This window comes from Mercenaria mercenaria, chromosome 7 (assembly GCF_021730395.1).
Source record: "Mercenaria mercenaria strain notata chromosome 7, MADL_Memer_1, whole genome shotgun sequence".
Taxonomy (NCBI): domain Eukaryota; kingdom Metazoa; phylum Mollusca; class Bivalvia; order Venerida; family Veneridae; genus Mercenaria; species Mercenaria mercenaria.
In genome coordinates this window covers 70,371,346-70,515,524 of record NC_069367.1, presented here as the reverse complement: position 1 = coordinate 70,515,524, position 144,179 = coordinate 70,371,346, and the positions used below count along the sequence as shown (strand labels likewise).

The window sequence follows — 144,179 nt, the reverse complement described above, 5'->3', positions numbered from 1 at the left end:
TGTGTAAATTCCTCTTAAGCAGGCGCAGACGGGGTGGAAGGTGGTGGGGTGTGTGGGGGGAGGGTGCGGGACGTTTAATTTCCACTCTAATGTCCGTACATATGATATACGTCCGTCCGTACCTATCGTTTATCTACTCGTGATATTATTTATACTAATGCCTGTCATACACTTCAACTTTGCTGTAGCAAACATGATAAAATATTGTTTACTTTAGTTGAGATAATATTAAACATTTTGTCCGTCAGATGTATCAAATTAAAAATGACATGAACAAAATCAGCGCAAGGGAGTTTCAAATAAGCTTTCAGCTTCCTACCAATTCTAGATCTGTATGCCTTTTTGATATTTGTACATGTTGTAAATAATTGTGATTAATAAAATATTGCTTAAACCAAACTATATTTTCATTCGTTGACTTTTGATACGCCCGTTTTTGAAAAACGAACGTTTTACATTATGGCACATGTGTCTGTGTGTCCGTCATATTTCGTGTCAGGAGTATAACTCAATATCCATTCAACGTATTGACTTTAAACTTGGCATATAGGTAGGTAGCGATGGGACAATGTGTAAGCGCAGGACCAGGTCAGTTAATTGGTCAAAGGTCAAGTCATAAATGGAGCTCATAGGTCATTCGGCCTTCATATTTTGTGTCCGGAGCTTAACTTAATAACAATTCAATGTATTGACTAGACTTCAATGTATTGTCAATCTCGTCATTAAGGTAGGTGGCGATAAGACAATGTGCATAAACCAGGTCTGTAGGTCAAATGTCTAGGTCACAGTAAGGTCAGATCTTTCTATCATTTCTTGAGTCAAAAGCATAACCTAATAAGAATTAAGTATTAACTCAAACTTGGCATGTAGTTAGTTGGCGATGGGACAATATGAAGAGCACATGAACTTGGTCAGTAGATCAAAAGTCAATTTAAATCTGACCTTTGTATTTTTTGTTCTGAGTACAACTTCATAACTGTTCAATGTACTGATTTTAACTTTGGAATATGGATGGTTATTGATTAGGTGATCTGAGGAGTGCAACAATCCGCATTATTCTTCCAATCCCATTCCCATCCCGCCCCACCCCCACCCCTCAAAATAAATAGAATAAAAAGAAAGGTAATAAAAAATAATTTCTTTATTCTTGTGCCTTTGTATTCGTGCGCATGAACCAGGTCGGTAGGTCAAAGGTCACGGTTACAGCAAGGTTTAACCTGTGTGTCATAATTTTTGTACAGAGCATAACTTAATAACCATTCAAAGCATTGACGTTTAACTTGGAATATAGATAGGTTGCAATGAAATGATATGCAGAGCACGTGAACTGGGTTGGCATGTCAAAGGTCAAGATCCAAATCTGAGCTCAAATGACAAATATGTTCTTTGTATTTTGAGTCCGGAGCACAGCTTCAAAACAAAGACTTTAAACTTGAAAATGAGACTATTTGAGGATTGCAAAAATCCGCATAACTCCCTACCCACAACACCCACATATTATACCCCATCTCGTCAGAAAAAAATACCCCATTAGTTTCTTGTGACTTCTGAAGTATTCCATCACCGCCGCTACAAAAGACCACTAACCTACCCAACTTAAAAAGTTCCTTAAAGTTTACTTCTACCATTTCTGATGTAGAACTCTTCGAGCTTATATTGTCCGCTTTGCGGAGCTTTTTGTTATAGATGTTAAGTGTTTGAAGAACTTGCATCCAGGGTTTCTGGGATAACTGTTTATACCTTATTTGTGCTAAAGGAATGACATTGAAATCGAATGAGTTTGACTAAAAAAATTGATTCACAAGCTTTTGTGCCACGATAATGCAAACATTCATTAGATATTGCAGCAATGCCTATATGACATTAGGGCGTTGCGCAAATAACATTGACATTAAAATCATTCACTTTATGCTCTTTGCATATCGGCATCGTGCAGAACATTTAGACACAATCCTGTATCATCTCAAGGTTACGCGACATAGTGCGTAACATAATTTAATTTGTTATCAAATCTAATCAATCTACTGATAAAAACAAATATATAAAAATACGACACAAGTCATTATATTGTTTTTAATATGTCATGTGCCATGGAAAAAAAGGGACTAACATTAAATAAATATTGACTTACGATCCAAATATACTTATTTGTTTCAGAGCTTTTTACATTGGACCGCTGCTTCGTGTTTGTGACAAAGGTATCATTTATGTTTTTTAGATGACGTTACGTTACATATTTTTAGTAAATTATAACTTTCTTTTAATTTCACTGTGAAATGTTTCAAGTACATTTTCCAAAGAGTTGAAACTTTCAGCGATATATTTTTCAGTGGTAAGGGCTTACAGCATGAGTGAAATTATGTTCAAATCATTCATAAGAGTTGAAGCAAAAAGAATATTTGTTCGTTTTACAGATAAGATCAAAATGGTTTTAATCGTGAGCACCACACTTACTTTTCAATACATCACAGCATCTGGTGCTTTTATTTATTCATCAATTCTATTATATTGAAAAATATTAATTAACATTTTAGGTTCCACTGAAACTTAACGCAGTTTATAAATGAGTATGTAATAAATACAAATACTAGTATTGGGAATTTTCCTCTAAGCGAAGGGTGTCCAATAACTACGTAGACTGCCTCTACAAGTTTATTCCAGTTATGTGCAATTAAGTATAACTTTAATGTACCGTTATAACAAGTATTCTAACACTTAAGATTTTCTTTATATAAACACAGAAGGATTTTATCGTGTATTGTCCTGTCGATTAGAACACGTTTCGCAAAATGACCTACTTTTGGCTATTCCGGTTTACTCCCTCGTATTCAAAACCGCATTTTATTCCAGATTAGTCTATTAATTGTCAAGTTCTTGATCATTGGTCATGTTGACCGACATCAAATGTATTATCATGATTGTATATTGAATAAACTTCTATCCCTTCCTGGTGTAATTCGAACGGTAACTTCGGCCTTCGTGATTAGATTACTATGCATTATGTTTTACTGATATGCTATAAATAATATTAAGTTAACTCTAAATCATCAAAGTAAAACTCCTGTCTGATTCTTGATTATATAGAAATAAATGCACTATAACGCAGCCACCACAGCAGTTATCCACAATGGACGGCTCATTGATGCACAACAATCCAACTCCCAAGTTACGAGCGAATTGGTTTTCAAAATTGCTTTACTGGTGAGTAAATTACTATACTGTTCTTGTATATTGTAACAATGAAGCACTAGACATTTGACTCATGTTAATTGTTAATTATTTTACACCTGTGCTATCAGCTATCATTATTTGTCGGAATAAAACTTCTTAAAACAATTAATATGACCATTGATCTGTTAAACAAAGTTATAGTAGATACACAGACGAAAGCAACGCAAGTCATAGTAAATCTGTGTCAAATTACTTTGATAAATATTAGTTCGAGAACAATACAGCATATTTAACTACTGCGGTGACCTCTTAACTAAAACCGACCTTTTGTGGAACTCATTAGTCATTTGGTACTGTCTATCAAATAATTGTACACAATTTGTAGGAAAACAGGTGAAGCAGACTGTTCTTGTTACTCTGTTTTGCATTTTGCCTTTCATATCTTTACATACCTGGAAAATGGAATGTGAACTAATGGCTCATTACTATCCATTTTCAAATCGATGTTATCAACTTATGTCCCTGATGTAAAAACAAAATATCAACATACATCACTTCCTGCTGTATATTACAGCTGGATGAACCCTATCTTCACTACAGGGTTTAAAAGACGACTCGAAGATGAAGATATGTATAATGTTACTCACGATGAAGAATCGGAATACCTCGGAGAAAAGTTGGAAAGGTAGAGATTATTTAAACTCAATTCTAATGTGAACAAGTTAAAGCATAGCAAAAGTTCCTTCTAGGGCACATCTATATAAATATATAATGATCATCTTGTAAAATTTTGGTTGCAATGTCTTTTTTATACTGCCAAAAAATGTTAAGTAGGTATTTACGCTAGTTATTATTTAACATAAATTGTTAAATCCAACAACAAATTAAATCTGTTACCACTTTCAGTAGAGTAAATACGGCAATAAGACATTGACCCGGTCAATCCGTTATGAGTCGATGCGTGAATTTGTTGCACATAATTAGAGGGTCGCAATGGGGTTTGTTTTCACATATTAACCATGCATTTGAAGATAACGATAATATTTAGTTGTTTACATGTAAATTTGCTGATATATGTCTATCTGTTTGTACATATGTTATGTTCTTCAAAAATGGAGGAAATAAAAGAATCAGTCAACCATCCTCGGGTTTAGTAATATGTAATCCATGGACGCGTTCAGTCAGAGAGTCGCCTCAATTAGGAAAGAATAGTTTTAACGTCAGAGGTTATTTCTAAGGTCACGGAGTTTGACTGGCCAGCTTGTAATGACAACAACTTTCGATATCAGTAGCTCAGTCAAGTGTGACTTACCAAACTATAATGTTCCTTCTCAAGAGAAGGAACAATAAAACCTTAAATAAAACCAATGAAGCCATCAATGAAATTAGATATGAAGAACAAAGGTAAATTGTAAAATATTTCTTTACCTGCAATATTGAAAAAGTAATGCCGATGACCTGATGATATTCTTAACATATGTTAAGTCTGCAATTTACATTTAAAATGTTCTTAACCTCTTCTTACACTGCAAAATAGTACAAGAAATAATATTCTACAACTTATATCAAATATTAGAACATAACTAAATCCTGTTCAACCTCTAGAGAATGGATGGCAGAAAGACAACGTTGCCAAAGAACAGGAAAGGAACCTAGCCTTTACAAGTCGCTGTTTCGAACATTTGGATGTACATACATTCTTTATGGACTTTTGCTACTTGTAGAGGTAACATATGTTTCAACATTATCACCTCGATGATATTTGTTATGAATCTTTTATTAATACAAATTCCGAATTTCAAATAATAAGAAGAAAAAGAACAGTCACGTAACAAGCTATCAAATTAAAATAAGCGTTTGATCAGAAATGAAATTGTGCTACACACGCAAGCACACATCATTACAGACACACATATGCGCGCGCTCGTGAGCACACACATACACAAACGCGCTCATGCGCGCATGCATATACATTATACAGATAAACAGCTGGAATTTATCCATGCATTTGTTCTTAATTATTTTAATTCCTGATATTTCATGTTCAATGTCAAACAAAATATAACTTTGTGTCTAAAATATGGCAAAATGAAGAAAGTTTCTTTTTTTTGTCATAATTAGCTTGCCTAATAACGAATTTCGCGCAGTTTTGTTAAAAGTTTAATATGTTATTAACAATATATTGTGCAAAATGTTTGGATATTTTCATGAATAAACTTTAAGTAATGTGAAAGAAATTGCTAAAATATCAAACGGAGCGTTCCGTTTAGATATATGCAAGTTATTGTAAAACAATATAGACACAATATAGGGAAAATGCCAATTTACTTCGTTTAATTAATCATTTGATTAACAATTGAAAAACATGAACGGTCTGCTGTAATTTCGCTTGGCTGCGTTACTTTTCTGCCATAAGATCTTCCTTTAGATTTATCTATCAATAAAACAATAAGTTCCACATACGCAAAACCTCAGTTGATTTATTTTCAGGAAGCCACGATAATTATTCAGCCAATACTGCTTAGTGGACTGATCCGATATTTCATCAAAGACTCGACCGTGTCGGACACAGAGAGTTTCATTTATGCCGGAGGTGTTGGTTTGTGTGCAGTTATTCTGGCGTTAATACATCATCCATATTACCTTGGTGTTCAAAAGATCGGAATGAGGATAGATATAGCATGCTCTTCGATTATTTATAAAAAGGTTATTTCATGATGATCTCAAAAACTTGCATAGTATTTAGATGTCATACGTTACCAAAACATTGATAATTACTTTTTGGTGTATTGTCAATAAGAATAAAAGAAATTATTTTTTCAGAAACTTCAAAATGTATACTGACTGGGAACCAGTAGCCGGACAAGTTTTCAAATGTCGGCTCCATTTTTTTCTTAAAAGAAAATTTGACATAAATGAAGCCTACAATGCACAAAGTTCAGCTCCTTTTGCATCCGATATTGTAACAAGCATCACGTTGTGACGTAAAATATGGGTTCCATGGGGACTCGTATAGGGTCACTAAAAGAAGTTATTTTCCCCGTGATGTAAACCAGTAGCCGGACAAATATTTTGACGATGGTTTGCTGTTTTTTTGAGTCGGCTAAAGGCTGAAAGCCTTTTGACGAGTCCTTGCTGTTCAGCGATTCTCTAAATGGACCGAATAACACGTGAAGGGATGTAGTTCCATTAGATTTCTCAAACTTCAAACAGTTCACTGCATGAATGAAGTTAAGTTGTGTCAATTCCCTTTGCTATGACCAATATACGATGTAATCTGTCATATTTATGACTTGTAATTGTGCAATACTCGAATGTAACTCATTAAGCATAAATGTGCATTTTAAGAACTGCGCAGGCTTACAAAGCTTGGGTAACATCCAGCGAAAGACAAAAAATAGTTCCACAGGGCTCCAGATAAGATGCGTATTAGCGTAAATTACGTATAGAAATAATGCAAATACGCATGTCTAATAATTTCTAAGCGTATAAAAACGTATATAAAATTACAGAAACGCACACAATGCTTTTTTAAAAACAAAATCTGAATCGTCTGGATGCGTTAGGTAACATAGCCGATCAGCCTTAATTCTCCCACATTGAACGTAAACACGCATCGTATGATTTCTATAAACTTTGCATGGGTTGAATTTTGCAGTCAGTAAACGGATAAGTTATCGGAAGAAGAAGCTCTTACTGCTTTGTTTAGTTACTACTGATATTAAAAATGATTTTAATTCTTATTTTTCGAGAAATAAACAAATCGGCGAAACATTAAATTGTATTTTCTTGTAGTTTTTGAAATCGAAAGTAGATCGTCTATGTTTGGCTGCTTTCACGAAACGAAACAACTTTTTTATGAAAAGATTTAAATAAGAGGTAATTTAACCGCAAACTTCAATGTCAGATACTGCCAATTGCTGCTAAATGTCTTCGTATCATCACAATTTGTAAAATATATTGTTGAAAATGGAGAAAAGTGTAATCGTATCCGGATATAATATTTTGGGTAAATATCGAGCTGTGTTATGAAATTTTAAGAAAAAAAACTAAAAACAAACTGAAACTGGTAGACTATACTGTCATTACATCAATCATTAGCCGACTCAGGCCCTTCAGGCCTTTGATTTGTTGTTGTTTTTTGTTTGTTCTTTTTGGGTTTTTTTATATATAATAAGAAATAAGTAATTAAACTATTTTCACACATTTCCTTATCATTAATCTCTCCTACAATGCACATGAAAGATAACCTGACTTTCAATAGCAGCTACAAAAACAAAGAGAGACTAATTAACTCTCAAAATTTCGAATTTCGCCTAACACGAATTCTTGATAACTCAAATAGATATAGAATAAAATCAGTGCAAAAATAGAAAACACTGCATTTTATTTAATTTTTACCGTAAAATTAAAAGAAACACATGTTATCAGCAGAAAATCAATAAGCAGTTAACAGTTGATACCTCGACAAGTTAAAACTACTGCGCATGCGCAATGTTATCTTCGACCAAAGATAAGTGTTTTGTAAAATACAAATATTGTGAGGTATCAACATATAACCTAACATTATACGGCCTTGTGAAACAGTGGTTTGTTGTAGACATGAAAAACAAACATCCAAATGATCCAGATGACACAACTGCGTGAATAACGCCAAATAAAGCGGTTATCACATGTGTCCAGAAACCAGTCTTGTCCGGATACTGGTTCCCAACCAGAATAATGCGTAATAACTTAACAAGTTTTATGATAATATCACCTACTACTGTTTGAAGTATTCTTTCTGGCAGCTCTTTAGCTCACCTGAGTCAAAGGCTCATGGTGAGCTTTTGTGATCGCTCAAGAGCCAAAAGCTCATGGCGAGCTTTTGCGAGCTTTTCGTGCGTCGTGCGTCCGTCAACTATTTCTAAAAAAGTCTTCTTCTTCAAAACCACTGCATGCGCAGATTTACATCAATCTTCACAGGAATGATCCTTGGGTGGCCCCCTTTCAAATTTCTTCAAATAATTGAACTCCACACAGAACTCTGGTTGCCATGGCAACCGAAAGGAAAAACATAAAAAAATCTTCTTGTCCAAAACGGCAAGGCGTAGAACCTCGATATTTGGCATGTGACATCATCTAATGGTCCTCTATGAAGATTGTTCAAATTATGCCCCTAGAGTGGAAAGAGGTTCCGCCCCGGGGGTCCCAAATTTTACATAGACTTATTGAGGAAAAACTTTAAAAATCTTCTTGTCTGAAACCACAAGACCTAGGCCTTTGATATTTAGTATGTAGCATTGCCTTGTGGTCCTCTACCAACATTGTTCAAATTTTTACCCTGGGTTAAAAAGAGGCCCCGCCCCGGGGGTCCCAAGTTTTACATAGACTTATATAGGAAAAACTTTAAAAATCTTCTTGTCTGAAACTTCGAGGCATAGGCTTTTTATAATTGGTATGTTGCATCGTCTAGTAGTCCTCTATCAAGTTTATTCAAATTATTACCCTAAGGTGAAAAGAGACCCAACCCAGGGGATCCCAAGTGTTACATAGACTTATATAGGAAAAAACTTTAAAAATCTTCTTGCCTGAAACTGCAAGGCCTAGGCTTTTGATATTTGGTATGTTGCATTGTCTAGTGGTCCTCTACCAAAATGTTTAAATTATGTCCCTGTAGTGAAAAGAGGCACTGCCCTTGGGGTCTCAAGTTTTACCTAGACTTATATAGGAAACAAATCTTTAAAAATCGTTTCATCTGAAAGTTCAAGGCCTAGGCCTTTGATATTTGGTATGTAGCATTGACTAGTGGTTCTCTAACAAGATTGTTCAAATTATGCCACTGGTGTGAAAAAATGCCCCGCCCCGGGGTCATTTGTATATGAGTTATATAGGAAAAATACTTTAAAAATTATCTGATCGTATTTCCTAGACTGTTAAATTATAATTACTTGATGGCCCCAAGTAATTAGGGTCACTTGAATGTGACCTTGACCGACCTACTTTCTTGGGTTTTTTAAAGATACAGCCTTGAAATTTGGATGACATATACAGTTTTGCACACCGATCCTAACACTGACTTTCAGTCACCATTAATGTGACCTACTGACCTACTGTCTTAATATTTTAGCATCAGTTTGACATTTGAAACATGCAGCTCATATAACTCAGGTGAGCGATCTAGGGTCATCGTGACCCTCTTGTTTTTTACCTTGTCATAGATTATAGGTCGCTCATTCTTACCTTCGTGGTTAAACGAAACACAGGATAAACTTTACGGTGCGGAACAAATCTCCCATTTTTGAGATATTGCATCTGGAATGTTGATTGATATATGTCTTATTGCGTTACTGTCGCCCATATGCTGTATTGTGTCTACTTCTAGCGCAGTATCAGTGTTTGATGTGAATATTCGAGATATATTAAATTTCCTAGCATGTACTGTTGTAGCTACGTTCATCACTTTTTCCGTCTTTCTCTATACGCCTTGGCGATTTCGATATTTAGAACTGAATTAATACTTATACATTCATAACCCAAGTTTTCGGATCACAACTACGTCATTGGTACTAAGCAGACTGTTATTGACTTATCTGTAGAATCTGGACCGTCATGTACACATATTTACATACATTCAGGGAGAACTATTTTATGATAAGTAATGTATATTGATTTACAGTGTGCATAGTACGTGCGATTCAAAATTATTTCAGTTACTGAAGTTTGCTGGATTGAACGGACTTTAGCTTTTCTGCATATTTCTATAATGATATCAGACATACATGTCATATTTCATTTAAGACCGATTTTCAAGTTTAAAATGTCTATAAATGAAATAAAACTTTTTAAAAAAGAAAGGAAGAAATGATAATGTTTACTATTTGTCGTGGTTTCAGCTGTTATACTCTGGTTAAGTTTCGTGCTCTCTAAATGCTTCCAATGACTATATTAGATAAGTCTGCGATACTTTATTGAATTTATTGAATTAAAATACAAAAAGTTACACTTGAACGTAACATTATTTTCCGAGGTTTGATAGGAGATGTTTTTAAGGAGCATCACTATCTGAAAGTTAGTATTAGTTCCGATAACCCAATATGATGGGCGTGCAGGGTTTTGCACATTTCATTACCTCTCATGAACCAAGTCTATTATTATTTTGCTTGTTTACATTGTGTACTTCAAGAGGACATTCATATAGATTTCCTTGATGACTTTGTTTTAGTCACTGAAGTTAAGCAGTGAAGGTCGCAGACATACAAGTACAGGGCAGATAGTCAATATTCTTTCAAATGACGTCGGAACTTTCGGTCAGGTATTTGCTTTTTTTTTGGTTTGCTATTTACTTTCTTGTGTGTCAGTTGACTTCATGCATGCAATATACTATATGCTGTGTATTGTTGACCTTCCACCGTATACTCTTCCGCTTCCGTCGCTTGATATGGAGTATTTCTATAGAACCTTTTTGTAGACAAGTCAATCTGTAGACAAGACCAACAGTGACGCACTGTTAACTTGGTAGCTTGGAGGTCCATGCGTAATACATGTGTCTCGGATGACAAAGGTTTGAGATGCAGGCCCATATACATGTTAATACAACGACGTGTAGTCCATCAAACAAACTCCCAGCTACGGAATGGAGGCAATAAATTTGTAAACAGTGATAGTCATCTGGTTTTTACAACTTCAAGACTGACACTGACTTACAATGAGCAGTTCAGTCCAGTTCTGGATAAGGATGCTTCAAGTTCTCCTCCCTTTAAACTAATTCCCACAAAGAAGAAGACATTATGATCGATGAGCTAATGTCTTGCATCTTAAAAGCAGGTAAACATTATCAGTAGGAATATCCACTCTCAAAGACTGCAGCCAATCAAACGACAGATATAAAGCAGCGTATTTATGGATAAGTACATACGTGAACATGCTTAGCATATGCATAAAACACAGAGGAAACAAGACATGTAAATAAAGAGGTCGAAACGAAGAAATAAAGAAACACGAATACCATTTTGGGAAGGTCAGTGGCAAAATCACCATTTGGGAGTTTAAACAGATTAAATGTGCACAAACCCTCACACTTGATTCCTAAAATTTTCGAGTAACAAGACAGTAAAGTAACCTCCACCAGGCGAATCAATAGCATACACAATGCTAACTAAAGACACTCTACATTTACCACAGAACACACGCGTATAGCCTCATTTTCCTATGTTCTCAACACCTTTCCGGAAGTCAGAGCAACATAGGAATATCCTATAATGGCCAGACGAAACAGCACAGAAGACAAATAGAAAAGCGACCCAGGCCCAGAGGGAATTAACTGACTATCATGAAGTCATCCTGTTCTTCCGACAGGTACAATCAAATAGAACAATGTAGCATCTAATGGTAAAAGGGTTGAATAACTTAATGATAACCTATTTTGATACACAAGTACTAGTAAGTAAAACCCCCACAAAAGTCTAGCCTCGACATTCCTTGTCGCAGACATGTCTTTAAATTACTATTACATTTCAAAATAAAATCCTTATCCGATAGTTATATATTTTTACAGTTTATGATATAGTAATGGCTGATAGAGAGCACTGATCAAATATTCATTACCTTTACTGAAGTCATCAACATGACCATGTGCTCTTTGAAACGTTACAAATTGAGGAATATAAATCCTGTTGATCTTGGTATACCGACATTTATTTACGAAGAATACACAAGAAGAGTCTCTCCTATCTCTTCCATATACCGATTCAGTTTCTTTTTTTTTGTTTTGGTTTTTTGTTTCTTTCTTTTATTTTGTTACCTCCTTGCATTAAATTGTGCGTTTTATTGTTTTGCGAAAAACAAATTAATGAGGTGGCACAAACAAGAAACCATATTTATTCAAATTGTACCACGTTTATAAACATGAAGCATTTCTTAGATATGTTTTCAGAAATCGCTCAATAGAAATGGGCAATATAGAGATGGTACCTAAACAATTCAAATTCATCTTTACATATTTTTTTCAGAGTGAAATGATAGCTAAGTGCACCAATTTTCTAAATATATTTATGGTTTTCCTCTTCTCCATGTAAAAATAGAATTATTTGATATTTAAAAAACAACTTTTTCAAAATATCTGAAGCAAAATGGACAACTCTTCTATTGACCGTTTTTCAATGATTTTAGGATTTCCCCAATTATAGTCTATATCAAAAGTTTCCACAGCCAAATAAATCCGATAGAGTATAGTGTAAGTTTAGTCTACTTCCAACACTTTGAAAGAGCCTATACTGAACTTCCTTTTGTCTTTTAATAAAGTCAAAATCCAAGGCTAGCCAAGAGTCTAAAACGCTTGAAAAAAATCTGAGTGAAAGAGAATGACATGCTCTTTATCATAAGCTTGCCAAAACCATACCAAAAATTTTCCTGAAAGAAGTTTTTAAAGATTTTATAATGTAAACAAATCCCTACACCATTTTACCATCAATATTTCCCATTCATAAATGCACTCAATTCAGGTGATAATTGCTGATATAATTGTAAATGAGAGGCCCTAACAAAAACTTTTTTTCTTTTTCAAGTTGTGTAAACAGTTTAGGTTATAAATTAATGTTGATATCTGAAGTTACTCGCTCACTTTGTTAAAAACAATAAATAAAACACCTTATAGCTTATTTAAAGTATATGACATGTATCAAAAATCATCAAATAAAGTAAACTCCATATGCTTTTTCAGCATTTAATTGTTTTTCAATTAAAGCAATGATCGTGATAGTTCCATCCAGAGAATGTTGAATTGCTTAAAATACATTACATACAGTCATTACCTATGAACCACCTTCAAATGTTGTAATTACAACCACTACCTTAAAACATTGTAATTATATTCGACTACAATTAATCGAAGCAAAGTACTCCTGAACAGTAAGAGAAACTCTTCCAAATGACTAAAGCATAAGAAACACTTTCAAAATGATTCATTTAAGTGATAAATATACGCAATCTAGCTACTTTGTTACACAAAAGTGATACTAGTTTAACTTTTTTTTGTTATTTCTCATTGTTGGATATAGAAATTTTACATTTTAATATATAAATTTTGAGTAAACCAATGTATCACCATTAAGAACAATAAATAACTTTGACTAAAAGATCAGAATTTAATAACGTTTCTTAATTTCGTAAATTTTCTTTAAAGGAATTTATGCATAATTTTACATTATCTTCATGCATTACTAAACTTTCTATCGATCAGTTGTTAGAAAAAGGACCTATGTGATTTTTCTTTCACTTTTATCCAATGTTTTATGTTAGCTTCAGTTTATTGGTCAATTCAGAGTTGTTCCCCTTAGATTTACTTGGTTAGGTACCATCTCTAGGCAATATGTAATATAACGCTAAAAGAGACGGATGTATAGCAAAAACTAACATGACTTGAACTGAGTTCTCTTTAATCCTAAGCTGATGACGATGTTGCATTTTGTCTGGATCGGCTCTTGTGAGGTCATTGCTGTCCTTGTAATATTATGGCATCAAATAGGTCCGCCGGCGATTGCAGGATTTCTGGTGATATTTTTTATGGTACCACTTTTGCATCGAATTGGAAAATTGATGTCGAATTACAGGTCTGTTTTTTGTTGTTTCTTGAAATTGCACTGAATATCACTTTAACATAGCGCTTTCTTTTATTGTGCAACGATTTGAAAACAACATTTTCTAATGAATATTATGAGGGTTGATGCGCATGATTTCAGTTTTACTACCAATATACTCTTTTAGCCAAAAAGATAACCGAACAATTGACGTAACGCTACAGTTTGATTTTGACGTTTGAGAGTTCAATTTATAGACTCGTCTGCCGATTAGGGAAATCAGCATGATTTACCTTGCCTTATTTTAGATAAGAACCACTATCGTACTGAATAACACTACCTAAATAACGGACCATTCCATTATTAAAAGTACAAAAACATCGCTGATCTCGAAATCTAACTATATTCTAATGGTCGGTTATCAAATATGATAAAATCTTTAATGTCTGTTTGGCAAAAAGGTTCATTTCTGCTATCTATTCATTTTAGGAAAAAAGTATCTGAATACAGAGATAAGCGTATGCATATTTTAACAGAAATTATTAAGGCAATGCGTGTGATAAAGTTATACTGCTGGGAGAGACCTTTTGGAGATTTCTTAAAGAAAGAAAGAAGGTAAATTGTTACAATTAATCAAAATGTCAAAATGGGAAAACGTTTTGTGTCGGATCCTTCCCTGTAATTCCAATTTATGCAATTTAGTCTAATATCAAATCCTGATTATTCAATATTATGTTGCCGTTGATGATATCGTACATTTGTACATTTTTTTACGAAAATTAAGGATATGTGTTTAACATTAACTTTTTAATAAGGTTTTTTTTTCAAAGTTGACCATTACGTTTTGTTCTACATTTTATAAACAGACATTTGGGGAATGTGAATATCATCATTTGACAACAGATATTGTTTACCGTTTTAAATTGAGCTATGTTTATAAAAAAAGTTATTATCATGTGAAATGCTAAATATATGAATCCTACTTAAATCAGGCTGGAAGTGAATGAGCAAAGGAAACTGTTACGTATACACTGGATTCAAGATACTGTGACATTCGTTTCAAAATTACTATTTCTCTTACCCGTGATAATATGGATGATGTTTGCATCTATTGACCTCAGAGCTTCTGTCGTTTTTATGGCTCTTCGTATCTATGATCACGTTGGACTGACTGTTTTACGAAGAATGATGCGCGCATATACTTTGCTGATTGAAACAAACGTCAGCCTAAATCGCATCAAGGTATGTTTTGTACTTTTTTAAAAAAAAAATGGGTTAACATGAAACGGGAAATGTATGTATAATGAATAATAGTTGTATGCGATTTATCTAATATATAATATACGAAAAACGTCTTATATTTTTTTCATCATTAGATTTCTTGAATGAACCAATATCGAATTGGGTATAGCTTTAGCCAAAGTGAATAAAAATATGTTGATCACATGTGCTTTGTTTTAATACATGTATCACGAAACAATTGAAACACCTGTTAAACTAATCGAAGAGTTTGGTATATTAACTGCGTGCGAAGTTACAGCTAATTAGGCTTACTGTTTCTGTTAGCCTGATGTATGGTTTTATAGTTTTTCGTTTTCACATTGAACACGTTAGCTCTCTTGTCCTACAACCGAAATCAAGCATATTGCTGCATGAACATGCCTGGCGCTGTACTCCAATGACAAGTTACCTCTCAATGTAACACATTTTACTCGGGTAATGAATTAATACACAAGAACGCTTGCAAGGATGATGGTTCTACACAGGTTCACTCATAAATTGTATTAGGGGTTTGATGAGTCTTACTCCATTTATAGCGCATCGGTACCCTAGTGGTAGAGCCCCCACTTCGAGTGAGGGAGGTCGTGGGTTCGATCCCTGACCGCGTGATACTAAAGACGTAAAAATGGTACTAGTAGCGTCCTCGCTTGGCGCTCAGCATTAAAAGGGTAGTGCTAGGACAGGTCAGCCCGGTGTCATTATAATGTGACTAGGTGGGTTATCATGTCACGTGTCTACGGCGTGATAGTCCAGTGAGACAGCACTATACAGTTAGGCATTGTGGCCACTGCTACAAGTAGACACCGTCGTTTATATGACTGACAAAGATGTTAAACCCGAACACACACGCACATACTCCACTGACAAAACTGGTGGTTTGAATTAAGTGAAAAAGTTCGGCAATTTTTGAAGCAAGACCAACCTCTTATTCTTAAGTATCCGATACACAATAGCTATGATGTTGATCTGCAATATGTGTAGCAAGGCGAATACTTAAATTAAGCCAATATTTTTATTCTTTCAGACATTTCTACTTCTTGATGAACAATCTGTCGAAAGAGACACAATGGCAGAAAATGAACATCAAAACAAAAAGTGTTATGTAGAGATCGATATCAAAAGTGCAAAATGGACACGGGTAAGTTATGATGACTGATGTTTGATACAGAAAATAAAAAGCAAACCTACATCTATCCGAAAGTATTATATAGGCTGTTGTTGAAGATCTTATTGATTAATTAACGTGTTTGAAGGCAAAATTTTATTAATATGTTGACGTAGTATTATTTTGTTTCATTGACAGGTGATGACAGTTCTTGCAATGTTAACTTGTGTTCTTAATTTTGCTTTGTACAGGACAGTGATCGGTTTACGTTGCAGAACGTTTCGGCCAGGGTTGGACCCGGCAAACTGTTGACTATAATAGGCCCGGTTGGGGCTGGGAAGGTAGGGAAGCAGAATTCCTGGATATATCTATTTAATATTTCCACCAATGTATGTGATTATTGTATTCTGCTAACTACAAATAGTAGCAATACAAATACACGTTGGCAAAATACAAACAATATTTGAAAAAATAAATTGACAGACGCATGCCACAGTAAACCATGTAAATTCAAATAGTTTTGACTACATTATTAAATATTAATTTAATTTATAGTTAGGTTTTATTATTGGATATGAATAAAATTGTCAAGTGTCTTTATCACACTGTAATTTATAGGTAGCAATTTCACAAATATATCAAAATTATACAAATAATCGGATGTAGAAAACATCAATTTGAAATTGTATGTCGTTATAATATACAACATGAATTATATCAAAACAGCCGGTGAACCCAAGCCTGGTTCATCGGCAAATATGAGAGTTCTAACGTAGAAAATGAAAAGGCGAAATAATGATTGTTTTGCAAACAGTGACTGACAATAGTATGCAGCAAAGCAAATTATACTGAAATGAATACTCAGTAAAGCTGCCATCGTAAGACGTAAATTTGTCATTCCGTAACGTCACATTAAATAGCTCGATAATCAACAATGTAACAGACTAGATAGGCGGCCAAGTGTAAATAATCGCGGCATGCGGTAGTATGACACAATTGTGTTATCATTTATTGTACCATACGTATGAAAATTAATTTCAGACTTCAATACTGATGGCAATATTAAAAGAACTCCTGGAAGTTGACGGCAAAATAGATGTTTCCGGTCGTGTGGCTTATGTAAGTCAACAGCCTTGGATATTCTCGGGAACGTTACGACAAAATATTTGCTTTGGAAACAAATTTGACCGAGGGAAATACGACAAAATACTGAAGTCTTGTGCATTAGATAAGGTATGATCAGGAGTTTTCTATATATTGTTTTCTTTGCGTCAGACATTTCGGAGTTTTGAGTCCAGAAGGATATGGCTGCGTTTGATTTGTGCAATGTCCATTGCATATAAATATTCTTTTTGTTCTTTGAATTCTAAATCTTTTTATTTTGGTGATTAAGAAATATGCCTATGTAGCATGTTTTCTTTTTATGTCATCCATTGAATGCATGTAACAGACATTATTGTTTCCCACTTTTTCTGTAAGCAAGGAGTCTCAACAAAATGCTTTTCTTTCATTTTTAGATATATCATTTTATCTGTTTTAAGGACATAGCCATCATGCCAAGAGGAGATAAAACGTGTATTGGTGATCGTGGTGTGATCTTAAGTGGTGGTCAGAAATCACGTGTTAGTCTTGCACGTGCCCTATACTCAGATGCCGATATCTACCTACTTGATGACCCCCTCAGCGCTGTAGATTCCATAGTAGGACGGCACATTTCTAAAAAGTATTTCTTACTTTATCAAAATTGTGTAAGAGTTAAAGCACTTAAATCCAAACAAACTTAAGATCGTATCTTGATAAAATATTTACAAGTATGCTTTATATTTTTAAAGAATGGGTTGATGATTTAGTTGTTTAGTTCGGGTAACATTGAGATAACGTTAAATTTCCAGTTTGATCGATTGTTTAATAGTTTCATTAAAACTGAATTATAACATATTATCATTTATTTTGTATTAGCCGTAAATGGATTGCAATTATTTGCGTGATATTGAAGCATGATAGTTTTTTACGGAATTTGCAGTTTGGAAAAATAATATATCGCTAAATTATAATATTGCATTTTTAGGTTTAGGCGACTGTTCTAATTTCCTAGTATCCTTATATGTGCTATTTTACGCGAAAACGAAACGTTTTAATACGTTAATAAAAATAGTAGTGAGTAATGGGAGGAGCTTTAATTCTGTGAATGAATACTTCTATGAACGGTCGTACACGCGCCTACTAATATGATTTGCCTTTATACAGGGACCTTTTGGTTTGGAATCAGGTACTAAAGCGGTTTAGGTCACTAGAGTAAGATGTTGTTATTATGTTGGTTAAGTAATATCGTTATAAAACATCTATATAGCGTTAGTTTTATCCATATATACACGTAGTTCAAAAGCGCTTTACAGAATACATTTCCAATCACATAAATGTTTATGATGATAGAGGATAACCACTGATGCTCCTCTAGGCATTATTTCAGTCACGGGTGGGCACGTATGTGGACCACCTGACCTTCCATATGCAAGCAAGACGGCTTCTTACTATGAAAACATTCTAAATGAAATCCCGAACCCGTATCGATGAGGGCTAAATTGGGTGGGCCGGTTGTCTAGTGGTAACACGCTTGACTGTCAATCCAGAGGTCCGGAATTCGAATCCCGATCCAGGTACTGGAAATTTCTAAGATGAGTGTCTCCCACCTAACTAAGAGGTCTGTACTGGTTCTTCCCAGGAAAGACGGCTTCGCGTGTATCGGTTCTATACACCGGGTACGTTAAATAACCAGACTGTCTATTGGCAAAGAGCTAGGCTAAGGTAGCCGGACAAGCCTTATCTAAAAAGGATTTCTCTCTATCTGTTCTGGGGGCTTTATCTCACTCTGTCCCTCTGGTCAGATCGCCCTGTGTCTGTACTAGTAGAGGATGAATTTCGCGCCCTGTTTGGCTGCGTTTGCCATACTCATGAAAAGGGCGCCATATAAATCTGGTATAATAATATAATAATGATAATAAATGACAGCTTTAGTGATACCTATTAAACACGGTAATTCTATACAGTCAGTGATTTCAATATTTAATGTTATTTACCAACTACATGTCTGTTGACTAGCGATAATGGCACGTTTATTATCGTCTTTTAAACTGTCATAAGTCTATTAGTCAATATCCAGTCACTATTTCAAAGGTTATACCGCATATTTATTAGTTCCGTACTGGTTGAAAACCAGTTTCGGGGACTATAGGAATGCGCTTTTCAGTCATTCCGTCCGTCCGTCCGTCCGTCCGTCCGCAATTTCCTGTCCGGTCAATAACTCTGTCATCCATGAAGGGATTTTTATATTACTTGGCACAAATGTTCCCCATGATGAGACGACGTGTCATAATCAAGACCAGGATCCCTACCTTAAAGGCCAAGGTCACAATTGGAGGTCAAAGGTCAACAGGGCTTTTTTCCTGTCCGGTCCATAACTCTCCCAACCATGAAGGGATTTTAATATTACTTGGCACAAATGTACCTCATAATAAGATGATGTGACAGGTACAACTTTTAGACCCCTAGATCAAAGATCAAGGTCACACTTAGCCGTCAAATGTTAACATGACATAAACAGGGTCTGCTTCATGTCCGGTCCATAACTCTGTCATTCATTAAAGGATTTTAATATCACTTGGCACAAATGTTTTCCATGAGGAGACGACGTGTCATGCGCAAAACCCGGACCCCTAGCTCAAAGGTCAAGGTCACAATTTAGGGTCAAGTGTCAACAGGCTTTTTTCTTGTTCGGTCCATAACTCTGCTATCCCTGAAGGGATTTTAATATTACTTGGCACAAATGTTCCCCATGATGAGACGACATGTCCTGCGCAATACCCAGAACCCTGGCTTAAAGGTCAAGGTCACACTTTGAGATCAAATTTCAGTAGGAGTTTTTTCCTGTCCGGTCTATAACTTTGTCATGCAAGACAGGATTTAAGTATCAGTTGGCACAAATATTTCCCTGGGTGAGACAACATGTCATGCTCAAAACCCAAACCCTAGGTCTAAGGTCAAGGTCACACTTAGAGGCCAAAGGTCAGATACAAAAATTAGTTTGTCAGGAGCATTTCTTTTTCAGGCATGGAGGGATTTTGATGAAACATGGCACAAATGTCACCACTATAAGACGAATTGTCGTGCGCAAGAACCAGGTCCCTAGGTCTAAGGTCAAGATCATACTTAGAGGTCAAAGGTTAAATTTAAAATCACATTGTCCAGAGCATTTCTTCTCCATGCATGGAGGGATTTTGATGTAACTTGGCACAACTGTTCATTGCCATGAGGCACCCTTGTTTTAAGAATTACCTCCCTTTGTTTTACTAGATTATATTGTTACTTTTTTATTACTGGCCGTAGGGAAAACTCGAGACCATTTTTCTGTGGTACAACATACATGTTACATTGAATTTTTAGATGTATTTTGACCTATCTCTACCTGGTAAAGAATTTTGTGTGGACATGTATATTTTTTTTTATATTAATTTCCCTTTGTTGTTACTATAGATAACTTATATGATAACTTTTTATAATTGGCCAAAATAAATCCATATGAGGTTTTTATGTATGCAAATTCTAATCCAAGTGTTTTGTTATAGCATATTGTATATATAGTACAATATTGTTTATACATCATTGACAATATTATTATATCAATTCATTATGTTATACTGCAGAAGAAACAATTAGGTGCCTTCCAGTAGGGGACTTTGTATTGCATGGCAATACTTCATTCACTTGTTATTAGCAGGTACGTTATACGCGAATTGGAATTAACAGGACTGAACTGTTTAAAACTGAGTACATTTTATCGGGCGGATATGCACCCTCGGGAATGCAGCTAGCAGAAAAAGTAAATTTGTAACGCAAATTTGAATTTCCTGATATTTCATTACACTTTAAGAATGTTTTTTTCAGGTTAAACAATGCCCATTGGGGCACCTGTGTCTTCCTCCAGCTTCAAAGGCTGAACAAGTTGCTGTAAACTGTCTCGGCATGTTTTTAAACACCAAGCCCCACCCCTGCCCCCTCCCCGGCCTCTACTCCCCAATACAAAAACAAAAACGACGCCCCCCCCCCCCCCCCCCCCCACACACACACATACACACACACACACACAATATTTCGATTGACCATAATAAAACTTTTTTTGAGGCCCCAGCTGGGTAACCCCGTTTATTTTCCTTTGCATAACATACACATGACATACAATTTCATATACAATGTCAATGATATATATAGTCAAAAACATGAACTCAACATGTTTCGAATCAAAATCACGTCAGGTTCAATACGAACATTATGCAAAGATTTTGGGAAGGTAAGAAAAAAGGAAGGAGAAGGGAGTAGAGAAGAAAAAATGAGCTATGTCGCTTGGGAGTTTATTTATTAATGAAAAAGTAGATTAAAAAAATTAGTAAAACATGCATGATGACTTCAATTGCATGACAAACAAAGCACTCCTCTCAAATATTACTTTACACTCGAAAGATATGGACCTAAACGGTAAATAGGAAGGGGACGTGCTTAGTTTGCATTTTTTTTTTACAAATAAGATATGTTAACAATATATATCTGATTCGTCAGCCTCATACTATAGATCAGAAAAGGTTTGTAACAGGTATGCGAGTTACCAGTGCTATAAAGTAAGGCGACCACTAGGCTGGTCTAACCATCACTTTACATTTTGTGTTTCGATCATAACGTTGTTGAATTTATAGCTATACATGTGTATTTGTTTAAGTGTCATCCAAGGTATCTTGAAGAGAAAAGCAGTAATTCTGGTCACTCATCAGTCACAGATCCTAAAACATGCAGATGAGATAGTTGTCCTCAGAGAGGTAATTGAAAATGTCGCGTTGTCTTTTTGTATAATTTGCCCTGTTGTTATTGCTTCAGTTTGAGTTTGCTTTTTGATTAAAATGATACATGTACATTCTCTTGGAAAACTCGTTTACCATTTGAAAGTTATATCGTTTAGTAGCTATGCTACTACATAAAACCAGATACGTTTTAATTGGACAAAGGGTCATAGTATAAGTCTGTTGAAATGGCTAAGTTGTTGAACTTCCAAAAGCATCTAACGTGCAATGTGACGCCAGTAGGAAGTCACTCTGTACTCCGTATTCTGTGTTTATATAGTTTTCAGATTGTTTGGGTCATTAAGTCCATTGTGTTTTTGTGCAATGATAAAGCTTTGAATTGCACCATGCTGGACGTAGCAATGAGTGTTGTTGAAGGTTCAGCACCACTCAAGAACACACCACTGAAACAAAGTCTGCTTTTTCCGTTGTTACGTTATATGTTTTCAAAGGATCATGCTATAGATTTGATCTGTTTTGAAAATTGATCTTTAATCAGGGTATATATAATAAAATGTAATTACTAATATGATAGGAATGTCTCAACTGACTGTGATTTATACGTATCTATCTTTTAGGGAAAAATGATTGGTAGAGGGACAGGTCAGGAATTAAAAGTTTTAGGTGTGGATATTTCTACAAACATAAATGATGACAAACAAAACAATGAAGTTTCAAGCGACCTCTATGAGTCGCAAGCCCAACAGGACACGTATGTACTTTATAAACAATAATAAGGAATGAGGTCAGTCTGACTTCGTATCTGTAGCTGTTTCTTTGATCTGAGAATACTTTGATTTTCGTTGCTTACTTGCCTGTAGAAGTATTTGAGGTAAAGTATTTCGTGATCTAGGGTATGTTGCCATGCCTGTATTTAAAATATGGACAGGATAAGTGCATGACCAATTTGAAACTGATTTTCAAATATGAAAACCAAGAACTTAAGCAAACTACTAGTATTCAATAAGTTTAATGCCAAATTCAATCAGTGTCTTACATTTTCACTTCAGTACATAGAATATTGCATAATCATGTAAATAATTATATCAATTCCAAAATTCACATGAAAATTTCTGAGAAAATTTATCGGTCATTCTAAAATGTATCAAAATATCTTACGTTTTAAATTGACAACATTCGTTTCCTTTCTTTTTACAATATAAGTAGCTTAAATCATATAAACCAAAACGTAAACCAAAGCGTAACTATAAAAATTATGGGTGTCCATGCTTTCTGAGATATTAGCTATTGATACGTACTCAGATTTGGGCTCATTTGTACAAAAAGTGACCCATTTCATGATCAAACGTTTAAAAGATATTTATTTCGTTAACGTATCTTTGACAGCCTATAAAGTTAAATATAATTTTCTATTTTCTATATACATAACAACAGTATAGATAAAATATGAATATAACATGCATGTATCTTGCATGAAAATAAACAGTAACACCCATTTCCGTCTTCTTGCTTGTAAATACTCGTCTCTGCTTTCCCTCTGGTATCACACTCATCAATGTTATAGGCAAAATTTATTCCTAAATATTGCTAAAAAGATTAATTCTGAAGTAAAAAAAAACCCATAAAATATTTAAAAAAAAAAACAATCAGTTTGGCTTTCAAAGGGGTAAATTGAAGACAGATTGTATATTCATTTAAATTTTAAAATGTAATAAAACGTTTAACAGTGATAATAATTCTTTATTATTCTTTCATAGATTTTGAAAAAGCTTCGACACTGTAGAAAGAAACCTTCTTTGGTAACGGTTAGTTCAAGAATATTAGCTCAAAATAGTCAAAGCTTTAAAGGCCATGTATAGTGTTGTAAAATCTTGTGTAAAATAAATATCGAACAAATCTTAATTCTTTAACTCGAATATCGGAGTCAAACAGGGAGACCCAAGTTCAAGTTTGATGTTTCTGTTTTTTGTAAATGACCTTTTTTACAGCATAAATTATGCTGTATAATTCAGAATTAGAAATAGTAGATATTCTGCTAAATATCAAGATATCCCTTTCTTTAAGAATGGAAACTAGGCTCAAATGCAAAAAAGTACTAGCACAACATGCCTCATTTGCACTTCACAATTTATTTATTGTCTCCAATCAAATTGATGTGACCGCTTCTGAAAAATGTAAACTTTTTGACAGTTTGGTAGGATCCATGTTAAATATAGCGCCGAGGTGTGGGCTAATTACAAGTCTACTTCATTATTGTAAATTCCTACGTAAAATACTAACTGTGTCAAGAAATGAACCAATTTAGATGACCTTTATGGAGAACTAGGTAGAGTACCAATGAATATAGCTAAATAAATATAAATGAAAAAAATACCGGATAAAAATACTTAAATCACAAAATAAACTCACGCAAGCAGTTTATAGAACATTATTAATAGATACCGAAAATAATGTTACATATAGGGATATGAACTGGGATCATCAAATAAGATCGGTGCTTAATCAAATAGGAATATCTGATATTGGCAAAATCAAACTGCAGAAAATGTAACTTTCAATCTTACTAAACAACGTATTTTGGATATATTAGATAACTGGGTACTCCAATATAAAAAATTCTAACAGACTGTTGTCATATTCAACATTTAAACAAGACTTCGAACTTGAAATATATATGGATAGTATACATTTAAGTAAATATATAATAACATTGTCAAAAATTCGTCTCTCATCTAATGATCTGGCAATAGAACCCGGATACAATGAGAAGAAAGAATGCTCACACTGCAAAATGAATGTTATAGAAAACGATAATCATTTCCTGCTAGTTTGTACCAGGTATATAAATCTTCGCACCCAGTTTCTCAAGCCTTATTATTGTCATTGGCCAATTATTAATAAATACAAAAATCTAATGTCAAGCAAATCAATTAAAACTATTGATAATACATCAAAATTCTTATATTATGCATTTAGGCTAAGGGTTGAACACAGCACTATTTGAATACATGCGTTTTTGTTTTTGTTATGTGAATATTGCTTCATATCTGTGTCATACGAATATTGTGTAGTATCATATCTACCTTCTCAGAAAATACTGGAAACTTAAGGATACACTGAATTTATAGAGATGGTTTGAATTAATATGTTAATATATATATTACCAGCGCAAGTGATGCTGGAAACGAGTTTCCGGTATTGTCACCTGCGCTGGTAAAACTCTTCTCACGCCTTCAGTGTAGAGTGACTCCTGTGCTGTAGAAGACATCCTTCTTTAATGATTCAATGTATAATTAATATATCAATTTGTAAGTTCATGCGCAACTTCAAGAAAACGTTACTTAAAAGAATGTCATATTCTTCTGTTATTTTACGAGGTTACTTTATGTATCATAATAATTATTAGTTACAATGGAAATATCCGCCCTCTTGTAACTGTCGTGCGTTCTTTAATATAGTATGATACTCTCGGTTGATAACACTTTTCAGACAAAAATTAATGGACTCACTTCTATATATGTGTTATCTTTTTCACAGCGTAGCGGACAGAGATTCTGATTCATGTGAAGAGAATTCTGAAAGAATTCGAGGATCTAAGCTATCTCTGGCTTCAATCAGTCCAGAATTCAAGGTAGATATAATATACTAGTAACACAAAACTCAAACTACCTGCCCAGTCTCCAGCATTGTTTATGAACTCGTAACAATGTAGACGTTCAATATATGCTTAAGGAAAAGAGAATAAGACCCCTCAAACCGTAACTGCAGAATATGTATAGATGTGTACATGATTAACATATACAAATCAATGCATAAACAAAGTAAAACATAACGACAACAAAGTGAAAACAAACACATAAATTAAATTTAAGTATACAGCCTTGGAAATGTCAACTACAAAAACATCATAAGGAAGTTAACAAAGGTTAAATGTCCACAGACACACAATATTAAAACCACAAAAGTACAATAAAGTAATACCTGACAGTTGGATCCTTTACGCATGTAGGAAAACAAAAAGCATGAAATGTAAAATTATGAATGATTATGAAGTCTGGCAGATCAGCAAGAGGAACACCATTATGTACCCCACGAAGCAGATCAATATAAGCTCAGTTCCAGTGACTTTCAGAACAATCTCACCTGTTCTGTCAGGCAGCGTAGCTTCCAGCTATAAAATGACTAAACACCAAACAATGCTGTATGTATCAAAATACATTATCTTATTTAAAAACAAATCATTCATTTTAGAATATTGTCAAGACCAAGAATATTACGAAAAGTTTTGATATTATCTCCATAATGTCTGGTTTTGATATACCTTGTCATAGAATTTTTTTTAACTACTATTACATTTAACAGAAAACAAAGCTGAATCGCAATTGTAAAGTTTAGGAAAACACTTTTGCAGTATATAATAACGTTAGCTCTGCTTAAATAGTTCATATGCAGTACACGGATTACATTCATTCAACATGTCTACGCGCTCTTGCGTATCATTCTGATTGAGAAGCATATGTATATTTGGGGACCTAATTCTATTCATTCCGTAAAGTACCGTTAGATATACCTGATATCTCGGAACTTTCTTTTGTTGGGATCTGGGAACGATCATAAATCATCAAGAAAAAAATGTTCCCACAAACCAGACCGTAATAGATATTTATCATAAGTGTTTCAAAGGGCGCAACCCCGTCTAAAGTTAAATATATTCTTTTATCCTACATTTTTATACGTAGAGTATTAATAATTATTAGTATAATATATTCGAAATATGATCCATATAGCGTGAAGTTACGTCTTTTAAGATTATTCTGGAATATATATCTTTTTATACTCTTCAATTTTAAAGTAAGTAAACAGGTTAACCCTGAATATGTAGATATTATTAAAACATTTGACTATTTTAGTATGCAATGAGAAAGTAAATGTTTTGCTATTTTGATATGCAATGCTTGGTATATGTTTTACTAATAGTCTCTGGTATTTCTATTTTCAGAAAGGTTTCCTTGATAAATCCTATGTTAACAATGTATATTATTACATGACTGTATTCTATTGTTTCTCTGATTGGCTGAATACGGTTTGAAAAGAGATGAGTACATATCATATCAATTTATCCTGGGTTATAAATAGTACGAAGATAAAAATAGATCAAAATTGAAAAACCAATATTAACCTGATTTGATCTAAATTTATTCCTTATTTTTTTATTAAAGATATAATTGTAATAACAAGACTGACTATACATCTATTCATGTAATAAAACAATTATTGACTTTTTCATAGGTTGATATCAGGATTTATCAACCCTCAAAAAGTTATATTCACCTCGCCTTCAGCTCGGTGGATATAACTCTTTTCGGGTTGATAAATCCTGATATCAACCTATGAAAAAGTCGATAATTGTATAGTATATGTATCATGGAAAGTGAGACTCTAATAAACTATTTTATCTTATATCTTAAGCAACCAATGTGTAAAATACTGTTATTCTTTCAGAGTCTCGAGTATATGATTCCTTGAATTGGAGCATTATTTGTATCTTGCCCTATCCTGTATTCCACTCTTTATTTTCAGTTCAGGTGAGCGTTTTACTAATTGTGATCGTACTATGCTCTTATTGCAAAGACATGGCTTTGGATATGTGTGGGAAAATCCAAATGTGTTAAGACTTTCATACCTATGTTTAAACAGAAACTTATTGACTGTTACTTACAAGAATGGCATGAAAACCTTCAAACAAATAATTGTTTGACAGTGTACAAAGGTTTAAAACAAGATTTAAAGTACGAACAATATCTTGATATAACAAAACATAGTATTGGTAGACGTTTATTAACACAATTAAGAATATCTGCGCATAGACTTAGAGTAGAAGCTGCAAGATATGAAAGAAATAGACTTGAACATAATGAACGTTTGTGTCAGTTATGTCAAGAAAAATATCATCGAAGATGAATATCATTTTGTCATAGAGTGTGATAGATACAAATAATTGAGAAGTGAATATATTCCGAAGTACTATGTGAAAAAAACTTAGCATGTTTAAATTCATTGAATTACTGGATTGTAGAAAACGTAAAATAGTACGCAATTTGTGTAATTATTTATGTAAAGCTTTTGAAGTTCGTAGAAATGTACTTAATGTTCAAGTATAAAAATGTGTCAGATAATTATACGTCTTAATATATTTGTTCATTGTATAATTGTATGTGTTTACGTGATCATTGGTTATGTAAAATTGTATATGGATGAGGAACCTTGTTGGTTTAAGTCTGATCAATAAACTATATGTTCTGTTCTGTTCTGTTTATTTTCAGCCAGAACCTGTTCAGGTAACGAAAGAGGAAGAAAGGCGCGAAAAACCAGTGACAGGATCTACATATTGTCATTATTTCAAAGCAGGGACTGGACTATTTACTTTTATAGTCATTGTCATTGCATTTCTTTCAACACAGGGGAACTTTATTTTCTGTGATTGGTGGCTTTCTTATTGGTAAGTTTAAAATTATGTTCTTGTCTCTAGTCAGAACGTTTTCACGTATCAACATTTATCATCCTCCATATAAATTGACTTAATTTGCTTTTCATTATGATTTTCATTATCATTTTGAACGATATTTAATGTCGTCTTGATATTGAATTAACTTTTCGGGACAAGTTAACTATGTTTGTTATATCTTGAGTTTCTTATAGTTTTATAGCGAACAAATGAAAAATAATAATTTTAGTAAATAGAACCGATCAATGTAACGGACTGACTGTCTGTGCCTTGAATTATCGTCACTTTGCTTTGTATTTAAATGAAAGTATTTACCTTCGATTTGGTGAATTTAGTTGGAGCACACTTTATTTAAAGGTGATCTGTCATATTTGAGCAACATTTTACTACATTTTTTAGAGATAGTACCTAAGTTTTCAAGTCATAGGTATGAAGTTAAAAAGCTTTGAAATGAAGACAAATGTACGTACATTTCTCAAGAAATAGATATATTAACAATATTTTAACCAGAAGCGTAGAGTTATGAGCATTTAATATTTTCATGTAAAAGAAATTTTTTTTGATCATGGAAATGTAACTCTTCTTGGACCTGGAGAGCAGAAACATCAAAGGGACATAATATAGCGAATATTTTCTACTTGGGTGCATTTGATTTAACATTCAACTGTGATCTGGATTTCTAAATAATGATCCATGATACTGTGTGCTAAAAATATAGAACAATTGGAACAGTCCTTCAACAGCAAAAAGATGCTGTAGCAGAATGAAAATTGTTAAGCTCTAACTGGGACTCGAACCCAGGGCCTCTCACACCTAAGGCAGACACTCTACCACTTCCACTTCCCTATAACAGCAGTAGATATAGCTAGGCAGTTTAAGAGCACTGATTACATTACGTGAACTGGAACAGTTTTGTGACACTAACACATAATCGACCTACTCCGGATTATTGGCGTATTCGCTTTGTTACCTAACGGCAGTTTTTGTGTAAAGAAAAAATATAATCTAATGCTGCAAAATTTTTAATCGGTCAAAACTGCCCGAATTTCTCTGACATGTTTTTAGAGTATGAAATTAATAACTGGTAGTACCAGTGAAATATAACTTACACTGAATCTTATATATTTGCCTTTTTAGCAGCTTGCGAATGGCAAAGACAGTGGGCTTTGTCCAAATATAAGCAATTACTTCACCAGTTTCGAGAGGATATCAATTGATAGGAAATTACAGTTACAAACTAAATACCTTTCTGCAACACATGGAGTCATTAGCATTCACCGTCAATCAGTATTATAACTAAGATTGACGATCATTCATTCATTCAAATAATTTATAGACAGAGTCCGTTGTTTACATTTATATCGTAACCGGTGCTCTTGTAAAAACCACTATTTTGAAAAATCGAAGAATGCGAAGAGCTATGGTACGGTCTCTACATTTTTCAGTTTTCATTATATTTGGTTAGAGATTAGTTTAAAGCCCTGCTCCGCGGCTATTCAAATTCTATTGTGTGTATGCAACCCATTATTACAATAGGTAACAGTTAACGGCCACGCGTCACACTTTAGCACGCAAAACCACAGGTATTTTATATAGAATTTATATAAAATAGACTCTGAAAACTGAAACTGAAACTGGTTTATTTGCTTAAACGCCTATTTCTACATTTAAAACATATTCAATGGCGTTTTACAATACAAGTTGAAATAAAATATTAAATATAAAATATTTTAAATAAGATTAATTAAAACGAACTAAAATAGCAATTATTAATTTAAAGTTAATGATAATACTATATTTTAAAATATTACTAACATATAATTATCACAGACAAACATTAAATTTCTATCACTGTCACTAGTATCACTGTTTTAAAACTCAGTCAAAACTTAGAATAATGCAAAGTAGTCTCTGAAGAAATGCGTTTTCAACTTTTTCTTAAAGCAGTCAATTGAAGAACTTTGTCTGATGTTCAGCGGCAAATTGTTCCACAACTTTGGCCCTATAGTACTAAAGCTTCTATCACTAAAAGTTTTTCGCTTGTTGAAAGGGACGGTGTAACAGTCAACTGATGACTCCGAGGATCTGAGGGAGCGCTGGGGGATTTTCGGTGTTAAGAGTTCAATCAAATATGCAGGCGCATTTCCAACATGGCAATTGAACATGTACGTCAAGATCTTAAAGTTTATTCTGGCTTTGATCGGCAGCCAGTGCAAATCGTAGAGTGCCTGCTTAGAACTGTCTCTTCTTCTACGATTCAGAACTAACTTCGCACACATATTTTGAATGCGTTGCAGTTTTGCGATGTCACAATCAGAAATACCGTATAAAATAACATTACAGTAGTCTAAATGCGAAATAACCAGCGATAGCACTAAGGTTTCAGTTGCATCCTGAGTCAAATATTTGCGAATGTTTTTGATTCGGAAAAAATTCAACATTGCCGTTCTACACTTTATTTTTGTATGCTCTTTGAAAGTTAAAGTTTCGTCCAAATAGGCCCCCAAATATCTGATGTTACTCTGTCTCTTGATTTTATCACTACAAATATCTATCTCGTGAATGTTTAACTTATTCAACTGAGGGGCACTTCCAAAGGCAATATGTTCAGTTTTTGAGGAATTCATTTTTAGTTTGTTACTGTTCATCCACTCATTTGAATCTGTAGCAAACTCCTCTAGTTCACCAATGGATTTAGCCTCGATGGATGGTTCGGGCTTAAAACGTGTGCTTGCGGTGTGGTCGTCGGCAAAGCCATAGACGGAAATGGACGGGGGAACAATGTCAAAAATTGTTCCTGCGTACGTGAGATAGAGCCACGGCCCTAAACAGCTTCCCTGGGGGACACTACACGTAAGCTCACGTGCTGATGACACTGTTTGATTCACACTCACGCGGCAGCTCCGTGGCCTCAGATATGAGTTCAACCAGTCCAATGCAACACCAGAGACACCATACTGACATTTCAAAACGTCCAATAGAATATCGTGATCTACCGTATCAAAAGCTGCACTAAGGTCTAATGCTATCAATGCAGTCACTTCTCGATGTTCCAGACTCTATTTTGACAGGCGTCACTGTTCATAGTCAGGATTTTCATGCTTTTTCAGTGGCAATTTAAGATTAAAAGGTAGGACTATCGCAGGTCTTTAAGGAAAATGACGCATTGCATAAGAGTTAGATCCCTACTGGAAATGTATCTTTTCATACTTTCATGGAATTTTGTAAGTGCCTCCATTTAATATAAAAGTATGGCTAAAGTGGACTATTTCTTTAGATTTCAATATAATTTCTAGCTTTATATTTGCTTTTGATAAATATTGGAATACATGTATTCCAACTACCTGAATCAAAAGACAAGTTATAAAACATCATCATGATGTAACGTTGGAAGGAATTAATCTATTTCCAATCTTGGTTGCGCAACCGAGATAGGTAAAGGGGGTAATAATGATTTTATAAACTTGCATTTCTAATGAATTTTGCACAGTATGTACATGTCAATGCAAATCTTTAATAAACTTAATACAATAGTGCTTATATTTATATTATTCCTTTGGCAAAATAAGTTTACTAAATCTGTACTTATACGCAATTTGGTTGGGCAACAAGGATAGAAAAATCAAATGTTAAAAATAATTCAAGAGAAACCTAACATGTATTAAATCTCAGTGGACACCAATAAGTGTAAATGAATGGTTGTTAAAGTTTATAACAAATCCTTTAGTTGACGAAAATCTGATTAATAACCTTTTACTTGCAAGTTTGTTTTCTCTCCATTATAAGATATTTACTCAAGTGTTGAAGAAGCACCGAATGCATAATGTTTTATTAGCACTCCTAACAATTACAATGCGGAACCAAAAAGTCATTTTATGCCGTTAATTCGCAAATAATGGTACTACATTTATATCAAACTGGGTAGGTGCTGTCAAAGTTTTTAAGAAGGCCAATATTTATTTAACCATATTAAAATGTTATTAACAGTCAAAATTTTGGCAAGCGTTTGTTTCGAGATATTTTATGCTTTAAATTTTGATGAGATAAATCTCTAAACATGATAAACAACTGTATTTACCTACCTTCTATTTCATTCCAAGTTAAAGAACCATTATTGTCTTGGTTGCAGAACAAATATATTGTCACTTTCAGCCATAGCCATACAGCGCATGCTTTATTATTAAAAATCCCTAATTTCATACATAATTTGTTCAGATTTCCAAATTGATAGAGTGATAGCTCGCGCATCAAAATCACCATTTTACTTATAAAAATAGAAAATCATTGTTTTATTACACATAATGATAGAATCAACAAGGTCAGTTTAATTCAGGAATTCATTTACTTTCATTTCAGACGTCCAAAACAGAACTTTGAAATCTCTTCTAATTTGAACTTTATGTTCCTAATAATGACTTACTTATAAAGTCATTTGTATAATCTAGCACCACTGTTTGGAATGCCCTACCTTGCTTCTTCAGTTGGTCAATTTATGTCATTGTATGTAAAGTCGACCAAGCCTTATGTACAATAGCATAGGATGGTATATGCGTATTTCCAACAACTCTTAAATTATTTATGTCATGTATGTTGATAAATGTGAAGGTATATATATTTTTTAGATATCCGAGGACCTCATGGAAGACTGATTTTGTCAAATGTGTTTTGCGCTTTAGATAAAGGCTTTATTTTTATCATTAGCATTATTGTCATCATTATTATTTTAACTCTAATTAATCTGGAAGAAAGTACTAGGAATGATTGTGTTTTCGTCATAGGACAAATCAAGAGGAAGATAAGTATGCTGCTATGGCAAGAGAAACACGACTGTTATCTCAGGGTTTCAACGTAACTAATGTCACAATACCGAGCGTGGATACACATTTCAATATAGCCATTTTCAGTGGTATCACCGGTGGTGTTTTTATGTTTGGCCTATTGCGGGCTTTTATGTTCTTTAAAGCGGCATTAGACGCATCAAAGACTCTTCACAACTCCATGTTTGACAGTATATTGAGAACTCGGATTGGATTTTTTGATGCAAGTCAGACAACAGGTCTGTTCAAGATTTTATTGTGTAAAGCAACCGCTACATAGGAATAGAAATATTTTATTTGAACAGTAAAATATTTAACAGTTTTAAAAAATTGACTTGTCAGAAATATCTATCACGTCAGCAGCTTTTATTTCTTTAAATTGACAAGCTCGAACATTTTAAATATAAAGCTTACGTTTCTAAAACTACTTGTATATGTATTAGTCACTTAAAAAGAAAGAGAAGGCTTGTTTATGATATTGTTTGATATATAAAATTAAGTAACGTTCTGATTATGATGAAAAGTACATTCAAGATTTCTGTTTTCTTTTACAGGAAGGATTTTGAACAGATTTTCAAAAGATGTACGACAGCTTGACGATTCATTACCAAAAACATTCTTCGAATTTCTGCAGGTAAAAGAGTTATATAGCTTTTGCTCATTATAGATAAAGACATGCTTTTGTAAAAAGGTAAACTTGAATAACATAATCCGTTAATTTGTTTCAGTGCGCATTGTCTGTCCTGGGTGTAATAATAGTCGCAGGTATTGCAGTGCCCTGGGTATACATAGCTCTTCTTCCTCTGACAGTCCTGTTTGTGTTTTTGAGAAGGTATTATATCAGAACTGCGGACCATATTCATCGACTGCAAAGTACAAGTGAGATTTATCTCTGTGTTATATAAACCGGTCCATTTAATTAAATATAAATGTAAGATTTCAAATGATACTATGAATAGAACAAGGGTTGTTTTACTACAAAAATATTATGATACGAGGATGCAAAAAGTTCTGTTATTGGGTTCGGATTTCTTAAGTGCTACATTTTATCAACATTATTTTTTATTACAAACCTTCTATGTATTCCCCCTTTACCGAAACACATTTTTGTAACCTTTTTACCCATTCGCGAAAAGCAGACAAATCGTCTTCTTTTGGTATCTGTTGGAGACACTGATAAATGGCGCTGCCAAAAGAACTTCTGGACTTGTATTTCTTTCCAGATAGCATTTTCTTAAGCCTTGGAAATATAAACAGGCACAGGGACTAAGGTCAGGTGAATAAGGCGGATGGTTTACAACTTCCACCTTTTCAGAAGCCAAAAAAGACTACTACTCTTCCCTCTTTGATTGTGTCTGACGGAAGAGGGGGAGGACTCTATGATAAGCAGTTTTTAAATTCCTACAAGGACTGAACTGTTTTGATATCTGTCTTCTGGCCTGTTTCGTCGGGCCCTTAAGTGTGTTTCACTTGTTGCTCTGTCTTCTGAAAAGGCATTGAGTACATACGTTTTTGGTTCTAAAGGTTTGCTTTTTATATATTTATACACGAGCATTTTTGTGTTTTACATGCCATGCCTTTTTGTTTCCATTACGTGTGATAGAGATTCACCTGGAGGGGATTACTTTTATTTACACTGTCCCGTGTCTTTGGAACACGGTGGGGGTAAGAGTGAGGTTGGGTGCGCACCATAAAAAGCTCCCCAGTGGTGTTTTTGCCACTGACCGTTCCAAGGCGGTGCCCCACTGTGTTCCTTTTTTTGTTCGTTTTGTCCTCTTGTGTTGGCTCTGTGTGTGTGCGCGTGTATGTGTGTGTCTGTTTGTGGTGTGCACGTTTGCGTGCTGTGGGTTTCGTTTTGGGGAGGCTGCGTTTTTGGTACGTCGCATTCCCTGTTTGATATTTGTCTTTGTTTTTTTTACAACATCGCACTTGTGAGATGAGGTGTTGTTGTGTATAAGATGGAATACTGACCATCATTTGCTTTGATGTTTCTTATAGTAAATTAAACCATTTCACTTTCTTCAGTACAGAGTTCTTGTAGAATCGTCCAGTGAGATGGACAAGGCAGTTGAATGACTGGTCCACTAGAATTGAAGAAAATTGCGTACAACATCTTTTTCGAACTTACGATTTTTCTTGGCAGTAGGCCCTACAGGGGCGTTTTTGATATTTTCGCTTCCATTGCTTATTATCAGCCCTTCTCTGTGGCTCAAACATTACACCCAGATTTCGCCACCTGAAGCAAGTTAGAAATAACCCGACTATCACTGCCTTTGTATGTTTTCAAAGGTTCCCGGGCACATTTAAGGCGTTGTTTCTTTTGCTCCCCAGTGAGCAAATGAGGTACCCTCCTAGCGCAAACCCTTCTCAAGTGGCTATATCTTTCACCGTCAATCGCGCATGCTGTTTGACCACAGCTTTTACAGCAGCGATATTTGCCTTGGTAACAGAGGTTTTAGGCCTACCAGAACGTATAATATTCGACAGATAATTTCCCAGCTTTAAAAGCTTTAACCTGTGTAAAAACTGTGCGCACTGAAATGGCCAGAGGTCCATTTATTTTTTTACCACACAATTCATCAGTTATCTGCTTTGAATCTATATCAAGCCTAATGCGGCATTTAATATAGCTACGAATTTCAGTTTTTTGTCCATTTTACAATGCGACAAGTAAATTGGCCGGTGTATATGACTGCATGTATTTCAATTTGGAATAACTCCGTCATTTGAAAAAGCAATGTGCAAGAAATAAACTGATATCGATAGCTATTGGACACACCATTCAAGTGCAATGCAGTGTTTTAAAACTACCTGGGATAAAACTACGGAAGCCCATTAGTGACGGAACATTTTGCAGGACCTCGTAATATATATCTTAGGTATTTTAGGATTTCTAGTGTATTTCATGTGAAAGTTACTAAATTATATCTGGTTGGCTGACATGCCTTGAAAATTGGGAATCTGCCGTCTTCAAAAAACATCAGGAGGCACGGGGCTTACACAAAATCTAGGCTTTTTTCAATGCGTAAACCATTTTAAACTGAAAATATGTAGTACGCTGATCTTGATCTTGATGAAATGGTTCTTTTTTTATTATGAAAGGTACAAAATGGCTATACCCCAACTATTACATTAGAGCATTACGGCTAATGACCTACTGTACAGACGTTTCAAGCCTTTTTTTAGTATTCAAGAAATGTGGTTCTTAAAAAAATATCAACCAACAAAATACCAATCTTCTAAGTATAAAAGTGGTCATAAATTTTAGTTTAAGATAATGTAAAAATGCTTATAATGAATATGAATATGACATGCCACCACCAGGGTTATAACGCTTCTTTCAAAAATGTATACGTTCATAAAAGTACTGAATACCACTGTTGAATGTTCAAGTATACAGCAAAATGCTGAACTTGATCGCCAACTAATGTTACTGTTTTTCTTTTTAAGTTTCAGTGACCTTGACACTGACCCGGCAGGACTCATTTGCAATTCCAAACGTGGTCATACTTTAAGCTACCTATGAGCCTATTTCTATTCTAAACTCTAAACCTAAGATAAAGCTTTGAGAGGATATAATAAGATTGACACTGACCATGTGCCCGCTCAACGACAGCGCAAATCTACTAAAACCATTTTTAGTCTTAAAAAACCTGGTTAGCAACATCAACCTCATTATGGTCCCAGATAATGAACAAAAGTAGAATTCGGTATACAGTATAGAGATTTACGAAATACCTGTCCACCAAACTATTATTGTCATTGGCCTAATTTGAATAAGTTTAAAACTCAGTTAAGTAATTGCCAGAGTGGTATTGTTAATAAGTTAGCGAAATATATCTATCAAGCATTTGCTTTAAGAGATTAAATTGCAATTGTGTACTTGTATTACAATTTATACCTATCACCTGTATCTCTGTATGTCTATACATGTATATTCATGCTTTTCTCATATTCTTTGTAATTGTTTAACACCGCCATACAGTACTGGCGATGAACATTGTATATGTTTTGCCAAATAAACTATTGAATTGAAAAAAAAGTGAGTATATGCATTATATCATGGATGTGCCTAATTATAATAGTAATTGAATTAATTATAATTAATTACAAATTTTGATCTAATTGAAAATAATGAATAATTAAGCACAAACTAAATTAAAGTAATTGAAATTAATTAATTACTGACTTAGATTAGGGTTGTAATTGTCGATTACATCTAACTACTTTCAATTACTTTGGCTTTTTACTGATCAATGGGCGTGTGAAATTTTCACAGTGACAGTAAATAGCTGACAGGTATTGTTGTATCAACAATCAGGTGTTAGAGGTGTTAATCCCTATTCAGTTCTGTTAAGTGTGATCACTTGGTGAACATTTTAGTCACTTAACCTAATAATTAGGAATGTACAGAAAAACTGATATTGAAACTTGTCATTCTGTCGTGGTATTACACATAGTGTAGGCATAGGAAAAAGAGATCAATATAATTGCACCTTTACTAATCCTACCAGGTGTTCTGTATTACAAAAGTGCTTCTATTGTGACATTTTGATATAAGCAAAACTGTATTATCTGCACTATAAAATACTTACTGGTATTTCATTTTATTAACAGCTTGTTAAAAGTTAATTTTTACCATAAGTAAGTTGACAAAATCATAGGAACCAGTGATTCAGGGGTAAATCAAACACATATTAATAAATCCTAAACGATTTTGTTGTGCAAAAATGTATAATATCGTGTCTTAAACCGTTTTCGTTTTCTACTCTATTGTGTAATTGCAAGGGAAGTAAACTTATAGATATCTCTGCTTTAAAGTACTAGCCCAAGGCAAGAGTTGACATTCTTTGCAGATCACAACTTTGAATTAAATATTAAAATTTCTGTTATTGATATTAGCAAAACTATCATACATTGCACATTTGGGAAATCATTTTTGTTAATTCCAAAGATTTGGAAATCAATTTCTAGACTTTATTTAACGTATTTCTATCAGTGAAAATGTTAGGTTCTATCTCTACATAGTGCACATCATGAATTCATCAGCTCTCAAACATTTTATCCTTCCAAAGGATACTAGTGGAAATTTTCAAGCAAAATGCTTAAAATAAAGCTTTGAATTTTAAATAATTATGTTGAATAATAAAAATTGTTTTGCAAATTAATGAATTGTTACAGATAAAATAATTAATTATAATTAATTACTTTTGGCAAAATAATTGTAATTAGTTAATTACTTTTGGAAAATGTTTTGTAATTTAATTCAATTTAATTAGCAATTTTCTCAATGTAATTGGAATTACTTAATTATTTTTGAAAATAATTAGGCATATCCCTGCATTATATACATGTGATGACTTGTACTGACTTATGAAACATTTATAATCTATTAGCGAAGAGTCCTGTGAATGGGCATGTAGCAACAACGCATGATGGGATTTACACAATACGTGCATTCGGTATGCAGAATAAGATGATAGAAAAGTACGATTGTCTTCAGGACTTACACACGGAGGCTAGATCTCTGTCTTTAACTTCTGCACGCTGGTTTGCAGTTAGACTAGAACTACTTTGTGTCGTATTTGTCATTGCAGTATCATTTTCCTGTGTTTTAGCGGCTGATAGTAAGTTTGAGTTATTTGTTTTATTAACTTTCTTGTAATACTCAAGGTCATCATTACTCTATTGCGTGAATCAAATGCTTTTTAGCCAATTTTGATGCCCATTCCTACCTTCTTGTAGCTTTGTATAAACGAGTCGTCAACAAAACTCAATCAGATAGCCGACTAGTTGAAATGTGTAAAACTGAGGAAATCAGCACTGATAAACGGGAAAATTGCCTAATAATATTTGTATCAAGTAGTAGATCTAGTTAGTAATTGGATAGACTAGCTCCTAGGCTACGACAGATTTTTATATTTTTCTTTTAAGTTGTGAATATGGCCAGTCTATATTCTCGTCTAGTGTTATCCGAAAATTTACATCGTAAATTTTAGGGATTTTATCAAAGAATAGCAAATCTTCACTGCAACCTAACTGATAAACATTGTGGTTTACTGTCACATATTTATGAAGCTCACTGAACCAAATCCTGCTACATCTGTCACAGTGGTCAGTTCAGATGAAATTTGTAGAAGAAACTCATTTCACGATTTTATTTGTTACATGAGGAAGGTATGGAAATTTTGAAACGAAATATTGTCAGAATGGAATAAAATGTGTTAAAACTCGAAAATGCAGGAAGCTGCAGAAATGTATTGCATTTTAGTTGACAAATATTGCATAGATCTTATTACTTAGAATAATTTGAGCCACTAATAACTTTAAAAACTTGGAATGAACATAGCACACTTAGAGTCACCAAGGTTCAGGTTGAAAAATAATTATGCCGGTCGTATCTTACTCCGTTCAGCCTTCCGTCTCTCTGTTAGAAAATTGTGTCCGCTATGTATCTTTTTACGCCTTTGACGGACTTGAAATATTTTAGCATATTTTCCAAATACGATGTTAATCTCTGGTCATTCTCTTTTTTAAAAAAAAACAACAACATTATCTGTTGTTCGCCTTTTAATTGAAATGATTCATTTACAAACTCGTCTGTTTTAATCTGTTACATGAAAACAATTATCTCCCCTTTTCTGAGAACAATTATCGAGATGAACACTTGAATGTCCAACCAATACAGATCTCTTAAGGAGCCAACCAACTCTCCCAGGCTATTTCGGATGACACTAGACTGATAATAATACAATTAGTTATCTGAGAAAATCGCTAAAATATTTGCATTTTTCACATAAATTAAAATAAATTGAAATTTTATGGTAGCTACTCAAACACTTGTATATTTGTATTCTATTTTTATAGAATGTTAACATTTATTTTATGAAATATAAAACATGAAATGTATTGCCTTTTACAGAGATGACTTTCTTAAACTTTTGCTTTGACATTGATGAATTATGCATTCTTTGTAAATTGATTGTTTTGTAAAAAGAAATTGCTTTTTTAAGGGCTAAATGCTGGTTTGGTTGGACTTTCTATTACCTATGTCATGTCTTTAATGGCTCTGCTTCAATGGTGTGTAAGACAAAGTGCAACAGTTGAGAATCAGGTATACATTTTATGTGTTCTTTCTTCTTTTATGTTATAAACCATACTTATAAACAACTGGCATATAAAAAAGTTGTTGCTCTTTAAACTTTAAACACATTGTTGTATCAGTTTCCGAAAGAAATTATTAAAAGTGTTTATTTGGAAAACAATGTACAATTTTGGACAGTTTGTATGCAGAATATTTACGCGCCCATAAAAGAAGCTGGCGAGAACTAAATTGGTTTTCAATTACTCTTTACATTAAGCCTACCTGGACTTAGGATGTTTTCCATATAAGATGTTTACTTAGGCCTAATATTTTTAGATGTTAGCTGTGGAAAGAATAAGAGAATACATAAAACTTCCCCACGAGTCAATCCACGGTACAGCTCCTCCCCCTAAATGGCCTCAATATGGCGAGATATCTGTGCAAGGAGCAAGTCTTAGATATTCAAGTGAGTTGCCGCAAGTCCTAAAAAACTTAACTTTCACCATCAGAGGTAGAGAAAAGGTGAGCATTTAATCTCTTTTCGTTTCAACATTTTTAGTTAGGAATCATATCTTTTTATTATCTTCTTATTTTGCCAGCCTCTTCGCTAGGACATAGACATGCTGTTATCAAAAACAATCTTTTATGTAACAAGTGACAATTGGCATTTTTAATGTAGCGGTTTTCTGTGTCCGAGTAGTTAAGGTCGCAATCTTCGAATTAACTGCCCTTTGTCAGTTTGGGCTTCGAAACCTCGCTTGGAATGCACATTTTCCGTACTAGAACGCGCTCTAGCTGGGTTACGGAACGTCGGTGGTTCTACATAGCAGCCTGACCGAGCTTGAATGAAAGCCTGGAAGTGCACATGGTGTCTTCCTCCACAATATTAAGCAGGTAAAGTAGCCATTTGACCTAGACTCAAAACCCATTAGACACAAAAATGAAACAAATGTTTCGAATACATTCAGATATAAACAAGTTAATATAAAATATAACTTTCTTATCACAGGTTGGAATTGTTGGTCGAACTGGAGCGGGTAAAAGTTCATTGATTTCGATGCTATTCCGTTTGTTTGAACCCACTGGCTGTATCATGATAGACAACGTAAACATACAGCAAATAGGAGTCTATCAGTTAAGAAAGAAAATTTCAATCATTCCACAGGTAACTTACACATGAATCTAAGATATGTGTGCTCACAGGATTTTAAAACTGTTGAACCGGTGTTCGTCTAAGCATATACGAGGAGTGTTCGATATGAATTGCTTATTGTCCTCTAGCTCGATATCCACGTGGGGCACAATAAAAACCAATACCTACCTGCATAGGGTTATTCAATACCTACACAACGGTGTATAAATGTACATGTTAGACTAAGTGTAAGACATAAAATTTGCCATTTGAATACACGCAATCATTGTCCACTGTAGTAAAAATGGTTGGTAGAAGCGTCGACAAGAAAGATGAAATACGGGTTTACATCAAAGCTCGCTCAAAACTTGGTTGTTCTTTGAAGCAGCTGATGACTGAACTTTCTACTGCTTATGGACCTTCTTGTGTGTCTTATGACACAGTTCGGCGGTGGAAAAAGAAATTTGAGTCTGGTGTAGAGTCCATCAAAAATGCACCGAAATCAGGTAGGCCAAAATCTGCATCTCGTAAAGAAATCGTTTCCAAAATAAAGGAAATCATTGAAGGAGATGCCAGATTTACAGTTCGTGATATTGCACGAAAGGTAGGCATATCACTATCAACGGTTCACCTTATTTTGAAGAAACATTTGAAAGTCAGAAAGATTTCTGCTAGATGGGTGCCACATCTGTTGACTGATGAGCCAAAGAGGCAACGGGTTAAAGTGGCCAAAAAGCTGCTTCAAATGTTTCCAAAAATATGACAAAAAGCAGTTTGCCAATGTCGTCACAGGTGATGAAACCTGGGTCCATTATTCTGAGCCCGTCAGAAAGGTTAGCAATAAGATCTGGGCCACTAAACACAGCAAACGCCCAATAATTGCCAAACGTTCTTTGAGTGCAAAGAAGGTTTTGTATGCAATCTTCTTCTCTGGTGAAGGAGTCGCAATAAAAGTGCGGGTGAAAAAGGGCAAAAGCATCACCGGAAAGTACTACAAAGACGTAGTACTGAAGAAACTGAAAAAGTATTATCAGAAACGACGCCCTGCCACTGGTTTTAAACATGTCCGTCTTCTACATGACAATGCCCCCGCTCATACCTCCGCAATAGTTACGGCGTTTTTGAAGAAAGAAAAAGTAACTGTTTTGCCTCACCCCCCGTATTCCCCAGACCTTGCCCCATGTGATTTCTTTTTGTTTCCGAAATTGAAATCATTCCTTACTGGGCGGAAATACCAGTCCCGACAGGCACTTGGATCTGCCATTCATCAGTACCTTATTACTGTGCCCAAATCAGCGTACCGTGACGCCTTCAAGAAGTGGATACATCGGTTGAAACTTTGCATTTCTAGCCACGGGGAGTACTTCGAGGGCATGAAATGAACCCTTTTGGGCTAACTTGAAATTTGAAGTCTCTAGGTAGAAATAAGCAATTCATTTCGAACATCCCTCGTATACAAATTTGAGGGGACTCTCAAGATTCATATCTTTTTTCAGAATGCGTGAATCACTGGTTTATTCAAACTTATTAAAATTATGGCATTTGACGGTTACCTCATTCAGTGAATTGAATAACATTACTCTTAATGAACTTGAACACGTGTATACAGTGCATTAGTTACCAGCCAGATTGCGCCACCTGCTTTTTGATAAAAATGCAGAATTTTACACTGTTTACACTTCAGCACCTGCATTTTCTCAATTTAGACATAGTCCCTTTCACGTCTGGCAGAATACTTTATGAAATGTGATAATTTTGGACCAAAGGAAACGAGTTGTATAGCCTCACTCACCCTGTTTAGAGCTAGAGAATGTTCTTTGGAGTTATGTATCCTTAAATTATCAAAATTAATTTCACCATTTTAACACTCTAGTTACTGCATGTCTTTGCCACATTTCACTATAGTTCCACAGAATATGTGTTCTCATTAAACCATGATTTATATGTATTTTGGCTGCGTTTAAAGCTATTTGTCCGTTTTTGATTTACAAAACATTGCTTTTATTCATCATACATCCAAGATATTATATCTCAACCAATGATAATTTTGTAATATTGACAGTATTGATACAGTCATATTACCAATATTTATAACTTGCCACAAAGAGCAATGCTTTTATGGGCATCGTGGCCCTAAAATTAAATTAATATCTCATTTTTCTTCTTACTGTGAACAAACTGGAAATGGTCACAAACACTTACGTTGCGTTTATCCCTGAGTTACCGTTATATTTTTTTCAGGACCCAGTATTATTTACCGGGTCACTGAGGACAAACATAGATCCGTTTAATACTTATGAAGATGAAGATATTTGGAATGCTCTGGGTGAGGTCTGTCTATTTACCCGTTCTATTTTTAAAAGTATTATATTTATCATATTTTATGATATAACATTATATTATATTATAATTATACTATGCTACCGTTATCACTGGACCCGTCCATGTAATAATGGGAGAGAAAAAAATGTATTAACAAGGCGATTCATGTGCTATTAATACTTGATATTTATTTTTGAAATGCTTTGCCAGGGACGTATATGTATTCCTGCACTGATGGACATCTTGTATCTACGTCTTGTTTCTTCGATAATAATCTCTTTATGTGGCATGAAACGTGCAGTCTAATCCATAGTATGTTTTGCTGTATCAATTGCCAACCCCAAACGAACTGCCCTCTCCCCTACAGAGTCACAATGTGCTTACTGCCTTCTCCCTCTGTTTACTCCCTTTTAAACTCGGCATCGGTTTTATTTTTGTCGATAACCGTGACTGTATTGAATCGCGTGTAAGTTTAGCGATTGTTTGTGTTTAGGAACCATAGCAATGATTTTGGGAAGTATCAGTCGGTATCAGTCGGTATGTTCTTATTTAATTTCTCGCAAAAATTCATATAAATCTTGAAAGCTTGTCGTACTCATCATTTCTGATCACTAAATAAGTGTTCGTACTCAAATTAACTCCATTGTAATATTTTTCCTTAAAATTGTGTTCCTGTTTACCGAAATTTTAAGTAATGTGCAACGTGATGGATATTATCATGTTTGTAATAACGAGAAATAAAAAAAAAACAATCGTTTGAAAACCTTCAATACATGCATTTGGAAGTGTTTTTAATGTATGGGCCCGGCTATCGATCTCTAAAACCTGTTTATCGTTTCCAAGAATAAAAGAATGGTAATTAAAAAGTACCGGAATCGTAAAGTCATCACATGTGAAAACAATACATGTAGTGTTCATGTCCTGCTTTTTGTATACAAGAATAGCGACAATACACGTTTGTTTCAAGCACGCGGGAATATTTGTGACCGAGACCGAACGTGTATTATCCCTAAAATATCATATTTAATGAATATTGTAATACTGTATAACAGACTACACTCCTTTGAAGTCAATTTTATCAATCGAAGTTGATGTGGGCTGGAAAGGGAGATAAAATTGATATCTATATAAAGGCAGTAATCTATTATTTAATTTATACGTAACCCTTATAAAACGCTGTGAACAACATGATTCGTTCAAGATGATTTTGAAGTAAAATATATTTTTCTCCAATTTTTACCGATTTATGAATTCACCCGTCCCTGAAACAACTGAACAAATTATACGGTAGCCATGTGGAATTCTTAGATAACTTATATTGTCTTTCTGGTATTCTCACAAAAACTAAAAAAATAATGCTTGCCTGCATGAAAATAAAAAAAGTCCTTCTCTTGAATGAATCCATGTCTGTTCATGCTTTATTTCCAAATTTTAAAACAATTGATCAAGATAAATCTAGATTCTACATGTCAATGAAATGAAAGTTTCACTTCTTGACTCATTCACAGGTATTCTAATCTCAAAATTTAAATTGTTATAAGAATAATAATGAACATAAAACGTTTTGCCGATAATCAAAGGTGAATGCCTTAATTAATGCCAAAATTAGGAATACACAATAAGTGCAGTGTTCAAGTGCACTTAACCTTCCCAAGAATCAATTCATGTGATGTCATAATTTTCACTATGCTTGACGTCATTAAGTACTATTGTCTGTTCGATAAAATTTAAGACATTTAGAGTTTTTGAAAAATAAACTGCAATTTGAAAGAAACTAATGAAAAGATAAATCGGGCTAAATTTATCAGGGCCCAGTTGTTCGAAACTTTAACAGTTAATTAAGCTTACAGTTGGTTAACTTTTAAAGTAATTTTTGACATTTTAGAAAACTTAGAAAAACAAATGTATGACTTAAGGATTACGAAGACTGAAACGTCTTTACAGTAAAAGTAAAACAACTTACTAGTGTTTCCCACCAAGACTAGTATTTTGAATCAAAATTTAACAGGCGATTAGTTTAACAGTCTGTTAAAGTTTCGAACAACTGGGCCCAGGTCATTTAAGTAATAACAAAAGATCAGGTGTTATTATTATCAGGTCATTTACATAATAACAAAACATCAGGTGTTATTGGGCCGTTGCCATAGTTTTTGCATGATAAAATCTAGTAAAATGTGTCCTTAGCACAGTTTTAATATAGGGATTCTTATATAAATGTATTTTCATATTGATTTCACACAATGTCTTGATTTAAATAATAAAACGCAAAGTTCTGCTAGTGTCATGTGCTAATCTACGCCTTTTTAATGGCTTACAAAGGTTTTGCCCTCAATTCTTCGCTTGCTAACGGTCAAACTATTTGTCCTCGTTCCCAAGGACTGTAGACAAATAGTTTTTACTCTTGACCGGCAAGTCAGTTAATGAAATATTTTATTGCATAACATCAGAATTAAATTTTCATAGTTTATTCCCCTATGCTTTGATTTTAGCCTGGAAAGCATGCGTTGAATAATGACCGGTGATAGAGCAAACTTAATTTTGGCGATAATATTCAGATTCCTTTACAAAACTATGGTACAGTCGGTCAACTTCCAATCGACAGTATTTTTCTAGCTTACATAAAAGAAAATGAATATATAAGTGTTTTAATACATGTTTACTTGAAAATACATAAAGCACAAATAGCTCATAAAACATTGTCGCATACCTCGTATCTTAAATGTCTGAATACAGCACTTCTGTATAAGCAACACACGCTGTAAATTTCTTCGCGGTACAAATAATATAAAGTCACGTGTATAAATACATATTGTGTTTAGCAATGTTCATAATTTCCTACGAGGTGAATTTTTCCTAACGGAGTTAATATAGCTCATGTGAGAACATCTGGTTCGTTTCTACCAGTCAACAATTGTCTTTGTCAACGAGATGACTGTGACGTCAATATTTCTCCAACACCGTTCCTGAAACATACAAACTACCAAAGGCAGTGAATTTGTTCGAACAATAATGAATACAAAATGTTTACAATTACTGACAAAGTCGAAATACAATATTGTTTTGATGCAATAGGTGGGCTAAAATTTAAAAGCGTTGTACTTCACTTTAGGCTAGCAGCAATGCAAAATAGACTTGTTACTACGTATTAAGTTATTACAAAAATAAAATAGAACAGACCTGGAGACAAACCCGGATTTATGACTTCAAGCATAATCACCGGTCTGTCAATGAATACCGATACATGTATTACAGTATTTCCCGAAAAAAAAAATGATTCGACGAATACCTCAACATAATAATTAATTAGAACTTTTTAAGAGGTGATTTTATGTTAGTATTATTCCCTATTTTAAAACCTATTACTATAATACTTTGTCAAGGAAGTTGCTGTATTTCTACAAATGGGCATAAAGAAGAACAAATTTCTAATACTGTCTACCTTACATGTATCGACTTACATTATTATGCCAGTAAAACAACATATAATTTATTTTTGATCGTAACTTGCACTTACTTACATGATTTTATCTTTTTACTACCTTTAACTTGATCTAACTGTTGTTAACATATCTTGTCTATTAAAGGTTACTTCCCGTTAGAAATCCTGCAAGGTTGTTGCTGGATAATGAGTTTGGGAGCATGTTTCGCGTTTCAGTACTTGTCATGAACAAGCTCCAATAAACCCATCAGAATCTGCTAATATCGTTGGATATCTCTTGATCCCACTTCAATATTTTCACAAGTCAAATGGTTTATCGCGGCCAGAAATTTATACAAACCGGACAGAAGTTGCGAAATTGTCATTTGTGCAGGAAAGAAGCGTTTACCAAAATGTCCAGTACTGGACAGGTATAGTGACCATGCACGGACACAGCCAATTTTCTCAGAGGGGGTCCGATCCCCTGCCCCCCCCCCCCCCCCACCCCTGGAAATTTTGCAATTTAGCACTTCATTTTTTGCATTCTGGGGCAGTTTTATGGACTAACCTGTTAAATTTGGGAAAAATGATAAAATCAAGCTTTCTTGAAGGTAAAATTCTTAGTTTCTTTTAGATAAATAATATGAATTATGTCGGGGTCGTATGTAGCAGCAGCCGCATATACTTTACATACAGTCCTAATGTTGCCTTTTTCGAAAAACATTTTCTTTCCTTCTTGTCTTCTTTCCTTTTTTTAAAGATTTTCCAGAGGGGGTCCGGACCCCCGGTCCCCCTCCCCCCCCCCTCTCTGGATCCGCGCATGGTGACATATCAAGCTTTCTGTTTATGCAGGTAAACTTGTGTTTGGTTAAATTTCAACAGAGCACAATTGTCTGAACAGTGTACAAACTCATTACTGTTTTTTTAGGCAAGGGTGGAAAAAAGTGGTAGAAAATGAAAGCAGTAACATTTTTATTAAAAAAAAATAAACAATGAGACAAACATTTCCAACATCTTTGGACGGTTCAAAAATCCCATGTTAAATATACGATAAAGCCCGAAACGCGTGAAAATGTTCCGAATGTAAATCGGGTGAAGTAAGCGCTCTATGTATGCGTCTAGATTGATTAAACTGGGCGAGTCTACTTACTTATTACTTGAGGATAAAAAAAAACGTGTTTTTTATATGTTGCTCTTAAACAAGGGTGGCGGTTGAACTACTAAAAGTACAACAACAGTTAATTCACAACAAATCGTACGGCATGTTTTATAATCAGTAGAAGCTAGTCTTATTTACGCTTATGAGACCTGTTTTACCCACAAGTAAAGAATTCACAGGTCCATCATGAAATATTTTCCCCAGCACGTATATACTTGTCCTATTCAAAATGATCGCGGCCTCATCAATTACATACGCATTTACACTAACACTAATTATATTGATAATATAAAAAACCTATTCTTTGGCCAAAGTAAAATTGAAAACATCGTCGTTAAGGTAGTTCTGAACGTTCGGATCAATTTTTTTTCTGCAATGTAGAATTAAGTTAAACTCGGATTTTTTTTTAAACTTCAGAAAAACTAAGATAGTTTGACAAATAAAAACATAAGATAGTTTACTTTATTATTTCCTGGACTGATCTGGAAAAATTGGACCTCACACAAGTTTTCATAATCGGAGAATTTTTTGTACAATGTACATCTTTTTTCAATTTCTCACAGTTGTAAATAAACATATTGTCTTTGATAAGGTGAAATGAAATATATAGGACCGTGTGCTTGTTTTTGATAAAGTTTCCTTTAATGAAACAGTTTCGCACATTTTAAGCTGATTTTAAGACACTTCTTTACTTATTTAACGTTTCAAACTTTTTGTTGTCAGAGTTTATCTTTAGAAACAAGATAGTAACGTTGAGGATTTAATATTACCCAGGGGTCCCGTTAATCCATATGTCGGGCCCGTTTTACGGATAACTAACGTTACTCCATCATTTCCGGTGTTACAGACGTGTACAACTACCTTAAAAAACTTTTAAAAGCGACGGCACACATATAGCCGACGTCACAAAAGACGTTAGGATATAAAAGTTGAACGTCAATATGGAAAAACATTCAAAAGAGTTTATAGATATGTTTATAATAATCTTAAACATCTGATTTACCTTCGCAAACGGAGTGACTAAGTGCCTTGAGGCGGCCATGAAAATAACCCATACTTAGAATTCGAATCGTTACTTTGGGCGTATGTGGCCACGGTTTTATCTTATAACTGAGTTTCATTTTAGCCTGTTGTAATGTGTCTGGACGTTCGTGCATGTGTTTTATCTTTCATGAAAAGCTAGTCTGGTCTGCTTATATGCTGGTCTATAATTATCAAGGGTCTTCTTCTGTTTTAACAATAGAATTTTAAATCTGGTATAATAATAATAATAATTTTCATTTACTATACGCTGACATATATCATCATTTATTGCATTCCCATTTATAAACTTTGTCAATATTTTTACATATTGACACTCATATTCATATCGGGTACGTCACGTCATTTGTGGCGTCTATTTCATTTGTGTCGTCGCATTGAATGTTTTTAGCGATTAGTTATGTATGTAATAAAAAGATTAATAGATTTGCACCTAGGAATATGAACTCTTTCTTTCAAGGGATAATACTGCGATCCTAAAATTGCGCAACATTTCTGCCGAATCATATTTATCGATATAAATCAAATAACTGTTTCTATTTTAAAGAGCGATCCAGCATCATTGACAGTCTCTGATAACATTTGGTTGCAATAATGATTAATATTTATGTAATTATTATTGATCTTATTTTATATATCTGAACTGCTTACTGTAATAAACTTTCAAGTAATTTTTATTACAGTTTGTCAAGTTATATTTAAATGAATGCAGTTATTTGATATTATATCGTAGACATATATAATGGGGTATACTTATAAGAGTAGGCTGAGACAGGAAGTTAGTGTTTACACTTAAATTGCAGCTTTTAAGTAATAACGTTTGCAACTAATAATTATTCCATTTACATATTAAAATGGAGAACAGGTTCAACTAAAACAAGCAATGGAAACTTTACCACAAGGTCTGGACTCGAAAGTATCTGAGGGAGGTAGCAATTTCAGCATAGGGCAACGTCAGCTCATCTGTCTTGCAAGGGCGATTTTACGTGACACCAAGATACTCGTCATTGACGAAGCTACAGCTAATGTCGATGACAGGTAGTTGCTAAAGTTGTCTTTTGTCTCCACGATATATACAGGCTATTAGTAATTCAAGATAAGTCCAACTTCGTGAAATGAAACTCAAAGGGCTCATGACAGTTTGTTCAAGATGTCAATAGAGCAATCCGCGGTTCATCGAGTTTTCAGTAAACATATGGATCGGACTAGAAACATCGGCAATTGTTGATTAATAATGTATATACTTTAACTTTGACTTTGTCTGACAATTATCGAAATCTTCTCATTCTTGATTCAAAGTATATTCAAATTTCACACACGCTTTCAACAACAACAACCATTTTTCATTAAACATTTAGTAGTTACTTCGCGTATTTGCAATACAAGCTGAAAATAACTCGTTGAAATAAGAGCAGCGTATTGCAATATTTTTTCAAACAAAGTACGTGGTGGTCAGTCATATGTGAGCTTTCAGTTTTCATATGTTAGAGATTTATTCAAGAACAAACAGACGCATGACGTGGAGTTAGATCCTTGTTGGAAATATATATTTTATTAGATTTTTATTTAATTTTGCAATTACTGCCCTTTGATATAAAATTATTTAAAAAGTGGACCATTTCTTCTGATTTCAATATGACTTCTAGTTTTTCATTTGCATTTGATACATTTTGGGATATTTCAACTATCTGGCAAGCGTTAAAGCAGCGAGTAGCTTCGGAATTCATCTATTTTCAGTCTTTCTTTGTTGTGCTACCACGATAGGCAAAGGGAGGTAAAAATAATATCATCAACTTGCTTTTCTTATGAAATTTGGCAAAATATATACTTGTCAATACAAATAGTTTAAACGTTTAATGCAATAGTTCTTTTATATGTATTCATATTATTCCTTGGACAAAATAGGATAATTAGATTTATACTTATGACAAAAAAACGGCATCTTGATTGGACAACCATGATAAGAAAATCAAATTTTAAAAATACTTCCATTGAAAATTGTATGTGCATTAAGAACTCAGTGAATACAAGTGGATACAGGTAAGTGTAAATGATCAGTTGTTAAAGCTGTGAACAAGTCTAGTTGTTGACCAAAATCTGATTGACCACGTTTTAATCTTTGCGTGTCTGTTCTATACAATAGATAAAGTGGTGTAAAAAGCATGTCCGATTGAAAGTTGGATTATACATAACAGCTCACAAGCTCACAAGCGTCGTACAGAAATTCTGTTAAGATACCAAAGTATGTAAAATTATATTGTTATCTTCAAACAGATTCGATTCTCTCATCAGTACTCCTAATGAGCCAAACTTTTGCGTGATTTGTAGAAGTCCATTAAACTACCAAGGTGTATCACAAATTTTCTTTAAATTTCACAAAAAACAATTATCTTTGGGTCTCTGATTGCTTCCGCACTGAATTAAAAGTGATATAATTCAAGAATTGGTTAATTTATTACAAAACTGTGATACATTTTTTAGACCACTCTTCACAAAACAGGCTGTACATTGTTATGCAATTTTCTTCATAAATATACGAATTGAATCACTTCAAACCTGGAGAAAATCACACATTTAATTTCGGTTACACCGAAGCAATATAATTCCCATTAATGCTCCCTCTAGAGTCTTGGATGACCACATTATAATGCAGATATGAGGAAGTCAAATGCTAAGTTGATGGTCCAGAAATACCGCGACTAAATTTATAGCCTAGCTGTTCTTTTTGTTCTTCCTGCAAATTCATCACATTAAAGTTTTATATTTGAGATTTCTGATTTATTCTCTTTTTCTTTGGCATGTAATAGAGGAAAGTATGATTAATTTATTTGAGATAAAATCAAAAAATGTCTCACTCTATATTGTATCCTTAAATAAATAGAAAACCATTTTGCGAACAACTTTAGCAATAAATTCTTGTGGTGCTTTTTATAAACAGAAGATAAGCCATCGCTGACTTTCGTTAAACTATTTCTATTTTTCTAATGTCTATGTTACTATATATAGTAACGAAAATATTGATGGTTAGGCGGAATTTCTACCTCCGACTATGTGTTTTGAACGGCACTCACCCTATATTATTTGGTCAAAACGACACCCGGAACTTTTAAACATAACGTTACGAACAATGTGACTACATATAATGACGGAAATGTTAGATGTTGCATTTAATTTGGCACAGGGCAACAGAGAATTAACCTTTTAATAGTGGACAGTTTTTGACGCTTTCCCTTTCTTTCTTGTTCGAGTATGTCAAAGATTGAACCCAGAGTGTAGTTAAGAAACGTTTGTTTTGTTGACGTTGTCAATGTTTTCAGCCTTTGCATAATTCAGATTAGCAAGGGAAACACCATTATCATGGGCTTAATCAAAACATGACAGGAGACAAATATCAAAGCATTTCTTCTATAACTTCCTGTTATGGTGTCCTGTCAATAAAATCTGTAAAAAGATCCTTCGGAAACAAAGGGTGCAACCAAGAATAATAATAGCAGACTCGGTTTGATTGAGTTTGTTTATGAGAGGTAATGAAATGTGCAACACCTCTCACGCCCCCTAGCACCGGCTTAAGCGGAACTCTATTACATAAATGTTGAATGGACACCATGATCCCAAAGGACCAGAAAATATAACAGCAAGTCAGGAAAACATAGCATCCTACTGTATAAAGGCAGAACACCAAAAACAGTCGAGTTATAGCTTCATTTCGTAAAACCTTTCATAATTTTACCGACTGCAGTATGCAACTTTCCAAGATCCAGAATTTTTCTGAAGTTTGTTGATTATATCCTCATAAAAGTTAAGTTGCAATATTCTTTAGGCCACTAGTAAATTTTACAGCCACATCTGGATTACGATTACAAAATTTAGTAACATAGTTTCATGGTTAAAGTGAACGGTAGCTATGATAACTTGCAATATATTGATTACGCTAACAGAAATATACTACGTAACATCATGTTCTGGCAATGTTATAAAATGTGGCAATGTTATAAAATGTGAAATGTTCATCACAAAATATACAATGAGTGTTTTGTTAAGTTGTAGGTATACAGAAGAAAGGACAACGTAAGCATTTTATAGGCTCAAAAACATTCGTCAGAGTTGAGAGAACTAGGGGCCGCTGTTGTCGGATATGAAATCAAAGTATATTATAAATAGTTTCACATTTGGAACTGCTAAATTTAAATATATTTGTAGTTTTTATTCTTTTTCATTTTAAATCTCCAATACTTATCTAAATTATAATTTTCAGTGGAAGAACCCTTTATTTTATTTTTTCTAGAACGGATGCTTTGATTCAGCAGGCGATACGAAAGAAGTTCCATGGTTGCACTGTTGTAACTATTGCTCATCGACTTCATACAGTCATGGATTCCGACAGAATTTTGGTGTGTCTCATAATGTTATGCATTTGTATGTTAGACATCCTATGTATAAAAGACGAACAATGTTAATTTGCGTAAACTGTCCGTACTTTGGTAAAAACACCGATCTTTTACATTTATTTTGTGATGTAATTATCTAAGCAGACTTACTAAGAAATTCGTTGGTGCAGTAGGTGTGATAATATTGTAGGTATCATTTTTTTAAAACTGTCTCACGAAATAACTATGTTACATAGAAATATTACATTGAATACCACATGTAGTCAGTTTCTTTCAGTTCATTTGCCTTTTCCATGTCTGCTTTAAGATACTATTTCACACTTTGCTTTAGACAAAATAAAATGTTGTAAGCCTGGTATGATTGAGCCTGTTCATGGAAAGTTACGGAAATGAAGGCTACAGTTCATACCCTATTGCCCAGGTTTGAGCAGAGCAGAATTCTACATTTGCCTATGTTGCTGGTATTTAGGGACATCCGTAGATGTGTAATAGTAGTATATAGAACCTTCAATGATACACATGAGTGCTATATAATGAAAAGCAGCATATTATTCCCAATTAAAACAAGGGGATAACCCCATACAACAACAAAATGTCAGAACTTAATAAGCTAATTTAGAAAGGGGATCCGAGTTTATGGAGCTTGCATATCACAGCAACTGTCAAAATACGAAGCAGTCAACATAGCCAAAGGGTGTTTAAACAATACCCAAAGCAACATAAATAGGGGTATTGAAATAACCCAAGCTGAAATGTTCAAAGATGAAAAACTAAACAGTGCCACTAACACAACTTAAATGAATGATCTGAAAAAAAAATATATAAGAGCTTTGATTCAATGTACGGAACGTCGATTCCAGAATTATTCAATGACCATTTAAATATGTTTATTTAGGAAATATTTTAAAATAAACGTACTCGTATTTCGAGAAAGTTAGTGTTTCATATATTAAGTAATTGGCAAAGCAATTTCCAAAAAAAGTTCTATCTTCGCCCTGCTGTCAATTTAAAAGGTTGCAGGTAATCTATTTTCTATCATTATAATTGCGATAGTGACAAAACATGATATATTGTTTCTGTAGGTGCTAGAAGACGGAACTGTTGTTGAGTTTGATGTACCTTATCTCCTTCTCCAAAACACTGACAGTTTACTGCTCAAGATGGTTGAAGAAACCGGTGAATCGGCAGCTATACACCTCATTCAAGTTGCTAAGGCTTCTTATGAAAGAAAGCAAGCTGGTCCAGTTGAAAAAGAGTTTGGTGATACGGACGTCAACGAGTCTCTTCGTTCAGCTGAGGAAACAATCGTATTGGATAAAGATAAAGAAACGGATGAAAATACTAAACTTCTTTGACTTAAAACCTGTAGAAAAGAACGCGTAATGTGAAACGCTATCTTGTATTCATATGTATGAAAATAGAATTTAGACAACATCAGAAATGCTATGAAGCATTATAGCAGTAAACAAATTATTATTTATTTCTCAAGAAAGAGAGAACGTAACGAATTACAGAAAAGGGTAAACGTTTTATTGTGAAATATTATTCGCGTTAAGTACACAGTTATATAATGGACAAAATCAAAATGAAATATGTGAAAACCACATGTAAAGTAGATGAATACCTTCAAGTCTGAGTATGGCGTTTTCGCCTTCCACCGTTATAACAGCAATGTACTAAGTCCACAATTCTTAAATACTGCTTTTGAATACCTGTCAATTTCCTAAGCATGTCATCTTCTAGTTAAATAACTAATTCCACTGATATTCCGTAACAACGTCATATTCAGTAGCTTTTAAAACATCATTCAGTTCTCAAAACATGGCTTGATAAGATAATTACATAAGGCACTTGCAAGTCTTATTATATCATTATCACTGCGTTCTTTTTCGCGACGTGTACGGACGCAGTTATTTGAAAGCACACTCAATTTTTTATCAGGTACAACAGTGCTTTTTCTTAATATTAGGTTGACAATTTTAATATGACTAGCAATGCTTAATTCATCACAAAGATATTATGTTGATGGCATGTCGAAGTGATATTTAGCGTCATGTATGCATCGAGAAATAGCACTTTCATCAAATCTTTTACTTAAAAGCATGTCTAAAACGAAGACGTCACATAGCACAACTGTCTTGATTAATTTATATACATATTGAGTTGGTTATTCGCTTTGCAGTATAATTCGCCATCCTTTTCGCCCAAATGGAACAGAACTCTTCCACAAGACGTATTACCATTTCCAGTCCTGGCGTGTATAATCATAGGAGCATGACGACCTACCATTTGGCACCGTAAATGCGCGAAAAAAAAACAGTTCTATAATATTTGATCTAATAAAAGACATTTTAGAACCGAAATAATTCATAGCAAAACCGTGTTGGAACACAGTTTATACACTCGGGCGATTATACAACGTACGAAATAATTTCATTCGGGCTGCGCCCACATGAAATTATTACGCCCGACGTATAACCGCCAATAGTGTTAAAATAGTGTTATCAGAACTTGTAAAAAGATCCTTTAGAGTGCAACCAAGCAAAATAATAGCACACTCGGTTTTGCTATAAATTATTTCTTAAATCAATAGATACTATGACACTAATTTCAACTACTTTAATATGTATCTACTCATTTTGTTTCAGCTTTTTTAAAGTACAGAATGGAAATTATTAAAACTATCTAGTTATTTGTCATTCTCATCAAAAGCATATATTTGCTTATATGCAATTTATTGAATTATCTGTATATGATTTGTATGTATTTTTCTTTCAGTCAGCTTTGCAATGCTTTTTAACCAGGTTTTCAACGAAAACCTGAGTTATTAGATTGGGGTATGTCGTTGGTCGGGCGGGCGGGCGGATGGCGGCGTCAAACTGGTGTTTCCGGTCAATAACTTTTGTTTCGGTAAAGATATTTGAATAAAACTTGGTATGTATGTAGCTTATATCAAGACAAAGGCTGGGATTGATTTTGGGGTTTCTGGGGTCAAGGTCAAGGTCACTGTTACTTAAAATAGAAAAAGGGTTTCCGGTCAATAACTTAACTTAGGAATGAGCTATCATGATGAAACTTGGTGTATAGAAAACTTATATAAAGTTGTAGCTTGGGATTGATTTTGGGATTTCTGGGATCAAGGTCAAGGTCATTGTTACTAAAAATAGGGTTAGGGTTAGGTTAGGGTTAGCATATCTTCTACATGCATGGAGGGATTTTGATGAAAGTTGGCACAATTGTTCACCATCATGAGACGGAGTGTCATGCGCAAGAACCAGGTCCCTAGGTCTAAGGTCAAGGTCACACTTAGAGGTCAAAGGATACAAGAATGAAAACTTTGTCCGGAGCATATCTTCTTCATGCATAGAGGGATTTTGATGTAACTTGGCACAATTATACACCATCATGAGACGAAGTGTCTTGCGCAGTTCCCTTCTTTAGAATTACTTCCCTTTGTTGTTACTATAAATAGCTTATATTGTAACTTTTTCATTACTAGACGTAGGGAAAAATCGAGACCACTTTTCTGTAGTACAACATGTACTACCTGGTAAGGATTTCTGTATGGACTTACAATTTTTTTTTTTTGTATTTTTTTTTTTTTTTTTTTTTTTTAAGATTAACTTCCCTTAGTTGTTACTATAAATAACTTATATTGTAACTTTTTTATAATTGACGGTAAGGAAAAGCCAAGACCACTTTTCTGTGGTACAACATAGTTGTTACTTTCTAATTTTAGGTGTATTTTAAGGTATCTCTACCTGGTAAGGAGTTTTTTTGTGGACTTAGAAAAACAAAAGAATTACAATGATTACTAAACAACCACAAAATTAAAATTACATCTGCAAATACAGGTGCTAGAGTAAAGAAATTTGCTGTGACGGGCGTATATTGTGACATTCTGGCACTCTTGTTTATTCTTATGAAAAGTGTTGAAAACCTGGTTTCGTGGCATTGCCGCGTTTCTTGTTAGTACTATTGACAAGTTGTACGGAAACTCTTGAATTAGACTTACAGGGTCTAAAACGACAAAAAAATGCAATCAAAACTGGCAAGCCTACTAAATAATGACTGATAAATGTTTGTATTGCTAAGCAGAAATCATGAAATACCTACGTTCACTTTCATTTTACTCTACAATTTTGGAAATAAATGAAGTTGCTTAAATCATCCGCATATGTCCCTCTTTACAGTCAAGTACCGATAAAATGGTCTTTATCAGGTTGTGAAAATGACATTATTATATACTAATATTGACTATTTTTTACCACAGAAGCAAATCCGGCAATTTACTTCCATTCGTTTCTACCTGTAGGAAACCATCTTTTATGCACTATGTTAAATTTACTTTTTATTTTGTTGTGCTTGAAGATAAAATATCTAAACATATATCTGTGGTCCTAAAAGGACCACAAAATATAACAACAATACAAGTACGGACAGCCATTGTACGGTCGCCCAGGGCAACCAAGCAAACTAATAGATTACTCGGTACGACCGAGTCTATTTAAAAGATTTAATGAAAATTAATGTGCAACATCGCTCACGCCCCCTAACAGTTATAGCGTAACGCTATTACTTGTACAAAGGACAAACACAATTATTTACACTGTGTCTAAGACCTGTTTTATTGCTAACAAAGTATATTGGCTTCACAAAAGGCTTGTTTAATTATTTTATGTGTGTATTTTATTCTTTATCTATACAAGTAATGATTTGATTGATTTAATGTTAAGATTTTGGTTTATCAACTTTTATGTTAAGGTTCATAAATGATAAACATTGTGCTATGTAATGCTGTAAATATGTCTAAGCTTTGGCAATAGTTAATAAAATAATTTATTTGTTTATACAATTTGTTCTCTAATTCGGATAAATCATTGATAACATGTGTATTCACCAAATTACTCTCGAAGGTTAGCCCTGATAAAATGGGACATAAAATATTACAATCCTGGGTTCAAGACCAGCGAAGACCTCATGCAGATCCCCTGACATTTTCCACAAAGATGGTTTCCCTGGCTGTTAAGACATTACATTCGTGAATGAAAATAATATATCTTTGACGATATAACACGAGTGTAAGTATTAATGAAACATTAATATTTTCAGTAAATTTGACAGAACAATTTTTAACTATCAAATTGATATAGTAAGAGATAGCACTTGTTTGAAAAAAAAATTAACTCCTACTTATCACTTTTCTCTTAATAATATCATATCCTACAACAATCACTTTCCACATTCATTGGAATGCGGCACTACCAGTGAATGATTTGCGCACATAAATTCGACAACTTATTTGTTTCAATTATTCTGTGTTTGCAATAGGACATCAGAAATCGGGCTTCATAAACTAACCTGTATAACTTTATACATAAAGACTTGTCCTGGAAAATATGTGCTTGATTTGCGAAAGAAAAGTGAGGCACGATAACCATTCTGCAGAAGAAAGATATCTTAAGGTACAATAGTACTAATTTAAAATAGGTAATCAAGCAGACTTCCGGGCTAGGATAATGGCGGAAAGAAAAAATACTCACTTTTTTATTAGTTAAAGTGGCATTTCCATGTTTTATGTAATCCAGTTCCTGTTATTATTTCATTGTGGTCCCATACTTGACATTTTGATAGCACTTTCAAGGAGACGTTTTGCATATACGGAAATGTAAACAAAGCTTATTACACATGTGTTCATACTCAAATTTTAGTTGTAAGTTTGGACGATATTCCATAGTGTTTACCTGTCAGGCAAAAATCTCTTTTACAAGATGCACGACCCCTACTTTTCTTAGTGTTTTTGTGGTTTATAGGTCATTTGAAAACATAAGGCTAGTAATCCTTTTTAATGGGCCTGGCTATGTGTTACAGCTCTCAGAAGATTGTTAATTTTGTATAGAAGATATAGCAAATTTATTTTTTACTGTATACATGTACCCTTAATGCTGTACATAAATGTTTGGTGCTTATTGTACAGCCCATTCCGAAGTAAACAAAGAAAGGAAATTATAGAAAATAAATTATCATTTTTTATATGATCTTTTTTAAAATCGTACTTTCCTTACATAAGGCCTCACCAAATTAAAAAGTTGTTCATCGGATTTGCCGCTCGTATATTTTCAGAAACAAGCAAAAAAAAAATTGTTGTTTTTGGCTTGCGCTCGCCCCATTAAAAAAGATCGAGCCAAAATTTGTTGGTGGGCTATTTTTTATGGACAAAACAGTAAACATGCTTATAAGTCCAGTCCCAGATTGTTCTAAAATGGACTTTAATCACAATAAATACATACTACTACACACATCGTCTATAATATACCATGATACTTATATTTAGTTGCACTAAACTTATTTCCCCTTATGCAGTTATGCCATTTTCTTCAAATGTTTACCAAATTAAGTTGCCACAAAAATCGGATTTATTTCATTGAAAATTTGATGAAAAAAAAACAACATACTAATATATTTGATAACATCAATCTACAATATTTTGGTAAGGGTAAATACGTATTGATGCAGGTCACTTTTCTGTTTTCTGTTTTTCCTGTCCAAATGATCAGCATTTGTATACGAAACTGGGTGGGTTAGTTATTTATATTATGAGTTGTGTTCAGACCAGTTAAGATCTTCAAATCCTCGAGTAGAAAAGTGTTAATGCACGTTAATCTCCATGTCAGACCTTAATTGAGACTTTGTTTTAACAAATTAAATCCGTTAAGAAAGTTTAAACAAAAATATTCTAAGTTTAAAAGGGGCATAATTTTGACAAAATTCAGTCAGAGTTATGGTGACTGTTTCTCCTGGTGAAGAGTTGTTAGTAAATAACGATTTTAATTTTCAAATCAAAAGCTTTAATAGTAACAAGAGATATTTGACTTTATCAAAAACTTCGAAAAGTCGAGCCAAAAATGCTACATTTTCGTAGCAGTAAATATTCAAGTAACATAATCATGTCAAGATTATGGTTTAAGGTTGTGCATTGTTGTATATTACATATTTTCTAACAGCATTTTCAAACGCCTACATTATTTGATTACACTGTACTGTATGCCAATGTCACTACCTTTTTTCACGAGTTCGCTTTGTTCTGCGCCTTCAGGTCAAATTTTCTCAATCCCTGGTGAATTATGTTTAATGTAAAAGGGCTGTACATTTTATTTTAAGGTTTTTATTAATTAATCGAGAGCCAAATCAAGACAAATATATTTCTTCGCTCTTCGCTCTCTCCTGATTTTCTCAAAAACCAAAAACCAAATATTTAAATTATTTTTTCGCTCGCCGCCTCAATTTTTTCCGAAAAAAATCCGATGAACATCTTTTCAATTTGGTGTGGCCTAAAGAGAAAAGACATGGCTTGAATAAGTCAAAATGCACCCGCTGCCTAAATTGAGACACCGGAGACGAAATTGCGCATATTTCTTTTTGCAAAATTCATCATTTGAAGTGTTTTATATTTAGTGCTACACGGCATATGATTTGCTAGCCTTTCGTTCAAATAAGACGGAAAGCTGTAGAACGAAAAAGTATTAACACATCGCCAGCTATGTTAGCGAAGTAAGAGCGGACGCAGTGCTTCAGTTGAAACACTGTGACTGCGAAACCAGGGGTCGTGAGTTCGAGCCGTCATACCTCCAACTAAATATTACTAACATTTGGATAAGAGTCTCATGTATGTGTGCTTTACACCTGGCACGATAAAGAACCAGGGAAAATTCTGAAATTGGAGCGTCTTCTGTATCTTGCACTGTCCTCCCACTAACATTACTAACAGTTTTCTCAAGGACTTGCCCATATGGGTTACCGGTTGCGACTATAAATAAGCATACATACAAACAAACAGTTACTGAAGTTTGCTCATATACGTTTTGTAAATTAGGGCGTTGTGGTTTAGATTATATTGTCATATTCAAAAGTATGCTACACACTGCAGATGACAGAAGTGTGTGATTGTAACAGATTTGATCAGTGTATACTGAAGGTGATATATATTTTTCTTCTTACAACTCTTATGTATGTTATAAAGATCTGCGCTTGGGTATATTGACTGTATGCCATAATATTGATGCATTTATACAGACATTAAAAAAAAATGATAGCAGAAAAAGTATATTTCATATACATAGATGTAGATAAGCCTGAACACTGTTGCGAATTATATACATAAGAATATATGAATACTGGAACAGAAGCCTTACATTTAGGTGACAATGGCTTGTTATCTATCCTTGGGTCTTTAAAATAAGTAATGATTCTGCTTTCCAAAAACCAAATAACCCTACCGTTACGTTCAGTCCAAATAAAGTATATATTGTTTCTTGTTTCAGTCTATTTGATGCAATGCACAAAAAGTACATGTACAGGATAACTTGATAACGACATATTTAACAGATTGCAGAACCAACAGCAGAAAGAATATACTGAAAAACGTTACTTTGTATATGATATATGCTTTAAATGGAATGTTTGTGTCATAGCCGTTTGATTTTGGAAAGCGGCCATCTGTAAATGTTCAATTTATTTCATAATAATAAAATTGCCGATACGATGGTCGTATATTCGATTGAATCTCTGTAAAAGGCAGGCACAAAGCCAAACCTTTTCTTTAGTCCATACCAAGTTCCTATACAACAAAACAGTTTAACTAAAATTACTCCCCGCCCCCTAACACATGAAACAGTAACCACAGGAACAAATTGTAAAACAAAACAAATGCTCACGTAAAGATATATTAATCAAAACTATTTGAACAATCATATGTACTCGATGACTCTGAAGAAGCCTAAGCACCAAAGGAAACACCATTAAGAGCACGTCGAATTAAGGCAGGAGACAAATATAAAACCAGTCCGCCCTAAGAGCGGAATTTAGGACCTAGCTTCCATAAAGTTCCCCATCAATTCCGTCATCACGCAATCAAACAGAATAACATAGTGACCAATTGTAAACGGGCTGAACACTAATCATGCAGTTTGCCCTAGAAGTAGGAAATTATAAATACCTTCTTAACAAAAAACTTCTGTATGTAACATGGTCCTGTAACAATAAAATTCAGTTTTGTTTGTATTCAACTTTTCAGTCAGGGCTTCGTTTAAATTATAGAAAACGATCAACGTATCTTTATGTTCATATCAAGACACATTCCATTTCAAAAGAAAATGAAACAACTAAACTCAGAAATAAATACACCTGGTTCATCGAAATTATATTCAAGAACAGCAATTAAGTTAAAAACAACAAGCTGGCATCAAAGTTCTAATCATTTTTACTTGTTTCATTAAAAAGGATTCACGAGAAACTTTAAAACAAAATGTCGGAATTATAGTATTTGTATATGTAGCACACTAAATGCAACTGGAATTCGAGATTTCTCAGCTCTACTGACAGACTCACAGACATTGAGTCAACGCCAGTTTCATTTTATTTCATTTAGATTATGAGTTTCATTTTTTACATATATGTAAGGTTTACTCCATATACATTACACGTTTCCACTTCTTTATTTTCTTTTTGAAAGCTTATGTATAGTCGCCATAGGAAACACAGTTCTTTAAATTTCACCCAATGGAAATGTGTATTAAATGTTTATGAACTGCTTTTGTTATTATAGTCATGTTAAAATGCTGATAATTGATCACGGGATCATTATGCGGCTCTTTCAAGTTTTTTGTTAAACATGTTAGGTGTCACGGCTTCCTCGCTTGTGCACCAATGTTGGTGGCACTGGCCTGTGATTTATATATTTGGCAACACAATTATAATTGATTGTGTGGACGTGGGTTACTTCTGGATGAATAGGACATGATAAACTGTGAAGCAATATCCGCGATATATATATTCATTTATTTACTTCAAAAGCAATATAGTGCTAAAATGAATAGTATATTTACTACTATAAAGTGACGAATGCAATCATAATGATGACGAAAGTACATAGCAAATGTAATAATCATTACAGTTCAAACTATTAAAATTTACCACTGTAAAAAATTAAGTATAATAAATGACAGAAAAAACACATTAACCTGTAAAACAATATCCAAGACATATATTTATTTACTTCAAAAGCAATATAGTACAAACATCTATTGTGTAATTACAACGATAAGCGAAAGGGAATATAATGAAGCAAAATATTCAATTTACAGGTTAGCAAGACATTAGTTTACCATGATGGGACATATAGGTCGGATACATGTACAAAAGGAGTATTGGGGTTGTCGGCTGTTACAGGGCAGGTTGTATTTGATTATTTGCCTTGGACCAGTTATGTATTAATAAGAACGGGTAGTAATGTAATAAAAGTTATGTTTTTTATGTTTCATCGTTTACTGTATGATAAATTTACAAGCTCATATACAAATTGATGTGACATAATTTGCCGTACGACAAAGGCAAGACGTAAGGCAATTAGAATAAAACGACAGCTGGATTCTACCTGATATTTGGAAGGCAATTCACAAAAGCGGTACGACAGACGACAGTATACCGGAAGTGCATGATCCTACTGGGTTCTTCGGAACTAGACAAAAATGAAAGAATTCAAACTACAAGTAGACTGACACTTTCAAGGCAAGTGATATAAAACATGTATATTTCGCAATGAACAGAATTCGCAAATCAACAGTAACGAGGTAAGAACTCATGACTCACGGACTGAAGTTGTTAAAAAGAAACATTTGTCATCCTTTAAATCTATAACAAATCACATTCTGTTTGCAGATAATTCGCCGACTGATTTTTATCAGCTGAAACAGTTCTGGAAATTAGAGTTAGTGTCAGATGAAGTAGATAGTTCTAGTATAGAATGTCTTCAACAGTATCAAGAAAAATCTATAACATTCAAAGACAGAAAATATTCTTATGTTCTATAGAAATCTGACCATCCCACACTACCAACAAACTACAACATCACTAAACGAAGGACACAGAACACTATTCAAAGACTGCGACAAGAACCTGAGATCTTGAAGAAATACGAATAAATCATAGATGAGCAGAATGTGAGAGATTTAATAGAGAAAGATCCCCCACACTGACATCCCGTCTCATTATATTTATAACATTCCCACATAAGAAGTCAAGAAAGAGCCAGCAAAATCACATATTCGTATTGTTTATGATTATAGCTTTCGACTTTTTTGTGGATCGGATACCTTAAGGTTGAATAAAAAAGAACGGGTTTCAATCTATCGACAAATGACGTCATTAAGGAAATAATATTGAAAGTTTGATCTGTCTCATGTTATCGCATGTGCAGAAACACCCTTTTCTACATGACGGCGTAAATGTGCAGACTGAAACGGATAACCATACTTATCAAATCGTTCAATACCGGTGGGGTTGATTATTAGCAGTCATTTAAACTGAGCAGGTCACGTAACTCGTAGCTTAAAGTGTCCATTGACTAATGCGGCCGTGTTTTTTTAAAAAGATTCTTCTTGTTTGGTATCATTTGAAAGAGCTGTGTCTGCTGAACAATACTTAGTAAATAAGATGACCATAATTAATATGCATGAATCACTACAGTCATGTTTTTTTGACTGCAAAATGATAACTCTTACACTGTTATAAATTGATTGTATTGAAGTATCACTGAAGACTATAAAGTAAAAAAAAAAATCTGTAACAGATCTTTGTCATGTAATTTATATTTTCTTTTTCAGTAGACAATACACTTTCAAATGATATCAAAATTATACTAGCTTACCAGGCATCAATATTTGATATATTTTAATAGCACTGTTATATAGAACTTGCTTATTTGTGGATCGGATACCGTAAAATAGCTGCAACAAAGCAGTACAGAAGTAAATAGTTAACCAGATGATTGAAAGAATTAGAATTATTTATGACTAGGAATTTAATTGGTTTAGCCGAGACGTTCATACTTCTGTGAAGCCCCTGTTATCCTTTTTGAATTTATACATATATTTCAGCGTTGTATCAGAGCCGATTCAGATAGCAGTGGTATTCGAAAAAAGCGATCATTTTCTCATTCCCAAAGAAACATTTAAAGTCTCATAATGACTTTGTTTAAAATGTGGCTGCCGCATGTTTTGTTATGAGCATAATGTGTAATAATTTCTTGTTAAATCCTTCTTTCAGTAATTATTTTCTGTAATATTTGTCAAAGGTTGGAATATCGATTAACATAGTAACATGTTTTAATGAATTCATTGTTTTTTATTACCTCTCTTTACAGATCTAACTGTATAAATTCATGTGCAGTATTAAATGTAGTGCTTTTCTAACCATCTAATTATGCATAATATCTATTCGGACAGCTGTTTGATTTATTTTAACAAACTATTTAAAGCCTTGTGAGACTTTAAGTGTTAGCACTCATATTCTTAGTAAGATAATTTGCGAAGATCAAAGTAAAATCATTAAAATTTTCAAAATTGCGACTGAAATTTTTATATTTGGAATTATAAGGTTTAAATTAAATTTATTACTTTTGGTGCATTATGCAACTTTCCAAACCGAAAATTTAAATTAACAAATATAATTGAGGATTAATGATTAAGTATAACGTGTTTTATTACATCACACTCCACACATTGAAGTAATTCTCTGACACAAAAAGGGTAGCTAAATGTTATAAATTAATATTCTTCGACTGATCAATCTAAATTCATTCCGGATATTTACGAAGGAATAGAACAAACAGAGAAAATGGTTGCTGTACATGTATACGTAGACGTTTTGTGATCAGCTTAGGTCCATATCAAAACAATTTGGCGCTAATTCACTAAGAATAGGTTGGAGATAATTGGTGAACTAGATAACCGCGTGCTTAATGCAATAGCAAAACTGCTTATATGTGAGCTTGGTGTCGTGCTATTATATATGTAGCCAAACAAAGGCTTGAATGTACTTATCTAAATAATCTGCGTTTTGCCATGGGCAAACATGAATGAAGATGATATTGTACTTATTGAGAAATTACATCATAATAAACCATTTCCCACTTTTGTAGTTCGCAGACGTTCTTTTGTTCTACTTTGAGAGATGAAATAATTACTGAATTACTGATACATTCTTCTTAGGATGCATGATTTTGACAAAATTTATTGTCCATACATTTAAATCTCATTCAACTGTTCTCATTTCTTAACAAGTTTTAGTCGAGTATTTTAATCTATATATCTGTCTTTATCTAATTAGATGGTTTCCTCAGTTGAACGTAGAGACTCGTTGATGTCAGTGTCACCAGACTCTGGACCAGCTTACTTTCTTTCATACGCATCTTTAGCAACTTGAGTGAGGTGAAGAGCTGTCGACTCACCGGTTTCTTCAACCATCTTGAGCAGTAAACTGTCAGTGTTTTGGAGAAGGAGATAAGGTACATCAAACTCAACAACATTTCCGTCTTCTAGCACCTATTGAAACAGTATATAATGTATCCGGTCAAGATATTTCTTTTTTTCAGAGTATTATTTAAGCAATAATTTATACAAGGCAAGATTAGAATCCTTGAAGCATTGAACAGCGACAATGCAGATCATCAATCCAAAGTAGCCCTAAATCAGCCGCTTTTATATTCAGTAAAGCATAGCAGAAAAAAGAACTAGAATCATTTTTTTTTAAATGACGCCAATCAACAAAAAGCCTACACTTATGAGGTTGATAACAGAGACATTTCTGTATAACGGTGTCCCCCAGTCAACTCGCCCCCTGATAAACACATATATGGAAGGACACACAGTGACAAGCATATGACACATACCAAAATCCTGTCAGAATCCATGACTGTATGAAGTCGATGAGCAATAGTCAGAACAGTGCACCCATGGGACTTCTTTCGTATAGCCTGCTGAATCAAAGCATCTGTTCTAAAATGTATATATAATAAATTTTGTTCAGTCAAAAGTGATGATTTAGATCATTTCAAAGATGTGCGAAATTAAAGACTACAATCATAATAATATTAGAGGTATAATGTTAAATCGAACTACCGATGAATTATGTGCAAAGTTTCAACAGCACGCGTCGATTTCAGAACCTAAGGTATGAAAACAGTTACCATTTGTTCCCTCAACTATATTTGGTCTTTATTATAGTTTCATCTGTGTACATGCAATACAGGTACATAAAATAATAAGCATATTTAAAAAAACATCAGTACACAGTCATTCAATACATTAGAATTATAAGAGACTTTTGTATACTACACTATGTCTCCCACTCATATGTACATGTAATAACAACGTTAAAACCAAGATGGTGTTGCTAACTGTTAATTAAAAACTTATATAACTTACGACCTAAAATTACATTAAAGCTCAATAATAGAAGGAAAATGAGATGCTGATACCGAATCTAAAATGCGTTGAAGATAAGAAGCTTACAGTTCAATTACAAAGAAATATAAATCCCTTTAAAACAAGAGCTGTCTGTAAGACAGCACGCTAGACTTTTTCAGTGATTGAGAACAAAGTTTTGCTTGTTAAAGAGTCCATTGTACTATTGTTTCCAGGCATTATTTTCACATTTTTTGGTCAAATGGGAAGTCATGTACTTATTTTGCATTCCTTTTACACTTTCCATTTTCAATCTAGAAATTAGTATTATGCAAAACTGACAGGTTACATTCGAACGCCTAGGTTATTCATTATTCGGCCATGTATGTTTCAAAATTTCTGTTTTTGATACGCACGTTCTACCGATTGTTTGATTAACTTATTTAATGACATGATAATTAAAACACTCAGTATTATGATCACGCCGCGTAAACAATGTCATTCAAAAAAGGTTAAGCTCACGAAATATTTCTGTATATGAGTTTTTGGTATATTTGCCAGTATTTCTTTTACTAGCACTTTTAGACTCCTTTTTTTTGTTAGAATTTTATTTAGTGAAGAGAGCTGTTGTTGTTGCATGACCGATATGCATAAGCTATATGGGATGAAGAAAAAAAGATGAATATCCAACCGGGAAAGCAACGTTCTAAACAGCACAGCCTCCCTAAACCGCACATCCCATCATGTGGTCGTGCATACAAACACACACGCAGATGCATGCTGATACCTAATCTTGAATTTCTGAATTAGTTATAGTTTGTATATATAGGTGAGACCCAGGAAACCCGCATAAAGTTCAGACACTATGTCGTTATTTGACCAGTCAAGCTAGACAGCAAGGTCTAAAGTGTTTACTAAATTATGTATATTAACGCAAATTTTCAGAATGATAACTACCTGTTATCGACATTAGCTGTAGCTTCGTCAATGACGAGTATCTTGGTGTCACGTAAAATCGCCCTTGCAAGACAAATGAGCTGACGTTGCCCAATGCTGAAATTGCTACCTCCCTCAGATACTTTCGAGTCTAGACCGTGTGGTAGGGCTTCTATCGCTTGTTTTAGTTGAACCTATCCTCAAATATATGCAAAATGGGTTAATTAATATAATGTATATCAGTTATTAATAACTGGATGCGCGTTCAATACCCCTTTAGTAACAGAAAGAAGTCAAGGATATTTCAAATGTTTTGTAAATCTGACATTTCAGTCATACGAGGTCCATTATAAAAATAATGACAATCGTGCTGGAATATGGTACACAGTCTGTGTATAGAAAATTAGTTTATCGCCCTTGACTTCCACGCACTTCCACAGCCGAGAAATCCAAGAGGTGAACGCTGCAGAGTAGTTTAAATGGTCTTAGTTAACTAAAAAATACCACTTCCAAGTGCTTTATTATTATAACTATTTGCGCCCAGTCAGCATCTTAGATGAAAAAGTCACAAGGACTTAGATTAGGTGAATAAGCGGGATAATTGATTTGTACCACTTTTTCATCTTTCAGAAATTTTTCATTGATGGGATTTTTGTGAGCCGTAGCCCTGTCTTTAAGGACTGCCTGACCATTTTTTTTTTTAAAACAATTTTCTCTGACACTGCAGACTTCCCATATGGTGATAACTTCGCAATACATGTGTATCTTTAAACACGAAAATAATAAGTTTCATAATGTAAATAACTAAAGCACTGTAACGATGATACTAAAATAATGATAGTTATCATTTAAAAACAGGTTAACACTTTCCTTAAAATAAAAAGAAACATTTACAGACCTCATCCAGGGCACTCCAAATAACGTCATCTGCATATGTACCAAATGGATCTATGTTTATCCTCAGCGATCCGGTAAATAACACTGGATCCTGAAAGCATTTACAAAACTTACTTACAACGTTAACTTACAGATAAAGAAATTGTTATTGTTTTTAAGAGCTACTCGTTCGCAGTAAGGTGAAAAACGTGAACATCTTCTTTTATGCAGATTTAAAAACAAAATAGAGCCATCATGTCCCTATACCACCCACCTGAATAGGATTGCTATTTGTGGCAAATAGAGGTCAGGAGCAAAGAGACCATACGTGAATACAGCAAAGTCGAACATTCAGATATAAATCCATTACGAAACCATTTGTTCTGTGTATGACTGAGTTACAGTATAGGAGTAACAGAAAAAAAATATCAATATTGATGAAGAAATTATATCATAAAAGTGGACGTGTGATGAAATAAAACAATCTATGCTAAATCAAAAACATACTAACAAAGAAAAATATCAAACAGGGAATGCCACGCACCAAAAGCGCAGCCTCCTCAAAACGAACCCCCCAGCACGCAAACGCGTGCACCACACACACACACACACACACACACACTATACAACGCAAGATAAATCTGTCCTATCTTGCCCATAATACAACCTGACCAACTTATGTTACGAATAGACATTCCGTATACATATGTTTTGGATCTGTGACAGAATTAAGTTTCTATAATGTTAAGATGGTGTGCCCTTTTTGATGAAATCATTACTTTTCCGATAATCCTATTTGACTTTGTAGGTGTTATTCATTCTAATTGCAAAAATGTAAAGATTCTATATCATAGATACGCATTCTGTGTAAGTATGAATGTGACAGAGTGTAATAATTGTTAATTATAGCTTTTTATTTTAATCAATCAACAGCCATAACTATGACCTATTGAGCCGACCATTGCCCATTTCAAAACTTGATTTGCCTTAATACATTGTTTCAAAGTTTAATAAAGATTAGGTCAGAAAAACTGATTCTAAAGAATATACAAACTGACGGACATCGAATAGTGTTTAAAGCTCACCGTGTACACTTTGTGCAAAGTCCATGATAACTAAAAACGTAAAAACGACATCACATATTTATAACAATCAATGTGGACAGCTTTTTCATACTTTTTTCTTGAATGATACTTACAAGATTTTGTGTTTTTCAAAATATTTAAGGTTTTTAACAACACATGGAATTGTTGATGTTCAACTTCTCATTGATGATTAACCGCGATGTGTAGATGCATAAAAATAGATGTAACGTTCATGTATTTTTCATGATTTTCGTAGAATATTGAAGAATTTTCCAGAAAAACTCCTCTTTTACGGACAGAAACATAATGTAAAATCTGCTCATTACTGATTTTGAGGCTGTTCTGCAATATACTTACATGCAAATATGTTAAAAAGTTTTAGAAGTGGTGTAACTTCATATTATTCAGCTGACAACAAAGCACTGACCGACAGCCTTATATTTATTTTTGTAAGTAGCATGTAATTCAGTGATAGAGTTTGCCAACATACTGCTTTGTCTTCTTTGACTTAGTGATCACCTATACCGTTACTATGTCTGGAGCAAAAGATATGAAGTTGTTCGTCTGCAAATATGCTTAATAACAACAATCGACTCAGCATTTCTGCCTTATCCTGTAACAACAAATGTAATATATTTGGTTTATGCCTTACATACCTGTGGAATGATTGAAATATTTTTTCTCACATGAAACAGTCCTATTTCCTGTATGTTTACGTTATCTATCATAATACAGCCTGTGGGTTCAACCAAACGAAATAGCATCGAAATCAATGAACTTTTACCCGCTCCTGTTCGACCAACAATTCCAACCTATGAAAAAGTGTTATGTTATACAATTATTGCCTTTGATGAGTAATTATCGATCTGACAAAGGCAATCCTTTTTTATCATGTTTACTATTAAAATCATTAACGCGAATGTTTCATGTTAAAAGAGTTGTTAGTGGTAGGTTATATTTTCGGCGTTATGGTCTTTAGTAGTGTACGACGATATATGACTTCACGTTTATGCTGTAAAAACGTCACTCCCGGAAGTGAGGTTGTGATCTTCTATTCAATTTGAATAAACATACATTTTTTGTACATGTTTCATATTCCATTCACCGATCAATGCCATTTTTTATCAATGACAATGCGGCTGGATAGATCAATGACAATTACAATAAAAATATAGTTTTAATAATGATAATATATTTATAATACATATCGTTTTTATTTACATTTATTTAACATCCACATGCCACTACTAGATATATTATAATATAGTTCGTTCTATAAACTACTGGTACAGAATGAAAATGTTGCAAAGATGAAAAGAAAAAGTTTACCTTTTCTCTACCTCTGATGGTAAAGGTTAAGTCCTTCAAAACGTTGGGCTGTTCACTTGAATATCTAAGACTTGCTCCATGCACGGATATCTCGCCATTCTGTGGCCAATTAAGAGGAGGAACTGAACCAAAGGATGGCTCAAGTGGAAGCTTAATATATTCTCTTATTCTTTCAACCGCTACCATCTGCAACAGCAGTTAATTTTAGTTCTGTCAGTAATTTGGTTACTTCAATTATAACACTTTACATGTTACAAAGCTAGTCCAAGTGATAATATAATTTTTTTTTTTGTATTTAAACAGTCTTAGCTACATCAAGCTCAGTGTGAAAAGCAAACGAAATGTAAACCAATTAAGTAGTTCTACAAACAAACTGATCAAAATATAAGTTGTTTTAAAATGATAACAATAATAACAAATCTTGCGGGAATTTGTAAACTTGAAGAGCAACAACATATTCAAACATGTAACGTAATCTTACACATTGACTTATAAATAATCAATTAAAGAATTCTGAACAACTAAAACTAATACCTGATTCCCAACTGCTGTACTTTGTCTTATACAAAATTGAAGTAAAGCCATTAAGGACATGGCATATGTAATAGACAGGCCAACCAAACCAGCGTTGAGTTCTGGAAATGTATTTTTCCGTGTATATTATTTGACAAGATAGACAAGCTCAGACAAATGTTAATTTTAACACTAAAAAACATCTAATTGTTGTCGCAGTACACTACGACTGTTTTGTCTTTTTTTGTAATTGTCTTACTTAGAACTAACTAACCATGTGCCTATATGACACCGGTTACCCCAGTTCCTGTCTATACGGTTATATGTTACTTTCTGACAATGTAAGTCTAAATAAATGTTTATATTACCTTGGGGTTTGAGCTGAGAGTTCTCAAGGGGGATGAGACGGGTATGGATTCGATACTATTAGATATCATCAAGAAACAAACTATTAAAGAAACTGAACAATTAAACAAGGGCTATAAATTTTGTTGTAGATTTAAATCCCAAAAAAACCTCAGGTGCACAACTTCACATGCTGGATAATATTCCTATATGATTTTGTAACTCTAGGACATATACTTTTTGAGACATTATGCGACACAAGTAAGTATATCTTTTACAAAGTGAAGGGTCATAATTCTGATCTGAATGATCGAGATATCAAACAAAATCCCAGGTACATAACATAATATGCTGAATAACAATCCTCTTAAGGTTTCATGAATTTAGGTGAAATATTTTCACACAAACCTTTATGCCCTTTTATGCATATATTTGACTTAAATAGAAAAAGTAGAAGGAGGCTGGTTTTCAATCTAAAACAGCACAGCATTCGGAAACGCACAGGAAATATGAGTAATGTGAAACTGTATACACGTACACAGTGGCTGAGCACATGTATTCAGTATTACAAATTAATGAAAAGTAACAAAGAAGTAACAACAGACACAAAACATACAAACCTTTGTTTGACATAATCATTTTATACAAAAGGAATGCACGGACAGTACACAATACCGTTTTCATGTCCAAAATTAGGAACACGGGTTTCAAATCAGTCAATAGTATATATAAATAGAAACTAATGCTATTTCAACATATAAGATACCATAAAGATTAGATACTTATGAATACGCAGAGGCTTCCGTGGTCGAGTGGTTAAGGTCGCCGGCTTAAAGTCACTTGCCCTTACCGATATGATTTCGAACCTCACTCGGGGCGTTGAAGTCTTCACGTGGGGAGCCATCCAGCTGGCTTACGGAGGGTCGGTGGTTCCACCCAAGTTACCGCTCGTGATGAAATATACACGGAGGGGCACCTTGGGTCTTTCTCCATCACCAAAGCTGGAAATGCGCCATAATTGTGTCGGTGCGTCATTACACCCGATAAACAGCACTATAGACACATTATTCTGGCAATAAATCTACTTGGTTCAAATCAAGTTGAAAGTTAGTCTAATTTGAGGCCATCATAAACATTTCTGAATGGCCTAAATGCCATATTTAACGTTTCACCTTTGATAATTCATTTCAATATCGTTCTGATCTTATTGCGTTTGGAAACTGGTCGTGGTGTGCAAATTATTTCAAAATATTACGGAGGTATATTAATATGTCAATGAAGCTGTACATATATCAGATAAATAGTTTATACTACAAAAACAATATACGACAATTAAAGATATCCAGTGGCTATCTTTCATCTTTAAATGAAATATCGTATATTTAGATATTTACTTCAAAGACAATGTAGAAAATCTACATCCAATGTGTTTAACTTGATTAAATATAATTATAAATTAATTGTGTATGCAGAGCTACATTAATAATAAATTGTCATGCAATTCAAGTTTTTTAGTGGTAGTACACATTTCTACAGTATCTATTTTTAACCTAATGCATAGTATGCTTTTTTATTTTATGTATATAAAAAACAACAGTTTTTACCAGGAAAATAAACTCAGCACTTTGGTCAATTTAATGCCGTCATTTTGATACCTAACTGTTTAAAATCAGATAAATATATTAGAAATTATTAAATTTTCATGATGCAGGTCTTACTCAAGAAAATGAAAGTAACACGTCCAAAGACAAATTGATTTCGACGTTGAATATGATTTTCCAATGAGTAGGTTGGATGTTTTTGTAAAGAAAGCAAAATATTTAAAGTGTTATACATCAATTTAAATATAAATTTAGTACAATCAATGTCTTATCGCTGTTGAAGTTGAATGTTTCAAACAGTACTACATACAGTACTAAAAGAAAAGAAACCCACTCAGTGATGAATCTATATACATGCAACTTTGCAAACTACAATGTTTTTAAAAGTACTGGTTTACAATACCCGGCATGATTTTTATATGCCGGTTTTGGAAAAACGGACGTATTATGTGATGGCGCGTGCGTGCGTCCGTCAGTCCGTCTATCAGAGCAAACGACAGGACGTTTTTTGGGTACTAAGGACAATAGTTAAAGGTAAATTCTGTTCATGCCGTAGTTCTTATTGGGTACTTTCTATAGCTTGTTTATTTTTTAACAAAACAAATACCCAATAAATATCCGTTCGTAAAAACGTCCATCCGTCCGTCAGTCAAATTTGGAATACATGTAGATGGCGGTGAGACGATATGCAGATCATAATATGCAGGTCGGTAGGTCAAATGTTACGGTCACAAATGGAGTTAACCTTTATATTTCGCGTCCGGGGCATAAGTTAATAACTATTGAAGGTATTGATTTTAAACTTGGCATATATGTGTTGGCGATGAAATAAAGTGCAGAGCACATAAACCGAATCGGTAGATCAAAGCTCAAGGACACAAATGATACTCAAACATCAATTTTGTCCTTAATTGTTTGTGTCCGGAGCATAACTTAATAACAGTTCAAGGTATTGACTTCAGTCTTGGCGTATAGATAGGTGGCAATAACACATTTTGCAGAATCCACGAACCAGGTCTGTATGTTAAAGGTAAAGGTCACAGCAAGGTCAAATTTGCCCGTGATATTTTGTTATTTAATAGATCGTAAACAAGCTATAAATTTCATAACAAAATGTCGGAGCTCACGAGCATTTCTAGTGGTGTCTTCTATAGGAAGTATACCTGGGCCGCTGCTACTTTATTGTTATGTTATTAATGTAAATTAGTTTTACATGCAGATGATAGTGCTGTCTTTTTCTCACACCAATAATCTAATACATTTAGTAATGTTCATGAAAATGAACTTGAAATTGTAGTAAATGTAAGTTAATGATAGATTATCTTAACCGTTGTAAAAGTGAATGTATTTTGTTTGGTTCTAAGAGAACACTAGCAAAGGTCGATAATTTCGATGTACAATGTAATGGACACACCATATAATCTCACAAATCTGTAAAGTATCTTGGAAGTGTATTGGATAATGATCTCTCTGCCATATCTGTTGTTAACAGCATTGATAAAAAGTTAATGCTAGGTTGAAGTTTTTGTACATGCAAAATTATTTTTAAATATGAACCGTATAACAATGTCATTTTGACTATGCCTCTTATGGTACAGAGGTATCTTGAAACTATTAAGAAAAAGATTGCAAGTTAATAAAAATGAAATTGTTAGATTCATTCATGATTATGATTCTAAAACTTCTTTTAAAGTCTAAGATTTGAGTAATCGTTGTTGGCTTAATCTTGAAAACAGAGTGAAGCAATTGAGATTAAACCATGAACTCACAATTTTTATAATAAGTATCCTTATTTACATGATAACATTATTCTGGTCTCAGCATTGCACTCTTTGAATAGTAGACAAAGTATAGCAGTTTCTATCTGCTACATGAAGATAGTTTTATGTAAAATACTTTCTTTTATCAAGCTATTCGAGACTGGAACAGTTATCCAATAAAACAAAGGAAATAAGAGATAATTATGCTTTTAAAAAGGAAAATTAACTGAACCTGAATGAGAGCATGCGATGCGCAGAAACGGCAGATTATATCTTTTATCAATTTTATTTAAGAAATAATAAATGCGTGCCTATATTTTATCAGTTAATAAAATATGGGCAGGAGTTTGGATGCGTAATAATTAAATCACGAGTGATTTAATATTCGCATCCGAACGACTGCCCATACTTTTTTAACTGATAAAATTATTGGAACATATTTATTATTTCGATTCTAACCACGCAAATTCTTCGCATTTTACAGCACTACATTTTAGCTCGACTGGCCATATGCTATTATAAAAAAAAAAAAACTCCCCACGAATAGAAGCGTTGCATAAAACGGAATTTTCCTTTATTCAGTAAATTTTAACTAAAGTATTAAGTAGTTACTGCTGTGAAAATGTTATTTTCAATAAAATCTAAGGTCTGATATAGAAATCAGAAATAAATACTTCATTCAAAGTTTATATATGCAGTTTCTAAAAATAGTACACGTCCCCTACATGATGGCACTGAAACATACACGCCAGAACATTGCGGCGGCATATAAACACGTAAACACTTTAGTCTGGAAGATTGGAACATGAATTATAATTTATTTACTGTCAAAGTAGAATCTAGTTGACATTTGTGGTACCTACAATGGAGAAATTGTAAACTAGACACACGACCAGATATAGATGCACTGGTGTTGAAGTTGAAACTTACCGGGCTGAAACATTCTTACGGTAAAAATATAAACAAATAAATTCATCAGTTAGAAATTGTTTGTTTCAGAAAATTTGATGTACTTTTTATTACTACTACATAGCACTGAAAAGTTCGAGTATTTAGTCGGCATATAACGGAAGCAGAGTAGAACCTCACAGTCATGTTACAATCGTAGGGTGGAATGGAAGAGCTATATTTTATCGTAGATTCATGTATAGGTGATTTCGCTATATGTTTATATAGCAACTGCTGCGGATCGTGTTAGAATAAAGTGTAAAATTTTTATCAGTTTTGTACAGAAGTCTAGATTTGTTCTGTGATGGTGTGTCATTAATAATTTTCTTCTCCTTGTGTGATATTGTTTCTTCAAAGTAAATTAATCTTAAACTACAATATGTTAAAAAATTTCCGATTCGTCGAGTATTTAAAAACTCTCGCTTTACAAAGATTTTGTCCCAGAGAAGGAAAATTACACTATTGCACAATTGGTTATTAGAGCATGATTAAACGCACACTTGTACATTCTTCATTTTATTCCTTGACAACAAAACAAGAATAATTCCATTAAAAACTTATCACAATTTCAAAACACCACAGAAACATAAATGAAAATATCACATCATTAGCATAGTCCATCGCTAATGACTATAGACTAAATCCGACATATCCGACATATCTATAACAACACAGCATATTTATAGAGGATATTTGTTTTTATTATATACCTATATAAATTCTGTAAAAAATCGGCTTGTATTTCACAATTAAATATTAACAGACAGACAAAAATTCCGTATTGTACCTTTTAAATTCCGTATTGTACCTTCCGTATTGTATGCTGCCGGACTATTTTCATTAATATGCATGACCCGACACATTTCTATAAATAGCGCACATAAAAACTTCACTAAGTTCCATTTGATATCGATAAACATTGAAGATTTCGTTCTAGAACAAAACAAGAATCAAAATGGTAAAGTTATATAATAAAAGGGTCATTATAACAGTAGCTAGATCTGGGACTTTGTATTCGGCTCTCGTGGATTTTGCAAGGTCGGATCACACTCGGCGCTTGCGCGCCTCGTGAGATCCGATCTGGCAAAATCCACTCGAGCCGAATACTGCATCCCAGATCAAGCTACTGTTATAATAACCCTATTGTATTAGTGTAAGATCGAAATATATTTCACCGAGTGAACACTATAATGCAATATTTTCACGAGTGGCGCAGCCACGAGTGAAAATGTAAATTATGGTGTTCGCGAGTGAAATATATTTCGATCTTACACTGAAACAAACAAATTTTCTATTTATTTTATGTATTTAAATTATATCCAGTTTGTCCGCGCAACGTCACGTGCATCGTATCATCACGTCATAATGTCGTGACGTCAGGATATCTCTGTAGAAAAACTGTAAATAGCTCTATTACGTTTCCTGATTTCTGTTACACTTTGTTATGATAGAATGTATATATTTATGATCCTGTTAGTATTTCTATACATCTATATCTTTACTGAAATACATTTTGCATGGAATTTTCTATTATTTATAATTCATATTCTTTCGCGTTCAGGTGTAGATCTAGTTCCGTACCAGTGAAAAATAAAAATGATATCTTCCCTGTTTGAAACAGGAAAATAACAATTTTATTTCACTGGAAAAGTATTTTACTGAGGAGCATGAAATAAAAAAAGATCTTTTATCTTTCTCTAAGACACGACAGAAATGTCCTGAATGTTCCTTACCGCTACGCACCGCCGTTGCCTCATAGTCCTCGCTTGAGTCCTGTTCAAAGTATGGTTGGGATATCTGACGTCTCTCCGCCTGTTTAAAAAAGTCCAGCCAGTATTCAATAGGATTCAAATCTGCCGACATTGCCGGTCAAATATTCAATTTAATTCCATTTTGATGCAGGAAGTTGATTGTTGCAAAAGGCTATGTGTGGTCTTGCCATATCCTACATGAAGATCGTCTGCGGATTTTGCTGAACAAATGGCAACACGACAGTCTGTAACACTTTATTGATGACAGCTATTCGTCCTCCTGACTGCATCCTGATCCAGGAAAGCATCCAGGAAAGTAAGATCTGTTTTGTCGTTTCTTGTAATTCCTACCCATACCATGCTCGCCCGAACCGCTCTTCCTTCGCCACACAGTTATCGCTGAGTCTTTCCGCATCCATACACGGGTAAGTGCTGATTTGGCCAGTCAGTCATGAATTTCGTGTAATCTGAAAAAATAACATTGTCCCACCGATTCAATGCAAATCGATTTGTGACGTTATAGAAATCATGGTTCAGGGTAGGACTGGCGACATCGACAACCAACATAATTTAATCGTCGGCGGATGGTACGAGCATGGATCGTCGGATTTCAGCGCCCTAGAATAGTTCTCGCCGTTTCTGTCCAAAACCGGTTGACAAGGTGTTAAATGCGGATACAACCGTATTGGCACTATAACATTACTCTCGTTTGGCCCGGCCTCGGTCGATCACGAGCTGTTCCAGTAGCTTAATAGCGTTGATGATGTCTGCAGATTATTGACCGATGAACACCGAAACGGTTGGCTACTTGCAGTAAGATAACCAAGCATGTATCAATCTTAATCTTGCAGTCGTTGATTATTCTGTAGAATCTTTATTACATAATACGAAATACTCCAAACCATTTTTCAAAACATTAAATTACTTTTATAGCCAACTTGTGGTTTCGGCTTTTTCTGTGCTTTTTGAGGCGACTTTCATTTTGACCACTTGCAGTATTCATATTCGTTGACAAACTAGTTATCATAATAATGGATTGTTTTGCTGAAATAGGTATGAAATCGGTTACTACAGATATTATAATTATTTAACTGGAAAATGGAGGGTTTCTTTGCATTTAACTATCCGCGCATGAGCTGAATACATTCAACGGCGCTTTCAGTTACTAATTGGCCAATAGTGTGACTTTCATTTCTCAAGCAATGCTTTTCTCGTGAGATATACTATCTAATGATTATACGAATTTAATTATCTTGGTATCACAATGACGGCACTAAGTTGACCTGTATTGCAATATAAGTAATATATTTCCTGGTAAAAACTAACTCACCCAACTGTTGCGTTTTTAAGTAAAAAATGTGCGGGTCCAGTATCGCCTTACATATCTTTAAGTATTGGAAACGAAACAATAATTGCCTCAATGCTGTAACTGTTTGATAAATAAACGACTAATTTCAAGACAAAACTAGAGCTACCAGTAAAACCGATTAATACCCCAGATGATGCTTTGATACAGAGAAAGTGAACTTTTGTGATCATGACATTTGACCTTAAAGTGTGATCTTGACCTTGGACATTTTTACCTTTGTTGCAATACTCTACAAGTCGTCTTGGTGCTAGTTTTATGAAAATCCTTCCAGTTGTTAAGAAGATATGGAGCGGACACAAATTAAAGCTATTTGATTTTACCCTTAAGTGTGACTATGGACCTTATGACCTGGTTTGTGAATTATGCATGTCATCTGGATGAGGTTAACAATTGTTACAAATTTGATGAAAATCCTTCCAGTGGTTAGGGAGATATGGAGCGGACATAACATTAAGCTATTTGATCTTTGACCTCTAAATTTAGATTTAACATTGAACCTAGTGACCCGGGTTATATGCTCTGCACGTCACCTTCATGAAGTTAACAACTGATGCTATATGATCTTTGATCACCAAGTATGACCTTGATCTTGGGTCGAGTGAAATGTGTTGTACGCTCTGCATGTCGTCATGATGAGCCAAATAATTGATTCTAGTTTAGTGAAAATTTGTCTTCTCAACGGTTTGGAAGATATTGAGTGGATACGAATTTAAGCTTTCTTACATATTATCTCCAAGAGTGACCTTGACCTTGGACCATGTTTATACGCTTTGCACGTCGTTTCAATGATGTTACTATATACTGGAAAACCTTACACACGGCGGACGGACGGACATGCTTGTTCTAATACAGCCCCCTTATATCGCTTACTATTGGCCCAAAAGCAGCTGTGTGCTTAAGTATAAGGCGACGAGGCACTATAGCTATGGTATCAATTAGGTCACTGCTAAAATCTAAATTGCGCAAACAAGAGTTTCGTGAAATTTGGGATTTCCTATTATTGTTAACGATAAAAAAATCACCAAATAAGAATTTGTAACAGAGTTACCAACTTCCCCCCGCCTAGGGACATTTTTCACAAAACATATTGCATACCATTACATCTTCCAAGTAATAGGGCAAGATACTAATAAGGTATATGAATCATGACTGTATATCATATTTCTTGAAGACATTATAAAGCTTGAAAATGTCTGGAAATCTATAACTGGTGAATGCTTTCAAATGTTAATATCTGTATTTTAATGATTTAATGTGATTTTATTTTTAAAGTGGTAAGGAAACACTAGATTAAGATATAATGACATATTTTATCATATAAGAGGTATTTAATAGACAAATGAAATCCACGACACTTATATGGTACTAAAAACTTGTTCTTTAAAATACACAACAGAAAAAAGTTAATTTTACTGTTGGTCCATGCAGAGTTGCACTTTTAATACTTAAAACATAATTTCATATTTAAATTAGTGGGAAAACTGATATAAAACATACGTATTGTACTTTATCATATAAAATGGAGGTACTTTCATGTACAAACCAAAAATAACGCTATAGTGGGTGCCTGTGACCTTGACCTTTTCCCATGACACAATGTCTTGTAATGATGAATACTTATGCCAAGTTATTTGAATATACATCAGTGCATTAAAAAGTTACAGACCAGACATAAAACCCAAAATGTTCTCCAAAAGTGACCTTGACCCTGGAGCCAGGAGTCTGGGTCTTGCACATAATACATCATCTAATTATGGGGAACATTTGTGCCATGTCATTTTAAAATCCTTTGACGAATGGCAGAGTTATGGGCCGAACAATAAACAGACCATGTTAAACTTCTAAGTGTGACCTTTACTTTGGAGCTAGGGGTCTGGGTCTTGCGCATGACAAATAAACTCATTATAGGGACCATTAATTTGTGCCATGTAATTTTAAAATCCCTCGATGAATGGCAGAGTTATGGACCGGACAAGAAACCGACCATGTTAATCTGTGACCTCTAAGTGTGACCTTGACCTTAAAGCAAGGGGTCTAGGTCTTGCGCATGACACGTCGTCTCATTATGGGAAACGCAATTTCAAAATCCCTTGATGAATGGCAGAGTTATGGACCGGACACAAAGTGTGACGGACAGAAGGACGGACGGCAGGACGCAGCCTATTTCTATGTCCCCCTTTTTACTTCGAAAAAGTCGGAGGACAATAACGATATCTTACTTTCAGCCGCTAAAACACAGGAAAACGATACTGCAGCGACAAATAATGCACAAAGTAGATCGAGTCTGACGGCAAACCAACGTGCAGACGTTAGAAGCAGAGATGTAGCCTCCGTGTGCAAGTCCTGAAGACAATCGTACTTTTCTATCATCTTGTTCTGCATACCGAATGCACGTATTGTGTAAATCCCCTCCTGCGTTGTTGCTACATGTCCATTCACAGGACTCTTTGCTAATAGATTATAATGGTTTTATCAGTCAGTACAAGTCACAACATGTATATAATGCATATACAGAAATCCAATGTATATCTTTATCAAAATTATATTTTTAATTTTTGTGATATTTATTTCTACAGATACTCAGAAACATACGAGTCTACTGAAATGAATCATCCGTTCAAACTTGATAGCAAAAATCTGCACAGTATTAATTCAGTGATTGTCTCTTGAATTGAATAGGCATAACATAGCTTAAGACACCATTGAGATATTTTTAAGAAAGAAAATCGTTTCTGTTTCATGTTATAATCTGAACGCTCAGTTATCCGAAATTAAAACGACGACTGAATAAATTGCAGGATAAATAAACGCCAAAGCGTTTCTTACTAGTGCTTTCCAGTCGTTGAATATGGTTCGCTGTTCTGTAATAATACATTCTCAAAGGCACAAACAGAATTGTAAGAGGAAGTAGAGCTATGTATACCCAGGGCACAGCAATACCTGCTACTATTATTACACCCAGGACAATCAGTGCGCACTGAAACAGATCAACAGTTTATGTAAGATTTACTTTTATATTTTTAATGTATATGTTGGATCTATAAATAATTGCAAAATTCATATTACCTGTAGAAATTCGAAGAATGTTGTTGGTAATGCATTGTCAAGCTGTCCTATATCCTTTGAAAATCTGTTCAGAATCCTCCCTGTAAAATGTAAACAGTGATCTTGGATGTGCATGATTCGTAAAAATCAGACTGTCACGATGTTTGAAAATTTACAGAATATCAGATTTTATAATTTGCTCCTCTTGATAAAAAATATAATAACTTGATCATTTGTCTTTCTGATTAGACAACGTGTTGCCTTATATATGTCAGAGTACTTTTAGTAAAGTGAAATAGATATAAAGCTATTTATATCAGAATGTTTGTGCCTGTCACTATTAAGATATTAAAACTACCGATATAATAGATACTTCTCACACATCTACCTTATTTTTAAAACTATACCAAGTAGTGATTCTTCCGATTCTGCATTGCGATACAGTATAATTACTTGTACAGTACTGACCTGTGGCCTGATTGGCATCAAAAAATCCAATCTTAGTTCTCAATATACTGTCAAACATGGAGTTATGAAGAGTCTTTGATGCGCTTAGTGCCGCTTTAAAGAACACAAATGCCCGCAATAGGCCAGAAATGAAAACACCACCGGTGATACTACTGAATATGGCTAAATTGAAATGTGTATCCACGCTCGGTATTGTGACATTAGTCACGTTGAAACCCTGAGATGACAGTTGTGTTGCTCTGGCTATAGCAGCATATTTATCTTCCTCTTGATTTGTCCTACGATGATAGAAAACATAGTCCTTCTAATATAATTATAATAGCTCTTTATTGTTTTAAATGATGTATATATCATGTTCTAACTGAAATGTTCTGGATACAAGGCATGAAGTTAATATTTAGTAATTAGGAAGACTAATGTTTCACTTTTCCTAAATAAAGTTAAGTGCCTTCTTAGTCGCAAGAGTATATTAATTCAACACTTGTATTTTGTATATATTTTGATATACTGTCTTTAAATTAAGTTATTCCATGCCAAATCAAATTTATGTTTAGTGCCATATATTGAGCGCCCTCGTGCTGCAAGGTTTTTTTAGCTTTCTGGCCGCCAAAAAAATCTCAAAATGGTAAAACCGTCAATGATTACGAATAAATCATATTGAAAATGACTATTTTCTATTCTGTACGGAATTACTACATTAATATGTTTTTTACTGTCTGATATAGGTTTTTAACATAGTTCTAATTTGGGCTCTTGACATGTAAGCGAAATGGCCTCTAGCAAAGACAGAAGCATCCAATAGATAAAGTTAATAAATAATTCTGATACTAATTATATAAATCACTGTAATATAATCTATATATTACTTAAAAAAATTAAGGCTACTACTATGTATTTTCTTTGAAAAAGGATGATCAATTCATACCTAAAACATTACTGAATAGAGCCTTAAAATTAGTTTTGAACTAACCAGTAAGATAGCCACCAGTCGCAAAAAATATAGCTCCCTTGTGTAGCCAGAAATGCAATGATAGCGACTATTATTGTAAGGAGTCCAGCCCCAGCTTTGAAGTAGTGACAGTATGTAGACACTGTCACTAGTTTTTCACGCCTTTCTTCCTCTTCTGGTACCTGAACAGGTTCAGGCTGAAATTTGTATAATGAAATACAGGATAGGACAAGACATAAAAGATGTTCCAACTCAAGGAGCTTACGTGTGGTATGTGCAAACCCTATATACACCAGCATCCGGAAGAAGGACAGTAATACAAAATGTACATACAGTGGCCGCTTACTAAAATCTACAAAGCAGCTCTCAATGTGCAATAAATGTTTACACGGTAGAACATGATTATATTATTATTAAACAAGAAGTGTAGCTTTATCTGTCTTCGCTGTATTGTATTTACCTTGAAATCTGTACCGATCGAACTAAGAGACACCTTAGATCCTCGAATTCCTTCAGACTCTGACAACTCCTCTTCACATGAGCTGGGCGCTCTGCAAGATCCGCTGTAGGTAAATGTGAAAATCACTATAATGAGAACTTTTTTCGGAGACAAGTTATTTTATCTCCAACAGTATCATACTAAATTTTTACACTCATGTATGCTGACTATTATAAACATTCTATTTATAACGTTACACAGATTAACTCTGCAGCAAGGCTGATTGTGTCATAATATTTGAATGCAACGTGTTGAATTGCTCTTAGTTAATTCTAACAGCTTTACATTATTTTTTGTAACGTATTAAAAAATAATGGTTTTATTTGACATTGTAGATACATTGTCTATAATGAATATTTAGAAGATATTAGTTGCTGAAATTTTAAGAATCGTTTAACATTACTCTAAAGCATTAATTATCAAACATATAATTCAGTCTCCTGTAAAGTTCAACTCAGTAAACAATTATAAATTTACAAAAATGATAAATACCTAACTTGGTCAGGTTGTAAAATATATTCTTGTTAAATTCATATCTATTAATCAAAAGTTGTTTATTCATAAACCAATCACCATATCATGACTAACTGATCTGATTGCAAAGGTTTTCAGTTTTAAGATCACGAAATGCTTGTTTGTTCATTCTAGCATAAAACTGCTGTTCTTGTCACTTTTTGGGGTTGTTTTAACAGGAGAGAAAACGTGTGTTAACAGAGAGATTCTCGCGATCACGTGCTGTTATAACACCTTTTTATATATGCGCGTTCCGTGGCAGAGCGTTAACGCATTACGGCCCCAAATGGATAATTCAAATTGAAATGACGTCAACGTGAAAAAACAACTCGGATATTCCCGCGCATTTCATGGAAATTTAATGACGTTGCGGGATAATTTATTCATTTATTCGTTTTTTCGCGTTTTATGCTAGAATAGCGTTAGCGCATGTTATTTTCGTGTTATAACATCTTCAGAATCCCTAGGGATACGTTGGTACCCTCGCCCTACGGGCTCGGACACCAACCAATCCCTCGGGATTCTGCAGACGTTATAACACGAAAAAACATGCGTTATCCCTACAGACAAAAATTGTTGCCGAGAGGCAAGTCAGCAACGAAATTCAAAGTATTCTCAGGTCAAAGAAACAATTACAGATACGAAGTCAGACTGACCCCATTCCCTATTATTGTTTGGAAAATACATACGTGTCCTGTTTGTCTTGTGACTCATAGAGGTTGCTTGAAACCTCATTTCTTTGTTTGTCATCATTTATGTTTGTAGAAATATCCACACCTAAAACTTTTAATTCCTGCTCTGTCCCTCTACCAATCATTTTTCCCTATAAGATGAATATGTTTAAATCACAGTCAGTTGAGACATTCCTATCATATTTATAATTACATTTTGTTATATATACCCTGATTAAAGATCAATTTTCAAAATAGATCAAACATATAGCATGACCCTTTGAAAAATAATATAACGCAACAACGGAAAAAGTAGCAGCCTTTGTTTTAGTGATGTGTTCTCGAGAGGTGCCAAAGATTCAACAACACTCGTGCCTACGTCCAACACGGTGCAAATCAAAGTTCTATTATTGTTATACATTCAACCAAGAGTTTTGAAACATAAACATAGTGATTTTGTAAAGAAAATGTACAATTTTGCATTTGTTTGATGTTTGCATGACATATTTACCTCTCTTAAAACAATGATCTCATCTGAATGTTTAAGAATCTGTAACTGATGAGTCACCAGAATAACCGCCTTTCTCTTTAAAATACCTTGGACGACCCTGAAACATATGTACATACAGTTATAATATTAATAATTACATCTTCTACAATTTATTACCAGGTGATGACTGTTAAAAAGTTCTCCCCGTATTTAGACTCAGAAATGTTATATTTTGTAGTCCTTAGGGATTATTTATCATTCTTTATTCGAAACTCGGCAAAGAATGCAGTTCCACTCGGCGTCACGCTAAAGCAAAATGAAATCATACTGCATTTAACTCAGCCAAGACTTCGTAAATAACGTACTTATAATATTCATGATTGTCTGTTTCCGTGACAAGATAATAGTCGTGAAAGGGTGGTGAAATAATTCGCGCGGACCCTTTTTACAGGTTGATAGAACAATGCACCCGCACTGGGTTTATTTAAAAAGAACACACTTGTCCAGCTTCACGAATCTGACAGTTAGATCATATAGCATATAAAGTGATACAAGACTATTGATACAGCAGTGTCATCTAGATCTTAAGACCAAACCTGTAATTGGGATATGATCAGCTGGCGAAGCAAGACATTCATCAAAACCTTATGATATCCCATTATAAAGATTTTATCGCATTTACAGCAAATACAAAATAAATGAACATTTGTTATTATTTCGTTTTAATAAGACATTAACATGTCTCGAATCCGTAGGCCAAGTTCCTGTCCTATGACCCTAGAGGCAATTGTGCAGTCGGAAAATTGCAGCCTTCTATGACAGCTAAGTAGGCGTTTGTTGTGTATGACAATGTGCCCCTAAACATTCATACAAATAAATTTCATAAACCCATACTTTACAAATGTAAAATACAATGTATACGAGTTAATATGAAAATCAATATATAATTTTCAAGTTACTGAAACTTTGATATAATTATGATAAACTGAAAGTACTTTTTAAAAATGTGTCGTCCTACTATAGAATCTACAGCGCTGAGAGGGTCATCAAGTAGGTAGATATCGGCATCTGAGTATAGGGCACGTGCAAGACTAACGCGTGATTTCTGACCACCACTTAAGATCACACCACGATCACCAATCCATGTTTTATCTCCTCTGGGCATAACGGCTATGTCCTTGAAAATATCAAATAATATAACTAAATATTCTTTTGACACAATAGCATTTTTCCGTTAAGTCGTAAAGACTCCTTGCTTACAGGAAGGGTATGGAGTGATGTCTTTTAGTTTACATACACGTTTAACACGTGATGTAAGGTGATCTCTGAAAGAATATAAAGATATTTTAGTATCGAAAAATAGAAGTAAAACGTCTGGATCAAACGCAACAAGAACTTTACACAAGAATCGGTAAATGGACGGACTAATTTATGTAACCATTCATTGCATTTTAAACAAAATATAATTATTTAACACGTGATGTAAGGTGATCTCTGAAAGAATATAAAGATATTTTAGTATTGAAAATAGAAGTAAAACGTCTGGATCAAACGCAGCAAGAACTTTACACAAGAATCGGTAAATAGACGGACTAATTTATGTAACCATTCATTGCATTTTAAACAAAATATAATTGATATGAATTGATAGAGATTTAAATTGTTATTTAGAAAAACCGGATAAAACACCACACTTTTCACAATTGTACTTTATGCATTGTAGCTAAGAGTTTTAATGGACAAATCCAGCCATACCTTGAAGTTCATGCAAAAGAATGGTTTCTCGTCATTTTGACATGGTTTAACTAACTAAAGGCTGCGTGCTTTACTATGTGCCAAAATCTGTAACATTGCAATCGAGTATACACACTGATACATAAACAGGAACTATTGTACATGTACTAGACTGGCTTTCAACTAAACTAAAGATGTTTGCTAGAGAGCGCCATGTCTTACCGGACTAGAATTTCAAAACGATTGCGATTTTTTTAAAGAACATCAACACTGTTTAGCCTCTTCTGTGTTGAAGAAATATCCACTTTAGCCTACATATCATATAGATGTCCTACAAGGATCACTGGAATAAAGTCACTTGTGGTGAATATGTTTTTATGTGTGTTTGTTTGCAGGAGCATGCATTTTAAGTTGTTGAATTTGTTGATTTGAATCTCACACAGATGATTTTTTCAAAGACAACACATCAAGGGTGGTGTATGCCTTTGATGCGCTGACGGTGCCAGGCTGAAGTGGCCTCGGCAGGACTGGTCGTTGAAAGTATTTGTCGCCACGAAAATCTTAATATTGTGGCCATGTAGGTAGTAGCTGATCTTACCAGGATAGAGCCTTTAATTCAATAGTGTTTAGAGGCAAAGGTAAAGTATAAGCAAACGGCATCTGCTTGCTTGCCATCAGATAAGTTTTATACTGTTATAAGTTGTGTTTCACATGGTCTCTACAACAGAAACCATGTTGAAATTCAGTCAGGATATTCTGTTCTTGAAGATGACCATAATGTTAGAGTGGAGGACATGTGTTGTCACATTAGCACATATGGAAATTACGGTGACAGATGGCGTTGAACTCTTAAAACCTTTTTAATAATGGAACATATATGTTGGTCTTATATCAATCTTTCACATATGCCTCTTTGATAATTGAATTCACTGTTTTGTTAATAATTATCTATATTAAACTGTAATTACAACTATTTGCATCTTACTGTAAACCAACATGCTTGAAGGTGATACAGCCTTCGATAATGGACTGGTTTATATAAACACATAAAACATTACGGCTCTTAACAGTAAGCAAATGTCGTTTCCCGTTTAAATCCTTGCGTATTTACTTGCAATCTTTAGGAATCACAGTCACATTATTCATTGTGTAAATTTTGTCGTACTTAAAATTGCGCGTCCACGAATTAGCACACATACGTTCGCGCTAAGTTTGTTTATATTCTGTTTATTAATAGGCATAGTAACTATCAGTCATTTAAGAACTGCATTAGAATTTTTTGTATGTGACTGAAGCTATAAAATGGTAGCTGCTTTGCTAAGATTTAAGAATCGAATCTTCAATCTGCAAAGTTAGATATAATATGCATATCTGATATCAAAAGAAATGATATATAGCCGAACCTTGCTTTAATACATTTAAACACTCCAAATCGGTTATTAGACAGCGTGATAATTCACTCTGGTGTTCTGCTATACAATATTTTGATTATAATATGTCTTTCATGACTGTATAGTGGCTGAAAAAGGACCCGCTGTTTATTGGAATATCTATAGTACCAAGAAGTAGGTCGACGTTACGTCAACCAGCGTTAAATCCCGCGGTATATGTTATGAGTGCGTAGACGTCTAGTGAACTATTTTACTTGTTAAGTTCTCAAATAATCGATGCAGTGTGTGAATTAGAGCTATTTTCAACAGAACAATAAAATTTCGTTACAGAAAAAAAATCTACATGTGCATGGTCAAATAATTTCGTTTTCAATATTGAAGCAGTGTGAAAATTATTATAATCGGCATACTTTCAAAGCTTTCATGAAATACCATGAAAACACATGGTAACACTCTATGGTACAAAATAATACGTCGACATGACGTCAATATTGCCGTGATATAATGAAAAACATTATTTCAAATTCATGTAACAGTAGAAGGCCGTTTTTTTCATTATTTCAAGAACAAGAACACGTCTCTGACATTTTAACACTTCTCCTAACACTACGTGTTTACCTTATATAGGCATTTATGTCAAAGAATTTATGCCTAAAGCTGATCAAGTTTTTAATCAACAGAGAATTCATATATTTGCTAACTAGACAAAAGAACACGTTATAGACTTAATTTCTTATTTAACATTTCTCGTGTGATTCACCTTAATTGCACATTATTTGCTTTTGTGAAAGATAATGTAGAGATTAAAGAATATATGAGATACATGTGACACAAACTTTTAGGCCCTTTTATGCCTATTTTGACCTTTGGCCTGATCGAGTAAAATTCAAAACACAATCCCAGGTGCACAACTTCTCATGCTGAATCCTAAATCCTAAATCCTATGAAATCGGATGACTCTGGGTCAAATACTTTTTGAAACACGAACGACACATTCGGACGTACGAACACTTTTGATTGAGTCAACTCTGGGCTGAGTGAAATCCAAAACAAATCCCAGGGGCACAACTTCACACACTGATCAACAATCCTATGAGGTTTGATGACCCTAGTTAAAATATGTTATGAGATAAGTAGGACACGCGACAAAAGGGTCAATGAACTTGGACGAACAATATTCTGTTGTTCTATATACCGAATGAGTTATTTCTAACTGAATGCAATACTACTGATTCTTAACCTACAACTTGTTACAATGCAAATTAATTGGTGACAAAATATCAAAATACTAATGCCTTATGATTTTTAATAATTTATGTCCAGTGATGAAATTTACATTCTTCAAAAATGAGTTTATTACTGTCATTACGTTTCATCATTATGGTCTGTCGGCCAGCTCCTGAAAGTCCTCTAGTTTTTCGAATTCGTAACCCAGAAATTATGCAAAGGTTCATCTACTTAAGCCATAAATACGTTCATTCTGGGATCGTTTAAGACCGGATGTCGCTTTCTATCATATGTCAAAAAAAAACAAGGCACACGTTTTAGTTAACCTGATATATGAGAAATGCGGGCTTTTCTCTCTTTGAAACTATTTTCGGTTACAAATGAAACTTATCAGATTACTCTCAGATACTAGGATTATGCATGTGTAATTATTCTAAAGCAGTAAAAGGGGTGGGAGTGGGGGGCAAAATATTCAGCTTTGGTTTCAAAATTAATCCTTTTTTTCATTGCCAGTCATTGTTTACATACACACTGATTCTGTCTTTAACGAATAGTTTTGATCCTTTTTGATTACTTGAGACGAAAACAACAACTTTAATTACATCGACGGTGTTTTACTGTGAATAAATAATATAAGCTTTTTCTACAAACCATTCAGCTTTTAAGATTTCTTTCTAAAGCTTTTGGACAGTACCTGTCATTAATTATATACACACTGATTTAGTCCTTATCGGATAACTTTGGTTTTCATGAGATTTTTTGTGGAAGAAAACAGCACAAAACATGCACCACAAATGCACCTGTGCAGTGTATTTAAGAGGCGCATTAATTATCACTCCATATGTTATACCGGTACTCAAAAAGTCCGCTAGACATAACAGCAGGCTTCGCAAAAATGTTGGACATTTAAGTCAGACAAACTTACAACTTCAGTCAGACCGAGAAAAAAATCGAAAAAGAAATTATGTAACTGGCGAAACGAAACCGTTTTAATTTTTATACATATATTTGTATCAATCCAGATATATTGAGCCGCACCATGAGAAATCCAACATAGTGCGTTTGCGACCAGCATGGGTCCAGACCAGCCTGTGCATCCGTGCAGCCTGGTCAGGATCCATGCCGTTCGCTTTCAAATCCTATTGCAACTAGAGAAACCGTTAGCGAACAGCATGGATCCTGACCAGACTGTGCGGATCCGCAGGTCCATGCTGGTCACAAATGCACTATGTTGGTTTACTCATGGTGCGACTGAAGTGAGCAGAATCTGTCTTAAAACAATTCAATTTTTAAGTTGGTCAAATCTGTTATCCGATGGCTTGCTACAGTCTGACAAATTGCCGTTTCAAAAAGGCGAGTATTAATATCATCACTGCACCCGTTGATAATTCGCGTTTTGTTAGACGAAATTGTATCGAATATATGTGTATCTATGCATTAATATAGTATCTTATGTTGTACATTTGCTGAAGGAAGATTATCCGTGAGGGAATATTATTTAGAAAACATACATGTCTTTGATTCTCATGGCAGGTCACATTGCAAACATTATTGAATAAATTTTAACTGAATATTCTTTTGTTTTGTTCACTCTCGTATTGCAAAGCATGTTTAATTATATTTTGTTCTTAAGATAACGATGAATTGTCCATGTTCAAGTTATATCAATAAATTACTGTCCTGTTCCTTTCTGTTCGTAAATCATCTTACTAATTTGTGCGCTAATTAGTGTTAATTGGCAGTAGCAACGCCTGAGGAAATCCGTATCACTGCTGATTATCGATTTTCTATAAATAGCCTAATTAACATGTGGTCATATTTTCGAGTGTTTGATACGAAAACGAGACAATACTGTCTAAAATTCAGTAACATTCTTAGATCACTAGGGTTGCAGTAATATAATATCTTTTAATTTGATAGCTATGATTGACGAAAATTTAAGTTTATTCTGACATACTTGAAAATAGTTATACAACTTGCTGGAAAAGCTATGATAGGTACAAACTGGTATTGTCTATGGACCGGAAATGTTCGGAAACTTTTCCGTTGAAATTCCGTTTCTATTTTTAGCCGTGGCTAGAACGTTAACTTCAGTTTGTATTGATTTTAGTTGCCGAATTTACATTAAAAATTGTATTAAGGCATATATTGTAGCATTGCATATTCTGCACGTTGTGTAGATAATTATTTCCATGGAAAGCCAGGAACTATTTTGGGCTGTGTTGTTAGGATGGTCTTAAGAATGGCAAGATTTCTCAAACTGAGTATTCTTTTTTACCCTGGTGGCAGCAGCCACCAAAAATGATGTCTCTTTTAACACCACTGTAAAGATAGCGCAGGTTAGCATTTGTTCGTGTTTACTGCTTCAAACAAAGTTAACATATTGATAATGAACTGTGGACTTTGATACAGTACATACGTAGTTTAAATATGTTCGCCTTTCATCTAAAAGAAAGAAAGAACATGAACGTATCTAAGAACTAAATAAACGATTGTCAGGTTACCTATTTAGTTACATGTCTAATATATTATTCTTCCTGGCTAATGCATAAATAAAGCGTGTTGGTATTGCAAAGCACCTATTTAGTTCAATTTATACAGCATTGCAAAAATGACAAAGAAACAAACATTATGAAACATACGTTACCAACATTACAAAAAACCCGTAATTTAACTCTAAAGCAAGGATAGTGTATGGGTTTCAAGACAGTGGCTTTAGTATTTTCAATGCGTTTGTGTTGTGCTATTTTATGGCGGTCAGATAGTATTCTTTACTGAAATTATTGGTTTATGTATCATGTGTTCAATGTTGCTGAATATAAATTCTGATGTAAATAAAATAGAAAAAGTGGAAACTCCACAGGTCGCTCAACACGACAAAAACGAAAATGTGCTCGGTTTGATTGAGCCTGGTCATGGACGGTAGTGGAAATGCATGCTACCGTCCATGCCCTCTAGCCCCGGGCTGAACAGAGCTCAACATATACACATGCTACAAGTACAAAAAATCAATTTAGAAACATCCGCAGATGTATTCACATATGCACATGGAACCTTCAACGATACACTAGCGTGTAATTCCATGAAAAGCGGCGTATAGTCCCCAGTTAAAATAATGGGTTTGCCCTAAACGAGAAAACAGTGGGCAGAACTAAAAAAGTCGTGCTGAACGATCTGAGAAGATCGAAATATAACAGCCCTGATAACCTTGCATGTTTTGTTTTTATAGCACGTCATGCATAGACTGGTACAACATGGGTAGGGAAACAAATATTACTTCTGGTAAAAATGTTCCTTCAAATAGATTTATTTCTTTTACTATAATGATTTTTAAATATCACTTTTATTGTTGGAAGAAATTACTGATCTGCGAAATCGTATTATATTTCATTTACGAAAAACATATAGGACACTCGTTATTTATATTTTGACTGCGACTGATGCCAATTTTGCGTTCCAACTAGAATGTCAATATTCATATTTTAGAAATGTTTACAGTTACAAAAAAAAAACTTAATCATTCAAAGAAAATATGTATTCAACTGGTAAAGATTATTTACCAGAGTATTAATTTATGTTTAAAACAGTAAGTCTAGTAACTACTTTAATTTAATAGTAACTTAGGTTTCAGATCTGCGCAAGCAGACACATTATAACAATAATGTACAACATATGATAGAAATATTTTTATCATTTGATGTATGAGAGGTTGCGAGAAGTCACTTTTTGCATACAGGATAAGTTCCACATGCATGCATACCTGCATATGTACATACACCATTTATTTGGTACACGCCAGTGTCATTGATATTTGTATGATATGTCTGTAAAAGAAATTCTAACTATTTTGCTATATAATTTATTCTGTTGCAAAATCATGCAGCTCTTTTATTGATATTACATCCTAAAATGGATTGAAACATACCTTACTCTAATAAAATACAACAATACTGATTATAACAACACCAACAGTATGACTCACATACAAATACGATACCTGACATACTTTTGAACAATCTCCGTACTACCTTTTAACCGATGTCAAGTAAATGCATGGCAATAGATGTATTTATAGTGGTATGGCACTAATTCAGACTCGATTCCGCGTTGTAAGGTGTTTGTTGAAGGACATTGAAGGGATTGGCACTGCTATGTGTCTGTGGATTTATTTCAAACAAAACAATTAAAAAGCTCATGAGTCAAGATTCAGCAAAATATTGATCTCGGAACTGTATAGGCTCATTTCCGTTAGTGCGATGAAATAGGGTTTTGTCCTTTAAAAAGAAGCTCGTAAATAACAACTGAATTGTGACACTCAGAAAAATACAATTTAATTTTGGAAACAAAGAAAATATTACATAGCTGTTTGCACAATGACGTTCTTCAGTTGGCTATTGTTTCGGTACAAGATTTTTAAGCGTTTATCCTAATATATTCCCCTTGGCTATATAATATAAACAAAGAGTGATGATATATGTGGAATTTAAAGACAAACACATTTTACGTAAATAGATACGGTACACTGACAAAACAAGTGTGTATATGAAAAAATATCGGAGCATGTAATGCTTTAACACTCAAATTACTGGATTTGCTGTAGGATATTTGTATCATCGTATATTCAACTCTCAACTGCTCGTTATTTAAGTCTGATAGTAGTCACTGGACAAACTTAGTGAACTATAGCGATGATGTCATGAAGGTATGACGTCTTCACTAGTTCTCAACTTGTACAATGTTTATGCTGCAGGGTTAGATCTAGGTCAGATCGCATTTGTCCATTGATATGTTGTATGGTATATCTCTCGGGATGCACGTATGTTGACGATATGGCATTTAGTATTAAACTAATAAAATATTAGTTTGTTGCTATGTTTGTCGTTGAGACGTATATTTACCAAATTACACTGTACATGTAACATCTAATAGGCAGCACGCCTGATACAAATATATACTAGTTACATTCAAAACCATTTGAATGAAAATTGCGAGTGATATATTGAGCTTTAAAAGAACTAAAAGTAGTATTTATGCCCCTTTCGAAGAAGGAGGGGTATATTGTCTTGCAGATGTCGGTCGGTCGGTTGGTCGCTTTGGCCTAGGGTCATGAAAGTTGATAAGAAGGTTGGTCATCACCAGCAGATAACTCCTATTGACTTTGAGGTCAGTATGTCAAAGATCAAGGTCACAGTGACCCGGAGAAGTTAAACGGTTTCCGGATGATAACCCAAGATTGCTTGAGACTAGAATCGTGAAAATTGATAAGGAGGTTGGTCATCACCAGTAGATGATCCCTAATGATTTTGAGATCAGTAGGTCGGTCAAAGGTCAAGGTCACAGTGCCCAGGAACAGTAAAACGGTTTCCGGGCAATAACTCAAGAACGCTTGGGCCTAGGATCAGAAAAATTGATAGAGAGATTGGTCATGACCAGCAAATGACCCCTATTGATTTTGAGGTCATTAGGTTAAAGTTCAAGGTCACATTGGCCAGGAACAGTCAAACGGTTTCTGGACGATAACTTGAGAACGCTTGGGTCAAGGGTCATGAAAGATGATAGAGAGATTTATCATGACCAGCAGATGACTCCTACTGTTTTTGAGGTCAGTAGGTCAAAGGTCAAGGTTACAGTGACACGGAACATTTAAACCATTTCCAGACAATTACTAGAGAACGCTTGGGCCTAAGATCATGAAACTTGATAGGGATGTTGGTCATGACCAGTAGATGACCCACATAGATTTTGAGGTCAGTAGGCCAAAGGTCAAGGTCCCATTGGCCCGGAACAGTTAAACCCTTTCCGGATGTTACCTTGAGAACGCTTGGGCCTAGGATCACGAAACTTGATAGGGAGGTTGAACATGATCAGCAGATGACCCCTGTTGATTTTGAGGTCAAAGGTCAAGGTCACACTGAACAAGAACAGTAGAACTTTTGTTTATAGTGAGCAAATAATTTCTGTTTCTTGTGCAATTACTGAATGCATCAAGGTGGGGGTGTGGGGGGGTGCGGGCATTTCGTGTTCAGCGTGCTCTTGTTAAATTAGATTTTCTGCAGTTTGTAAATGGCGCAATCCTGATTAAAACAAAAGAAATAGCTCTTGAAACATATTCTAAACGTGGTTTTCTGTTGAAAATTCTTTATGAAAACCAAATGATGTCTATTGCAAAAAATGAATATTTAGACAGATATATCCTATCCACATGTATATTTGTGAACTTATTTCGGCGGCAATTTTGAAAATGAAAGTATCTTTAAAGATTTGTCCGTCAACATTAAATCGCCACTATTGGATATTTGAAGTATTAAGTATACAATAATCTGACTAAACGTTAGGGTTAGTTTTCACATAGGTTTAATAATGAACATTCTATACGTACACTCAATACGGAAAATTGAATACCGACCAAGATTTATCTCAATAACCAAGTTTTTCTTTCCCTTGAAATGCAACTTACTTAAATTAATAATATTTGGTTTCGAAGCAGTTTCCGTCGGCTAGTAGTATCCGTCAACGCGTTATTTTACGTTTCGTGACGTTCTTCACAATGAAGTCTAGATTGTTTCCATAACGCTACCCTGCAATCCAGAGCTCTGTGAAATTTCAGCAACAAATGGTAATAACTTTCCAAGAAAACTCGAATTGTTCATTCCATAATTGTTTTGTTTACATTCCGCACATGGGGGATTTCACGTGCAACTAATGATTAGCTCAATCGGTAGAACATCAGCTTCACAAGCATGAGATCGCGAGTTCGAGTCTCAGGTTTTGCTTTTTTTTTACCTCCTATTTTCAACAAGCCTAATTTAAAACCTGAACCTTCAAACTTCTTAAAATTGTATTAACTAATTTCACCAGAAAGATTAAAAAAGCACGGATGGTTTTTTTTCTAGTCGTATTCACTGTAAAAATGTACATAAATATTAAATTATTAAAATATAAAAATTGATGACGGAAACTGCTTCTGTAGTCAACCGATTCAGCTCTATTTATTCACCCCTTTTGGAGCCCCTCTGTGTGTTATCACGTGCGCTAGACACTTTTGACATTTATGTTTTCGTAAAGCAGAAGAGCTAATGTGTTCTCTTTGGGAGCATTTTACGGAACTGAAACGTTCAAGAAAAAAGATATTTTAAAAACCTTCATTTTATGACGGAAACTGCATCGAAACCAGTAATTGAATGTAGCTCATCATAGTTGTACAGGTAACCTATTTCATGTGGTCATTTTGAAAAGTGAACTATAAAATCCTTTTTAGCATATTTAGATCAATATAAGGTGATTTCTGTTATAGCTGTGACCATTTGAAATGCTGGACCTCCTCCATATTTACAAGTTTGATTGAAATTAAGGCAGTCATGTGGAAAATGGTGGTCAACTTAATTCGAAAAGTTTGTGTAATGTATTCTGCTGATAGTTTAACTAAATTTAAGTTATGTAGTTACTAGCTACAGTAATTACTACCTGAAATTAGACCAAAACTATCATAGAAAGAAGTGAGTTAAAGCCATCAAAATATGAAGAATTTGAATTACTGTCAGCTTGAATAAAGACTTATACCTTTGGATTTGCTTTCCTTTTGTAGTTCCATATGGGGGACTTTCTTGAAAGTTTTGCGCTTTTATCAGCTTTTGCAAACCTTTCATAATTTCTACCCCACTAGTAAAGAATAGCAATGTCAGTACGCAAATCGTCTAGAAATGAAAAGCCAACCATAGTCAAAGCTGACTGACATTAGACTGCAAAGGTATTTGATTTAGTTAGATTATTGATTTAGTTTGTTTTCTTCATTGCAAACTTGAGGGCAATGCTTCTATATAAAGAATTACAAGTGCTTAAGATTTGTACTAGTGTGGTGAGTGGGGTATATCGACCCCCAACATTTTACATTTCATTTGGTATATGATATATAAAATAACATTTTGTAACAACCAAAACAAATTATAAATTATGTCCGACAACAAAATATAAGAGCTATGATAAGAAATGCCACATTCCAAATTTCGTTTTTGCCATCGGAATCCTTATATATGCTAAATTGCATTCATAAGACACCAATGTTTTTAAAACCGTCATTTAATTTTACTGACATGTTGTTCAGATCTACCCTTAAACATTACCTGTCGAATGGTATAACATCATAATATAAATCTTGGCCTAATTTCTGGGCTACGACTTTCAATTGTCCCACTGACCATTTAATTCTGATCGTAAACCTTTTAGAAATCATTTATGAAATAAATAAATACTAGCAAAATTAAATGTCTTTTTTTTCTGTGAACAAAAGTTAATAACCACAAACTATGTTGGTATTTATTCAAAGTGCCCGATATAACAAGATAAAATGTACCTTCTTTCTTTCTTTAAAAAGTCTCCAAAAGGTTTCTCCCAGCAGTATAACTTTATCACACGCATTGCCGTAATCATTTCTGTCAAGATATGCATACGCTTATCTCTGTATTCAGATACTTTTTTCCTAAAATGTATATTCAGCATAATATATTTGATAAAATAACAGTGTAGTTTACCTGTTAGTTCCACTTTGGATTAAAGAAATACGTTGATAGCAAAACCTACATCAAACGCATCAACAATCATACTAAACATAAGAAAATTATATTTCAAAATATTTGTTCAATAAAAGACAGCTCGGAGTTAAAGATATTTTCTGTCAAATTGCAAAAAGCCACACCAAAACGAACCTGTATATCGAAATCAGCTTTCCAATCCAGTATAAAAGTGGCACCATAAAAAATATCACCAGAAATCCTGCAATTGCCGGCGGGCCTATTTGAAGCCATAATATTACAAGGACTGCGATAACTTCACAACATCCAATCCAGAGAAAATGTAACATCGTCGCAAGCTAGAAACCAAACAATTATAATACCAGCTGCTTATTATTACTAATATACATCCATAATAATTCGCGAAAAAATGCACATTACCCTTTGCTTTCTCAGCAATTACTAATGTTATGATATGGTAACTGATCTGTGCTATCTCGTTATTATTCGGTCATTATTTTGAGTAGTATTTTATTTTGTTTATGTATATTTGTGTATCAAGTAATTTGTTATTTACCATAATATACTAAATGCAAACAGAAAAGTGCAGTTGGTTTCCTTTAAAGTTTTTGTCAAGCGATGAAAGAGTATTGTGGTAAGCAAAATAAAAACAACAGCTTACTGTACTGCGCATCAAATACTAGTAACCGACTTACTGGATAGGTTACTAATGATACACATACCTGATTGAGAGTTCTGAAATCATTTGAAAGAATACTGACAATCTGCCCTGCACTTGTATGTCCTCGACCCTCACTGCTTAACTTCAACAACTAAAAATAACAGATTTAGGTTTCATACTGAAATCCTTGCGTCAGTACAACAGGAACAAGGTAAATGAACGTAATAATAAATTAATTCGTTATATACTTTTCGAAATTTCAGAAAGAAATATATTTTCTCATAATAAAGATACCTTAAACACTTATATCTTATGTGGCAACAAATATACTATTTAAAGAAATGACTGAGATTTGTTTGAGTTCATCATGAAATAACCTTTTTATAAATAATCGAAGAGCATGCTATTTCTATCCTCATTCCGATCTTTTGAACACCAAGGAAATATGCATGGTGCGTTACGGCCATAATAAATGCACACAAACCAACACCTCCAGCATAAATAAAGCTTTCTGTGTCCGACACATTCGAGTCTTTTGTGAAGTATCGGATCAGTCCACTAAGCAGTATTGGTTGAATGATTACGGTGGCTTCCTATAAGTAAAACAATTAATTGATGAATAAATCTAAAAGAAGATCATTTGAAACATAGAACACTACCAAGCAAACTTATGCGAGACTCGGACTAATTGCATTTGTTCATGAAAAGTGAACACCAATAAATCATCAAGACAAAGCAAAGGTGCAAAAAAATGAATGCAGGTTAGATCTCTAGGCTGGCAACTTCACGCCTCGATTTGATGTTTTAAACTGCGATTATGTAGAGACCGTACCATAGCTCTTCGCGTTCTTCGATTTTTCAAACAAAGGTGGTTTTTACAAGAGCACCGTTTACGATTAAAAATGTAAACATAAATTATTTGAATGAATGAATGATCGTCGATCTTAGTCATAATACTGATTGACAGTGAATGCTAATGACTCCATGTGTTGCAGAAAGGTATTTAGTTTGTAACTGTAATTTCCTATCAATTTATATACTCTCAAAATTGGTAAAGTAATTGCTTATATTTGGACAAAGCCCACTGTCTTTGCCATTCGCCAGCTGCTAAAAAGGCAAATATATAAGATTCAGTGTAAGTTATATTTCACTTGTACTACCAGTTAGTAAGATCATACTCTAAAAACACGTCAGAGAAATTTGGGCAGTTTTTACCGACTAAAACGTTTGCAGCATTAGATTATATTTTTTCTTTACATGAAAATATCGTAACAAAGCGAATACGCCGATAATCCGGAGTAGGCCGATTATGTGTTATTCACTTATTGTCACAAAACTGTTCCAGTTCATGTAATGTAATCGGTGCACTTAAACTGCCTAGCTATAGCTACTGCTGTTATAGGGAAGTGGTAGAGTGTCTGCCTTAGGTGTGAGAGGTCCTGGGTTCGAGTCCCAGTTAGAGCCTAACAATTTTCATTCTGCTACAGCATCATTTTGCTGTTAAAGCCTGTTCCACTTTTGTATTTTTAGCACAAAGTATCATGGATCATTATTTAGAAATCCAGATCACAGTTGAATGTTGAATCAAATGCACCCAAGTAGAAAATATTTGCTATATTATGTCCCTTCGATGTTTCTGCTCTCCAGGTCCAAGAAGAGTTACATTTCCTTGATCATAAAATTTTCTTTTATATGAAAATATTAAATGCTCATAACTCTACGCTTCAGGTTAAAATATTGTTAATATATCTATTTTTGAGAAATATATGTACATTTGTCTTCGTTTCAAAGCGTTTTAACTTCATACCTATGATTTGAACTTAGGTACTATCTCTAGATTATGAAGGCAAATGACGGCGGATTAGTGTCTGTTAAACACCATTTTAAAGAACGACATTATCTTTTTACAGGTACTTGAGTAACGACTCCTGACTGTCATTAAAACAATACAGAATTAAGACAAAACGCATATGAACAATTTTAGTATTCGGACATTTAGTGCTCAGGTTCTGGTCCTTCAGGAGAAAAAGCTCCATAGGCAAATCTACAGGTGTCTAATTCTAGTGGTACTTAGTCATTGTGTAAAGTTTGAAAGCCGTAGCTATTATTGTTTCTGACATACAATCCGATAACCAAAATCAGTCTCCTGGTAACGTTGATCTTACACCTATTTACCACCAAAACAACAAGAGCTCTTCTGAAGCGCGTGAAGTTTGCAAGGTGTAGCTGTTTTATACGTTGTGACATGAACAAAATACCAGACATTTAGAGAGGACCTTTAAATCACTGATTCCAAAATCAGTAGGAATCTTTCTCTAGTAAGACGTAATCATTGTGTGAAGTCTAGAAGCCGTAGCTATTATACTTTAGGACTTAAACTCCGGATACTAATTTCAGTCTCCAGGTTTTTGTGGCCTTAACCCTTGACCTACTTAACCCCCAAACAATAGAAATCCTCCTCAAGTAGTGTTTAGACACCCTGTAAAATTAGGAAGCTGTAGCTGTTATATTTTATGTTATGAATGCGGAAACAGAAAATGTTGACCGACGGACAGAGAGACGGATGGACAACGTCATTCCGATTTTTCAAATCTTGCGTATAAAAATGCGTACATATAAGGATCAAGATAATAATGATAAAACAGATATTACCTCTATAAAAAGCAAAAATCCATAAAGAATGTAAGCATATCCAAATGTCCGAAACAGCGGTTTGTAAAGGCCAGGTTCCTTTCCTGTTCTTTGGCAACGCTGTGTTTCTGCCATCCATTCTCTAGAGGTTTAAAATGATCTATTTTATATGATCTTATTTTTGATGTAAGTCACCCTTTTAACTGACGATTGCATCAAGTGAAAGAATGGTAAAACACTTTTGAAATACGAAGTACATATATTCTGTAATACTCACTTTAGCATTTTATCTTATTTTCCATATTTCTATTGAATAAAGCAGAAGCATGCTGTCGGTATTACAGGTAAGAAAGGAATATCTTATTTTATTGATGTCTATACCAATTTTATGTCTTAATACAAGCTCTACCTTTCCAATTTTTCTCCGAGGTATTCCGATTCTTCATCGTGAGTGACATTATACATATCCTCATTTTCGAGCCGTCTCTTAAACCCTGTAGTGAAGATAGGGTTCATCCAGCTGTAATATACAGCAACAAGTGATGTATGTTGATTTTTTAATTTTAATTCTAGGACATGAGTTTATTACATCGATTTCAAACTGAGTAGTAATAAGCAATTTGTTTTATTGATATGGATATATGGCCCATGTATGTGCCTATATCTACATATATTTAGCAGCTGAATAAATTCTATCTCTGAGATGACTGTGTCGCATGTTTGGTTTTCAACTCTACTGCAGTTGGACAATATGTTTTCGTCGTTAATTGTGTCTAACGGAATAGGCTTAGGACAATATGATTTTTAATTCCCAACGGGACTGAGTTTATTTTGATATCTGTCTTCTGGTCTGTGTCGTCGAGCCCTTAAGGGTGTTTCCTTACTACAAAGGCATTGAGTAATTTTTTGGAATGTGGAATGTAGCTTTCCCTGTTTGATATTTATCCTTGTTGTTTAGATATCTGACAAAATAATTTTGTTGAATATCTTTTTAAAGTAGCATGCCTCCAGATTTGGCAAAAAAATAATATTTCTTTCAAATTGAAGTTTGGTCATATTATGAACATTAGAATATGAATTTTTGTTTCTAAAATATTTTAAAAGTTCCAAATCAAGAAAAAAATATGACCGCGCTGGGAATGGAACCCCGGACCGCCGCGGCAATAAAGACATTTTCCCGTCGTCGTAACCAATAGCGCTATAGCTGAAATAGTGAATAATGACTTCAAAATATAGATATTTATAATCGAGACTATTTACCTGGAGTAAAAGCGTGACAAACGCTTTTCGATTTTCATCGTAAAAAGTAGTAAAAACAGCAAATTCTCATGTGTTTCCCTAACATAAAGTTTGTCAGTAATTAAGTTTTAAAGCCCTCTAATAAATATAGCATTTATTTCAAGATATCTAAAAGAAATATTTTTTGTTGTTATCGAACGATCTGGAGGCATGCCGCTTTAAACTGCAATATACATTTTCCCCAAACTAACTTGCCTTAATGATTTTTGTACTAATTATAATATAAACTTAGTAAAAATCTTACTCAAAGTCGAAAGCGCAATTAAGTTAAATAAACCTATCTCAGTCAAAGTCCTTTGGTAGTGGCTTAAAATCATTAAATGTATCGTGCCATGGTTCACAGCAAACCATATTTGAGATTTGCACTCCACAGACATGTGTCACAATATATTTCTAGGAATCCCATTTCGAGAATAATACTATTAACACCCTTTCGATGCGACCTCCTCTGTTGCTGGATGCCATGTGATTTCCTCAAAGGCATGTAGATGTTCTTAGCTAATTTGTTTGGTCTAAAATTGTTTTAGTTTATTAACGTAGTGTACATGCTCTTACAGATCAACTTTGTGAATGAGGTGTGAATACGTTCGGCCCAGTTTATTGTAGTAATCCAGTGAGCTAAAACAATGTATTAAGGTTATCAAAACCATGCTATGGTTCCCTTCAAACATTTAATTATATAACGTCAGTGATACCCCTGTCCAGCTATTGTTGTTATTAACCAGACCTTCCATTTAATACCAAAAAATGCTTATATATTATAAAACCAACATATTCCAAATACTGGTTATTTTGTTAATGATCTATATATTACAATTTTCAGTACAAATTTGATTAATCAAATTTCAATGACCAATATTATAATAGGTAATTAGTTACACAAACAGCTAAGTTTGTGGAGGAATAACCACAATGGCTAGATGTCATGATAAATATTGCTTCATTTTACTTAAACTCACAATAATCATTGACATCTGCTAAAATATGTTTGCTAAACAGGCTGTCATAAACCTGATCAGAGAGTTTTTATAGTACAGTTTTTATCTACCGCGCACAAGTACCTATTTTTAATTTCAGGTACCTACACTTTTCATTTTAAATCAGAATTAATAGACATATTAACAATGAAGTCATTTAGATAATAGTATACAAGATTTATATAGAGCCCTTATCATAAAAACGTTCAAAGACGAATTACATACAAAGGCAGCCACCCAGGGCGGCAATAACCCTCTTCTAGTACAGACACAGAGCGATCTGATCAGAAGTACAGGGAGAGAAAGCCCCCTGAATAGAAAGAGGGAGGGGAATCCATTGGACACAGGCATGTTCGGATAAATTATCCTTGCTACTTGGGAACAGACAGTCTGGTTCTATAACGTACCCGGAGTATAGCGCCGATACACGCAAAGCAATCTTTCCTGGGATGAACCAGTACAAGCCTCTTAGTTTGGTTTGAGACACTCAAGGCCATCTCAAAAAATTTCATTGCCTGGACCGCGATTAGAACCCCGGACCTCTTGACTGACAGTCAAACATTTTACCATCAGACCATCGGGCTTTATGGCCAATTAATCAATTTCTGTGTATTATTCATATATGGACTACGTATAATTATGTGCATTGATTATTGATTATTAATATGATCAAATATTTGTATTCTATTGTACGCAAAAACCATTGTCGTCCTTACTGAGAATGCTAATAATTTACAAATTCTTATTGCTTTATCACACTAGTGCAATATAATGTGTTGATAGAACGTTTATGTATGGTAATGATGAATTACCGATTGTTTAAAAATAGATATATTTGAGTATGTTAACGATACAGACAGCTCTTTATAGTGCCAGTAGAAGTAACTGCTAACTAATAAGTGTTAAATGTAAAACTTACAGCTCTACAAAGTGTCAGTCGAAGTCATAGCTCACTAACAATTGCTTACTCTAACACGACCCGATTTATTTCCCTATTAAACAAAGAAGTCTGAAACTGTGTGTTATAATTCACCGCACACACATACGCACACGCACGCGCACACACACGCACAAACACACATACACACGCACGCACACTTTGTACGTCACGATAATTACGTTATAGCGTCACACGTCATAGCGGCGCGCTGGAAAAGAAGGCCACACAGAACTGGCAAATATCTGTTGAATATCTTCAAACATGTAGACAATAATTCTTGATAACATGTTAGAATCGAAGTAATATATCTCATTTAGTGATTTGCTTTTGAATAAAACCATTGACTTCCAATGCGTATTATTATATGACATAAGTCCTTCGCATCTGAACTCCAAATAATGATATTATTCAACGACAGATCACGAATTTAGATATATTATTCCTTCAAATTAAATCTAATGCAACTCCTCAAAGCACCAGCCGAATTCTATGTTTACAAATAATTGCTGAATGTAAATTGCAGGAGGAGTTCCATATGTCTATTATTTGACGCCATCACTTGGCCGATCATTAGTTACAGCGCTCCAAAGCTTTTTCTTGATCAACACATTGTACAATCAGGCCATGAAGCATGTTTTTGGATTTTATTCCTTCCTGTAGGGAAAAATTTAGTAAGTTTTGCCTTGGCGTAGCTCCTGCTGTAATAGATAAAAGCAGATATGAAAATATCACCGTTCATGATAACTCCTTTCCGTTTGGTAGTTCAGTTGAAGATGAAAGTCATATGTTAGTAGATTGGAGTGTTTAGGATAACCTAGTATGTACAAATTTTAAACACTTTAAACACGTTTAAACCCCAAGAATCCTTAAAATAGATTACTGACCATTCCAAGGCTTTGCCCCTATTTTCAGCTTGCTATCGTCCGTTTCCTTTTATATATTACGTATATTGCCTTGTGTTTTCATTTCATCGCCCTTACCCCCAACCCTCCATACAAACACGCGCGCAAGCACACACACACTGACACAGACACACTTACTAGCCCTTTTTCCTTTCCATCCCATTCCTTTTTTATTTTTGATATATAATCAAAATGTATTTGTTATGGGTACTTGAATCAACCCGTCTGCTATATCTTTCCACTAGTTTATATTTGTGGATGGCTCTGGCTTTGTTTTTATTTTACTGTGTTTAATGTTTCTAGGAAGTATACTCTTATCTTCTTTCTTTCTTAAAGCTGCCTCTGTTTATCAGAAGTTTTTTAATCTGTCATGTTATGAACAAATGAAATTCATATTACTATACATTCATTGATAAGAAGTTTTGTCCAAACCTGTCCGAATATTTTATGTAAAGCGTAAATAATGTCATTTTATTTTATATTACATGTTTGTATTGTTTACTGCATCTCTCCTGTTGTAAATTCGGTCAATGGTCTTACATACTCGTAAAATAGTCTCCTATATTTTATAATTTGAATGCAGTGTATTTCATTTCACTGTTATCATTTTATTTATGAAAGTGATGTATTTATTAATTTTATGAGATTTTGATAAACACCAAAACTCAAGATGATACCATTTTCTCAGAATCTCTATTTGTTTTCCTTTGTGTATCTATCACCAATTTGTTTTAATAAACATATTGTCACATGCATTGTTTTATTCAGCTTTACTGAAACAAATAACCACAATTTATGGACCGTTTTTGAGTCGAACTGAGCTATACGTTTTTAAATCCTAATTGCAATAACATTCAAGAAATTAGTACTGAATACAAATGTAATTTACTCACCAGTAAAACAATTTCGAAAACCAATTTGCTCGTATCTTGGGAGTCGGATTGTAGTGCATCAGTGAACCGTCCATTGTGGATAACAGATGTGGCTGCATAATGATACATTGGTACATATAATAAATATTATCAAAATTCAAATAAGAGTTTGTACTTTGAATATTACAACTATTTTTAGCATATCAGTACAATACGTATAGCTTTGTTAGTCATGTGATTACATAACACATTTGGTTATTCTAGTCTACACGAATGAAAATGTCTGGTGCTTTTAACGACAATTCTTTTATTTCTCACTATACAGATTAAGGTAAAACAGTAAATAGGCAACATGTCGATAAGTATGTGAAAAAAAGGTGGTAAACCACAGGTCGCCCAACACGACATAAATGTAAATGTTGCAGGATCGGTTTGACTGAGCTTGTTCATGGACGGTAGTTGAAATGGAAGCTACCGTCCACGCACTTAAACATTGACATATGTATTAACAAAATATGTTAGATATTACAAAGGCAGTGTCATAAATCGTTACTCAGTACTTATCAAAGAGAGGATAGATGGTATATGATTGTTTTGATTAAAGACAGAAATATCTTTCATGGAGAGAGCATTAGATGCAATAGATTCATGAGTAAAATCTAGTGTTTAGGAGTGAAAGATATTTCGATCTTACATGTGAAACAGACATATATTCCTTTTATTTAATGGGGTTTTTTTTCAATGGCTTTAAACAAGATATACCAATTTCACGCGCATTGGGCAGCATCACACGGACAATCATGCTGTCACATTTCGTTGGAAAAATGTTCAATAATTGTATCAGACTTTTAGTTCTCTTTTTCAAACTGAAACGGTTAAGCGCATATCTTTAATGTTTTTATAGGTATTTATATCACTACTGGTCCAGTGCCTAAATCCGGACACTTTTGCTGATTTTTTGACGATAACTTTGCATTCGGTAACCACACGTGCATAAAATTTCGAATGTATTATTTTAGGTTCTTTATAAATCTCTATGTAAAACAACAACATCGTATATTGCTGATTTTATCATAAAAAAATCATCCGAAGTGGGCCAGTAAACACTGTAAAATTAGACCTTCAAAGTGCTTAAATATTCGGACAGTGTTTGCCTATGAAATGCAACGAATCAACGCGCCCAGAAATAATAAGGAATACGACTTTGTTTGAAGCAAAGCAGTCAAATTCGGCCCTGTAAATAAACACATCTCTACTCGATTTAAGTTTAATTACCTGTTAATCACGAGATCATGCTGACTACTTTCTAATTTAATGTATAACTGCAAAATATAACAACAATGTAATACGCATTAAATTCTATGTGAGCTAAAATAAATGTTTACAACTACTCTTACCTACTCACAGATTATGTTGCTTTTGATATACTTTTTGACACAACTATCAGGATCACAATAATGTCGCATAATCCCCGGCTTGTGCCGATCGCGTGCGGTCATGGAAAAACGTCACATTTTTTTTTTATCGAACGAACGTAGTAGATCTCAGTCTAGAGTGTTAAAATATTTTCATGCTAACGATGTTCAGTTACTGTGCATGTTCTTTTGTTAAAAAACATTTATGAACTTTTTTCTACCGGCCATGTGACCTGGCCCGTCGATCAAGATAAAACAAGTTCAACCACATATTGAGGCCCTGGAAGGTGGTTAACAAATTAACAACAAAAGCACAGAAATAACGTAACACTCTTGTTATTTCAGGATTTTTGAAAACCATGTAGTTTATAAAACATTTCTGCCAGGGTGTTAAAGCCTGAGATTTTTATCACAGTAATTTAATTCATCATCAAATGTGTGTTAATGATCAGTCATTGTCTCCATTTACATTCACTATTCTTCATATACTGCAGGCTTACAAAGTTAACAAAACCATTCAGACTCTTCATTCAGACTAGTTCTCACATACCATAACTCGCTTATACTTAAACAACAATCATGATACCACCTATCACACCCATCACAACCATACCAAGCTATTCCATTATCTTCATCATCCACACGCCCACACTCTCCACATATATCACACACAAAAGACGATGCCATAATAGCAGCCACGTCTGGTTTCCCAGACGCCTTCTTCCTAGCTTTCTCTTGTCTTTTCTCCTCTCTCAGTCTTTTTCTGGCCTCTTTTTCTTCATCCTCCTTCTTTCTTTTCTCCGCTTTCTCGGCCTTCTCCGCGTCTTTTCTAATTCGCCGTTCTTCTATCTCTGCTGCCTTCTGCCTTCTTTACTTTCCTTTCTTCTGCCTCCTTCTTCCGACGTTCAATGGCGACTCTTTTCTCCTCCTCTTGTTTTTCACGTTCCTGAAAACATAATCTAAACTGAAAGTCAACAAGAAAGGCAAATGACATCGCGTTTAAAAATCAGAAAATAATTGTGTAGATGTTAAATATGGTATTGGAATGTACAAAATCACGAAATGGCTTTAACAAGGAAGGCAGGAAAAATTAAAGAAAGGAGAATCTCGCACGGCGTTCAAAATGTTGTATTATACCTTCAGTTCATTAAGCATTTCTGTAGTGCTGAGAACACGACCACGTTCGACCCTTTTTCTTTTAGACTTTTTCTTTTCGTCTAACGGTTTCACAGGCGGGGGCAACAGAATTTTCCCCAAACACTCCGGAACAATGCCTTTTACAACCAAAGGGTTTACTGTAAAATTACCACAAGTCGGGCATGTCTCAGGGGCTGCTGTCTCTTTTTCTGAAAAATTATAAGAATCATTTAATTCACTTGTAAGTATAATGTGCGAATGACTTGATTACAACCATGATGAAACCTTTCCTTGTCATCATTTCGAATTAATATTCAAGATGTGTGGTTTTGTACATTTCTAAATTCTGACGTTTATCATGGTTGATATACAAATTTCAGACATAGCAGACATAAATATATTTAAAATAGATTACAAAGAAAATGAAATGTGTTTCTTTATACCATTGTTTACTTCCTGTGACACGAAAGTTGACTGGATAAGTTGCGACCTATCAATGGCCATCCTGTTGACTGGACAGAGCCCGGTGACTTCAAATGCACGCTGTATGGAAGCAGGGGTGGTTAGGTCAATGGCATGCCGAAGAATGCCTGGGAATCTTGACTTCCCGATTGTCACCGCTGTACTCGTGTGCCCAAGATTATTGCATATTGCATTAAATCTTGACTTCAACGGACCAAAAATCTATATATAGATAAAAATATATTTGAGCCGCGCCATTGGAAAACCTACATAATGCGTTTGCGACCAGCATGGATTCAGACCAGCCTGCTCATCCACTCAGTCTGGTCAGGTTACATACAGTTCGCTAACAGTTTCTATAATTGCAGTAGGCTTAGAAAGCGAACAGCATGGATTCTGACCAGACTGTGCTGATGCGCAGGCTGGTCTGTATCCACATGCTGGTCGCAAAGCCACTATGTTGGTTCTCCAGAAGCGCGGCTCATTCATACTTGGGTAAGTTATTTTTCACGTTTTAATCCTTTTTTCAGTACTAGTATGATTACATTGTATATGAATTATCGTTAAACATTTGAAACCATACCTTTACATCTAGTGGTTGAAGTATGTGCGTTGTGTGCCCAGGAAACCCCAATAGTACAATGTCGTTTTCGATAGCTGCCTTGACTGTGTTGATGGAGACATGACTATCATGGTTGTCAATGACCAACAACAAAGGCCTTGCTTTTCCACAGTTTGGAATGAAGCACTTTACCAGCCACTGATAAAAGATATCAGTGTTAATAAAACCCGTGTCACTAGCCGCAAACAACCATGACTCTGGAACACCCTCGATTCTCCTGTGTGGTATACTTCCCTGAAAAAAAAGGTATATTATTCTCTTCTTTAGTGAAATGCACCGCGAACGTTATATAAATTAACAAATGTATTTGACCACGTGCGAATGGGAAACTGACATACTGACATACTTGAAAAATTACGAGGGAAGGCAGGAATCTTCCGCTGGCACAAACACATATCTGTGCTGTTACATGTCCCCCTGATGTTATCCGCCGTTTAAATACGTGGCCCTCCACCGGTGCGATAAACTTAGTTGAGCATTTTTCTTTGCCTGTCCATTCCGTCTCGTCGCAATTGAATATCTAAAGACAGAGTAAAATATCAGAGTTGATTTGATGCGTTTTTCTGCCATTTCGACATTGTCGAGTACCTCTACACCAGAACGACAAATAAAGTAGTCGATTTCACCTCTCTGGAAGGGTGTTGATGCGGAAATTTTGACATGTTGTGTAACACTCTCACACCAGGGCGCCAATACGAAAAGTAAGGCATATTGGCGCCCTGGTGTAAGAGCACGACAGAACGATAAACTTCCCACTAAAACATACCACTTGGAATACGCCAAAACGGCTAATTTATTTGTCGCCTTGGCATGCCTCCGTGATCGAGTGGTTAATTGTTAATTTAGCGGTATTTTAAACAGAGCTGTAAATAAATAAAAACAACAACAACAAAAAAAACCCAGGTAAGTTGCAAGAATGATACAGTAACTTAAATATAGCATTAAGATGATTTTATTAAATAGTACCTTAAGCACTTTTTGACTTAAGATTACCAACGGTATGCAATTGATCATTCGAAATGTTTCAGTTCTAGCTTTCCGCAAAACAATTTCATTATTTGCATTTACTACCTGCTCGGGTTTATCTTTTATGCCATATTCTTCCGAGGTCTTTTCGAAGAAATCAAAGAATTCAGCAATAACTGTCTCAGTTGACATTGATGCCCTTGCTGCGTCCATGTTTTCCGCCAATCTGTCGCTGAGCTTGTGCCGGCTTAAAAAGCTCCGGAACCACTTATCACTAGGCCCGGATGAAAGATTCACTCTGTGCGCAGATCCTGTTATTGTATAATTCTTTCGCTAAATGGACATTATTTTAGTACATGATCATTAAAATTACTGTAATTATTTTCTATTTCAATGTTTACATTTGTATTAATTATTATATTTCATCACAATTGGGGTTTCAGTGGATAAAGTGTGGGCCGCTCAATCCAGATGTCAAAGGTTCGAGCCCAATTGGGCTCACGACAATGACTTCTCTGTAGACACGAGTTCTGTTTTTTTCAGAAGCGGACTTGAAGTCGTATCAAATGAGCTTGAAGCTTTCATCACAATCGAGATAAAACACATTAGACTAAGTGTATATTAAAATACATGTATACATATTTTTATTATTATGTTAAGTGTTGTGTTGCGGCAGTAAAAGGTCGCCCTTACTTCTTCTCACTGTTGTTATATTTTCTGGTCCTTCGGGATCATTGATTTCAACTCATTTACATTTGGAGATCGAATACTAATTAAGCCGGCGCTAGGGTACATGGGCAGTGTTGCATTTTCCATTACCTGCTCATGAACAGATTTAATCAAACCGAGTCTGCAAGTATCACTATTTGAATTGTTCTCGATGATTCCAAGGGATCAAGTTTTCAGATTATATTGTTATTTCATTATCATAATATTAATTATTATGAATTTTATCTATTAGAAACTGAATTCGTTTCAAACATTCATTATTTTTATATAGATTTCTATTTTATTGTTTACCAGAATTCATTAAAATGTCGACGACCTTCATCCGAACAATTTTACGTGATGCCGGGACTCCTTGGTTAGCCATGTACACAAGGTGGCCAGCTAAGGCACTCTCTTCTTCATCACTGAGCTCTCTACGTCTTCCTCTCGTCCCTACTGGCTTATCATTTACCTGCCTCACATGATCATGCAAGGTTGAGCGTGGAACCCCGTACTCCACTGCAGCCTGTCTAACTGACATGGATTTTCTACGGACTGCCCCTACCGCCAGGTCCAAAGCATCTTTTGCATAGCTTGTTTTATAACTGTATGCCATACCACACTATCAGGGATCAGAAGGGGAACAACTAGAAGAAAAATTGGCCGATTTTGTCTTATTAGTTGCCTCCCTTGTATGCAAAATGTTGGTATTATTTAACCTATCAAATCAATTTTTATAGAACAAGAAATGATTGTTTTTTTATTAATAGAAAACAATGGTAGGACAAAATTATAAAACATGCGCTTCACATCTGTTTAGATTAATTTGATTAAAAGAGTCGTCTGCAAACGGCAGAATTTTTTTTTTATTAAACCAGTACCTCGTCGCACCTCAAATTACTGGCGCGCGCTGTATGACGTCATCCCCCGTGACGCACAATGTTTACTTTTAGCAGTGCGGATGTTTGAGGGTAATTTTCTTTGTAAATACTTACATTTATATACACTGTTGTGAAAACTTGTCACCAAGGCGTTCGTTTGCGTCGATCCTGATCATTCCAGTAAAAAATCACGATCTTAAAGCGCTTTTTAACGGTGTCCGATTTTTTACGCAATGTCCGAATTTAGGCACTGGACCAGTATATCCTTTTTAGCCAGTGCTTTAGCAACTGGCTATAGATCTAAATCAACTACGAAGGAGTTGTCCTTCTATTTCTATGTTACCGCATTACACAAATATTCTGGACGTGTAAAAATAGTCCCATATTTATTTTTAATAATCTTGGTCTGATGTGAGTGTGTGAGCAACTGAGGACTGCTGTTTTAAACAACAAAAACAAGCAGCAACGGATTCTAGAATAATTATGGACTTTATATTCACATTCGAAATATACGGAATCACTCCGCTCTAGGGTTAGGGTTTAGGGTTAGGGTTAAGGGTTAGGGTTAGGGACCCTGGGGCAAACTTAGTTTTACATAGAATTGTAAAGAGAAAACCTTTAAAAATGTTCTTGTCTTGAACCACAATAAACAGAGCTTAGATATTTGGCGTGTAGCATTGTCTAGTGGACCTCTACCAACATTTTTTTAAATCATGACCGGTCTTTGCACAATGAAATGTTAATTCTTCAGGTGTATCGGTTGAAATAACAATCAATAACCACTGGCTGTCAAACCTTTCAGGGCTTTAATTTTATACATTTTTGAAAGCATTTCCGATTATTCATATTCTTTACCGTATAAAATGACAATCCAAATGTGAAACTTTAGAATATAATTCACCATTTTATTTAAATAAACAACTGAAAAACATCGAATAAAACAGGAATGCTGGTGGATGCGATATTTTGTTCCATTTATTAGTTTTTCTGAATTTATTTAGTTTTATGCACAATTACGAGTACTCATCAGTTAAAACTATAAGTTGTGGTATAAAGAAATGATAAAAAGGACACAAAATTTAAAAACAAGGTCACCTCAAGGCCGGGGTTATTCGGCCAAATACATAGGGTATAGAAATTTTTAAAAACGCCAACATTAAAACATCCAAGGGATATGCAAAGGTACAAACTTGAAGTATGACATTGAGGTAAATATATAACAGCATTTCTATATATGAAGATTAACATGATATAGCTGACACTCATATATATTTAAATATAGATGTTGACAGATGATAACTCGTACAATGAATGATAACTATGTATTAAATCAAAAGATGGTCTGATTTATATTATCCATTGGTACAACACATTCTGAGTTATTCAGAATGTCCGTAATGAAACTCACCGTAACTGATGGTTTCTATTTACCTAAATAACAGAAAAAGACTCTCATTAAATAGGAAACGATTAAAGATTTATATCATTTTTCAAACATTGAAAGTCAGACTGTACATCTTTACCCAAAATAATTGCTCAAAGGGAAGTTATGCTAGATAAAACTTCGAAAAATTCTTTCAGTTAGCAATCAAAAGTTTAAACAAAACATTCAGTTATAGCTAAAATTAATTTTTCTGACAATCACGCTTGGAACAGAATCGATACGACTATGCGATTTTTTTTCTTACTGAATTTGAAGATATTTCAAAATAATATCAGGCACTGTACTTTTTCGGAAGGTGAGTTATGATAACACGTTAGCGGATTTTTATTTGCTGTTCTACCTAGATGTTGTAAAGGTCAACGTGTATCACGAATTTCTGATACTCATGGGAAAACAAGTGTTTGTAGCAAACTGCTATACAATATAAATATAAAGATTAAATTTCATTTTGTGTGCGTTTTCAAGAACGGATATTAAAAAACATGGATAAATATCCAACAAGAAAGCCACGTTCCAAGAACGCAGTTTCCTCAATCTGTAATTAACAACAGTGCCGGTATGGACAAACATGAAAGACATAGACAAAACAAAACACTGATAATGAGGACAAAATGAGCAGATACAGGAACATAAGTAGGCATCGCCTTGGACAAAACACCTCTAGGGAGCTTAAACCGATTTATGTTGAGCACTCAGCCTCACTCTTACCAGATATCATGTTCCAAATGGTTTCCCCGTCAGATGAATCTCTACCGTGCGCAAGCATAAAACACGTTGCGACTTCTAACAAATCATCCAATAATCACTAGTATGGATGTGTCAGAAATCCCAATATGGTTTAAATAAGTCCAAACGTACAAAATAATATTCAGTCCTAAAAGGGATACAAAGGTAAAATTGTAGAAGAAACAAGAGCTGTCACTAATGGTGACAAATGCCCCCGCAGCGCCTTGACCTTTGACCTGGTGAATTTGACCTTTGACGTGGTGCCCCAAATTTCAAAAGGGGTCGTGTACTCAATAAGTACTATCAGCATGTGAAGTTTGAAGGTCCTGGGTGCAGTGGTTCGAGAGTAAAGTGCCTTCATGCAAAAAGTTAACATTGGGCCCTGTGACCTTGACCTTTGACCTGGTGATCCCAAAGTCAGTAGTGGTCGTGTACTCAATAAGTACTATCAGCACGTGAAGTTTGAAGGTACTTGGTGCAGTGGTTCGCGAGTAAAATGCCTTCATGCAAAAAGTTAACGTTGACCCCTGTGACCTTGACGTTTGACCTGGTGACCCCAAAGTCAGTAGGAGTCGTGTACTCGATGAGTACTATCAGCACGTGAAGTTTGAAGGTCCTGGGTGCAGTGGTTCGCGAGTAAATAGCCTTCATGCAACAAGTTTACATCGGCCCCTGTGACCTTGACGTTTGACCTGGTGACCCAAAAGTTAGTATGAGTGGTGTACTCGATAAGTACTATCAGCATGTGAAGTTTGAAGGTCCTGGGTGCAGTGGTTCGCGAGTAAAGTGCCTTCATGCAAAAAGTTAACGTTGGCCCCTGTGACCTTAACCTTTGACGTGGTAACTCCAAAGTCAGTAGAAACCGTATACTTAATAAGTACTATCAGCATGTGAAGTTTGAAGGGCCTGCGTTTAGTGGTTCGTGAGTAAAGTGCCTTCATGCAAAAAGTTAACGTTGTGACTAGCGAACGAACGAACGGACAGTTGAAAACTAATATGCCTCCCTTCGGGGGCATAAAAATAAACCCCTTTAAATCGTTGTAGAAACGACATTTCACACGTTTTACTTAATGTGTAGTTAAAATAGAAATATGGTTTCCTACTTTGATGATGTGAGTAAAACATGCAATTTTTATTTTTTATGTGTTCTACGTACTGTAGGTTAAGATAACACCAAACATTGCTCTAGAATATCATATTCAACTTTTTATGCTACTCATTTGTTTCATGGGGTAATGTAAGATAATTAGAGTCGGATGGTCAGATTCCTGATTGGATTATTTGTCATATGCTACCGCGACAGAACATAAAGTCATACAGTGACTACAGCAAAATATAATTCTGCGGCAAAACAGCGTATTTCTGTTCATTTAATTAATTAAGTACATAGTAAAAATTAAAAAAAAAAAGCAAACATATTATAACAAGAAATTGAAAAGTAACTGTTTCCCAAAAAGAAAAATGCCAACGACATTATTGACAACCCTTCTCCGCCAACATCTAATATGATCAGAAATTTGTTCAAAATCAATAAGATTGTTAGTCACATTATATCATATTTTTATTGTAACAGTTCTCGCTTGCAAACAAAAATGTAGAAAAAAGAAAAGAAAGGAAAACTATCTAATCAAATATAGGAAAAAGAAACAATGAAACCAAAAATGAATAGAGTTTGAAAATTGTTTAAACAAAGAACAAAGTACAATGTAAAAATACATTTCAAGCAAGAAATATATTGATGTTATGGTAATAAGACAAGGGAAAGTAACAGAGTTGTATAAGAAACTGTAACAGCTGGTGTTCACTAGTAAAAGTATTGTCATGTAAGAAACAAATGATATTTTACTCATATCTTTTCGAAGGTTTAAACAAATTTTACCCATTTTATAGTTCCAAACTAGTGAAAACCATATTTGAAAGCTTTCATTTGTCGAAATAATGCATTTGATATTTTTCAATATGAAAAAACCAAGTATATTTGACTCAAATATTTCAATGGAACATTGAAAAGCAAAACGTTTGCTTATTAAGAGTGAAATGGATTCAGTCATAATTATGACCCCTTTTCCACTAAAAATAAATATTTATTCATGTTTTGTTTTCAGATTTTTATTCAGGTCCGTGATGCATATTATTGCATAAAATGCTTTTGGGCCAGTATAGTTTTAAGCAACATAACATTGAAATCAAGAACTACACGTGTATAAGTATAAACTGCGTATTTATCAGGAAAAAAAGTGTTGAAGCATCTAGAAATATAATTTTGCACTAGTAATCAAGCTGGGCAATGTTTGAAAGAGTTATTATTAGTACTGCCTTAGTAACTTAAGTATTCTATGAAAAACAAGCATTTCAATATAAATCTATATAATGAGCTTCCAGATTGCACGCAAAAAAATATCTCTGATGTAATAGATACACCGAATATAGATATGCGCAAAGCGCATATTTTAATGTATGGTATAGAGATTAACGAAAATTCATAAGACTGTATTACAATGTCACCTTCTCCTGTGTAAAGTGTCTACTGCAAGTATTTGTGCCAATAGTTGTAAAGATAAAGTTGAAGAAATAAAAGTTCGAATTATTCTAGAGCAAGTGATGAGAAGTATTGCTTGAATGATGAATTTCTTCAAAATGGATAATATGGGCAAATTATGACCTCTAAACCATTTGTTAAAAAGTATTTTGTCCCATATTCTGAGTCGTTTATACCAGGCTGCCGTCTGACTTATGCAAAATGAAGGTGACTTAGATGTGCGTGACAACGAGACACCTTGTAGGAGTGACAGGGCTAATGAGAATGTATGCAATGACGAAATTGACAGCGAGAAAGTTTTTAGGAGTGACAGGGCTAATGAGAATGTATGCAATGACGAAATTGATAGCGAGACAGTTTGTAGGAGTGACAGGGCTAATGGGAATGTTTGCAATGACGAAACTGACAGCGAGACAGTCTGTAGGAGTGACAGGGCTAATGAGAATGTATGCAATGACCAAATTGACAGCGAGACAGTTTGTAGGAGTGACAGGGCTAATGAGAATGTATGCAATGACGAAATTGACAGCGAGACAGTTTGTAGGAGTGACAGGGCTAATGAGAATGTATGCAATGACGAAACTGACAGCGAGACAGTTTGTAGGAGTGACAGGGCTAATGAGAATGTATGCAATGACGAAATTGACAGCGAGACAGTTTGTAGGAGTGACAGGGCTAATAGGAATGTATGCAATGACGAAATTGACAGTGAGACTGTTTGTAGGAGTGACAGGGCTAATGAGAATGTATGCAATGACGTAATTGACAGCGAGACAGTTTGTAGGAGTAACAGGGCTAATCAGAATGTATGCAATGACGAAATTGACAGCGAGACAGTATGTAGGAGTGAGAGGGTTGGTGAGACGGTATGCAATGAAAGGTGACTCTGGGACATCTTGTAGGATTGAGGGGGCTGGTGAGAAGTTATGAACATATATTGGTACCAGTGAGATGGTTTGTAGGAGTGTGTGGACAGGTGAGAGGTTGGAAGTGATGTAGATGAAACCGAGAAAACTTGTAAAGCAGATGAGTGTCAGTGAGATGCAGATTATGGAAAGGATTGTTGGGTAACAATTAATGAAAACTCTTTCTGTTGACCAAGAAAATTGAAACACCAGCGTTAGTACCAGCTTAGCAGTGTATTTGCTTTTGTCTGCTGTGCCAGCATTACAGGACACAAAAACAAATACAAATTTGATGACTAATCCTGGATAATATATTCTTCACATTGTTGATCAATATCAATAGCTTCATTATGGAAAGTATCCATATTGACAGTTCTTGTTTATTTCTTAACCTTTAGGTAGTTATTTTTCAGCTTCTTTCAGAACAGTAGTGTGTTTTAACTTGCATCGATGAAAACAGAATAAGTCTTTCTAGAACAATCTGTGACATACACTGTAAACCAAATATAATTATGTCAAGATCTTTACTTATAAAAATGGAAAGGCATTTAATAGAATGTTATTTAGCATAGTCCAAACACAAAATGTATAAGCAAAAAAGAGGTACCGGTAATATAGATTCTTTGGACAAGATCTTTGATCTTTTGTAAGAAAAGCATTTGATATAAAAATATAAATCATCACTATTCTTCCTTTTCGTTATATTTATTATTGATTTTTCCATCACTTAATACTTTTGAAAAAGATTGAAATTTGTATGTTGGGTAAATTTTACTGGTGTTTTAATATACTTTTACCTTAGATGTTTTGTTAAAGAAAAAGATAAATGATCAGTAAAAACGTAAAACTGTAAGTAAGTGAGACAACGTTTAGGTGAAAAATGCGCGATTGAAATGGGTTAGTATATTTTCCCGTTCATGACCATGGTTCTTATATTATACCTAGGGGTAGGGATAGGGTATAACATGTACAGTGGCATTGTCTTTCTGAAATGGTGCCAGTGAGTGAGACGTGTTGGAATGTGTTTTTATGCTTTTACTTTCTTCATAATGTAAACAACCATGTTGGCACTTTTATTTCGTTTGTTAGGACGTTATTTTGGTAGTTAAGTAAATATGTGTGTGTCCGATAGCACATAGAAATTTTGATACAAGTTGACATCAAGTTTTTAATTTTTATTTGTAAAAAGAATGTGTATGAAACGTTTTAAGCACAATTCACACAATTCAAGATCTGGTTGATTAACCAGATTTCCTTGCTGTAAAACTTTTTTTCACGTAACTGCCATAACTTTAAAAATCGACACATGTTACTACAGTAAAGACAACACCCCGTTGTTGTATATATTATACTGTATTAAAATGTTTTATTTACTTCGTGAATTTGTTTAAAGTTAACCATATATTTTTTGTTGATTGTCTATACTGTTACAAAACACTCATTTCTTTAAAGTTCGTTTCTTTGACATAACATGTCTCTTGTTTCATTTTTAGCTCATCTGATTTTTTGAAAAAAAATGATGAGTTATTGTCATCACTTGAGCGGTTGTCGGCGTCGGCGTCGGCGTTGCCTGGTTAAGTTTTATGTTTAGTTCAGCTTTTCTCCTAAACTATCAAAGCTATTGCTTTGAAACTTGGAATACTTGTTCACCATCATAAGCTGACCCTGTACAGCAAGCAACATAACTCCATCCTGCGTTTTGCAATAATTATTGCCCCTTTTGGACTTAGAAAATCATTTTCTTGGTTGAGTATTATGTTTAAGTCAACTTTTCTCATAAACTATCAAAGCTATTGCTTTAAAACTTGCAACAGTTTTTCACCATCATAAGTGGACACTGTACATCAAGAAACATAACTCTATCCTGCTTTTTGCAAGAATGATGGCCCTTTTTAGACTTAGAAAATCATGGGTAGGACAATATTTCTATTATACAAAAAAAATCAGATGAGCGTCAGCACCCGCAAGGCGGTGCTCTTGTTCTATTCTCCTATGATGGTCAGTGACCTTTGTTGCCCTAAGTAGTAGGCAAATCTAAAACTATATTGAAGAATGCAAGACATTATTGCATTCTGAATGTACATGTACCATAGAAACAATATGATATTCTGTTCTGGCCAATCATATGAATCGCAATGTGTACAACGCAAACAAAAAACAACAAAATATCTTTTTCTTCCAAAACAGAATAGTAAAATACAATCCTCAGATCAAAATTTGTTACATCAAGGACTTTTAAGGTGCTCTGTCTATTGCAAAACCGATTGCCGCACTTCATAATGTCATTTAAGAGGGTCATCTAAATGTATATGGCACAGGAAAGTTCTATATAAACATGTGTTATTGTTCTATATTTTCACAACTATAACGTCACAAATGTTGCAAAAATATATTGGCACTTTTATATGTGTACCTCGTTCAAATATTGATATATTCCGTGAAAATTACACAATATTAAACGACCACAAGTGCCTAGCACAACTTATTTAATTATTCTCAGGCGCACGACTGCCTGTATTTTATTCACTGATAAAATATATGAACACATTATTTTGATTCTAACTACGCAAATAGTTTGCACTTTACAACACGGCATCCTATACCGAGTACAACAATCAGTCCATATGGTATTTACAAAAAAAGATTTATCAAATAAACAATTGATTTTGTTGTGTAATTTGACCAAGTGTTATTGCTTTACTTTGTTTATGATGTCACATAGTTATGATAGAAAAGATGGAAAACCACAGGTCGCCCAACACGACATAAACAAAAATGTTGCAGGCTCAGTTTGACTAAGCTTGTTCATGGACGGTAGTGAAAATGCAAGCTACCGTCCACGCCTTCTAGCAGAACTCAACATTTACACATGTCATAAGTACCAGAAAATAACTTAGAGACATTCATTTGCAGATGTATTCATGCGGCTGTGCACGAGGAACATTCAATGATACACAGACTGCACTTCCATGAAAACCGGCTAATGGTCCCAAGTTAAAATAATGTTTTTGCCCTGAACGAGAAAACAATGAGCTGAACTGAAAAACTTGGAATTTAGAGAGGGGATCTAAGGTTATGGCGCCTGCATGTTACAGACACTGCCAAAAGACAAAATTAAAAAGCAGGCACCATATCCAAGGAGTGATTTAACAATACCCAAAGCTAAATATAAATAAGTGGGAGTATTGGAACCACCCAAGCCGAAATGTTCAAGCTGAAAAATTAAACAGTACAGTGTCGTGCTGAACGATCCGAAGAGGTCGAAATATAACAGCTCTGATTGAAGGTACAGGTAGACTTTACGGCCGCCACACGGCACAAACAACGCTGCTGTGATAATAAGATAGAAAAAATGGAAAACTACAGGTCGCCTTTGTACCTACTGAATCGTATCTTTGCACGTTTGCTTGCAGGTCAAAACCACAGGGATCGATATTAAACTTTTAAGGGAAAATGGACTATATATACTTCATAACAATATAAGTGCATCTGAAAATCCAAAATTTTTCCTTTTTGTAACTCTATTCCAGATCATACATTTTATAAATAAATCATCTAAAAGAAAACATAAGTTTTCATGACAGTGGACCTTACTTAGGAAAGTACAAACATTCTAAAAATGTACTATAACTGTTTTCTCTAGACATACAATGTTTTCAAAAATAAGTGAGATTGATTATTAACTGGAATAAACTGGTCAACCAATCAAAATGTTTGGTATCTTTGAATGACCAAATGTTTTCTCATGTAAATATAAAAGGACATTACTTATGACACTGCAAAAGTAAGCGTTGTTAGTATTTTTGAGTGAGGAGTGAATACAATTAATGCACATGTGCATAAATAAAGACTTCCTGTAACATTGATTTAACGCTTTCATGGGCTAGGTTAAAATAGAAAAAGTGGAAAATCACAGGTAGCCCAACACGACATAAACGAAATGTTGAAAGCTCGGTTTGACTGACCCTGTTCATGGACGGTAGTGGAAATGCAAGCTACCGTCCACGCCCTCAAGCGCCGGGTTGAGCAGAACTTAACATTTACACATTTTTAAGTACCAGAATAAGCTGTGTTTGAGCTCCATTGTGCAAAATGCGCTCAAGTTGAGCGATTGTAATCACCTGTGTCCGTCGTTGTCGTGCGTCGATGATATTTTTATTTAAACAGCTTCTCCTCTGAATGTGTTGTTTAGAATTTTCCTGGCATGGACCTTTCGCAAAGGTATACAACTGTTTCCGCTTGACTGCCTAGAGGACCTGAATTCAAAATAGAAAAAGATTTAACAATCTTCTTCTCATGAATGCCTTAATGGATCTTCACCAAACTAGGTTTGTAGCATCCTTGGACGGACCTTTCGTAACTGTCGCTTAATTGCACTGAGGAGCTGCCAGAGCTAAAGGTAGACAAGAGGCTAAAATGGGCCAAATTCGCTTACCTATCGAGAACAGTGACCATTAAATTTTGGCCTTGCTTCTAACCAACATTAGCGGACATGTTGAAAAGTTGTTTTAAGATTTTTCTATTTTTAGCTCTTGTGTCCCCTAATAAAAGAGGAATCGTTTAAACAAAATTGACAGACAACCGTACCAGGGATGCAACAGGCCGACTTTGGTGATGAGCAATCAAATCGTTCATGAAGAGAAGTTATCTAAATTTTGTTTTAGTTTTAGCTCTAGCGCTCCCTGAAAGGGACCAAGCGATAACATTTGAACAAACTTGAAAGAAGCCCTTACAAGGATGTTACAGATCAAGTTTGGTGAAAATCAATCGAACTGTTCCCGACAAGTTATTTCAAGGTTTTTCTTCTTTTAGCTCTGAAAGACCTAGTGGAACCAACTGAAGGGAGAGGGTAACCTTAATAATAGTGCAAATGGTAGGCAATATAATGTCTCCTTAAGGAGGTAACCGGTCTACATCTGTAAACAAAGGTTTTTATATATCAGAATGTTCGTAAGGAACTGTAGATTATAGAACTGCTTGATGCAGTTGCAATTACTGTGGTAGATTACCGATATTCAAGATGGCGTCCAAGATGGCCGCCAAAATAGATATGTTTGCATTTATTTACTTTTCCGTGTAAAATAATAGCATATATTGTGTTATTAAGCTGATACTGACTGGATAGTAAGATATAAATAAGAAAAATGCAGTAATATAGAGAAAAGAAACAAATAACACTATATTTAAGGAAGTTCAGGCCAAAAACAAACAGAAATAGTACATTTCATAAGGGTTTCCAAACGGTTTTGCTCTGTATGTATTCAATACTGCATAAATAGATTAACTATAGGTGGTCCCTTTTAATACTTCTTAAACTTTTTTGATTTATGGTACACAACATACATTTACTTTTCCAGCTGGTTATTTGTCCGTGTATTTGACATAGTTATTTCCCTTGTTACCATTTATGCCATGAAAAAATCTGAGAAAGAAAACAACTATAAAGTATAAGGTGCATAAATAATTTCTTGTAAGGACAATCTTCTTTTAAGATGTACTGTCCATATGTAGATTTTGAACTGAATTTAAGAGTCATAACTTGTTCATACAAAAGTGGTGGTATATATGAACAAAAACAAGAACACCTCCGTTTTCAGACAATTAAAGGTATGGCATCCTTCGTACGAAGTACAAATGCAAGTCATATGTAACTCATATAATTCTAGAAATTAGTACATTTATACAGAAACATTGTATAAAAATCCAAACGGTCTAGGAGGGCTTGATTCCATTTTTATGTATTTGTCAATGAGTAGTTCCATAGTAGTTTTTGATCACTATTTTTGGAACTGAAAACCCAAATTGCCTAAAATGTCTAGAGGTACGTCTAAGGATAATTTGTAAAATCTAAGAATCACCCGAGTAATTTGCTCAAGATGTCAGTCTCACGGCTTCACATGTATCGCTCAGATATCAGGACAAACTTGTTGAGGACATCAACTATGGGGTGGGAAAGGTAACTGATTTGAAGTTAGCAACATTAACCAATCGACTAAGGAAGTTCTTAATCCAAATGAAATTGTCTTTCTCATTATAATGTCTCTATTTCTGTACTGTATCTTCCTTTTTCTCTTTTTGCTGACATATCTTAATTTCTTTTGACAAGTTGAATTCTTTCTGCAGTTGTTTAAAATCATATCAGGCCAGGGCGCAGCAGTTCATATGCTTTTACGTTCAACAGGGTATGTTTCAAGACAGAAATTAAACATATTTTTTATATTGTCTCGATTGTTTCTTGGTGATATTAATATCTGCAATGTCTAATCATGTGACCTTGAAGTAGAAACAGACTTGACCAAACCAAGTACTCAACGAAGAGAATATTTTCAAAGGTGCTTACTGGTAGCTGTAGAGTCTCCCTACACTGTTATATTTTCTGTTCTGTTTTAATCAAATAGTCTAAAGATTATGTATGATAGAGATCCGCTTCAGTTACTGGTATCGAAGCAGTTTCCGTCATAAAATGAATGTTTTTGAATGTATTTTTTCTTGAACGTTTCAGTTCTATAAAATCTTCCCAAAAGAAGAAAATACCTTAGCTCTTCTGCTTTTCGAAAACATAAATATCGATAGTGTCTGGCGCACGTGATAACACACAGAGGGGCTCCAAAAGGGGTGTATAAATAGAGCTGAATCAGTTGACTACAGAAGCAGTTTCCGTCACCGATTTTTGTTTTATTATTTATGTATATTTTGACAGTGAATACGACTAGAAAAGCACCATCCGTGTTTTTCCTAATCTTTCTGATGAAATAAATAAATACAAAAGAAGTTTGAAGGTTCACGTGTTTAATTTAGTGTGTTGTAAAACAACTCTATAAAATAAAATTCTTACCTGATACGATGAGAATTTCTTTACTGTTAATATTTTGGATTGATGACAGCAAATGATATGGTAACACTGTTCAAATTATATGTAACTATACTAACTAACATATGACTAGTAACAGGTTTAATAATCAGCCAGTCAACGGAGCTCTATTGACCACGATGGTGGTACTCTACAGTGCTAGTTTAAACTATAAAACATCTGTAATATTTAATAAACAATTAACAAAAGTCTGTCAAGAAAGAAAACGGAAAATATCACAAAAGATGTTGTCAATTTAAAGATACACCACGGTATTCACAGTTTAAAATTTGCGTAGTCTTAGGTACTGGTCGACATTCATATTACGTTCATTCAATAAATCTACTCCTCCTCGTACAGACGAGGAAAACAAGCCTTACAGTACCACCTGACATCTTCATCATCTAGACTTTCCCTTATCACTGCCTTTTCACTGTCAGACAAACATTCAAATTGATACCAACCGGTTGTTTTGCACGTGTCATTGTCACACCCATACTATTCAATTCCATACATTTCATCATTAAGTCGTCCTCTTACATCACAAACTCCGCACGTGTATTTCTTCTCTGCCAGTTTTCCATATTTTCCTTTCTTTCCTTCTCTTTCAACTTCTCCTGCTCCTTTTCAGCTTTCTATGCCTCTTTCCTTCTTCGTTTTTCAGCCTTCATTTCATAATCCTCTAACTTCTTCTTGCGTCTTATTTCTCTCTCTTCATCACGTACTTTTTTCTCTTCCTGCTTTTTTATCTGGGCATCCTCTCTTTCCTTCAAATACATGTAACATCAAATATCGAGTCAATAGCAACAACAAGGAAAAAGGAGAGGGTATGTGCAAGCCTCATTACCGCCCAATGCGCAGGTGCCCTCGGGACGGATATTTCTATCCGATTCGTAAACACATGACGACAGATATTATTAGTCATATACCTATATAAATTTTGTGAAAACTCGATTTGTATTTCACAATTAAATATGGACAGGCAGAAAAATATCCGTATTATATCCTTTAAATTCCGTATTGTACCTTCTGTATTGTATGCTACAGGCCTACTTTCATTAATATGCATAACCTGCCACAGTTCTATAAACAGCGCACATGAAAACTTAACTTAGTTTCATTTTAATATCGATTAACATTGGAGATTTCGTTCTTTTACAAAGCAACAAACCCTGAAACAAAATGTAGATGTATATCATAAAGGAATCATTATAACTGTAGCCAGATCTGTGATATTGTATTCGGCCCTCGTGGATTTTGCGAAGTCGGATCATATTCAGCGCTCGCACGCCTCGTGAGATCCAACCTAGCACAACTCCACTCGAGCCGAACAAAGCATCTATATAGTGAAATGTCATCAAAACAGTATTTTGTGAGAAAATTACACGATGCGCTCAAAGCTATTCAGTAAATTTTACTTATGTACAGTGTGTGCGTTTTACTCTTTATCATACTAACTTTGATACTCAAACTACCTTTAATACTTGCAACATCTCGTCTCCCGATATCACCCTGCCGCTTATAACAACTCTGCCCATCTTTTTCTTCTCTGACAATGGTTTTGCTGGTAGCGGTACAAGAACTTCTGCCAGAGAAGCTGGCACGACTCTCCTTTTTACTAAAGGATTCTGGCCGATAAACTGTCCACAGGTTTCGCACGTCTGAGTGGGCTCTTCTGATTCATCACACACAGTGTCACCAGCAAAGGTAGGGGGAATTAGTTGACTCACGTCGATTACCTCAGGGTTGACTAGCATTATGCCAGCAAGTCTGAAAGCTTCTTTGACTGTTGTCGGGGGTGTACTGTCAATTGCATAGCTCAGTAGTACTGGCAGTCGAGACTTACCAATGGTACAACCTGGCCGTGCAAAGCCAACACTTGAAGCTAGTGTGCCAACCTTTTTCTTAAGTGGTCCGATAACACGGACATCGAGTGGCTGCAAGAAGTGTGTTGTATGCGAAGGTAACCCTACCAGAATAACACCCTCTGTTCTAGCTTTCTCAATCAAAGGCAGAGAGATGTGAGAATCATGATTGTCCATGAGAAGCAGCACTGGACGAGCTCTCCCGCAGTTAGGCAAGAATGCTTTCTCAAACCACTCAAAAAATAATTCAGAATCCATATATCCACTTTCTGAAGTAGCAAAAAGTCATGATCCTGAAACATTAAAACAGCGGGATATAAAAAATACTGACAAATTGACCAAAAGCAGCTACAAAACGTGTAGTACAAAAAGGTTTTGTGCTAACTTATTGCTATTATTTGAAAATAAAGTTCAGAAATAAAGTGACAGACCGACCTACTGACACGTGTAAGTTTAGTAAAATTTGGGAACATCAAAGGTTACTGAGAAAATAAACGGGAAGATAATGTGTTAGTTAAGAAAATACTACTGGTACCTGGCAAGCCATCCTTGTAATTGCGATGTGGCATTCCACCTTTAAAAATCACCATGGTTGGGATATATATCCCGTCTGCCGAAACACATAAATGTGCTGTGAGGTGATCAGCTGTCATTACCTTCTGCTGGAACACGTGACCTGTCCTTGGCCCTATAACTTTCCCGCGAGCAGTTTCCTTACCAGACCAGCCGGTTTCATCACAGTTGTAAACCTAAAATAGTTAGAAACGAAGAAAGATATAGATCTGATTTTCAGAGTTTTTTTGTTGGTTTTTTTTCACATCGGAATCGAATACGTCATATAATACAAATAGTGTCACTAATCTAAAATTTCGCTGGTAGTGAAATACATTTATCTGTAAAATGACGAATTTTAAATATTTGCGCACCTGTGATGGTTTATCTAGTAAGCCATGTTTTTGCAGCGTATCAGACCAGAACTGAAAAAAGTCGTTGACGACCTTCTTATTGGACATTCTGCTCCTACCCCTGTCGCGGTTCTCAGGTTTTCTGAAGGCCAGCTGTGGATAGTCAGCTTTAAGTTTCCTGAACCATTCGTCACTTGGACCTTTTTCTAAGTTAAATAACGTTGTACGACCTATAAACCATTTAAACATGCGTTACAAACGAAATGTTATAAACATGCGTTACAAACGAAGTGTTACAAACTGTTAAATATACTTTACTCAATCAAAATAATCTTTCACCATTTGTGTTGAATTAGAGGCTGTCAGAACTGCAATAAGAGACAGGGTGAAACTGAATCAATTTTCTAAGTACAAAAAATGAAATGAAAATCCGTTAGGCCTAAATATTGCATTAAAAAAGACGCAGTTTTTTATTATTATTTGCCAAAATTTACACATTTATATCTTCAAAAAAGTTTAAATGTACCGGAACGTCGTACGATCTCCTGAACGTAGCATCGAACCATTAGTCTGGTCATCGGAAACCCGTGTCCCGCCATGTACAGTACGAATGCCACTAGACCATCCGATTCTTCCTTAGTAAGCTGTTTTTGTGGACCTTTCTTTGTCCTGGTTTCAGGATTCTTTACATGGTCGGTAAGTGTTGTCCGAGGAAGGCCATATTCTTTGGCAGCCTGAGTCACAGTTAACTGATTTCTTTTCACAGCTGAAACTGCTCGGGAAAGATCTTCCTCTGTGTAGTTTTTTGGCATCTTGAATATATGACAATGTTTAATCGGTAAGACATCTTGAATATATGACAATGTTCAATCGGTAAGACAGTAGATAGACTTCTGACAAGTTAATGTATCAACTGTAATGGGAGTTCTTGCATGAAAGAAAATAATATTTCTAACAGTAGATGTGTCAGGCATGTTGCACATTTCATTTTTGCATTAGAAAAACTCAATCACATGTTTTGTTTTTTCCTTTGTTCTGTGCTTTCATAAGATCTGCTTATCGAGTCTGTTAATGAAGCAATAGAAACAGATTAGATATAGATACCAACTTCAACCAGTGTGTGTCATGTAAATGTTTTACATATACATTAATGTCAGTGATAAACACATATTCATAATGGTTAGAGACAGACAATTGAGTAAAGATAGAACCAAAATATAAACTGTTGTATGTAACAGTTGAGTCTATAATCTTTAACATGTTATCCCCCAAGTTGCTATATCTGTTATGAAATACACATATTTGGCGTTGACAAAGAGTGCAATGTGTAAATGCATTTCCATAGGACAATCCTGATTATTTGATACAAAAAGAATTATAACATTGTTGTCTTGAAACAAAAATCTTATTCAATATCAAGAGGTCAAGTTGCACAGATGTCAAAATCAGTATTATAGCAAATTCAAAACTATCAAACACCTCATCAAACAAAAAATATGTTATGTTATGAAACATACATCAAGAACATTCTTGACATCAAACAGTAAAATTGACTCGGAATGCATTGGTTAAGCAAACATCCTAAATAAACAGTTTCAGTCTGTTTTTTTTTTCGGGGTTTCTGCACTCTCACTGACCCAACTATGTAAGAATAAAAACCAAATACCCAACTATGGCTGATATTGTCTTTGACCCCTGAGGTATCCTGAAACGCATCCAAAACCTAAAGGTGGATAAGGCTACTAGCCTAGATTTGATTAAACCCATTGTCCTGAAGGAGTTCCATATGAGATCCATGACATAGTATTACTGATTTTTCAAAGATCCCTAAATACTGGTCGACTCCTATCGGAATGGACGAAGGCAAATGTTGCCGCACAGTTTAAAAAATGTGATGCTAGTGACCCCGCAAACTATAGGCCTATATCTCTAGCGTGTGTTCTGTGCAAACTCTTAGAACATGTTATTGCTTCTAGCCTATCCACACACTTCTCAAAACAGAACATTCTATATGAGCTGCAACAAGGGTTCCGGGAAAAACGGTCCTGTGAGACCCAGCTAACAGAACTTGTTGATGAAATATCAAGGAATCTTTCCTCTGGCAAACAAACCGACCTTATCCTACTTGACTTCAGTAAAGCCTTCGACAAGGCCAACCCCCTTAAATTATTATTCAAACTCCAAGAACATTGTATCCCCAAACGAACCGTGTTTTTGATCAGGTCCTTCCTAATAGGCAGATTCCAGTCTGTCGTGGTCAACGGTCATATGTCTGATCAAGTCCCTGTCACATCAGGGGTCCCCCGGGCTCTGTCCTGAGGCCCCTGCTCTTCCTACTGTACATTAACGATCTCCCTGATACAGTCACCTCCCAGGTACGGCTATTTGCAGATGACACAGCCGTGTACCTCACAGATTGCCAAAGGTTACAAAATGATCTTCTAAACTTAGAAACTTGGGGAAAATGTGGGATATTGAATTTAACCCCAGCAAGTGCAAGGTCCTTCACATCACACGTAGCAGAAAGCCCACCCAGTTCCCCTATAAACTACATGGATGGTCAAACACTGTCCCCAGTTAAGGATGTAAATTACCTTGGTTTATGTGAGGAATTGTTTATATGAATGACTGTTCTTTTAGCTCAAACGGCCCCTAAAAGTGACAGAGTACCACCATTTGTACACAATATGGAGAATACCTTACAATTATTATAATGCTCCAAACGAAGTTCGAAAAAGATACATCAAAAAGTTAGGGAGAGGAAATAACTTACAAGTATTTATAGGTTTAGGTATAAATGCCCTAGAATCGACCGAGTGTCCCCGTCTGAATAAATTTAGGAGAGAATTTTGTAATAATGCAACAGAATAAATTTTACGAAGATCTTTCCAGTGATTTATGAGATAAAGTTGTTCATTGGTTTTTCTACTTTTAGCTCAAGTGGCCCCTAACAGGGACCGAGTGCCCCCCGTTTGAAACAAGAAATTGTAAATTAAATCAAGTTATTAACGCCCCCCTCCCTCCGACCACGAAGAGGTATTTAGTTTGAAAAAGTCTCGAAATCTATAATGGGTGAATGCTTCCAAATGTAAATATCTGTATTTTACAGATTTAGTGCGATGTTATCTCTGAATTGGTAAGATAAAAGAAATGAAAATATAATGCAATATTTTATCACAAATATACGGAAACCTGTTCGTGCCACTTTAATTCTCGGCTCACCAACACACAACAATGAGATAATTCGCCTTGTCCAAAAAGCATATATACATGCGAGATTTCACAATCCTCGCGAGGTTTTGAGTCGATAATTATCGTCTTAAGTTTCATATCTCTTTCTTAATTCAAGCATTGGGAATTTGAAAACCTCGCACTGTCGCACTGTCGCTTATGATAAACTAATGATATAGTTCTTCCCGGGTGTTATGCATCAATACACCAAATTTCCAATGACAGTCTCTGGTCATTTCCTTTTTTAACGGTGCAACAGAAAATTTCATCCAATGTGCTATAGTAAGAAATAATCCCTAACATCGGGCGACAATACAACAATGCGAGGTTTTACTAATTCTCGCAACCACAACCATGTATCATCAGTTAAGCGGAATTTTAATTTCGATGCGAAAATTAAGAAAGACACGAGAATAATCGCCCTAAAAACCTCGTATCAGTGTCAGTCAATTGCTGCGTACGAGGGCCATTCTAAAAGTAATGACAATCGCGCGCTTCCGTAGAAGTTTGACATGCAAGAAACTCGTGTCTTACATGGATGATTAATGAATTAATCCTTTATAATCCTGCAACGTTTTACTGAAATTCATCTGCCTTTACAGAGAAATTCAGTTTTCTATTAGGTGTAGTTATATACACTAAGGAAGATTCCTGTGGTTATAAAAAAAACGAACAAAAATCTGAAATTAGAGCATACATTAAAGTACATTGTTCTCTGAAAATACATGCAAGGCAGATATCACATGTTTACAGGTTGGTAGGTAAATTTAAAAATGACCAGGCCGTTCTTAAAGATAGGGCTCTTTCTCAAATTTAGATGATCGCTCAATGTCACAGGTCCTGGCAGGAGATGAGACTTGAATATACCTTTATGAGCCACAGACAGTGGATGCGAAAAGATGACCGTTGATCAGTAATTCAGTGTCAAAAGGTTTTTTGTTTCTTCTTCTTTAACTCAAGAAGTACTGTTGTACAAATTCCTACACCGTCAGGACTGTCAGTCACTGGAAGGTTTTATAAAGACAAAATGCTGAAAACTGTCAAACGAAAATACAAAATAAATGCATCCAAGGAATGGTCTTCGCAGTCTCCATTTGATCCATGATTAGGATGCGACTCACAAAAGTGCCATCATTCAAAACATTTTGAGGGATGAAAAAATGGATTTGGATTTGCGTTGAAGTCAATATAAGGGCGAATAAGTAAATTCGAAATATGTACACATACTGTGTACAACATTCCAGCACGATTGTCATTAATTCTAGAATGACCCTCGTATACCTACATACGTACCTCTATTTAAATATATATATTATATAATATATGCATTCTGGAAATCTACTACTTTAATAGATATTTTATATCTACCAATACCAGTCATCTTACTTTAAACATAATTTCATTTTTATCTTAGTCTGAAATTTGAAGAAAAAGTCACATGTATTGTACTCTATTAAATAAGGGAAGTAATAAATGAGAAAGTTAATTTGGGTGTCGTGTCTGTGACCTTTATCTTTGATAGATGGGTATTGATATTGCACATGACACATTGTCTTGTAATGGTGAATATTTAAACCAAATTATTTGAATACTCATCCATGTACAAAAAAAGTTATAAACCAGACAAAAAAATATTACCAAAACTCTTTTATCTCAAAGTGTGACATTGACCTTGGGCTAGAGGTCTGTTTTTTACATATCATTTTGCTATGTTGTATGTTTGTGCCAAGTTACACGAATATCCATCCATGTAAAGTAAAGTTACCACCAGACAAAATAACCTATTATCTCTAATCTCTAAGTTAGACCTTTACCTTTGAGATAAGGGCCTGGGCCTTGCAACAACACGTTGTCTTATTATGGGAAATATCTGTATACATCCAGTAATTTTGAAATTCATTTATGAATGGCAGAGTTATGAAACAGACCCTCTCATTATAATAACCTCTAAGTGTGACCTTAACCACTGAGCTAGGTGTCTGGTTCTTGCTCGCGAGGCATCATTTGTGTCAAATATACGCTAAATCCCTTTATGGATGGCAGAGTAAAGGACTGGACACAAATTACGAAAGACGGACGGTCCACTACTTCAGGTTTGTGGGCCAACAGCCAAAGAGCCATTTTAAGGGGCCAACAATGGCCCCAAATAACCTGCTTAACAACCAAAAAGGCCCCTTAAGGGTCTCCTTCCCCCCCCCCCCCCCCCCACCCTCCACCCCCAGTTTCGGACACATTGTGTAATGGGCCATATCTTGAAAACACATTTTACCTCCCCTGAGGCCCTATGATTCATTTACAGCAAAAATCAAAGGGCCATGGCCCCTTGTTTATAAAAGGCCCCCATTCACCTCTGGGCTACTAAAATGGCCCCAAAACCCAGTTTAGAGGCACGGACGGACAGACGGACGGACAGAAGGACGCAACTCATTTTCACGTATCACTTTTTTCCTTCGAAAAATGCGGGGACAAAAAATTAGGAGAGGACGATACAATAATGCTGCAGACTAAAATCTGGAAAGTAGATCCCTCGGAAGCACCGAGAACAAGGCAAACAGTGAAAATTGCAGACTCGGTTTGATTGAGTCTGTTCATGAGCAGTAATGGAAAATGCAACACTGCCCACGCCCCCTAGCACCGGCTTAAGCAGTATTCAATCTTCAAATCTAAATGAGTTGAAATCAATGATCCCGAAGGACCAGAAAATATAACAACACTGAGATGAAGTCGGGGCGACTTTTTACGGCCGCCACACAGCACTTAAGTTTGATGAAGATCCATCAAGCGGGTAGCGGTAGATGAAGTATTTCTATATTGAGCTCTAGCGGCCCCTAAACTGGACCAAATATCAACATTTGAACAAATTCGGGAGTGGACTTTACAGTTGTCTTACAGACTTTGTTTGATGAAGTTCCATCAAGCATGTTCATGAGAAAGGTTGTTTAAACATATTTCTATTATTAGGCCAAGCGGTCCCTAAACGGAGCCAAGTTTGATGAAAATCTATCAAGGGGCTTATGAGATGAAGCTGTTTTACGTGTCTGTTTTGTTTTCTGGTCCTTTAGGATCATAGAGTTCATTCAATATCACTGTTATAGAGTTTCGCTTAAGCCGGTGCTAGAGGGCGTGAGAGGTATTTCCCATTCATTTACCTTTCATGAACAGGCTCAATCAAACCCAGTCTTCTATTATTTTGCTTAGTTGCAATCTATGCTTCCAGGGGATCTTCATATAGATTTTATTTTTAGCTCTAGCGGTCGTTTAAGGGACTGAGTGCCCCCACTTGAAACAAGAGTTACAAGCGTCCCTAGGGGCATTTTTCACAAAACATATTGCATGCCAGTACAACATTCTCTTCGATATAAGAGAACATACTTAAAATGTCTATCAGTCGTAATATTAATATATATTATAAAATTCACGAAGAGGTAAGGTATGAAGTTTGAAAACGTCTGATAATCTTTAAAACCTTTAAAGGTAAATATCTGCATTTTAAAGATTTATTGCGATTTTATTTTTTAATTAGTGAAATTGTGCTAATAGACATTTGCGAACTGACGAAGTGGACATCTAGGACGATCGATATTTCATAGGGACCATTTCAACATACTTTTATCATATTATGTACGGAACAAAAACACGATCATAATGATGATAAGGTCTGGCTTATTATGCCATCACTTAGTGGTAGGGTATAACTTTAGCTTTGTCTGTCCGTCAGAGAATATTTGTGTTATACCTACCGTCATTACACTTTTGTAAACTGTTCATCAAAGTAGAAGTTGTGTATCCTAGATATTGACCTAGGCAATCGAGTTTTTTTTTTTTGTCATTACCGAGATTTTATGTAAAGACCAACTTTCTGACGAATTTTCATGTGCATTAGGTAGATAATAGGTCTAAAGACTGCTTAGAATGTTTTTCTATAATTTGACCTAGTACCCTAGTTTATATCCTAGATAACCCTATTTTAAATTTTACATTTTATACAGAGAAATGTTCTGATTCAGTTTCATGTGGAGAATATAACAAATGTTTTTCTATGCTAACACGTACTGCCTTAAGCCAGATGACAAAGTTTCAAGCTTTACATTGACTTGTTAAAGATAAACAGTAGGACTATGTTTCATACAGACCAGGTTAACAATTATGTCTCTAAAGTGTTAACAAGGCTTTCTAATTGTTTGACCTAGTGACATAGTTTTTGACGATGCATGACATTTAACCCTCATTTGATAAAGGCAACCCTTTGGTCAGGTTTCATACAATCCAGTAGAAACTATTGCCTCCAGAGTGTTAACCATGTTTATTTTTCTATGATACAAACTCGTGTTTTATTCCCAGATAATATCCAGTTTCAAACTAGATTTAGATTTTATTAAGTCAAACATACTAACTAGGTTTCATAAAGATCGATATGAATCTAATGTGTCAACAATGTTTTTTCTTAACTTCACCTAGTGAAATTAATGTTTGTCCTAGATAATTCGGTTTAAAACTTGATGTAAATTTTATAATAATAGACATTCTGACCAAGGCTAATATAGACGATATAGAGTGTTATCAAAGTTTTTCTATGCTCTGACTTAGTCACCTAGTCAGAGATTTTCTTAACACAAATATTCTGACTAAGTTTCATACAGATTGGACTAAACTTGTAACCTCTTGAGTGTTAACGATAACTTTGTGAATGGTGGACGATGAAGGACGACGGACACATTTCTACCACAGCAGCTCACTTGAGCGCTTTGTGCTCAGATGTGCTAAAACACGAGTGCGCAACTATGTTGAATAACATTCCTTTACAATTTCTTGACGGTCGTTCAATACGACATGTATAGCACAAATTCTCTCCGAAGGAAAGACGAACGGACAAACAGACAAAGCCAAATCTATCACCTACGTATAGTGGTATAATAAGCCAGACTTTAACACCTTTATACACATATTTTTCCAATACCACATAACATAAATTATGTTGAGATGGCCCATTTGAAAAATCGATTGTCCAAGTTGTTCACACTCGGCTTCGCAAATGTCTAATATAAGAAGATAGATAGTCTGGTTTGGTCAGGTTTCATACAATCCAGCATACTTCTGTGAATACCATCAACTATGACTGGAGTAACATACCTGCTGGTACCTCCTACCAGAATTAAAACAGTTATTCTGTCATATTTATTAAATTTATAGGAAAGCCTTTTGTGATTTTCCACCGTATATCAGTCTGGTAATGCAATGCAGATTTTCTTGAGTAATCTTAACACTGTGCAGTAGTTGACTGCTCACAATGTCTGAACTTTCAAGATCTGTTAATCAATACTACTGGGAAATTAGAATGCTTCAGTTATTATAACTCGTACTTCTAATAAATATTTGAACATAAAATTCTAGGATATGTAACGCAAAATGTTTAACCCTTACCGTGCCAAATTACTGTCGTATGTAAGTCGGCATTAATTCTCCCGCATTGCGTATACGTACGCATTGAATGTGCACTATCAAAAATCATAACCTTTAGTCAGTATTCTGTACTACTACATCCAATAGAGGCGATTTAATGTTGGCGACGTATGTATGATTAAGTCTTCACTTGTTTAATATCCTGCAATGTTTTGCCACTGCTTGTTCCAAGGCAGTATCCGACGATGCTCCTTTATTTGTCTTCATTTGTTTGCTTTGTCTATGTGTGTGTTTGTAGGTCGTGTGCAGGCTGCGTTTTTGGAACGTGACTTTCCCTATCCCTGGAAAAATGACGGCCATGTGTGTGTTTGTGTGTGGGGCGGTGTGGGGAGGCATAAATGTACAGTACACTTTGAAAAACATCTTGTCTGAAACAGATAGTTTAATTTCAGAATTATTTAAGCTGTTAACACCATGTCAGTTCTTTAAAAAAATATGTTCGTCGTGATATATGTTTGTTATGAGAAAAACATGTCAGCGATCATTTTGTTGAGAGAACAGACTAAGCAACGGACAATTTACCGTTTAATTTTGTACTCACTTTCGTCGGCTAGGTACATTATGCAACATTCAAGAAACATGTATTTTATTTGAGAAAAAAGACATTTATATTATCCTGTAGACATAAATAATGTTATACTTTGGTGACAATTAGTGCACCTCATATTTTCATTATCGATTTGATCGCTTAAACACCAATATCTAAGTCAGTGTCGTATTCTGTCACATGGATTTACTTCGTAATAATTCAAATGACAAAAAAAGAATGTATTTAAATTTTATTTATTTGACATACCTCTGCTGCCGTGTTTGTTTTTCAGACAGGGATTAATATATTTTACAATGCATGCCAACGCAGAGTTCGTTAAAGAGTGGTCGTCTTCACACAACGCTATCCTCCATTTACACAAACATTGCACAAGAAAACTGTCCAAATCTTAAATGAACATTTTAATATTCCCCACTGAACGTAGACAGGCAGTTTTGTTTGATTTTATTTAACTGTATTACCATGTAATCCTCCTTCGTGGCTTTTGTAAAGAAATCGAGTATTTCTAGTGTAAGAATATGATATTTTTTCACTGGTTGTAAGTGCATTATGCCCGGAACATTCGACTCGAGGACAACTGTTTTGGTGGTTACGTTACGAGGCTCTGCTCTGTTTGTTTTAAAAGTTTGAAAGTTTTGTGTTACACTGGAGACATGGCCTTTAAAGTGTTTTCACTGAATACGAAAAATTCAGAATGATTTGGTGTAGAAACATTGATCTTAAATTTAAAAATTGAACGGATATGAATTAATTCTCAGATACGCACAAAACTTATACAAGATACCTTACAAACAATGTGACTAGCAAAAGATCCACAAGCTGAATCTTATCCAAAGAATAGAGACATTCAAAGCACCAACTGCCCTCTTAATTGATTACTTTTGAACCGAACCTTAATCGTTCTGATACTTGGAATCCTTAAAATACTATTGTAACTTTAATAACAAAACAATTTAGTTCAACCTAACTTATAAAATGCACATCATTTACTTTTGGCCTAATTGTGACGAATACATACATATTCATAACATTGCTGATAAGGTATGGCTTTGTTTAAAGCTTTATTCTGTAAAAGTTCAACCATGGATTATGTAAAACTTTTGTTTCTACTTGTAACTATTTCAATTGGAACTGGTACCGGTAGGTATTTCTATTAAAATATGAACTTTGTAATATATTGCATTTTAACTGAAGTACCGGTATATTCCAGTTTGTAAAATAGAATTTCAGTTTTAGATATTATCGGTGTCAGTTTATTTCACAGCATTTTATTTCAAAGCATCAGTTAACTTCCGTATATTTTCTCAAACTGTTAAGTTAACGAAAATGATTTTGAAAAGAAACGGAAGTTAACAGAAATATTTTACATAGCTCTAGGTTGTCCAACTGGTTTTGTGACACATGGTGCTTTCTGTTATCACTTCAGCCATGATACCGAGTCCTGGCTTGGCGCAATGGTATGTATTTGAAATAAGAAATAATATTCATGTTTAGCAGAAGCTTTTGTTTTGCTTTTGCTTTTGTCGAGTTTAACGGAAGACCTCGGGTGAGTAGGACTTTGGGCATTATTATAGGCATTCTCATGTACCTTGGTAGGACCATTGACCTTCTTTAAGCCATCTGGATGGTTTATAGACATGAAACAATCTACTTTCTGAATCCACAGCGATGAGGTCCAAGCAACCTGAACGACGGCATTGCGTGTTTTAATTGATTTTGACACGGCGAATAGGTTTTACGTCCCGTTGTATAATTGAACGTGAGCAAGTGCTCCTGCTGTATACGATTACGATTCGTATGATGTCTTATATATAGTTAAAAAACACTGGTCGCCGGTAGGCTTAAGGTTAAGGCCTTGATTACCATAACAGCAGTCCAAAATTCGAAGGAAACTTATTTATTTGATCTGGATAAACAGTTCATATATGTTTGTTTTTCATTATGTGTGTTGAAATGCAAAGTTACATTATATAAGGTTTAGATAATATATCCTGGCAGAATATCTTAAGCATTATATTTTTTAATCAGATGAATTCGGTTTAACTTTCAACTTTAATTCGAATTATTTGAAATGCAATATTATACCAATATGGGATGTATATAAGACCGATTTTTTGTTTCCAAAAATAACGATTTGAGATAACAGAATGTTTATATAGGAAACTGTGCCCTTTCAATAAAAGGTCAAAACTATAATTTCTGACCCGATAATCATGACGTCAAGTTAATATAAAATAATTATGTAGTATTTAGTAATAATAGCAAATTATATAACTTATCAAACAAAATTTCATCAGAACGGTGCCTCTACGAAAGAGCATAAGTACCAGGAGCGTTTTATTTATTTACTAAAATTAAAATCCTATTTATCCGCAAAGTTTTAACGTCTTTCCGTCGGTCAAAATGTTAATGAGCGATTTATGTTGATTCTTAGAGAGTTATAATGAAACGTGGATGCCTGTACCTACACATCTATATATTGTACCCAGCGTGTAGAAACTTGTACATCAATTTATGACCTATCCTAGCCTCTAGAGCTTCTCCAGACGGGGATATTTACCTACATTTACATGTATAATATGTTCGGTGATAGGAGCTCGAACTATGTAAAACCTTACGACTTTTTGTGTGATAGTGTATCTTTGTAATGGCTGTGTATACAAATAGCATCTTTAAAGCTACTCGCCCACGGTTTGGGTGAAATTTTTCTTCTTTTTTTTTGTACATTTATTTTTTTTTTTTATTTAAATTTCATATATACAATGCAATACAGAAAGTTCAATATTCTACGCAGTTTACACTGTTGTACAAAACGAGGTTACCAACCTTATGATATGATAGAACAATATTGAAATCGGTATTGCTTACAGAATAAAGAAGAAAAGCAGTACTAGAATTAGGAAAGGAGAGTAGAAGAGTGTTAGCGTTTATGTGAATTCCTAGTCTGAGCGTTGTTAATGTGTTTCGAAACGGGTATTTATGTAGGGGTTCTCTGTTAAATATTTATATCTCTCCATTTAGCATTATGCGTAGCTAGTTTATTCTTAGTTTGTGCTATGACACTTTCAGTTTGTTTTCGTTGTTTTATTTCTGATAGGAAATTTGCAATATGTGGTTTGTGCTTGTTCAGTTTGCATTTATATAAGAAATGTTTGTTTGGGTGAAATTTTTCAACATGTTCAAGTTTGGCATAAAATGTATATATGACACTGAAAAAAATGATAAAGTGGGTGTAAAAAGTTAGATATTGGTAAAAATGCAAGACAAGTGCAAATTTTCTGCATTATTTCAACGGTTTACTACAATATTTTTGGTAATTTATAAGAATATCTTGCAAACGTCTTATGAGAATAAGTTTGCACCTCCCATCACTTTCAGAGTGCTCACTTTCTATGGACTTTTGAGAGAAATTATTTTCCGCCTAAAATGTGCGGGTTTGTCCCTTTAAAATGTATCTTTAAAACAGCTTTATGTGTATTTCAGTCAACCTATCATTACAGATGAAAGCAGGTCCTATTAAAATGGAAAATCATTTGATTCTTATTGTTTTTACAAAAAAGTAGTGTACCCTCTACCTTTACGTGTTTTGAAGAAGACTTTATACACGTGTTAATCTTTTCCTCAGATATGCAGACATAAGTTATTATTGCATGAGCATAAGGCTACATGTATCATGTGTGTCTTCTGTTAGCTCAAATATTTGATACTATTTATCCCAATAAGTTTCAGTGCGAAATGTCTTTAACAAAATGTTACAATCGCCGTCAGCAAAAAACAAAAACTGACTGTTATTGTGGTGCCACTTACAAACTTCGTAACATGCTGGGACATTCAAATTTTCAAATTCCTTTCGGTGCGATTATGAACAGTTTTACTAAAATAAGATTTGACCCATCTATTTAGACAAAACGTATGTTTGAAGTTTAGAACTTTTACAGTTGGATGCAACGCTTTCCTCTTTGATTGTGTTCGATAGAACAGGAGGACGATTCCGTTGTAGGAATTATGATTGAGCTGCTTTGGTATTTGTCCTCAGGCCTGTTTTGTCAGATCTTTATTGTTGCTTTGCTTTTTGCAAAATTGAAGAGAACACGCGTATATGGTTGTTTAGGGTTTTTTTATATTTTACACGATCACTGAAATATCTGACGTTATGTGCTCTTCAATATAACCATAAAAGACTGTTCTAATAAACATTGTACTAAAGAACTTTTTTTTCATTTTTACAGCAAGCGTGTCGTGAACTGGATAGCCAGCTTGTTGAAATCAACGACGAAATTGAAAATAATTATTTAAAAGCAGAAGCAAAATTGCTGAAGAGTAATACCATACAATTTATTCCTTCTTAACTCCTCCTTCTGAAAATTCCATTTCCTCTCGTGACTTTATTATAAACTAGACTTTGATATGTATCTTTAATATGTTGTTTAAGTTTCTATGTTCAAGTTTATGTTTATACGAAAAAAAAATTTTTGTTTAGTATTTCATGGTCTACTGTTGGCTAATTAAATTACACTGTTAGTTAAAAAGAAGAGTTAGACAATACAAAATTGCTTAGTACATAATACAAAATAAATGCTCTTAATAATCAGTTAGCTGTCGTTTTTATGAATTATAGCGTATCATTATGAATATTTATGTTTGTATTATGTAGTTACACATGTGTAATGTGTTATATGCTGTTTAAGGTAATGTTAGAATGGTGAAATGTTTGATATAATAATATTGTCTCTGCCATATTTCACTTTTGTATCATATTTAAATGGTCATTGGCATTGTATCTACATAGATGCCGATTGACAATAAAGTTGAGCTGAGTTAGTTGAGTTAAGTTAAATCAATATAATTTACTTTCTTCAAAGTATTGTTTTTGAAGAATCTTAAATGTTAATGTTTCCTATATAAAGGTTATAAAGGTACACAGCTTAAATTCATTGGAGCATTGTTATTTCAGCTGTGTTCTGGATAGCTCTATCAGATATACGCGAGGAAGGAACTTGAAGTTGGATGAACAGTCACACACCTTTAACATCGGCTGCCTTTTCAGGCTGGGAACCGGGGCAACCAAATAATTACCACTCTGACGAGAATTGCGCCGTTATACGAGACAATGGACATAAGACGTGGCAATGGAATGA

The 144,179-nt window shown here is 34.5% G+C and overlaps 3 protein-coding genes and 2 pseudogenes across 3 annotated transcripts; 3 read left to right on the top strand and 2 right to left on the bottom strand.

Moving 5' to 3' along the window:
- Nucleotides 1–3,101: 3,101 nt before the first annotated feature.
- Nucleotides 3,102–14,346, top strand: LOC128558336 (ATP-binding cassette sub-family C member 4-like). The gene is made up of 7 exons (XM_053547262.1): nucleotides 3,102–3,201; nucleotides 3,746–3,856; nucleotides 4,777–4,897; nucleotides 5,662–5,877; nucleotides 10,376–10,465; nucleotides 13,597–13,760; nucleotides 14,217–14,346. Exons 1-7 carry the CDS (start codon nucleotides 3,128–3,130, stop codon nucleotides 14,344–14,346), a joined length of 906 nt encoding a protein of 301 aa, XP_053403237.1. The 5' UTR covers nucleotides 3,102–3,127.
- A 13,941-nt stretch (nucleotides 14,347–28,287) lies between these two features.
- Nucleotides 28,288–56,315, top strand: LOC128558647 (ATP-binding cassette sub-family C member 4-like). The gene is made up of 12 exons (XM_053548630.1): nucleotides 28,288–28,458; nucleotides 33,243–33,520; nucleotides 33,836–33,915; nucleotides 34,010–34,160; nucleotides 38,678–38,908; nucleotides 40,295–40,395; nucleotides 40,702–40,887; nucleotides 41,375–41,530; nucleotides 43,739–43,828; nucleotides 50,303–50,475; nucleotides 53,723–53,828; nucleotides 54,908–56,315. Exons 2-12 carry the CDS (start codon nucleotides 33,274–33,276, stop codon nucleotides 55,178–55,180), a joined length of 1,794 nt encoding a protein of 597 aa, XP_053404605.1. The 5' UTR covers nucleotides 28,288–28,458; nucleotides 33,243–33,273; the 3' UTR covers nucleotides 55,181–56,315.
- Nucleotides 56,316–66,794: 10,479 nt separating this feature from the next.
- On the bottom strand, nucleotides 66,795–101,337 carry LOC128558335 (ATP-binding cassette sub-family C member 4-like; annotated as a pseudogene).
- Nucleotides 101,338–128,414: 27,077 nt separating this feature from the next.
- Nucleotides 128,415–130,640, bottom strand: LOC128558830 (uncharacterized). Its single transcript, XM_053549041.1, has 4 exons — nucleotides 130,327–130,640; nucleotides 129,822–130,030; nucleotides 129,431–129,644; nucleotides 128,415–129,188 (listed from the first exon to the last, which is right to left on the bottom strand). Exons 1-4 carry the CDS (start codon nucleotides 130,610–130,612, stop codon nucleotides 129,181–129,183), a joined length of 717 nt encoding a protein of 238 aa, XP_053405016.1. The 5' UTR covers nucleotides 130,613–130,640; the 3' UTR covers nucleotides 128,415–129,180.
- A 9,444-nt stretch (nucleotides 130,641–140,084) lies between these two features.
- Nucleotides 140,085–144,179, top strand: part of LOC123555324 (C-type lectin domain family 17, member A-like) — a 4,775-nt pseudogene continuing 680 nt past the window's right edge.

Excerpts from the sequence above, each read along its gene's own strand:
- LOC128558336 (XM_053547262.1), top strand. The coding sequence starts at position 3,128 with ATGGACGGCTCATTGATGCACAACAATCCAACTCCCAAGTTACGAGCG. Across the intron at positions 4,898-5,661 it reads GACTTTTGCTACTTGTAGAG|GAAGCCACGATAATTATTCA; the intron begins GTAACATATGTT and ends ATTTATTTTCAG. Across the intron at positions 5,878-10,375 it reads CTTCGATTATTTATAAAAAG|TCACTGAAGTTAAGCAGTGA; the intron begins GTTATTTCATGA and ends ACTTTGTTTTAG.
- LOC128558647 (XM_053548630.1), top strand. The coding sequence starts at position 33,274 with ATGGCAAGAGAAACACGACTGTTATCTCAGGGTTTCAACGTAACTAAT. Across the intron at positions 33,521-33,835 it reads TGATGCAAGTCAGACAACAG|GAAGGATTTTGAACAGATTT; the intron begins GTCTGTTCAAGA and ends TTTCTTTTACAG. Across the intron at positions 33,916-34,009 it reads CATTCTTCGAATTTCTGCAG|TGCGCATTGTCTGTCCTGGG; the intron begins GTAAAAGAGTTA and ends AATTTGTTTCAG.
- LOC128558830 (XM_053549041.1), bottom strand. The coding sequence starts at position 130,612 with ATGCCAAAAAACTACACAGAGGAAGATCTTTCCCGAGCAGTTTCAGCT. Across the intron at positions 130,031-130,326 it reads GGAGATCGTACGACGTTCCG|GTCGTACAACGTTATTTAAC; the intron begins GTACATTTAAAC and ends AATGGTTTATAG. Across the intron at positions 129,645-129,821 it reads TACTAGATAAACCATCACAG|GTTTACAACTGTGATGAAAC; the intron begins GTGCGCAAATAT and ends TAACTATTTTAG.